This window comes from Zeugodacus cucurbitae, chromosome 3, assembly GCF_028554725.1.
Source record: "Zeugodacus cucurbitae isolate PBARC_wt_2022May chromosome 3, idZeuCucr1.2, whole genome shotgun sequence".
Taxonomy (NCBI): domain Eukaryota; kingdom Metazoa; phylum Arthropoda; class Insecta; order Diptera; family Tephritidae; genus Zeugodacus; species Zeugodacus cucurbitae.
The window spans coordinates 53,687,170-53,831,348 of record NC_071668.1 but is presented as its reverse complement, the minus strand read 5'-3'; the positions used below and the strand labels follow the sequence as shown (position 1 = coordinate 53,831,348).

General features: G+C 35.4%; 1 protein-coding gene, 1 long non-coding RNA gene and 5 other non-coding genes across 7 annotated transcripts; 6 read left to right on the top strand and 1 right to left on the bottom strand.

Annotated features, from left to right (window-relative positions):
- Positions 1-37,062: 37,062 nt before the first annotated feature.
- Positions 37,063-41,676, top strand: LOC105212548 (zinc finger protein Noc). Its single transcript, XM_011184574.3, has 2 exons — positions 37,063-37,736; positions 39,144-41,676. The coding sequence occupies exons 1-2, from the start codon at positions 37,647-37,649 to the stop codon at positions 40,647-40,649; spliced, it is 1,596 nt and encodes a 531-aa protein (XP_011182876.1). The 5' UTR covers positions 37,063-37,646; the 3' UTR covers positions 40,650-41,676.
- A 6,849-nt stretch (positions 41,677-48,525) lies between these two features.
- Trnap-agg (transfer RNA proline (anticodon AGG)) lies at positions 48,526-48,597 on the top strand. The gene has a single exon. It is a non-coding gene; the product is annotated as a tRNA-Pro (tRNA).
- Positions 48,598-48,983: 386 nt separating this feature from the next.
- On the top strand, positions 48,984-49,055 carry Trnap-agg (transfer RNA proline (anticodon AGG)). Its single transcript has one exon. It is a non-coding gene; the product is annotated as a tRNA-Pro (tRNA).
- Positions 49,056-49,214: 159 nt separating this feature from the next.
- Positions 49,215-49,286, top strand: Trnap-agg (transfer RNA proline (anticodon AGG)). The gene has a single exon. It is a non-coding gene; the product is annotated as a tRNA-Pro (tRNA).
- Positions 49,287-77,317: 28,031 nt separating this feature from the next.
- On the top strand, positions 77,318-77,390 carry Trnak-uuu (transfer RNA lysine (anticodon UUU)). Its single transcript has one exon. It is a non-coding gene; the product is annotated as a tRNA-Lys (tRNA).
- A 5,157-nt stretch (positions 77,391-82,547) lies between these two features.
- Positions 82,548-123,727, bottom strand: LOC128920382 (uncharacterized). Its single transcript, XR_008470438.1, has 3 exons — positions 123,496-123,727; positions 86,290-86,356; positions 82,548-85,754 (listed from the first exon to the last, which is right to left on the bottom strand). It is a non-coding gene; the product is annotated as an uncharacterized LOC128920382 (long non-coding RNA).
- Positions 88,168-88,239, top strand: Trnap-agg (transfer RNA proline (anticodon AGG)). The gene has a single exon. It is a non-coding gene; the product is annotated as a tRNA-Pro (tRNA).
- Positions 123,728-144,179: the final 20,452 nt, after the last annotated feature.

Sequence of the window (144,179 nt, the reverse complement as noted above, 5' to 3'; positions counted from 1 at the left end):
CAGCCCTCATACACTATATAGGACGATTTTCGTTATTCTATTAAACTTTATGCCGAATTTATAGGTAAATTTGTGCGTTATCTTAATAAAATTTCTTCAATAAATTGCGAGAGTATAAAATGTTCGGTTACACCCGAACTTAGCCTTTCCTTACTTGTTTTATAATGTCTCTTTTGAAAAACCCTTTATTATAGAATCAACTGCAATATACATACTTACCGTAATGGACTTATAATCACTTCACGATCCCCAAGACTCGCTATTGTAGATCGACAGGTTAACACGAAAAATAATTTAAAATCTTACGAGTATAGCCACATTTAAAGCAACCTACCAACAATACCTCTTGCGTCAGATAGACTAAGTAGACAAACATCGTATAACAAGTAAAAGGTGATAATTCTAGAGGAAATTTTTTGTTTGACTTTGAATATATAATATTTAACGGTTAGCACTATTCGGTTAGTCGCAATGTTACGACTATTCGAATAGACGTTCTACTGCGATTATTCGAATAGTTCTAGTGTGACAGTAGAAATAATACAATTTCGGAAAGCAAGAAAAAAACTTATTTTGCCTAATTAATTGTTTATAAAACTCATATTGGAATTTCTCTATATACTCTGTAAACCCTCTCATTGTTTAAGTGTGCCCTATAAAGTCTGAAGATTGCTCGAATATATTGCAATAAAATATGTGAGCAAAAACCATTGAAGCATATGATTCATTATATGATTAGAGTTAAAGGATTTTCTAGAGGTATAGCTGTCAAAGTAAATACATTTATTGACAATAATCTTGTTAAGATATCAGGCAATAACCTAAATTTTTCTTGGATTTTTATCAAAAACTCGTATTCAGTAAGAATTATATTAAGAAAGGGGGCTCTCAAGTGAACACCTGTACAAGTGATTTCATTCCGTTGGACTACTTTTTGTGGGCGTACTTCCAGTCAATGGTTTATGCTGATAAATCTACTACTGGCCGCTTGTAAAATTTGTTTTTTAACGAATGATAAGAAATGTAAGATTCTTTAATTACGAATAAATAACTGTTTTACAATGTATAATATACATAAAGATATGCTTAAGCATTTTGTAGTATTTTAACATATTTTTTTGTGAAAATAAACTAACTTTATTACCAAACATTTTTTCTGAGATAACTCTTTAGCAGCATTTGTTAAAATGGCATAACAAACTAGACTTTTATGATTGTGAGACAAGTTATTGCGCTGCCCCTTTGTCATATAAAAGTAGTAAGCGTTGATAGGGCTGCCATTCATAACAGATGTTTCCACTATAGATATGAATATTTATGCAAATAAGTTAACTACGTTGTTGCCACTCTCTCTCTCGCCCTCTCTCTCTGCGCACACGCCTCGATAAAGGTAATAAATTGCTCACATTATTTTTGAACAAATGAGTAAATTATGCATAACTACCACACAATGTACACGTTGAATGAGTGACTGAGTGGGTCCTTTGTGTCTGTCATTATCTACCCATTGTCTTTATAAATAGAAAGTAATTTCACTAAATTTTCAATTCGTTCAAGCGCGACATCATAAAAGCGCTGAAGGTAATGAGTAGCAGATAGTTATTCATAAATATTCAGTAGCAGCGAAATTTCTTCAGCCTATAATTTATTATAATTTTTTTTGTTTGTTTGCGGCAATTAATTGGACTAGCTAACTAACTAACTTGGTGTATGTAGCCACAAAAAATGGTTGATAATCAAATAGGCAGCGCCACCAAAATGTGTGACGCACTTAACTACATAATCTAACTAGTTGACTGTTGAGGAGGGAAATTAATTCAACAATATTCACTACCGTTGGAAAACAAAGGGAGAGAGAGAAACAAAAAATTGCCATAAAACAAAATGGGCAGACAATTAAAACCGCTGACAAAGGTGACAAGCGTAGAAAAATTATGACTTTCCAGTTGTTTTTCATGCCGCCAATGGCCCGACTGCATTGTGTTGGAAATTAAGGTAGATTATATTACTGTATATACTATATAGTATACGTGTAAGTGGCGTGTATAAGTTTGAACTCGGCCACAAAAACACACGTTTTTAATGCCTGCACTCATATGCTGGCTGGCTAGTTATGGTCACAGCTGGTTAAGGGTTAGTATTTAGGGTCATTTACTACACCTCGCATTTGCATATTCACTAAAAATAATCATAACAATTAAAATACATGTACATATTTAACATAATCATATGGACATGGCGACAGCGTCTAATAAGCACTAACCGACAGGTCGCCGAGTCCGACAGCAACAAAATTATCATAATTTTATACGATACAGATAAGAGTGGTACGAAATGTGGCCTATAAAGGTAAAATTAATAACACATGCAGCAATAAATAGTAAGCATTGTAGAAATAAGGGAATAAATATTTTAAACAGTTATATTAGGAGACCGAAAAAATTAGTTTCTGACCAATTTTGTTTTTATAAATGAGTAGTCAAAAATATTTCATATCAAATAAAGTTGTATATGAGGTGGGTGTGTTTTTCGTTTGATTCACGCTGTTAATCACACAGCAAATCATATATGGTAAGAGGTGTTCCTATGGGAAAAGAAAGCAATCAACAATTTTGTGTATAATTAAATTTATTAATTTCCTCTTTATCAGATAATATATTTTATAGAAATTTTCATGTACTCGCCACATGTTGCATAGAACATAGAAGGTGCAACCGAACATTTTATACTCTCGCAATTTAATGTTATAGTTTTACCCCTAAATTCGGCATTAAGTTTAATAGAATAACGTAAATCGTCATATATAGTATATGAGGTTGAGGTAATTCCTGAACCGATTTCACTCGTTTTCACCACCAAGCTACACTATATCCAAGACTATACGCTCACTTAATTTTGCTAAGATATCTCACATATTAACCATTACATATATGAGGAATAAAGGAAGCTAGGGGAAGTTTTGACCCGATTTTCATAATTTTTGGAACAGAGACACTCTATTAAAAGAAAAAAAATTCCTCTGAATTAAATTGCGATATCTGAAAGATTTACCGATATTTTCGGTGAAAAATTACTTTTCAGCAATGAGTTCTTCATATCCGATATCCGGGGCATTGAAAAGTTATAGTCCGATTTCGACAATTTTTCACAAGTGATGCCACAGATCATATATAGTATTTGTGTAAAGTTTTACTTCGCTATCTTCATCAGTTCCTAATGTATACATTATAAAGTGAAGGCATCAGATGAAATTCAAAATTGAGGTATGTGGGAAGTGGTCGTGGTTGCGAACCTATTTCATCCATTTTCCACACGCCTCATCAGGGTGTCAAGAAGATTTTATATACCGAATTTTCAATGAAATTTCTGTCGAGTAGTTCCTGAGATATGGTTTTTGACCCATAAGTAGGCGACGCCACGCCCATTTTCCATTTTGTAAAAAAATATCAGTGCAGCTTCTTTTTGCTTCTTCTTCTGTAAAATTTAGTTAACTCACTTTTAGTAATTTTCAACCTGACTTTTGTATGCGAGTTGGGCATGGTTATTGTCCGATTTCAACTATTTTCATGGTGTATGGTGAGGTATGTAAGAGAACCGCCGGAGAAAGTTTGGTTACTATAGCTTTACTGGTTTGCGAGATATATGTATATAAATAACCGATTTGGGAGCGGGGCTACGCCCACCTCCCCAAAAAAGTTTATGACTCACAAACAACCGTTATGTGAACAAAACTATAATACTCTTTTAGCAACTTTTGTTGTGAGAGTATAAAGATCCGTATGATGGTCTGTCCAATCACCCATCAATTAAAGAAATGCTTTCGCTAACCCTGTTTCTCATAGAGATTTTCCTAGTTTTAGTTAGACATAAGACCAAGATTTGAGAAACATTTATTTAAAATAGTTTACTCGGAGCTTTAATGTTTTGGAAACTTGCATAGCCTTCCTATTAAATATTGATATTTTTGATGAAATATAGAAAAATAACACTTCAAAATATAAGCCCACCAAAAGGTCATAAAGCCAAACCAACATAAAATTAAGAACTAAGTTTCTGAAAAAATGAAACAAACTGATAGAATACTTCGCTGACCTCTGCCCAATACATAAATACAATAAAAATTGTTATATGTACCGGAAACTTGAATAAGCTTTCATGTCAACCAACTCACCAGCAACCAGTTGAACTGTGCAACTGAAACCATTACAAACCAACCACCTTTCCCACTTCCATGAGTATTTAAAAACGTCACTCTAAAAAAGTTATAGCTTTTGATTCTTTTAAACAATTAGCATAATGCTAATCAGATTTAACATTTTTATTTAAATTACCATTATAAGCCTTATGTGTTTCCATATGTGTTGCTTATAGTTCACTAAGCAGTGCCACCCTGAAGTGCACAATTGTAAATACGAATACTCTGCATATAAATATTCGCGTACACATGTCCATTTCGCTGAGTTATGAGAATCTAGACTTTTATATTTCTTCCTCCCCTCGTTTGTTTAAATTTGTAGACACTTGCGCATATTTCATAGAAACCAGTAGCAATAAATTTCCTGTTACAATGAGGTCGATGAGATAAATCATAAAATATGTAAATGCAACTCTTAATGGTGGTTTAATAAATACTTGCGCTATGAAAATGTAATAAAATCTTCTACGGTAGATTTTGAAAGGTTGCAATTAACGTTGTTCAAAATTTAATTTATGCTATGCTTTAATTGTGCACTGGAATGAAATATGGGATAAATATATTTATTATAGTCTCGACGACGAAACAAGAAGATCTGTGTAAATAATTCTAACAATATTATAATATATGAATTTTCTGAGACTTACATGAGGTTATATGAATTGTTCAAATTGCCAATTTAGCTCTCATTCGCTTGTATTTTGCTTTATCCAAAAACTCAGATGTGAGATTAATAATTAGAAATTTTAAATATATAACTCGGGAACCACTTGGTATAGTTGTCATAAATATTATAAGCTTATATATGAAGAAACAAAATTTAATCGAAACACCACAAATAGTAATGCTGAAAATACATGGTTGGTCTATACCCGAAATTTATTTATGGGTTCAAAAGTCGAGATATAAATGTCTCCAAAAATTTCGTTTCTTCACTCTAACTACTTAAGTGTTAAAGTATTTCGAGATTATTATCATTTTAAGTGCATCATTTGACAGACACTGTTTGCTCAAAACCGATATTAATTACTTTTTCATACGAAATCTAATCGTAATACACAACATAAATTGCTTTCTACTTCTGAATGCAAATTATCAAATATTTTCATAGAAATATGAAATAAATAAACAGTGCTGACGTCTCCTTTCAAGCTGCGGCATATGTATCCTTTTCAAGTGCATTTCCACAAATCAATTTAAATATGTGTTTGTTGGCATTCCATATACGCTTTCATCTTACATGTTACTTTGATCCTTCGCACTCACTTAAAGCAGAAAATAAGAAACGTGAAATTATGTTGTCTGCTCTCGAGTGTCTACTTCCTTTTTCCCTTTCAACTCAAGTTGATAGCATAATTTGTAGCAAACACTTAAGTGCTTACTTACTCACTTACTTAAGTGTGTCTATGTACACATGTTTGCTTTTAGAAAAAATGATAATATTGTAAGATGAATAAAATATGGACCGACGAAAAGTGCAATACTAACACGCCAGTGCAAGCATTGAGGGTGCACTTGAGACTCTTATGTGTAAAATCAACGGAGAAGGATTTGGTGTGAGAAGGGCGTGGAGTTTTTGATTTGGATTATGTTGTTATGTTTGTAGCAACAGTTGCAAAAATATAAATCTGTGAAAGGAATTAATTTGGTTATAGTCTTTTGAAGAAAATTTGTGATTAGTTCTGGTTGCATGTTGCAGAATTATTATTTAGCTAATGTAGTTTCGGTTGATGTTTTGCTTCAAATCCTGATTCAAAGCGGGATTCTCCGCATAGACTTTAAACTTTACATACCCCCAGAGGAAAGAGTCTAACAGTGTGATATCACACCAATTGACGCCGAGATTGCGGCTTCAATTTCAGGTATTTGAAGCGCGACGGTCCCCATTGACGGTTACAATATTTTTGAAGAAATATGGACCGATGGTTCCACTGGCCTACAAATTACACCAAACTATTGTTTTTTCTGGATGAAATAGAGACTCTTGAATCCCTTCAATATGCTCTTCGTCCCAAATGCGGCAATGTTTGCATACTCATTGAGCCAGAAATGGGTCTCATCGTTGAACAGAATTTTGCTCGAAAACGTCGCATCTTTTTGGAACTTTTCAAGAGCCCATAGGTCGAAGCGATGTCGCTTGGGAAGGTCAATTCACAAATTCGAGAGCTGCTTAATCTTGGACAAGTTAAAGGACAAGTTCTCAAGGTCCCGGTAGTTTTCCGTAAGTTACTTGATGCCTTATTATGACTGTAAGCTGTCTTCGGCATGGGTTGGAGACTAGACTAAACTAAGACTAAAATCGAAAGAACTAAACCAGCTGTACAAAAAGGCTGACAGTGCTTGCGGAACAACCTTGCGCTACCTACATCATGTACGATGGTGTGCAATTCATTCTTTGGCGGAAAAAAACTTCTTTCCTCGTCAAATTCCATTTTTGAAACTCTTTGGGGCGTGTTTTAATTCATGAAGGCTAAGTTTCATTTCCCATTTTATGGAATTCACTGGGGGTTACAGGCTGCTGCAGAAATAGTTCGATACAGGATCACAAAGAATATTACACAACCACGTAAAAAATTGGTTCTAACCTGGGAGTCTTATAATGTGGACTTTATTCTATGGCGGACTCATTTTAAAAAGAAATTAATATTGCTCCGCCATTAAAAAAAACGTCCACAATATTGGATCCGCCACTTTGAATGTTGAAAAATCGACACCGGAATCGTAATCCGTGACTCCGATAAATCCGAGTAGCGAGCTGATAAGGTTAAATGAACATCGGATTCGATCCAGCGAACCCAAAAACATAAGATATACATAGGAAGACCCCCTGGTCAGAATCAAAATTGTGTTTGGCACGGCTGTGTTAGTCAGTAAAGCCAACAGAAATTAAATAAATGATTTACAAGTTTATTTGCTATATGACTCTTATCTACTGATCTTAAATACTGTATGTACCAAGATACATATTTTCATATTAAATTAATTCTGATGCAAAGATGGGGACTTAACAATAACACATATATCAAATTAAGTAGCCATATATTGCATAAAAATAAGAAAAATGCAATAACTTATAAGTAATGAAGATGGAGAAAATATATGCAAAATAATTTTAAGAACAACGCTCTGAACTCACATGCGCTTCTGGTACACTTGAGACCCCGCTACTAATTATGCTTGCCACAAGAAAATGTGTACATGCAGCAAAGTCCTTTTATTTCTGTTTCTTCTTATCTGATATCTTTTTCAACATTTAACATCATCACCTGCAACTATTTACACTTAACAGCAAGCTCATAAATTTACAAGTATATTGTATATATGTATGTGTGTGTGCATGTGTATTTATGTGCAAACAAAAACACCATTGTGGCAGTAATTAAAATTTATTGCCACAAGCAATGAGTACAACGATGCGATAATTCAATGAAAACGAGTTCATTTACTCAACGAGCAAACGACCAAAAGAACCAAGGAACGTAGCGAAGGATAGATGAATGAAGGATCCTTCTGTAGACAGACATCTACCATAGCGGCATTAAAATTATAAATGTTTTCAATTTATTACTATAGCTTGCAACACCGTTACGTGAAATTTGTTTATGCTAATTTTTGCACCCTTTTCAAACTGCAACCAAAGAAAATGTATTTACAATGCCAACAGAGCGCAGGGAGTTGGCAAACGCGCATACACTTACACATACACACACATTCATATATGTATGTATGTATGCTTATATCATATTGGCAACTATATGTGCGCGCGTGTATAGGTATTTACCTTTGAGGCACTTAACACGATGCGCCGGAAAAATACGACTACAAATAATTCATTTGGCTTGGGTAATAAAAGCTGAATAAAATATGCACACAAATGCCAGCGCACTCACACACCCATGCACACAAGGAAGTACACAGCAGAGATCTGCATTGAGTAATAATGAAATTAGTGCACAAACTCATGAGCCAAACAAATTGGTGTAAATGAGTACTAATACAAATATCAAAAATGACAAAGACTCATTTCCACAAAACCAAAAAAAACTCATAGTATTTCTACACTTATATGTGCCGTCAATTTATGACTCAAACGAGCGTATATTAAAAATTTCGTTTTACTCACTTGTTCATTGGTCACTATGAAAATTAACTTGAATGAGCTCGCTACACTGATCGGCATGAGTGGAATTGTGACTTCGTAGCTGAGCACGAAAGTAAAGATACCCAGTGAGAACTTTGTCACATTACTTGTTTCATTATTTCATTGAACATGCATTTTCGTGCGTCTTTATTTATTTTCAATACATTACTATTAAAAGAAATATATTAGAACCTAAAAGTATTAACTTTACTGTCATTAATTAACTTAAAACATTAAATGTAATACACGACATCAAAGAACAAAACACATCGTTAGTCATTTCCCGCAGGGCACTTTTGCCTAGCGGCGGCAAAGCCTTCGTCAGTTTTACTTTAATCCTATTCGTATACCTTTATTTATTTAGCTATACTATTGGTGTTATTTTGGTGGTATGGCTCATTTTTGTTTAACTTGACTGAATTATTGGCTCATGAGACAATTGAGCATTTCAACGATACGTATGAAGAGAAACTTACTCATTTTTCATGCTCTCGTTTTGTGTGCTGTGCGTAAATGTGTTTTAGTGGATCTTTGTGTTTGATGATTTTTGACTTATATGCACTAATACTACTTTTTGTGTTACTCAACCAATGACTCAAAAAAGGGAATAATTGCAGTTCTCTGGTACACAGATACATTTATAAGCAACAAAAACAGACTGCATACAATATGAACGAACGCATGAAAGGATGTATACAAATAGCGTTGGAAGGACATAAATTACAAGCAGCAAAAAACAGTTGCTACTTTGGGTGGTGCAATTGCTCTAAGGAGGGCGAGCAAAAGAGGAGGCTTAAGAAATACATAAATAAAAGGTGTTGTGCAAATGGAACCCCTTCTTTTGAGTGAAACCCAGCAAAGCGAGCAGCTGTAAGTGTTGCGGATTATATGTGAATTTGTATGCAAAATAGCATGGTTGTGTTTCTGATTGAGGCATTTGTTGCCGCACTGACAGGATGTATCCATATACAACTGTAGTTTAATGATAGGATCAAATTTATGTCGTCACAAATAATTTAGCCAACTTCGCGTTATTATGAAAGTATGCATGGAGCTGCGTCAAATTATTGTCATAAATATTAAATTGGTCTTATAAGTGCTTTTTGGGTATTTTTGGACTATTACAGTGTTAGAGATACAAGATATATATATAATGTTAGCATAGAACTTTTTTTAGCTTCTTAGTTGTAGAAGTGTGTAATAATTGTAACAAGAGGGCAGCGCTCAAATATGACGACCAGAAAAATCGCGAATCAGACATAACATTGAAAGGATATTCATTTGTTCTTTATCTTTTTTTTTAAAAGCCCGCATGCAATTTTTAAGTACAATTTTTTTCAATAAAGCTCTGAGATATCTGGGAGATATGTAGATTAAGGTGGAGCGATAATGTATGGAGACATTTTTTTTCTTTTTTTTTAACGGCATAGCTATGAAAAGTTGCTTCTTTAAATGCAGCATTTTTGCAAAGTTCTGTTTCGATATCTTCACTAGTGCTTACTTCATATATTGTAAGGTAAACGATTCAGATCGACTTAAAAGTTCTGGTATATGGGAAGTAGGCGTGGTTGTGAACCGATTTGAACTATTTTCACATATCATTGGAAAGCCAAACAGACAATTTGAACCGAATCCCATTGAAATTGGTCTAGTAATTTCGGAGATATGATTTTTGACTCATAAGTGGGCGGAACCACGCCCATTTAGAATTTTGTATACCATTTTGAGTGCAGAAGAAGTTTAGAAGTTTTTAGAAATTTTCAACGTAACCTTTGTATGGGAGGTGGGCGTGGTTATAATCCGAGTTCGTCCATTTTGGACTGTATAAGGTAGTGCTTAAAAGAAATGACTCTAGAAAGTTTCCTCGATATAGCTTTAATAGTTTACGAGATATATACAAAAAACTTAGTAGGGGCGGGGCCACGCCCACTTCCCCAAACTAAATCCACATATGCCCCTTCATAGTGCGATCCTTCATACCAAATTTTACATCAATAGCTTAATTCATGGCTTAGTTATAGCTTTTTATACGAGTATGTGGTCCGATTAGGCTCATCTTCGAACTTAAACTTATGGTGCCGAGAAATACGTCTAGCATGTTTCATCAAGATATCTCAATTTTTATTCAAGTTACAGCTTGCACGGGCGGACGGACAGACAGACATCCGGATTTGAACTTTACTCTTCACCCTGATCATTTTGATATATATAACCCTATATCAAACTCGTTTAGTTTTAGGACTTACAACCAACCGTTATGTGAACAAAACTATAATACTCTCTTTAGCAACTTTGTTGTGAGAGTATAAAAATGAACTCAGTATTTCGTTAACCTTCCTAATGGGTTTTATTGTCTTATTAAATTATCGCATCTCTAAAATATTGTCCTAGAATTTCAAATCGATCCGAACAATAAAGGAGATATGCAGATGCAGACGAAGAAGTTGCGCGCTCCAGAAAAGCTGGATTCAGCTTTTAAACTTTAAACCCGTTTTTTTTTTCTAAATACTGTGAAACTTCTCGAAAACTACTTAACCTCTGTTGATGAAATTTTAGACATTTCATCAAGATATAATTTAGAAAAATGCCGGAAATTTTTTGCACAATTGAATAAAAATAAAATTGATAAAATTTCGGTTTAACTGTATGCATAAATTTTCAATTATTCTTACTTATATCTGACATAATTGCAATTAAATATTGTTTAAAGTTATATATGTATTAGCAATTAATCAACTTTTGTAATCGTTTCTTACATTTGTGTTATATAACAATTGTAACAACTGGATTCTTCTTTTACAGTTTCAACTTGTCAGCAGCACCAAGTTGACAACTGTCACTGTTACTGTCACCCAGTTCAGTGTTCTGCTGTCACTGTCACTTGCCACGAACTTCCGCAATGCGTCGGTTCTCGCCCCAACAGCTCCACTGAGCACTCACTACTATTCGTATTATACTATTTCCTTCTTCTTTCATATTTCATTTCACAGTTAACTCCGAATTCTCATTGCATTCGCAAATATGTATATATGTAATTGCAATTGTTTCATTATTTTGCCAGACTTCGTAGTGTTTGTTTTTGTTATTTATTTTCATTTCTTCGCTTTCTCTGCGCCATTGCAGAATCTTGGCTGCCATTTCTGTTTTATGCTGTCAGCGCCATTGTTTTGTCTGTTGTTAAGCAATCGTTGGAGGGGTTGCCTGGCTGCTTGACTGGTTGTGAATAAAGTAAAGTGATGACGCCTGCATAAAAGCGTAAAATATTGCACAAACATTAACAACAGTGTTGTGGTAATAATTTCTGTTTTTGTTAGTATTTTGCGTGCTGTTGCTGACATTTGTTTTATGTACGTGTGCTTGACGCTTTCTATTATTTCCATTTAGTTTAAAGTTTTATATTATTATACCTTCAGGTTTTGACTTTGGTTTCAACGAATTCGGACTAAAGATATATATCTTGCATATAATTTGTAAGTTTTATGTCGTTATTAAAAATGTAGTAGGGGAAGATAGTAAGCGACTCAGAAGATTTTAATTTATTAGAAAATTTATTTTATGGAAATTATTTATATGGAAATTCGTAAAAAATCCTAGAGTGTATTGGAAATAGTTCCAAGAATAATATGCAAAATAGCTGTTTTGTAGCGTCCTTGAGTGTTTTTTAGAACGCATTGACTTAAGTTTGTCAGTGTTCCGAGGATTGGTGGTATAAGCTTTGCTTTCTGAATAAACTTTCTGAGCAACCAGATGGAGTCAAATCTGAACATTTAAAGGGATGTTATTGCAACATTTTCTTTTAAATCAGAAGTTGAGAAGTTGTTGGATTACGAAGACAATAGCAGAATATCGTTAGGCTATATAGATGATAAAATATTTCACACCCTATATTATAAGTTCCGGTAGCGGTTCTAATCAGCCCTTGTAGTTTTTTATACATATATTCTCATATTTTCCTTACGAGAACCCATTTGTAAATTTAATGTAGCTCAATTACCTTTGTATTTTTGGTGTTTAAAGAGAATATGACTAGATTTCTTTAAAATTGTCCAAAATCTTATTTTTTTCCATTATAACACTAGATTTTTTTTATTAACCTCACTGAACTTAGAGAGAAAACTAGTAACCAATGGTGTTACTTCGGAACTACATTGATCGTTTCGAGAGCACTAAGAATAGGCGAATTCGTCATTTGGAACTGATCACCAATTCTGATTTTGAACTAGTAACGCTACTTATAGCGCTAAATCGAAAACAGCTTGCTTAACTTATTACAATTTCCTCAATATCTCGTACTTAGGGTATATGTGCGTAAGCATTCATGAAAAGATCTCTTAAAGTACCATTTCGGCAAGCGTGTATAATTTGAATAATAATACAGTGTGTTCGAAAAAAGTGCGCCGCCACAAATGCCTCATTACGCATTGTTGTCATTACATTTGCGGATGAATGCCTTTATTGCTACGCTTAACTAATTCTTAATGATTTAATGCAAAATTTTATGTCGCACATTAAGGCAGACAAATGTGTCGGAAGACAAACACAACAACAAGTACACTATGCTGTTGTAGTAGAACACTAAGAACTGGGTGTTAAAGTAAATATTCAACCCTTGCAACATTAAAATGGCATTATTTGTAGCGGGGATAAGCACATGAACAAGAAATTGTGCGTGTGGCTATGTTTCCATGCGTACTCTGTTGGATCAAAAAATACCGCCAACTGTGAAAAAACTTGACGTTCTCAAGCGCTGCAATTTAAGATGGACAAGCGCTTGAACGCATAAAAAGACAGACAGACAGACAGACAGCCAAACATTTATATAACTACAAATAATGAAGAAGATGTGGTGTGAGTTGGACTACCCACCAAAGCGACGCAATGGAAGCCGACAGACAAAGTTCACACTCAATTTGTTGTTGACGCGCACAATGCCTTGGATCTCATATAAAGTCATAAATTTTATTAGGGGTAAACACTGCTGTAAGATTTTATTTTTATTTACGCACATACATATATAAGTGTATAAGAACCCTAGAGTCAATACTACTAGTTTAAACTAGTTTGTAACTAGTACCAGTTCCAACTAGTCAGCCGACTGTCCCTTTTCCATACCAATTTGTTTTAAATTTAAAGTTAATTTTTACATTTTGATGTTCTAGGAGACTCCAATTGTCAGATTTATATCAGAATTTAATATCTTATATCAATTCATATCATATACAGAACTGTATAGTTCAATCAATATTCTCAGGAGCAATTGTAACATAAATTTTGTTCGGTCCTCCGTGATATATTTGATAAAATATCGATTCCCCGACGAAGTTTCTTAAACATTGGTATGACTCTGCTGGTTTTTTGATTATTTTGAAATTGTAATTGTAACTATTTTTTTCCGGTCTAGTTTGGTATACACTGCTGACAGTATCTTCCATGTATGAGTAAAAACATTGGTTTGTGAAAGTCAGAGTATTAGTAGTATGCATTCTAGAGCACTAAGTTAAATAATAGGCAGGCTCCCCGCCATCGCAATAACATAACTGCGAGATCGCCTCTGAATGTCTGCATATTGACGTATGCATGCCCTTCCACTACTACATTCGCATATTTAAGTGTGTATACCAGCCACTTTTAAATTATGCACTCATATCCTTGTGCGCGTTGAACCCATTTAATGATCTCATCAAAATGCTGCACATGCGCCGGCACATTCAGGATTTTATGACTCTCGTCAGCATTTCATTGCCGCAAAATTCTCCTTACAGCAGTCTTTACTACATTTTTAGTTCGCCCACGGCTACGACCTATCGACGCATTATGCACCATTGCTATCAGCGAATCGCTACTTTGTGCTTCACATTATCGCTCTACGGTTAATTTCGACTTTTTTCTACACCTTGCACTTGCACAAACGTGTCTGTCGGCTTCCTTCATCTGCCATAAATCACACTAGAGCGCTATGGCAGCGCCATTAATGCGGTGTTTTACATTGAACTAGACGTTGTATGTATTTTCTTACGAGTTTTTATGGTTCCGACTATTACGCCGTTAAGTGGTCATCATTTTCAATATTAACCGCTTAATATATTTTTTTAAAACCTATTTTGTTGACTCATGACAAATTCACATTTTATTGTAAAGTGCAATATAATGGTACTATTTTCAGTCCACTGCTCCTTCTAACAAACATGAGCATAAGTAACATTCTCCTATATTGTGTCATAATGGTTATTGGTTATTGTTAAGGTTCCTAACTATTCCCATGGTGGAGAATCTCAAATTGGAGATGTTAAGTTGTAGGGCCATAGAGGACCAACATTAAGACTTTACTTCTTTTGTTTAAAAACGCTACTCACATATCCTCTATACCTTGCACTCTCGTTCGGAAAAAGCTTGCCGAAATTGGAAAACGAAAAATGAAGGACATTCTGAATTTCTCAGATAACACGGTAATACAAATGATGGAAGTGTCATCACTCTTCTCACATCCTTTTTGCTATATTCAAATTATTAGGTAAAGTCATACTCCGGATACTACTTCAAGCATCTTTTGTAATATACTACTCCATACCCAAACAAGATACTTACAATATACTGGCATAAAGAACAGTTTAAAGAACAATAAGCAGTTGTCAAAATGGTGGTTCCCTGAATTGAAGAGTTATTCTTGAGACGGATAAAGACTTTGCCCTTACAAATATTTTATAAAATAAAAATTAAAATATATCCAAAGATAGCAGATACTACATATATTCGCATCTTTCAGGTTAATATCAAATACAGGATATGGTCCAGAGTGGATATTCCGACAAGAATTGCTATCAGAATCATATGCCTCAGTACATTCTACTTCAAGTAAATATAATCTCAAATTACAAAATATAAAAAAAATAAATATTTTTTTGTGTGGTAATAAAATTTCAAATAATGAATAGAAAAAAAGCAAAAACACAGAAGCGAGGAAAAAATGTTAAAGAATGAGTTAAGTCCAATGAAATACATTCCGCCAATAAATTACGAACAGTAGTTCGAACAGATAATGTCACCCAGCGTGAGCGCTACGAAAGGGGTAAAAGCGTATTTTTATGCACGAGTACACAATTAAAAAGGACATGGGAAAAAGGGAGCTAACGACTTGAAAACATTCTAATGAGAATATATTTATCTGAAGTATCACTGTGAATGCGCGCTCATCGTTAGTTAAACTGTTTTATTTACTACCTGGTGCGAGGAAGTAGGGACACTCATTTAATTATGCACAAAGCTACCTTTAATCGTAAAAATGTGCATTGTAATGATTATTAATTAGAGAATGTAAGATTAATGTTTGTCGTTAGCAAAGTAAAAAACGTAAAACAAGAGTGGTGGTACACTGGACTTGTTAAATTTAAGACTAATTGAAACTATTTCTTCGATTTGTCATTCACGTACTTCTAGAGAATGTCGAACTGTTTGTTCAATGATTAAATGATTACAGGTTACACAAAAAAATGGAATGGCTTATTTTATTTGAAAAATATACATATACATATACATTTTTATATAACTTTTTATACATGTTTCAGAATAAGAAATATTTCGGTATAAAATTATATTTGTTATATACATATATTCGGCATAAAGTCCAATAGAATAACGAAAATCATAATATAAGGTTTATGAGGGCTCAGGTAATTCCTGAACCAATTTCCCTCATTTTCACCACCAACATACATTAAATCAAAGATTATATGTTTACTTAATTTGGATCATATATTTCACATATTAACCAATATATGCGGAGTAAAGCCGCCCTACGTATTTTTGAAAAGCCTATAATTAGGTTTATGGGAGCTAGGGGAAGTTATAACCCGATTTTAAATTTTTTTGGAACACACACACTATTAGAAGAAAAAAGTCCTCTCAATTACATTGAAATATCTGAGGGATTTACCGATATTTTCAGTGAAAAATTTCCTTAGCCACTGAGCTCTTCATGTTCAATATCCGGGGCCTTGAAAAGTTATAGTCCGATTTCGGTAGTTTTCTCACAAGTAGTGCCACAGTAGTATACAATACTTGTGCAGAGTTTTTTGTTGATAAGTGGTCTAAATAACCAATAACTTCGGAGTTTCTGATATCAGTAGAATGGAAACTACAACGTAAATACGTAGACAATTTTTTTGATGAAAATATTTCACCTTATTTCCGCTTTTAATCAGCTATGTATATTATCTATTCTTGCTTGCGTATTTTAGAGAAGTTCGACCATATCGGTCTAGACAGACAGGTCTAGATTGTGAGATATTGCAAAAATTCAAAGGTGCTACCGTTAAACATTTTATGTACATTAAATGGTAAATAGTAAAGAAATTTCTATAATAAATTAATCCATTTGATAGTAAAAAGTATAAAAGAAACCAATAGTACAAACCGTAAACCATTATTATAAATATTGATTTGCCGAAATATAGATTTTATGACAAACAATTTTTTTTTTTTATAAAAACATTTATTTAAAAAAAAATTAGGTGAAACAAATTGCATAGATAAATTAATAAGAATTTTTCGACATAATTGTTGAAAATTTAAAATTTTACTATATTTATTTCGATCAAAAATCTTCAATTTAATTACAAATTTATGTACATATGTATATCCCATTTCTCTGGAAGAAGTTTCATGTCGAGCCCTAAAGATAGTTATGGTATGCTCAAAATGCTATTTACCTCTTCTTAACCTAAGCCCTCCTGGAGCTTGGTCTAAATAAAGTTTCGAAAAATTTTAAACGAAGAGAAATCATTATGAGTGGCAGTATCAAATATATAAACCCCGAAAAAACGCCTGAACTGCAGATAAGCGAGTACTTTTATTAAATGCAATTTCCGAAAGACGTACAACAAATAATCAAGATACAAAAATGAGACATACTTATCAACATACATATCTACATGTGCAGCATTTAATGCGCTTCCCTGGTTTAAACAAATTTCAATTTAGCGTTGACGTTTTTAGAGTATAATAAATTTCTAAGCTTTATTGACACTACAAACAAACACATGTGAGCATATGTTTGGTGCACATGCATACAAACTCATGTATACAAGGGTATGTTAGCGGTGAAAATCAAGTCATAGTCCACATCTAAATTAAGGTTAAAACTTCCTGTCTCGCCATACGAAATTGCAATATTTATATATATAGAAATTTATGGCCCAAACGAATTGCTAACGAAGAGCTGCTACAGCTGCTGTTGCACAAACCCGACCAACTAAGTGCTAACTGAGCTGATGCGAAAGCTACGACAATAAAGTGGTTGTTGTAAGTTTGTACATACATATGTTTGAGGTTAAACAATTTCGGCAAGTACACTTTGGATGCAAGCGCCAAACATTAGCACACACTTTCGGGCTTTGATTCAGATAAACTACAAGCGATGTGCGCACATGAGTGTGTGAGAACATATATTGTAAATAATTTATTTGCGCTGGACATACGTTAGGTACTTCATTTTCGTACAATAAACTTTTATAAAGCGCAATCGAGCAGTGAGCTGTGATGTGGACGGTCATGTGTTTGTCGGCCGCTTTGGCCACTATAAATTGCAACCGCCAACAGGCTAACCAACCCCAATCAGTTCTCGAATGTCGGACAAGGGCCGCAAAGTCAACTGCTTTTGGCTAACTCGGTGTGTGTGCTGCCAAATAGTTTAGTGTTGCTCGCGTGCGGTCAAATAGTCATAGATTCACTAATACAAACATATACATATATATATTTACTAATATGTGTGCGGACATGTGCAAAAGCTGGTTGTAGGGGGGTACTGACAACAAAAGTTACAACAACATATGAAGGTAAGGTGAAAGGTTCTAAATGCCACTTAATGAATTTATTGGCCAACAAACAAAACGAAATGAGATTTATGCACCATTTGTTAAGTTGATAAAGTGCAGCACTGGCAAAATGGGGGGCTCCCATACATTTCTCACACATATCACCGCACTGCCACTGGAATGAATAAGTGCATTAAATATATGTATATACACATATGTATTATGTGCATGCTGATGCTTTGTACAAAGACATTGTGTTTGCACTAATTTTCAATGTGAAAATTGTTTGCAGCAGCATGCGCACCGCACCCGTTCACTTGCGCTCCAGCTTCAGTATGAACACATTTAACGCCCCAGCGTTGTGAATGCGTATGTGTGACTCGGCTATTTGTTGCATGACAGCAAAACGCTGCGGCGTTGTCGGCACGTGATGGGTTTAATACAAAACGAGCGAAAGCCATTTATTTGCTGGCTAAAATTGCCACATAAATCCTTGCCAGCGCACATAAAATGCCGTTTAGCTTGCTGATGCTTTTAAACTGCGTACTCGTATGCGTATGTATCTCTCTGTTCGTGTCTCGTTGGCGTTGGCAAACGTCCTGCATGCGTAAGTGTGGTGGCCATCAGGCAGCCATTTCGCTCGCCGCACTGACACTGACACTTAATTCAAGCTGCATGCCGCAGTTCAATCAATTATCTTTGAAATAAACTGCTATATATATTAAATAAATCTAGCTATTAATTGACTGTTTGTAATTTATTGACAGTTGAGTTTAAGAGTGAAATATGTTTGGGGTTTTGGGTTGGTGTTTGGGTTAATGCGTTTGCTGCTTAAGTCTTTTGATATACGTGCTGGCATGCAAAATTACCTTTTATCTTAAAGAAATACATTGAATAATAGAAGATAATAGAAAGAATTATACTACTATATCCGAAATAAAAATACCGTTGATTGAAGTAGTATTTTCTAGGCTGTTGTTTCAGAATTTCGTGAGTAAAGTCATTTGCTCATTTGCTGATCTTCGAGAGAATTGTCTTTACAGTTTTTAACTAGATATTCATAGAATATAGTACAAATATTGATTTTAAAATTTTGTTTAAATTATATTTTTCTATCAATAAATGACAACAATCTGGATGTAGAGATTTAATATCGAGTTTTAAGATTTGCTTTTTGGAGTTTCATCAGCTAATGACTATGAAATAGATAACTCAAGCAAGATATCAGAGAATAAACTCGGGTTCGGGCGGCACAAATTCCAATGGAATAACCAATATAGCATATGGAGACTTCGCCACCAAGCTACGCTATATTCAAGATTATATTTGCACATAATTTTAAAAACATAACTCACATATTAACCAATATACATATATGATATAAAACCGCGTATTAGGAATATTGGTATTAAGTTTTCACGTGATATCACACATTATTTTCATAGAGACATATTATTACAAGAAAAATAATTTGAATTTCTAAAAAATATTTGAGAAAATTTCCTGAGATTTTCGGTAAAAAACATTAGCCATAGGAACGAAAGTCCTCATGTTAGATATCTGATCGAATAAATCAGACGGAGTTCAAAAGTGTATTATATGGTAGTAAGTAGGCTTGGTTGTTAATTGATTTTGTCCATCTGTAACATCAGGAAATTGGTTACGTAGTTCGTAAATCGTCGCTGGCTTCTTGACATAGACCATAGACTTGACGTAGCCCCACAGAAAATAGTCTAACTGTGTCATAGCGCACGACCGAGGCGGCCAATTGACTGGGCCATTTCGTGAGATAACACGTTCACCAAACTTGGTTTTCAATAAATCGATGTGTGACTTGTGGCGCCGTCCTTTTGGAACCACATATTGTCCAAGTCCATATCATCCAATTTGATCCAAAAATATTCGGTTATCATTGAGCGGTAGCGATTCCCATTCACGGTAACGTGACGGACTTGATCATCCGGAAGAAGTACGGCCAATCACGCCGCCGGCAAATAACCGTCACCAGACTCATGGAGTATGTGTGGATTGCTGCCTGTCCAATAACGCATATTTTGCTTATTGACGAAGCCATTTAGCCAGAAATGGGCCTCATCGCTGAAAATGATTCGGATCAATTTTCAAATTGTTGCTAAGCCCAATTCAGGAACATGCGATGATTCTTTACGCAAAATTCTCGATATTGCGAGCACTTCTTGGTCTCCCTGACACGTGAACATTTTGTATTCTGTCTCTCTGTGGATTCAAATTTTTCCAGTAGACGCTCAATTTTTGATCTGTCAGGATGATTATGACGATAAATTGGGCTCTTAAAGTTGAGGTCACTGACTCCGAATTTCGGTAGTAAATTTTAATAGTTTCGACTCTATCCCTAATTTAGCCCTACCTTACTTGCTTAGATTTTGTTTCAAACTGTTTTGTAAATCACTCGCAGTTAACCATAATCATTTCGACACACTTAACTGATTTGCATTTCCTTCGACTGTCAGCACCTCAAACATACACCAATAACAAGGAAGCATATTCTCAATAAAAAAGATCTGGTGTGGTCTAGTCTATGACGCACATTTACATAAACACAAATGAAGTTGATTGAGCAGAGCAGTGATTGTTATTTAATAAGAGCAATGACAGCGCGAACGACAAATGATTCTGCGCGCCTTCAAGTATCAATAAAGCGGTGGGCGCATCCTCCATCAAAGTCAAATATAGTAATATTGCTGCTCTAAACGCAACCCATTTTAACTTTAATTCCAAACAATTTAATTTAAATTGATTTCCTATACCTGCTCCCAATAGTTGTACTATGCCTGCATGAAGCGCCAAAGCAACTATGTAGCTGCAAGTCGACGGAGGGCAAATGAAAATGGCTGTCAGCGCAGCAAGCATTTGAGCTGAGCTGATGACAATGTTGACGTTGTAAATGACGCTGTGGCAGACGAGCTCATTTCACATGCAGCTCATACTTAAATACGCTTAAAATACCGCAGCACTTTAGCGGAAGCCGGCGATGGCTATAATCAAATTAGAAGCGAAGCGTAAGATCAAAGACACGATACGCTCATTTAACAAATTTTTCATTCCCTTTTCAATTTGTATGCAGGCGAACGCACACTAATGCACACGAACAGTGGAAAATGTACGACAAGTAGGCGCAACATGACGCGAGTTCGAGATACTTGCCGCAGATTGCACGAGAGCACATGCTGACACCACTGCGGCTGACAAAATGTGGCAGCTTGGCGCTGCTTGCTTGGCCAAGGAGTGCCGGGAATACGGGCCCAAGACCTCGACTTCCACTGCTGTCAGGGCATTCATGACATTTGCGGCAGCCAGGCAGGCCGGCTCGGTCTTGCACCGTTTCCAATGTCTTTTTCTTACCGTACTCAAGCGTCGGCATGGCGTGTATTTATAAAACACTGACATATTAAAGTGGAGACGACGTCTCATTAATGACAGCGGCAAAGAAAACTCGACGCGGCTCAACGCGCACAACCGTCTAAGCAACCTACCAACCAACTAACCGTCCAACCAAACGCCAGCCATCCTTTCAAGCTGCTGCTAGTGTGCTCCAGCTTTGGCATGCACAGTAGTTGTTGTACACATTTGCTCATCTCACCGTACACTTAAATGACTTATTTACTCGTATTTGTTTTTGTAGTTTTCATTTAAATCGAGCAGTATCCAAACTCCGCTACGTCCGATCTGCCTATCACTTTGCTCTGTTTGCCTCACACATGTCGCACGTTCCTTAACACTCGGCTATGCAGTGTTTATAGTTCACCCGTCATTCGCTGCTTTTTATTTTTATTTCTTCTTTCATTTCTTGCCACATCATCACACCGCTTACCTTGGCATCTTCATCTATCCGCAGTCGTCTTTGGCTGTGTGTTGGTATAAGTGTTCTTCCTTTTTCAGGCGAGCTGTCAAGTCGCGCGGAAACACTTGAGTCCCTCGTCGTTGTGACAGTCAGGCAGACAGACAGGTTAAACGTTTTCATTATGAGTGCGCTGAAGGATGTGAGTGTGTAATTGGAGCTGCACTTAATTGGCGGGGTAGTGAAGTGGAACATTTTCCTTGCACACAATCATTCTTAGTCGTTAAGTATTTGTATTTGTTGGTTATTATGACGGCGCCACGCTCGTTTGTGCGCTGCGCGGGAGTTGGCGTTGCTTAGCAAAGACCTGCCGTTGAATGTGGTCTCTAATTTAAATTAAGGCAGATTGAATAGTTTTTGTGAGAATTATGAAATTATAATTAGAAAAGGTTTATTTTTCGCGCATGGATTAGAAGGGCACAATTCTGGTGCTTGAAGCTTTTCGAGGAAATACGACTTATTTAGAAATGTAGGTTGGCAAAATTATACCAAATTAGCATGCCTATTTATGCTGTAAGGCTAGTCTTTAAATTTCGAAAATCTATTGTTTTATTTCCTTTAAAGTAAAAATTTCGCCGAAACTTTTGAGTTTGTCAGCTAAAGCACATAAAATTCGTTTTTCCCAAATCTGAATTTTTAAAATCTCTACGACCTGTCTAAACGCTCAAATAAATCACTTTAGTAGTTCTCGATAAATCTTGACTACAGATTTGGTTTTTCAGTTTCAGACACGCTCGAAACACCATTCACAGTGGAGCTATTAACACCTTGCTTGACTCCCTTCCAGCGTCCTTGGAACCAAACCACCAAGTTTAGCAAGAACGAAGAGCACGAGTTGCCGCGTGAAACCAGAGTGACCCTTGCGCAACTTCGATCTGGATATTGCAGCTGGCTACACTCCCTACACTTATCCAGACTGAACCCCGACATACAAAATACATGTTCTGCATGCAACGAGTCCCCGCATGATATTAACTCCCTTTATGCATGCTCAACGAACCCCACTCATCAAACACCCCTCCCTTTAGATGGCCTCGACGACAACTAGACTTATACATTCCGTTCCGGCAGGGATAGATAATCTCCACAACAACAACAACAACAGATTTTGAAAACAGAGTTTTTGGATCGTCTTGAAATTGAAATTCTAATTTTGACAATATTCTAGAAATATTTCTGAATTTAATAAGATAATTCAAAAAATGTTTTTGTTTGGAGCCGAGAAACAGATGTAAACACTTTGAAACATCCTGAAAGAGAGAAATCATATTACTTAAATGGTCAAAGACTTTCAAGTAGCAGAAACCAATATTTGAACGTACTCTTTCGATAATGCAAGCGTAGTTTTTTGGAGTAATTTAAGCAGCTGCTGCTAAACCCAAAGCAAGACAAAAAATACTACTGACTTAAAAAATTAGAAAATTTTCTTAAATCCATTTTTAGTGATTCCAAAAAGCGACCCCATAAATCTCACTTATCGAAATTAGCATTTTTATATATTTTTTTGCCTCGAATTACTTGAAAGACATTTTGCTACATAAGCTCCACATCATGATCTCAACCGAATATGTTTATTCATGCGCAGTTTTCAAATCTAACTCATAAATTCACATTTCCATTTTCCACGCTCAGTTAAATTATAGCTGTAGCATATAAATTTCACATAATTTCACTAAAATAAAAGTAAGTCACGGTGAAAATTTAAATTATGGCCACATAAATTGAGTGCTTTGTCAAAAATTTAAATAACAAAAAATAAAAACAACAAAAGTCCCTCAACTGTATATAACTCGAATTCCCAGCCTGGCGGCGTATCGCTGCCCCCGTTAAGCGTCATACGAAATGTAGTGGCACTGTGGCATTGCCGCCAATTAATTATGTTAAATACCATGAAGTGCCGGCAAATGCCCAAAATGTCTACTGACAAACATTTCACACCAAATTAACACGAAAAATTGACACACAAAACAACACCGACAAAGTATTTAAATGCACATGTGTGAGTGCTTATTACCAAACACACACATATACATACAAAAAATTGTCCGTGTGTAAGTAGGGAAAGTGTATGCGTGCTGCGGAAAATGTTGTGGCAACTGCATACATACACATATACATATATACAAACACATGCAGGGAAATTGCTGTGAAGGCCGTTAGAGTACAAAAAGCCACCCCACCGCAATTATCAACAACAAAATGCCAAAATGACTGAGTTATATGTCCATTGCGCAAAGAAAAAATTAACAAAACATTGCTGCTGCTGGACGTGTGTATGTGTGTGTGCGGTTGTGTATGCCTTCCGTCTGTCCATCAACAATCCCTTATTAGTCAACTCAAACGAGCTCTGCGAGTTATTCAAGCGGAAATGGCTGACCAACACACGTGCAGTGGCACACAACGACAATATCTCTATATGTATGCATGTATGTATGAGCGTGTGTTTGTTTGCATGATCGCTCTTGTGACGAAACAGGAAATGACCAGGAGAAAGCGCAACATTTCAGCTTTTCAACAGATTTTCACATACTCACACAATCTAATTCAAGTGTTTTCGGTTGACTGTCCTAAAAAAATAACAATGTGCACACATAAGCACATTAACGACACATACAAGAAATACACATAGGACATTGTAAAGAAATCCCTTCGAATTGATAAATAAATACCTTTAGGTAAATTTACATAGTGACACGGCAGGGTTTTAATGTTGTGGAAACAAAGCCGCATTTGTGCAAGAGAAAAGGACAATTTGAACTTTGACCATTTCAACGGTCAAAATTATAACATTTTTGGGGAAAAAGAATGCTGAATTTGCATCTAAACATATGCCGTCACAGAAAGAGGTGTCAATCTGGTTTAACGACGTATAGTCCATTATCCATTAATTTATGGTACTTTTACTTGCTCATTATAGCAGCTTAGCGCAAGAAGATTGTTGTAATATTTTCCCAGCCCATTTTAGAAAGGTTAGAAGAAAGCTGAAATCTCCGTGAGTTTATTTTACATTTGACAGTTAAAAGAGATTCCGGAAGAACTTGTTTAGAACACAATTTCAAACTTCAGGCTTTGAGGTGAATGCCAATATGTATATTTATGTAAGGACTGTATCATTCGATTTAATTAATACTTCAATGAAATGTTTTTATTATTTTTTCTTATTTTTGCTTTCTATTTGAAGCAATCTAAATGAAATTTATTAAGTGTCAAGTGATATCCTTAATTTATTGATACAGTAAGTTCAGAAGTGAGTTTTTACAATTTCAAATCTCTTCGTACTTGTGGGAAAATAACCATATTAACCCTTCTTTTCATTAACTGATCATTAACTATAATTTTTTAGGTTCTTTAAGGAGAATGTTTCAGTCAATGCAGTGCAACCAATGCACCTATGCGGCTATTGTCAAAATATTTTTCTAGATAAATATGCTCTTAAGGATGGGTTGACCAATCGAATAAATAATTACTAGAATCAAAAAATTATTTGGATTAGATGAACAAAGCTTAGTATCTTAATATTAATTAATGATTTTCAATTACTATAAAATGTACGTTCTTTTATTAATAAGAATATTAATACATTCAAATAACATGATTGCATTTCACTGGCATAATTTTTAAGATTTATGGAAAAGAAAAAAAAATCAAATATAAAATAAGATAAAACAACTTAAGAAGGGCTATGTTCGGGTGTAACCGAAAATAATATTCTCTCGCAATTTATTTCTTAAATTTTATTAAGATAACACCCAATTTGACCCACATATTCGCCACTTTGTCATCGAGTTACATTATATTCAAGATTCATTTCATTGATTTAATTTTGTTAAAATATCTCACATATTAACCGATATTAAAACAAACACTTCTCTTTTGAATTTCTTTAGAATATCATGAGAGATTCGCCGATATTCTCAATAAAAAATTAGACACAAGCATTGATATCCTTATGAGCGATATCTGGAGCCGATGAAGGAATCAGATGGACTTCTAAATTGTGGTTTAGTGAAATTAGTTGTGGTCAAATACCAATCAAACCAAAGCATCATGATGCCAAGTAAATGTTACGAACCGAATTTCGTTGAAATTGGTCGAGTAGTTTCTGAGTTATGGTTTTTGACCCATAAGTGGGCGGAGCTACTCCCATTTCCCATAAAAAAAATGGGGGCAGCTCTCCTCTGCCTTTTCTTCTGTAATATTTATTGTTTCTGATGTTTTTCGTTAGTAGGTTAGTCAACGCACATTTAGTAGTTTTCAACCTAACCTCATCCGATCTCCTCCCTTTTCAGACTGTAAGTATAAGGAAGAAGCTAAATAAAACGACTCAAGAGAGTTTGCTTGATATAGCTGTAGCAGTCAACGAGATATGTGTAAAAAACTGATTAGGGGCGGGGGCACACCCACTTTTTCAAAAAAAAAAAAAAAAAATGCATCCAAATATGCCTCTCCCTAATGCGATCCTTTGTACCAAATTTTAATAAATTTTAAATTTTATTTAAATCTATAGATTTTCGGTTTTCGCCATTTTGTAAGCTTGGCGTAGTCCAATTTCGCAGAGAAAATGTTTACTAAGTTTTAACAAGATAGCTTGATTTTTACTTAAGTTATCGCTTGCACAGCCGGACAGAAAGACATCCGGATTTGAACTCTACTCGGTCACCTTGATCACTTTGGTATAACCCTATATCTACTCGTTAGTTTTAGGATTGGTTCCACGAGAAATTCCAGAAAAACATTTTATTGTTTATATGTTTACTGAAGTAAATGTTTAAAGTTTCTTCTGTAAACTTTAGATCGTATTTATTGGAGAGAATGTGAGAAATAGGGATAAATTGGGACAACAATGTCTCGATCTAGGTTTTTACTTTGATTTGATAACAAAATGGATGAAATAAATCCATATGTTCAGCAAGACTCTATTTGTCGAATATGATAAAATATATCTCTTTGTACAATATTGGAGGTAGATTTTTATAAAATATATTGAATTTATATCGTATACATCGGTTAGTACACGAGATATCTTATTAATATTGTGTAACAAAAACTCGCAATTATATTGTGATTTGGTAGTAAAAAATGGTCAAGGCTCAATGGACCTATGCCTGTATTACATATATATGTACATGTCTTCAATTTTAGCTTTCAATTTTACAGTAGTTCCCGCCATTGGTTATTGACTTTTAATAATGTATTTGCTTAGGTCCACAACCTTTAGTAAATTATTTATTTGCAGAAGCATTTTCAAATAAAACAAATGATTCATTTTATTCATCAGCGTGCTAATGTAAGTATGCCACCTAATTGAGATTCTTTGTTTAGCGAACGCATTGTAAGAACAGCATGTGTGTGTGCCAGAGTAGACAAGCTGCCTGTCACTTATAATACGAAATTATTGCCCATGAAAAAACGCATTTCCTTTGTACACTCGTACATTACAATTTCATTCAGTGCTGGTAGTGACGGCAGGACTGCATTTTTCTAGTCGCTGCAAGCGAATATTTCAAGGATACACCACAAAGATGCGTGTCAAAGTACAAATGCGTTTTAAGCGCGTGTAAAAGAAGCGCTGCAACATAAAAAAATGTTTGTATAGCTAAATGTGCGCTTGTGTCCTTGGCGTGTATTTACAGGCGTATGTACGTATTTCCACTGTGTATACGCTACATGTTCTTACCCTCGTCTTGCTGCTGCTACTGCTGCTATTTATCACCTTCTACCACTTTCATTGTTGTTGCTTTGTTGATTTTCGCATTGCATTTTCCATTTCTTTGTTTTGATTTATTGCCATCATTTATTTCGACACACACATTTTGACGCTTATTTGTTGCTGTCACTGCTTGACGCGCCTTCCTTTTCTTCGTTCGCAGGATAACACATGCGAAGCACTCACCCGTGCGATCGTTTGACATTTGATGTGCCTGGCATTTTCGCAACAACATTGACAAATAATTTTATTGATATAGTATGCATTTGTCAGCCTTGTCAGTATGGCGTTTCTGTAGCTTGACAAGTTGAGTGTGTGAATACGCGCAGTGTAATTTTTACTGTTATTGTTGTTATTGTTTTATACTATGCAAAAAACAGCTGATGACTATAATCACTCACTTCACAGTTCATATATTAAATTTCACTATCCTTGAATAAATTTTAGACGCAACGTGAGATTGGTACAGATGTTCGAAAAAGTATAATAAATGTTTTCCAAAAATATATTTTCAAATTATATAGATATTACAAGATATATATATTACTCAGTTGCTGGATTATGGTAAACAGAGTAGAAGAATGCAATCGTTCAATATCTAGGCTTTTTCACCGACTTCGAAGAGTATTGAGTTTTTAGACTTCGATTAATAACCACCCAAGTTAAAATTAACAAAAATTTGTCTTTAAGGTATTTCTTTTATGAAATATTTTTGAAATCTACCGTTCGGAAGAAAAACGTCCAAGAATATATTTTTCGAAGGCAAACAATAATTTTTAATCTCAGTTATGTTACCATAAGAGATTCATAAATGTTATAGAAATTTATTTCAACACGGAATTGCGAATGGTAGGTTTTCAGATTTCAAAAATTATACCAAACGCGATTCCTGTTCATAAAATATACTTTCGCAAATATTTATGGACCTTTGGGCGAGTGTTGGTTGCTGTGACCATTAATCTAGCTGGAATAACACCCACCGAAAAAAAATATTGCAACTGTATAGCTAAAACTGAAATTATACCGCAAAATAAATGATGGCACCAATGGTAATAACAGCATGAATAAAAGAAAATAGTTATATGAAATAAACGTAAGTTACCGTTGCCATAAAGGAGGGCAATAATTCACTTAGTAAGCAGAGGAAATAGCATGCGAAAAATAACAAAAAAAAGTGTAATCAGCAACAAAAATAATACGAAACCAAAAAAATGCAATAAATTCAGGATTGCATTGTATTAAAAAATGGGTGGACCACTATCAGCGGCAGGCGAAGCCACACTATGCACAACAACAGTCAAAATGCAACCAGAAATAGCAAACAGAGAGGCAGAAAAAATGAATACAAAACAACGGTGCAAAAAAAGATTGTCAACCATTTATTTATGCTTTCTCTACCTTATACAAATCCCTGGCCCGGGTTGGTGTGTGTGCTTGTACGATTTTGCAACGAAATATCCTGTTGTTGTGTATGTGTTGGTAACACCCCTGCTGCTTGTTGTTACCATTCAAGCACATACAGACATTCATTCATACACACACACACAAATACCAATAGTATATAGCTGTACAGCCATTCAAACATATCCTGCTTAAGCACACTTATTTGAACAAATGGTCGTCCCATATCTGCTCTGCTGCTCCTTCGATAATTTATTGACAGTCATTTATTTAATAGAGTGGAGAATGCTAGACAAACAATGCACACATGCACACTTATACAATTAATACTGTGCCGAAACGTGACATTGAAAATTTTACACTACTTTTCATGTGTGTGTGTGACGGTAGAAGAATAAATAAATGATTTAGAAAAAAAGCGAAAATAATGAGATTATTGATGAACGTGTGGTGCGCACAATAACGCAAATTAACGCTGCATTACGGCAGTGGCGGATTGCATTAAATATCGGGTAGTACCAGCACCGACGTATAAATTATGCCTTTGGACGGACATTCACGTCAAATACAAACATCCGTTGATTGAGGATTTTGTCGGAGAAGGTTAGCGTTTGCTTTGTCTTGTTGCTGGCATGACTTTTGTGGAATTTAAGGAGGTTAAGAAAGCGGATAAAGGTACTTCATGCATAGATGCTGAGACATAAGTACGTACATATGTAGACATTTGAGCAGAAATGTAGAACAAACATCTACGGTAGGGAGTAAAATAAGGTAATTGTATATTTCAGGTGGAAGTAAGTGTAAGTAATATATTATTGCTTTAAGAGACAAACTATAAATGTATTAAAGCGGTAAGCTGTTGAACCTGTACCGATCGATAGAGATAAAAGAATATACATGCGATCGATCCTATATGATCCTAACATTGTCATGATTCGTCTCTTTGACGAGTTTGTGGTAAAATAACTAAGGAATTTGAACACTCAATGTCCACTATCATCAAGGGCGACACATCGAATATAACGATGTTCCTTTTTGCTAAAATTTTTTCTTGTACGATTGGCGTTTTGTTTCGATTATCTTATTTGTATACTAAATTTTGTCGTATGACATTGTTTTTTGCAAGAAGACACCATAGAATTATCTCAAAATTAACTTATTATCTATACCGCCTTTGCGAGATGAAAGCAAAAATTTATTGAATCTTCAGACTTCCAGATAAGTTAAGTTCGATTAGTTTTAGTTAAGAGGCTGATCATCGAGATAAGACACAACATATCCCACGTGGGCAGCTGGTTCGCTAAAGTTATGCTACTGAGATATTTCAGTCAGTGAAGCTAAAATGACAAGATTTTTCCATCTCGTCTTCCTACATACAGCGTTTGCAATTTTAGTTTGAGAGGATTTCTATGAACCAGGGGGAATATATATATAAGAGTGCATATACAATAAAATTCTTAAATGGATTTCTGATGGATTCAGGGAGCTTTGTCGAGACTTAAGATCCATCTAAATATTTTGGCATTACAAAGAACAGTTCAAGTTCAATACACTTTCATGGGAAAACTATATAGTTTTGTTTTTTATTATCTCTTCAGTGTAGCTAAACTTATTTTTAGCAAACATTATCTTAAGATCTGAGAACAAGAAATAGTGGTAACGAAAAGTAAGAGTCTCATTTCAGAAATCTTTAAATTCATTGTTAATTTTAAAGATATTAATATTACAGATTCTCACCTTTTTCTCATAAATTATTTGGGGATATATAAAACTGTAAATCACTTAACAATCACTACAGTAGAAAAACTGTACGTAAGGTGGGCATAGTCTTATTAGACTACGCCTCACTGTTTATGGTCGCGGATTTAATCTCCAATGTTTTAAATTATAAGTTAATTAAGGCATATTCCTTCATATAAATATATGCGAACTCATTACATAAATTTATATACATATTTATATAAGAAAAACTGAAGTGCCACACCACAGTTTACCATAAAAGTATATTTATATCTTAATTTTATGGTGTTTTCAAGACAAAAACCAGTAACTATGGACAGGAAGTTTTCAATAATGCAAATACAACTCAATCATAAAATCTACACTTTATTCAGTTAAATGTGTTGCTTTACGATTTTAGTTTTATAGGCCACTTATGTGATTATAAACCAGACTTGAGTTTGCTAACGCACGTATTCTTATGCATTATTGTAGGCCTGCTCGTAAAATCCGGAAAATAAAAACACAACAAGTGCGATAAGCTTTGGATTTTGTTTTGTTTTTTCCATTTTTATAACCTTATTTCTTTGTATACATATATATATGCTCTGTGAGCGCATAGTTATGGGAGACCACCTTCTTAGCAGATCGTAAAAATCAACGGAGATTATCCTCTCAAGCGACATAGCTGGCATTTTATGAGTCGCAGCCGCTGAGTACTTGAATTTGTACTTATGTTTGTCAATACTACTGTGATTATATTTGCAGTTAGTCCTGTTAGGTGGCATACAATACTGCCGTTTGCTGCATTTATGAGCATTTCTGGAGTTTATCTACTTTACGTTTTATTACGTGCATTCATATAAAATGTCTCCCTTCGTATACATATATATACTTTTATAAATAGGTATGCATGTATTTACGTAAATAAAGTGAAATTTCAGTGCACTTCTTTGACAGCAGCACCCTTTTGAATATTTATAAAGCTTTTTTCTTTTGACTCACACTCGTTTTGTTTTTATGTGTTACTTGTATTATTATGTTTGTTGTAATATTTTCACATTTTTACGACTTGCGCGCATGCAATTTAAGCGTTACCGCATCAGCAGCTCACTTAAATCGTTTTGTTTTTGCAATGGGCACATGCAAACATACATATGTATGTACATACATAAATTTCAACTTTCCGCGCCTCCGCCTTGGCCTTGCGCCATTAACAATTCCGCCATATCTTATGGCTGCTCGCGATAATGTCAAATTTATTGCATTATTTTGCCTCACTTGCTACGGTTATGCTGGTGCTGCCACTGCTGCTGCCGCAGTTGGGGTGTGCATAAATCAAAAGCCAAGGCAAATGTGCCGCTCCAACCGACTCCAACTGTTGAGACTGCATTTTTATAGCACTCACATAAATACTGGCGCTATCTCGCTCACTCTTCATTCCGTTCTGCTGTTCGTTCTAGCAGCCGCTTTACTGTGCGCCTTTCTTCCGCTGTTACTCCGCTGGGGCAATGTGATAATAAATGCTATAAAAATGAAGAAAAATGTGGTTAATTTTATGAGTTTCTTCCTTTCGTGCTACCAATTTTCATATAATTTACGAGTATTCTTTGAGTTTTTACTGTTGTTGCCCTTTTCGCTATACCACGCCGCCTCTGCGGCGATTCTCGTTCGTGCAGTCTTTGAAATTGCATAAATATTACGACCAGCCGTCAGCTGCCTCCAGCGGTGCTATTGAAGTGTACCAACCTACCAACCAACAAAGCCATCAGCAAGGCGCTCACATATTCGCCTCTCTCATCCGCTTAGTTGGTTCCCACTCGACACATTCGCACTAGTGCATAATTGACCGTGGTAGGTAGCGAAGTGCAATTGTAGCCACGTTCATAAAATGTGGGCGTACATACATACGAGTATATGCAAGTTGTTTGCAGAAAATTTGACCTTTTGAGTACCATGTATATAATTTATTATTAACCAGATTAAGTGAAACAATTTCTACTTTTTACAAACAATATATTTACATAATATGCAATATATATCGTAGAAAACTTTTTCCGTAGTAATTATAATCCAAAAAATTAAGTATTATAATGAAATATGTACAGCAGTGTTCGAAATAATAAAAACGCTCTTAAGTCAATTTTATTCGCAAAGTTTATTTTTAATATTTCTACACATGCTTACATAACCAATTTTCATTGGTTATACGCGTTTTAGACACTTTAAGTTGTGAAATAAAACGATATGGACCTACATTTTTTTTTTTTTTTTCAAGAACTTATCATAACCAAAGATAAAACGTGAAATTATGTTGCATTTTTTCAAAGCTGCTTCGATGCGGCATAGATTTGATCAATTGCTTACAACTTCTATTAGATATTTCTACCAGGAATCCTTCATAGCTCTCTATTATATGTATAACCAAAGATAAAATGTGAAATTATGTAGCATTTTTTCAAAGCTGCTTCGATGCGGCATATATTTGATCAATTGCTTACAACTTCTATTAGATATTTCTACCAGGAATCCTTCATAGCTCTCTATTATATGTTGGATTTTTAGAGAGCCTGAGAGCTAAACCCTCTTTTTTTCGCAAGCGGAATTATGAGTCCCGGTTCAATATGCACAAACCAGAAACTATTCTTATTCTGTATATATTCTAATAACTGTACTAATAATATTCACGTAGATATGTTGAATCATAACAGTTTATGTAAGATCTATTCAGCGTGATACGTATGTATGTTCAAGAATTTCATGTTCATTTTAGTATTTTTAGTAATTTATCTTTCATTACTTATTCGCAGGCATTCTGTGTTCATTGAAAACCACACTGTACCCCGAACGCTAAGGTTATTTAAGTGAAAGACGAATTGTCAGTGAAATTAATAAATAAATTTCGCACATTTAGTAAAACAGTAGATGTCATAATAAATGTTCGCTGCATACAACCCTTAAGTCCTTTCATAGTCGCACTTTTTGAAAAAAGCGCTCAGATCTTATATTTAAACTTAATTACTAACCAGTAATAACTTATAAGCTCTAATAAACTTAAAGAAAAGAGAAATACCGCATGATCCGCAAATAATATCTGAAAAATTACAATATTAAGATAGATGAAGGCTAAAATTCCTGTCACACCTCCATACATATATCCAGCTCATTTAGCGGTAATAAAAATAAAGCACCTAAGTAGATTTTCGAATAGTTCAAGTCAATTTAGGAATACAAGAGCTCTTTTCTGGTCATATTTATCATTCTAAGTGCGATTCTTGTCTTGTCCATAGAACCATGTTTAAACTAAATTCAGTAATCCAACCCAGCCATAATTGCCAGTTACTTGTCTGTACGGTATTTTTAATTCGAGACCTATATATATATACTATTCTTACTCTTTTTTATTTTTTATGATAAAAATTCCATCTCATAATTTCATTCGCTTACTTAAATAATTGAGTTTTATGTTTCTTATAGAAACCACAAAAACATTTGTGTAGTATAGTATAGATTGTTTTTCAATACATCTTAAAAAATATTTCCTTTAAAACACTACTTATGTTTTGTACTGGTTACAAAACAGTTATGATAAAAGTTTAATAGAATAAAAGTTTAATTTAAAAAAATATAGACTGAAACCAACAATGCTAAATCTTCAATATAAAGTATTAAAAGCATTCCGTAAGAATATAATGTGGGATCGACTGATGAAATGTTAAAGTAGCAAATTATATTATTTTGTACTTGGTACTTTTTGCTTTATGGAAATATGTATGTAAATAATGTCGTAATACTGGTTTCCAGAAATATTTTTTTTTATAATATTCGGTTAGCTAAGCACGTAAGTATTCCCTGTGTATGGACATTTAGTAAGTGATCGAATCGTGTTAAATATTGGAAATCGTGTACATGCCCGGTTATTAAAAGCAAAATACTTCAGCAATTATTACTACATTTTAAAGATTATGAATATATTTTACTCAAATAAATCTGCAAAATACAGTCGCTAACTTTAATAGAGTGCTGAAAAACTTGACTAATTAATTTTAATTTTTCATCAATATTCCAAATAAGTACATTGATTTGCTTAACGCTAATCAATCTCTGAAAGAATAGATCTCTACGAAATACTTTGGTTATAGCTCATTAGGTAAGTTCAATAAAAAAGTTCAAAAAATAAATAATAAATTTGGAAATAAAATTTATAGTAATGTTGTTCGCGAAATGGCTTTCAGATTACGCATATAACGAAACTTTATATAATAAAAAGTATATGTTCTCCTATGCGAAAATTACTACAAGTCCCATTTTCATTTTATTCAGATTATTTTATAATATTTTTTTCTGTTATTTAAATGAAATAAAAATATTTGACATGAAATGATTTTCAACAAGGCACTGAAGCATTAAAAAAAAATTCAAATCGCTTTAGTAATTTATACACGGAACAGCCAAAACTCCGACGGCAAAACATGTGCAGTTACTCAGATGCAGCAGCGTCAGCAACGGCTACGCTAATGTTTTGGCTTTACTGGCACAATTTAAGTTCCAAATCACTTATGCACAAAAATTATCAGCACAAGCCATATTAATAGAGAAATTAAGATATTTTTAAGCTTCATAAAAATCCGCAATCTCAAAGTTTTAAGCGAGTTTCAGCTGCATACGCTTTTAAACAAGCTCATAAATGTTATATGTATAGAGAAGTGGTATTACATAGACAAACCGTGCGCACGTAGTAATATGTATAACATACTAACTAACATTTTAACTTGCCACTAAAGAGCTAAAAATGTGAGCAATTTACAAGCGTATGCAACAATTTACTAGCTTGAGTAGTGTCTACAACAATTTAAACACAATCGTCGCGCCGCGGCATTGTGCGGCAATACTGCACAAGCGTGCAACACAACTTGTTATGCCGACAACGCGCTTAATAAAAATAAAACTGGAAATTATAGTGCTTGTTTTTGCGCCTCATCCGCTGGCTTGCAACGATGCTGCTACTGTAATGTTGTTGTGGCATTTGTTTTTGCCGCCGTTGTTGTACTGAAAGGCGTGATAAACGTGACAGTTTAATTGCAACCTTTTGGTCACTTAACCAAACGCAATGATTGCCGCTGACAGCAGCGCCGCCGAAGAGTGAATGGAAATGGAGTAGACGGGCAAAAGGTGTGAGAGCTCGCTGCCTACATGAAATAGTAAATGAGCGCACGCTCACTCGGACAGCGCAGCAATTTAGTTGCGAGAGCACTAAATTAACATATAATTTATTGTTTACAAAGGTTTATTGTCAAAGAGTATGGCGCTCAACGTACACTAACGCTCTACAACGCGCTCAATAAAGCGCACTCAGTACATATTTTCCCCAAAGGTAACCCCATTTTGAAGTGTTGCCATTGTACCGTACGTCGAAGCAACGCATTGATTGGTTATGCATTGCGGTCGAGGAGAGTATATTGAGTGTGTACTGAGCGCAAGGATTTCTATATTTCATGTATATTATCTCTATTGAGACAAACCTGTTACGCTAGGTGTATGCGCTCTCCGCCAATGCAAACAACACTCCAAATGTGCCTCGGTAATGCACTTTTTGCTAACATGTCTACCGACAGCAGCCATCCATTCAGTTATCCATTAAGACCGTTTTCACACAGGCAATTTTTGTCGCGGCAATTCTTAGTTTTATAGGAGAGGGGGCGACGAAGAGACGAGAATTTCTCTCTCTCTCGCTTCCCTTGGTCGCCCCCTCTCCTATAAAACTAAGAATTGCCGCGACAAAAATTGCCTGTGTGAAAACGGTCTAACAAACCGCTTGACAGCTGGTTGCCACAATTAGCAGTGTGCCTATGTATAAATGAGAGAGTTAGGCTGTCAATGGCGCTGCCGTCTCGCATTTCGAAAGATCAAAGCATATATATTTCTACATATTTTTATGGCGCATGCGATTTGATTGGACAAAAAGTACGCCATATTTGAAAATTACGCTATAGCGCTCTTGCTCGCACTCACCTATGCGCACTCGCTTACTCTTACGCCCGTAAATGGCAGCGCGCTCCATTCAGGTTTTGAGTGCAACGGTAAACGTTGTCTAACTGCACTGCAGTATGCGCTCTCCGCAAGAGTGTAATTGAGTTGGACGTCAATGAAGCGCTCTTGCAGCGAACCGTACCGCAGCACGACTGACAGTACCTTAGCAAGTTGTGTGTCACAGAAAAATCAGTTCGTGTTTGGCTTCCTTTGCGTTAAGACGTGTTTGAAAATAAAACCGGAACGTAGCAAACTAAATACATTTTGGCTATAGAAATACCCACAAGCTAATTTGTTAGTCGAAATAAAACGGTTGTGCTCAAAAACAACAAAAAATAAAAACAAATAAATATTTCGAAATTATCGAAATAGTTTGTGTTCCGTCATTTTGTGTGGCGCTGAAAAATACAAATTTCAAAACAAAAGTGAATTATTAAACTAAGCAGCGCGAAAGTATTTTGTGCATAAAAATTAAACTTTCGCTGCAAAGAATATACAAAAATATAGTGTGCTAACTATAAAACAATAAATTGTGCTCAAGCAAATTAAATGCTGGATTATTAAAAAAAATCGCTTAAAAGCTGAAAACTTGCTAAAAAATTGAAAATAAAATAAATTATTGGATTAACCAACGCATCGTTACAACTGTTAGCTGCTACAAGTCCAGCTACGCCATCGCTCCCATTGGATTAACCATTTTTGTGGATTAGCTGTATTATTCAACTTCATTACCCACGCTTTCTGCACAACCTTTGGATTTGCGTAAAATGGTTGTTTTAGAAGGTGGCGGCGGTGTTGTTACCATTGGCAACAACCAATACTTGCAACCGGATTACTTATCACCAATCCCAACAACGGTGAGTTTCAGTCAAGAAAAAAGAGTTAAGCATCATAAAAATGCCTGGAAATTATTAAGGCTGAAAAATTGACAGTTTCTAAGAAAAAAATATTAACTCGGAAGAATAGTAGTTTTTGAAGAAATCCAGAGCCCACTGTAACTCAAGTGGAAATGCATAGAAAAATTAGTAAAAAATGTTATGAGATTAATATATAGCTCAACCTGTTTTTTCACAACTAAAAGAGTCCAAAAAGTAAGCAGGGAATTGAAAAAAAATTCAAAGGAAACTAAAATTCATTGAGCAGAAGTAAAGAGTCCCTTATAAGAAATAATTGTCATGAAATTAAATTTTGCTGAGAAAAGATGTGAAAATTCCGCCGTTAAAATCGGTAGAGTTAGGCACTCAATATGGCATTCTTAATGTTGAGGAAAAAAACATTCAATAAATAAAAAAAATTAAGTTAAAAAATTTTTTTAACATTTGTTATGTAATGATTTTTTTCCATTATGTAAATTCGAAAATTTTACACAACACTTATTAAAGAATTTAAACTAAACGTGAAAAAAAAATCTTAAAAATTTCACTAAAAAGTCCAATAGTTCAAATTTTTATTTAAAATTATTTAATTTTAACACTTTAAAGTATATAACATTCTCCAAACCACTCGTTGAACACCGCACTTTCCACCATTCATTATAAAAAATAACTAATCGTCTCGATAATTAAATATTTTCCCAAGCGCCACAGTTCAGTTCAAGTGAGCCAAAAGTTAATTATTTCATATTTCGTTTTTTATATCGCATACATTATGCCTTATTTATTTATTTATGAAAACATGTTTGAAGCACTCGTAAAAGAAAATTTAAGGTATCATAAAAAAATACTATCAAAATTTGAGTGAAAAAAATGTACACTGAATACATTAAATGAAATTTATTTTTATGATCATATCAGCGATTTTATTGACTTCATAATCTCTGTGTCACAATATGGACTCATAAATGTTGGTCATTATAGTCACAAAAAATGTCTTTATTGTACTGTCATTGGCGGTGAAAGCTGTTTTATAGATCGAAATTCTTTCGTAATGTAGCTATCAAAACTGAATTATGGATGTTTTTAAGTAAGAAATGTGCGATATAAAAATGAAAATAGCGAAATAAAGTAACCAAAGTGCTAATACATTCATATTAATGGGGGGTATTAGATGGGGGTCCCGCACCTGTGGCGGGACGGCAGAAATATGAGCTGCGCGTGCAATCAAAAATAGATGCATTTAGTATAGTACATATAGTTGAAGGTGTTATACATATAGGCTTATGCTTTAAAAATAGCTTAGCTGTAGGTGTCTCCAAATTCTATATTAATTTGAGAGTTATATAAACGCTTTACTCATAAACTTTTTCTCCACTCTTCTCCTTCCAGATGGACGCCAAGAAAAGTCCACTCGCTCTGTTGGCACAAACTTGCTCACAAATTGGCGCCGATTCCTCGGCTGTCAAGCCCTTACTCGCTATTGACAAATCAAAGAAATCTACATCTTCATCTTCGTCATCCACCTCATCAAATGCCAGTTCGGACCTGAGCGCTTCCAAGTCGCCCACACAGGCTAAGTCGCCTAAATCCAGCACACCAAATACCACCGAGGTGAAGTTGGCTTTTAAGCCATACGAAACAAACGTGCTGAGCGCTCAAAACCACAACACATTCAAGTCATCGTCCTCAACATCCGTGGATGAGCAACGACCCAGCTCAAAGTGCTCCTCCAACGGTGGTGCTGATAACAATACACGCGTACCCTCACGTAACAAGTCTAATTGCACACCAGAATCACATGCCATCAAAATGGAGAATTGTCACGGTGCTACACCAACACCAAACGATAACAATCGCAAAACAGTGTCTCCCGCCGGTTCTTCACAACGCGGTGCCAGCCCAATTGTACGCTCTGGCATGGAAGTGCTGAATAATAGCCACGGTTCGGCCACACACCCGAAGGAGATGAGCAGTATGGCTGCGGCCGCTGCTGCTGCTGCTGCCGCTTACAAAGCGGCCGGTCCATATGGCATTAACCCACTGTCGGCGCTCTGCTGCCCACCCGGTATGGAACAACACGCCAATCCCGCTTTCCGTCCACCATTTGCCGGCGGCTTCTCACACCATCACGCAGCAATGTTGGCTGCTGCTGCCGCAAGTGGCGGTTATCCAGGCGGTCCCAATGGACCGGGCTCACAACCCAATCCCTACATCAGCTATCAACGCATCAAGACACCATCCGGCGGTGAGGCTATTGTACCCGTTTGCAAGGATCCCTACTGTCCTGGCTGCCCGTACTCGGCACATACGCAACAAATGCTCATGGGCGCACCCTGTCCAGCCGGTTGCACACAATGTGAACACCAAAAATACGGCATGGCCATGATGGGCGGCGCCGCTGGTCTCCCACCGAGCCATCCTTACTCGCAAGCCGCCGCTGCTGCCGCCGCTAGTGCTGCTGCGGCACGTTCAGCGCCATATGTCTGCAGTTGGGTGATAGGCGACGCTTATTGTGGCAAACGCTTCCAGACCTCCGACGAACTGTTCTCACATCTGCGCACGCACACCGGCAATCTCTCCGATCCCGCTGCTGCCGCCGCCGCTTTGGCACAGTCACAAGCACAATCATTATTGGGCACACTCTTCCCACCATCAGCACTGCGCGCTGGTTATCCAACACCCCCATTGAGTCCGATGAGCGCTGCTGCTGCGGCCCGATATCATCCTTACGCTAAACCCGGTGGCATACCAGCTAGCGCGTTATCCGCACCATCCGCCTTCGGTATGACTGGCTTTAATCCCGCAGCGGCTGCTGCAGCTGCGGCTTTGGGACCCTACTACTCGCCCTACGCGATGTATGGTCAGCGCATTGGCTCAGCAGCGGTGCATCAGTAAGCTTGTGCTATAGCGGAGCTGAAGCGCATAAAATGCTGAAAACAAGGCTAGTCAAGGAGAACGAAAGGCTAACCGTGTGATCTTTGAGTGATGCGCGTGCGCGTACATGTCGACTGCGAGGCCTGCAGTGAAGGGGCATAGGCATGTAGTGCCGCGCACTCGGTTACAATATGCATACCAAAAACTTGGAAGAGAAATAAACAGAAAACAATGAGGTTTAAAATTGCAAGAAAAAAGGCAAAAAAAAACACAAAAAACAAAAACGTTAAAAAATGATTAATACAAAATTGCGTTTCAAAAAAAGTATAATACTGTATGAAAAAATTTCAATTTGAGAATGCGCTATTGTTGCGATCGTTTTACACTGTGATACTAAAATGTAGTTGGATGCTAGGCTTATTAGGTTTTAAATGATAAAAATATGACTTACACACACACATGCAAACATGCATACATACATACCCACATCTGTAGGTATATGTATTTATGAGCAAAAGCGTAAAAAGTAATTAAAGTTTTTAGTTGTAAAATGCAGCCAAAGCATTTTTGTTTTTCAAATAACCATGAAACCTTAACAAAAACAATCACATTAACTAGTTTTTTGTTACTATTAAGTTAATATATATATATACATAAATGTAATATGTCTGTACTCTTTGCCTTTAATTATATAATTTTAAGCGTGAAAATTGTGAATTAGTTTTTTGTTTAGTACTGAAAGCGCTTGTCAATGGCCTTTCACTTACAATTGATTTGTTTTAATGGCTTTTAAAAATTTAATTTAGCTATGTAATAAATGTAATATACATACATACATGAAAAACATGAAAAACTTGAAATATTTATCTGCGTACAACCCATGTTTAACTGCATATGCAGCGCTTGTATGTGTTTATATAACTCAAACTGATTTCCATAAAAAATAAATATAAAAAAGTCAAAAACTACAACTACACAATTGATGGAATAATTAGTTTTCATTTTGCAATTAAATGAAAATAATAAATATACATATTAAAAAATAAAACGTTGGTCTTTTAATTATAACACTTAAATGTTTTTTGCAACCAGGAAATTATAGTTGATGGCATTTTTCCTGACAAATATGATAGCCAATTGAACAAATATATATATTATATATATTTTGTGAGTGGAAATTACGAAGAGGAGAGAGCATGCTGCGATTTCATGCAAAGCGAGCTTCAATCACACCCAAAAATATAGATATGACTGTGATTTTCTCCTTCCACTCTTTTTCTTATTCTTCTTTTGCTAATGTTGTATCTTTTGTTGTAAAACCTTCAGTGAGTGAGTGAAAAAATAGTACAACTAAGAATTAACCTTATATTATACAGTGGAACTTCCCTAACTCGAATTTCTATAACTCGAAGTTCTCCATAACCCGAACTCTTGAAGTGGCAATAGAAGTAAAATTTCATAAAAATATGCTTCCATAAATCGAACTTTTTGGTCAGTGCATAATACAATATTTAAAATTTTACTATCGAGGCAGAATTTTAAAAAAGTCCCTCTATATCGTATGGAGGTGAATAAAAAATTAAATATTACAGTTATGGATTGCATAAATTATCTAACAAAGGCATGAGATATAGACGTCAATAGCCAAACAATAGCAAAATGCAACAAACAAAATTACAAAAAACATATTTTAACATACGTCCATAAATTTTTTTGTGAAGTAAATAAATAAAACAGTGTATAAATTTATATTTTACAGCTTTTTTTACATTTATATGTTTTAATGAAAATTCTATAACTAGAATCTCTCTAACTCGAAGTTTTTTTGAGGATTATGGCGATTCGAGTTAGAGAAGTTCCACTGTATTACTTAAAGGCGGGCTTGACTATGTATACTGTAGAAAATTCACCACGAGCTCCAATCCTTTCAATTGGAATCAACGAAACATTCACACTTACTCTTAGTCAGACTCAATTCAATATAAATTGGTACTGATCGAATACGTCGCGGTCCCTTTCCGACCATAATAGATATTTTGAAAAATTTCTTATCAAGCCCGTGGCGGCTTCATTAAAATGGTAGACTGTGTCGTGAAATGCAATATATATCGAAATTTTTACACTCCAAATAGGTGATTAAGATAAAAAAAACTTAAAATAAGTACATACAGAACGCGTATTACACAATTGTATATTATTCTGACTGACACAAACTCCATTATGTGCGTTCTGCTTTTCCAAGCAACCATAAAATTTTGTTATGTTCTAGACCTATCTGGTTACATTAAAAGCTTTTCGACACCTTTTTTGTAATAATATATTTTTGTAAAAAGAAAGACCTTGCTGCTGGCGATTATATTTTTATTGTCACTAAATATTTATCCAAAAAACATTCTGTTGAGATCCGAAAATAGAGAAACCGCCGAGATCATATCTGAAGAATACAGCTTATATTGAATATTGTCAAAGCAATTTGACCATCGTTCTCATTGATTTGTTAAAGAAAAAAAGAAAAAAATGCTGTTTTTATTTCAGATTAAATACTAATTTTAATTATTATATATTCGTTGTTTATGGTTATTGCATCCCAAACTTTACTGTGGACTGAGTAGGCAATTGAAAAGTAAAGTCCTCTCTCCACGAACCAAAATCAAACTCTATAAGTCCCTCATCATTCCCGTCCTACTTTATGGTGCACAAGCGTGGAAGATGTCAACATCCGATGAGGCGATACTAGGAGTTTTTGAGAGAAAGGTTTTGCGGAAGATTTATGGTCCCTTAAACATTGGCAACGGCGAATACCGCAGACGATGGAACGATGAGCTGTACGATTTATATGACGACATTGACATAGTTCAGCGAATAAAAAGACAGCGGCTACGCTGGCTGGGTCATATTGTTTGAATGGACGAAAATGCTCCAGCTCTGAAAGTGTTCGATGCAGTACCCGCTGGTGGAAGCCGAGGAAGAGGGAGACCTCCACTCCGATGAAAGGACCAGATGGAGAAGGACCTAGCTTCACTTGGTGTTACTAATTTGCGCCAAACTGCCAAAAGGAGATATGCGTGGCGCACTGTTGTGGACTAGGCTATAACCGCGTTAGCGTTGTCGCCAGTCAAGAAGAAGAAGAACTTTTCCAACTGACTGTTAGATCTTTTCATGCTTTCAATTAGGTTCACGGCGTAGAGTCCACTCGAATGCCTACAGATTAAACTCCGGAGAGGGAACCAAGCAATCCTTCAATATTTTGCGAGTATGGAGTTATTGTAATTTAAGGCCATTCAAAATCATGTTATAGATATTTTTGATTTTTCCATCTGCCTACTCTGTAGGTCCACTGAGTTCATAATCTTCGCTGTTTGTATAACTTCTTTGGAAACCATTTATGGTATGTCTGGCTACTTTGTCTGAAGCAGAGTTTGGATAATACTACTTTGCAAACCACTTGTTATCAGCAGTATTTTTCATGATGATTCATTAGCACACGAAATTTTTTGATATAAATTTTTCAAAATACTAAATCGTCCGTATCTCAAATTGCTATATCTCACGAAACAATTGACAGACAGCAGCGAAATTAATACTCAAGTTCTTGAGGGTTAGATCAAATTAAAAAATACATTTGGAGTGTGGCGATTATATTTTTTTCTTTTCAAGTGATTAGTGTATAATATGTATATATGAAAAGATTATTCTCTTTTTAAAAATATTAAGTTTTCTACAATTTTTCACCAGTGTCCAATAACTATATATATACAAAAAAGCAATAAATATTTTTCTCCTTTCGTGTACAACCAAGGTGTCACCAGCTGAAAAATATGAAATTTACATATCCAATGTATGCATTATCACATCTAAGCGCATATTTTTCTATTCGCTGACAATCAGTTGTCAACCGACAAAAAAAAGTTACAATAACCTAGTGCACCATTATTGTGTTGATCGTAAAAACGAAATCGCTTACGTGAATTCACTCATAAATAAATTAATAGTGACAATTTCCAATTGATTTGAAATTATCGTCATTCGAGTGTCGTACTCAAGCGGAACGAACGACAGATACGAACATATGAATTACTGAAATAACAGCTTTGTTGTTGTGGTTGTTGTAGCTATTGAAAGCATTCATAACAAATACAATTTTGTTTATTTATATTGTTTTTATTTGTTTGTATGTATATGTGTGTGTGTGCACAATTTCATTTTCAAATGCGATGACAGTGATTTTTAATGCCTTTTATTCCTAATTTTAGCAATTTAGCTCCCATGAGCGCCGCGTATAAATATAAATACAATTTGATTAGGTTCGCGTTTGATTGTCAAAAGTGTATTTTTGTATGGTGTGTGTGTGTGCGTGTGTGTCACTAGCTGTATATTCAAGCGACACAATTATACGTACATAATCGTTCATTTCAATTGGTTATTATGTTATGCACGTTTGTGGCTAGAAGTTTTTATGACTGACAGCTGCTGAAAGCGCACAGTGCACAATCAACTACTACTCTTCGGATATGCCCGCCCTCTGTCCCACTTCTCGGGTAGTTTATGATTTTCGGTACGCCTTTTTTATTGTCATTTAGCTGAATTTATTTATTAATTCAATTACTATGCTATTACTGTGCTGCTTGATTTTGCTGATTTTATCTATGTTGTTGCTATTGTAGTTTTGTAAACGGTTTTATTTCTATTGTCAATTGTTGTGATGTGGCTGCCGAGGCACTTTACGCCGCCTGACATGAATCGGTAATTTGCTATCGAAACTTGTCAACCGTTCCGCTCGCCCACCTCCTCTCTCTCTCCTCTGAGCTTCGACGTTTATGGAGAGGCCCATACAAAAGTGTCACCATACGCGTAAGCTAAGATGATGTTTATTGTTAGCTTATTTTGTTTGCTGTCAACACGTAAGGTATTTTTAAATATTAATATTTTAAAGGCTGTGTCGACAAATTTGTGTGTGCTTAAGTGACAAATAACTAAATTGGCTTGAATGGAGAATTAAGCTGCATGCAAACAAAACAACACACAGCACGGTGATACGTGTATGAATACACGTAGAAGTTTTCAGAAATATTTGCATTAACTATCTACATATAGTTGTTAATTGTTTAATGACTTTAGCACACGAAAATGTTTGTTCAATTGAATTGATTGTTAAGCTTTAAAAATATTTATAGCGTATACAAATATAATTAATGGCTGTAATTATGTAAATGCCGTTGTAATGCACAGTTTGTTTGCATTGGCTGTTATCGATTTGCCACTACTCTGTTCGCTATCTTTGGGCGCTACTCTTTTATCAAAAACTTCTTAAATAAAAGCAACAAAAATAAGTATAAAGTCCGTACTCGGTTACCAAGTTTTATTGTAAAGGTTTTGGACCAAGTTTACTTTGTGAATACATGAAATGACAAATTACAAAAACTGCTTTACTTAATTCAAAATTTATTTGCTCAAAAAAAACAAACAAAATTAAAAACTTGACTTATAGGCTAAATACTACATACATATCTCTCTAATAGAAGTAAATTGAAAGTTTTATTTAGTTTAGTTAGAATAATCGGAACCCGGGCGACGAAGAACTTTGTGGAATATGGTCGGACGAAAGCATACCCGACGACGACGACGATTGTAACCTATAGTACACTTCGTCAAAGCTTGGTAAATACTCATAGAAACCATTGTTTTTTTTGGCGAATTTTTCTCCAATAGATCATTCGTAGTACACAGGAACATATAGTAATCACTTGGTACTATACTATAAGGTCGATGTATGCCAAATAAACTCTGTCGAGTGACTATCGCATTGTTCTGGTGGAACACAATTCCTTACCAAAAGGTCACACTGGACGCTTCGATGATGGTCTCCTTCTAATTGTCAACAAATCCAAAGGCGAATTAAGAGTTGTCCGTAGAAAACCATCTCATTGTAGATGACTATCCTCCAATTCCACCAAACATAGTCAGTCCTGGTTTGTCCACAATTCACGTCGGCCATGTCGGCTCACCGCGATACGATCACTAAGGTTTTCACTAAATATTGCTGTTAATGAACTATTTTTTATCACCAGAAACCATATGTTTCTGAAATGACGCAATTTTATTGGAATTCAGCAGTGATACGCAGATGGAAATTCGTGCTAAGAGGACTTTTTTGATAACTCGTGTGAGTATACATCGAGACTCACTTTGTATCCAGCATTAACTGTACAGAGAACAATTTTATGAAATTGATTATCTACAATAATATTAATTATGTATTTTCATACATTTTTCCTAAGATAGTAATTAATTAAAGGTTATTAAATTAACCCAATATCATTAAAAGTCACACTCGTATAATCTTATCGTTCGAAGATATTTATAAATTCACCATTGGAAATCTTTTTAAATCAAATTTAATTTTACACATGCTCACAAGTACGGGCGCTAAGTTAACTACAATATAGACATTTTAAATTATTCCATTTTTAGTTTACAATTCAAATATCTCCATCGGCTTGAGACCACTGTAGCTCATCAATCGTTTTCTAAGTATAAGTTTAAGTGTAAAGCAAATAATAACTGCTTACATTTACATTTCAAAAGCTAAATTGGTCGAGTACTATCTAATTACGTTAATGTAATCAAGTTTAAGTAATTTGACTTAGAGTTAAATTTTTCAAATCAACAAGCACCACTTTAATTAAAAAGCAAATATTCAAATACTTGTTTTTTATCTATTATATACATATGTATAGTAAGTAATGACAAGTTTACAAAAGTAAATATTTATTTTTAATATGTTAATATTTATGTATCAAGAATTATATATGTGTGTAGTTCTTTAAAAAATAATACGTAAGAAATGTAATTTTTGTTAAGTTAGTTGTAAAGTAACTCAAAAAGCCACTCTAAGGGACCTTGTGACTGGTACTCAAACCACATAAATTGTGGATCAAAACGAAATTATGAATTTATAAATATAAGACTAAAGACAGTAGTATTAATGCGATAATGTGGGACTTACGAAAATATTTCGAATTCAATGGTAGCTAAGAAGGGTCTCACATAGATGGCTCTTCAGTCAATGAAGACCATAAACCTATAGACATTAATCAACTAGTCTTACAAACACAGAGGGATTCCAATGGAGTTGATTTCGGTATATTTGTCTTGAACTCTGTTGTTTTACAATTAACCCCATTGGAAGTTAGATCTGAATAGCCAGAAAAGTTCTAATGTTTCTGGCTTTATCCAACCTAGCAACTTTCTTCTTTCCTTATAATTTGGCATAGGCAACTCCAATCATTATTTTTGGAAAACCACTAGTTTTGAATACGATATATTCCCTGTGATAATAAATATGTTTATATATGTTTAGAGGTCAGAAAGTTTACATATGTAAAATCCTCCTCAATCTGTTAGTAAATATTATAACACTATTTAATGTATGTACATATGTATGTATGTACATATCTACATATGTATGAACATTTTGTCTTCTGCGCGTGCTGCTTTTGCTACTGCAAAAACCCACTGTAACAAACAAGTTTTCACACACTTCACTCTGCTTGGCTTGGCTTGACTAAGTTTCGGCGAATGTTTGTGGTCGGACACTGCTGATAAGTGAGTGTATCCAAAGACTGCTGCTCAAGCAAAGCGACCACAAAGAAAACTGCTGACATAAAAAAATACTTGCATATACATATGTATAACAACAACAAATGTGGTAGACAAAATTGTATATATGTTTGTTGGAAACGAAGAAACACAGATGTATCTATTTACAAGTAAATATGCTTACGAATTAAGAAATATAACAACAAAAGCGAATAGCTATGATCAGTCGGGTTTTGATATTGTTTTTTCTCTTTGCTTTGCTTACATTTGTTTGCTGTTAAGCCGATTAACTATATCTGGCTCGTTGGTCTAGGGGTATGATTTCCGCTTAGGGTGCGGGAGGTCCCGGGTTCAAATCCCGGACGAGCCCAAGAGAAAATATTTTATTATTATTTTTTTTAATTAACATGTTCAATACCTTATATAATAAAATTTGGTATAATTTTTATCATAAGAGTATTTTATCGTATTTGCAAATAATCTATATTGTAATTTGTACGTTTCCCATATTTTTGTTATTGTACAATAATGAAATTAAAATTTAGTTTTTCAATATTGAGTATATAGAGAATAGAAACAACTCAGCTTTAAGAAACTTCAAAACAGCTTGTGATACCAACGAATGCTTTTCGATATCAAATTATTTTTTTTATCTTTTTTGGACTTTGACCAATAAAGAAAAACTAGAAACTTGGCCTAAATTGGGTAATGGTCTTTGGACTGTCAGCGTGTTTACTTAGCAGTTTGAGTGCCACTGGCTCGTTGGTCTAGGGGTATGATTTCCGCTTAGGGTGCGGGAGGTCCCGGGTTCAAATCCCGGACGAGCCCAAGTTACTACCTTTTTTGATAGTTATAATATTCATTATAGTTTATACAATCGAAGTCATGTATAGAACTGTGAGGAATTCATAACTATTTATAATATTTATTCAGTTTTATATATTTTTTATTCCTAATCCTCATATTGAAGTGGCCTAAACCCCAATTGGCTCGTTGGTCTAGGGGTATGATTTCCGCTTAGGGTGCGGGAGGTCCCGGGTTCAAATCCCGGACGAGCCCAAGATACACATATTTTAACCATACATCTTTGCAATAGGGCGATATTTAAACCAAGGTGAATCTAGAAACCGTAGAATGTACGGTGGTTAAGGCACAGGGGTCCGATCTATGCATATATATATATATCCGATCCATATATACTAGGTCCGCATTTAAACTAAACAATCATCTTAAACAAATATAAATTGTTTCGAGCGTATTGCATAAAACTCTTCAACAAAGCAGGCATTGCTGCTTCCAAGTCAGATATTTCGAATTGTTTCTATAATTAGCGCCGATGCCGATAAAGCTTGAAGTAAATTTGCAAACCCAGTTTTAAATCGTTATTTCTACATTTATTATGCAGTAAAAATCTTATCAGTTTTTTAATATTTTTTTTTTACAACAGTACATTTGTATCTAACGATTTTTGAGCTTGATTTATTATGCAATATTGTCAATTATTTATCTGCGCTTTTCGCAGTAATCTGCTATTTAAACAAAGTACATTTATTTTTATAGCCATCATTAAGTATTTTACGACCTTAGATTTATTATGATCGATATTTGCGAAATTTATAAACTCATTGTGACTCTAAGTGGTGACTAATAATTTATGCAACAAAACAGCAACATCACTGGAATACAACCATGAAAGAGGGAATACGAACATATATATTTATTTTACTTTTATTATTATCCATTTATACCAATGTTATGTTTTTTCTGGGAGCTGGAATTAATTACTTAGAGCTGAGAGTTGAATATTCTGTTGCACTACTTAGCATACAAAATACCTCAATAACTTAAAAAATAGTTTATGAAGAGTTTGCAATACCATACTCCTCGTAAGTTAAAGTTACATCCGAAAATTGTAATGAAGTGTTAAGGATCTTAAAGAATTCCTGCAGAAGTTGGAAGATCTAACGTTTTTAATGTATTTTTTTGTCCACAAAGTTTGGGATCTCAACATTCAGATCGAAATGCTTTCGATAGCTAAGCATAATTAAAAAAAATACGTTATAAGAAGTACTTCTTGGAAATAAAAATCCCATTTAATATTTATTTAACAGTAAAATTGCGGTATTGTTGGTTTTCAAAACTCAAAACCATTGCATTCCGTTATACATATTTTCGGTGTATATTCTTATATGACTTGTTTATATTTAACTAACTAAAAATTATATTTTTAAATATATGGTATATTAATGTTATACCTATAGAGTATTTTCCGTAATTATTAATATGGTAACCAATAATTTTTAGATTCGAGTATTCGAGATAACGAAATATACACGTTCGGAACGTGAAATTGGATAACCAAAATATTTTCAATAACTCTATATACATAAATTCCTGTTTTTCAGACAATCCAATATGAAAAGAATTATATACTTCAAAAAAAGTTACTTCGAAAAAAAAAACCGAAATATTTTTTTAATATTCCATAAAATATTCAAATTATTTTGTTAAATAATTTAATCAAATTTGTGCTTCGTTTCTATAATTCCAAAACTTTCAATTTTAAAAACTTGTTCCAATAATTGTATATATTATTAAAAAAATATTGTACATATATATGACTCTGAAATCAAAGCGCTCAAAAGCGTATTTTGCTGAAATAATCATGCTCGTGTTATTAGCAATCAAATAGTTCACTTAGTAGAAAATAATAATCCTCTTACTCAATAGAAGTCATAACAAACACAATAAACTGCTCTCATACTTATTCTTAAAAATAAGTTTATTTCCATTTAATTTTTTAGTCGCTTTTAACCGTTGCTTTCATGAAGTGTGTAATGGCATTAAATTCTTTTTGTACACCTTTTTTTGTAACAACCTTGTTGTGCGCATTGAAAAATCATTAGTTATCAATTAATCATTGCGAAAACCTCAAACACGAGTAAAAAACACGAAGCAAGTGGGGGGAAATAGAAAAACAGCTTATGTGTAAGCTCAACAAATAATTAACTTAAAACCCTATAATCGAGCAATTGCTTTTCAAGTAAAAAAGAAAACATAAATAATAGTGAAAACTGAAAATCTATCAGGAAATCTATCAATCAATCAACAATAGCAAAATATGAGCTTAATTTTTCAGTAGTTATGTAAGTACTATATACATATGTATTGAATGTGCCACCATTTGTCAGCTGTGGCACGGCAAGTGTGATCGGACGTTAGGTGTGCGGACGGTGGCTAGGAAGTCGAAGCCGCGCAACGAATCAGAAAATAGAATTATAGTAGTATAAAGTGGCATCAGTTAATTTAAGTCCACACTAAGGCGAAGGAGAAGAACTGCAACTTGTCGGCTGTAAAAAGTAGCCACGGGTAAAATGCTCGCAGCGACGAAAAACATAAAAAGAAATCAATTTGAGCGCTGTTGCTTTTATTTTGCTATGGTTTGGGTATTTTGGTGAAAAATGTCATTAACAAGCAATTTTTCGTGAGCAGTTAAAAAGCAAACTCATTAAGTAATTAATCACCATGAAAATGTCAGTAATACCAAGAAATTATGGCTAATTTGTGGGCAACAGTGGTACCATAGACCGACGACTGACAGACACAAAACTTTAGCGGCAGATAACAGCAAAACTCGCTAATAGCATAACAATTTATATACATATGTATATACTATATATATAACTTCGTAAGTTTTTAAGTGTCTTATATGTTTCCATGTCATCAACGTAATATCGTAGACCATGTAATAACAACGTTAAAAATTTATAGAAAATTAATATTATTGAAAACCGCCAAAGTTGAAACAACCATCACTCAGCGTTTAAAATCATTTATCATCATCACATTATGGCATTTCAGGCATGAAGCCGACAAAATTACTTTAACTTCACGCAAATGCATGCGGCACATTCATATATACATTCATATATTTATATAGCATATGTATATGTATATGTATTTACATAGATATATTTATATATACGAGTGCGTATCATAGTTGTATGTATCACAGAGCTGATAGCATTTAGACATAATTAATTTAACAACACCAGAAAAAAAGGTTAAAAATAGTGTAGCTAAATTAAAATTGCTTAAGTCAAGTTGTAAAGTTGTGCCTAAAATACAGTGCTAATAAAAAGTCAAAATATGTATATACTATATACTTATGAAATATATTTTGTAGAAAATGTTGAATAATAAATATTCAAAACGCAAGACCGCCAGAATTGAGTCATTCGTGACAATTAAATACCACAATGATTGATGGCAGTTCGTTATCGTTGCGGTTTTTTTTTCTCCTTTTCTATTTTGTTTTAGTAAATTAAAAAAAAATAAATAAAATAGCTGTGAATAATCAATCAAAACTTATAACAGCATTAAGTGTGTATCTATAAAGCGACAGTAATTAACCAGTAATGACTTTGGCATATACTATAACTGTTCTCTATTCAAATATAACTATGAATAAACACTTGCAATCATATCATCTTAAATAATAAACATAGTTTTAGAATTGCTTACTTAGAATCGTCCCAAAAATGTTCATATTTCGAAGAATATATTCTAATCGCCAGAATCTGTAAGCTTGTTTACATGTTCTGAAAAGATAAGCTTTCAGAATTACTCTTTTTATCAAGCAAGAGTCCCTGCAAAAGTCTTGTAAGTTTGGGTATAGGTTCTACAAATAAAGTTCTTTCAAAATTGTACTTTCATCGTAGAAGAATACCTATTCACTGAAGTATTTAAAACTTTTTATATGTTATTTTGCGAAATAAACTTGTTAGGGCTTCTTTCATCAAATTCAGGCACTACATTCAGCTCTTTGGGAGCTCTTGGTATAGTAAGAATCACAATCAGGATGATTTCTGCTTTACTTATTACCAGTTGGAACAGACTATTATTTAACAAGCATTTATAAATCGGGTTTATTGGAAAGTTCCCGAGTTATATGAATGCTCATCATAAGGTATATACGGGTGTTCCAAATATCATAGTTTTTTAGTAGTGTTCAGAAGAAACAAGTATGTCAATTCATTGTCGATTTAAAAGATGGCGCTATGGAGCTTCTGGCTTAACCAGCAAATCCATTAACCTTATTACGGATAGATAAACAACAATTAGGGCGAGCAGCTTGAAATCAATCAAAATATACCGTATATGGTATGAGGCCTTCATTGGCTTGCCAATATCTTTCAGGATTCCCCAGATCTGTTTTCCAAAACTAATCAGGCTTGCTTAAAGCCACTGATGTTGGAGAAACAGCTTAGGTCATATTACCTATCCTCTGTTGGTAAAGAAAGTACTTTGGAGTAGTGTGAATTGTAGACAGAAAAAAAGGTTATCTTTTTATGAAAGAAACGATTGAGCAACATGGGCTATTGTTGAATTAGCGGCAGACCCGACAATCATCACATTCTTATATGGTAACCGTCATAACAGTTCAATTACCCTCTATTTTATATGGTGGAAATTATATGATAGTGAATAGTTAGTATATTAACTTGACCCCGCTGGTTATTTCGAGATATCATCCACGTATACTGAAGCTTCATTCAAGTAAAATTGCAGATGAACCGATTTCGAATAAAAAAATTTCAAACTAGTTGATAACTACACCCTGAAAAAATACCCTTTTAAAAATACTAAATATAAAATGAACCTAATCGTTCATATTAGTTTAAGAAAGCGGCAATCGAAAAGTCATACGTTAAATATAAATTATGTTTACAAATTGTTTATTGTTTTCGATTGCGGCACGTCGATCGTGGCAAGGATGGATCGATACTTAGTGCAAACCGCGTAATATTAGATGTTTTTGAAACGTGTATGCGAGCACACACGCACTTATGTACATTTGTGAAACGTGACTGAATCTAAAATTTTTGCTCTGTTTGTTGATTATAATTTTGAATGACGCTATCTGACATCGTGGGCTTGATTTCGATAAACTTGTCTAAAATTTCATACTCAAATTTGATAACACTTATTAGGGAGCAGCATTAAAAATATAATATGTACACAAATACTCGTATGCATGTGTGTTTGTAAAGAAAAATATGCATGCATTTCATAGATAATGTCAAAATTTGACCCGTGAATTGGCGTGAATTAAACCTTTGATTGATCACCGCTCGAGTGGACTCTTATCAGCTACACTAAATTTATTTTCTTATTTACTTAAACGACTCAAGATTTGCTGGCTGTGATTTTAAGCTGTGACGAATTTATAATTTATGATTCATAAACAACTGAAATTTATTTGCATTTGCTGCTTCCACTGACTTGCGAGTGTCTGCTGTCAGCAGATAAGCATTGGGTGTGAGAGTGTGAATTTGAAGATAAGCCAACTTTGATGTGTATTTCCTGTATTTCAAATCACTGTTTATAAGTACTATGAAGTATGTTAAGGAATTGTCATAAGCGGCAGTTGCTTTCATTTTATTTTATAGCATTATAGAAAAAATAATATAGATTTGATATTTTATGGTTTTATGAAAATTAAACAGAGAGAGGGAGAGATAGGAAGAGTAAGTCTAAAATGAATCCAAGAGTCAGTTCGAGTCAAGTTGGCCGATTGGCGAATCGAACACACATCATACTTAAATCTATAAGAGTTCGCTTGTGTCTAAATCAGGAAAATATATTGGATGGGACAGCATTTTGTTGCTTAATTCGACAAATTTGGCTGTCGACGATGCGGAGCTGTAAGCTGGTGCGTTGTCATGGTGGAAGATCACTTTTTCCTTCACTAAATAGGGCATGTTTTCTACAACTTAGATTCGTATGTATATATTGGCATAGTAGAGTGCAGTATCACTGGGTTTGCCCTTCTACAGGTAGTCGATGTAGACATACCAAGTTATTCCATGAAAACTGTGTTTACTACTTTTCCTGTTGATAGAATAGTCTTCGAATTCTTCGGTATAGGTTTACAGGATGAAATCTAGTGTTCCACACATAGCGCTAGCACCTTTCTCATGCCAAATATTTCTGAAAAAAAAATGAGTAACGCATTTTTACGATGCCTACCTATACGAGTTCATGAACTTTAGCCACCTTATTTTCGAGAACCTGGCGCGGCTCATCCAAATTCGACATGCGACGATCACAATTAGGTGATCACCATTGAAGAGGTTGAGTTGATTCCACTCAGGTGTGACTTTTTCATTTGTCTAAGCTCAACTATCACAAAGCTACCTTCTATGAGAATGGACAATGAGTCCCTTTGGATTGTGGTAGCATCGGGCTGAAAGCGAATGAAAGCTGATAGGTACTTATCGAATCGTCCTCGTATGTTATGAGAATAAGACATAGACATTTTTTCAGTACAGATCCAAAGGAATAGATTCTCTTACTTATAGTCCCATACTCGCCTTTCTAGATAATTTTTTAACTAATCCGTGTTGGAAAACTGATTACTTTTGCGCGCACCATGTTTGCAAAGCTCTGTATATAAACAACAATTTATGTATACATACATATATAGGTAACCAATGCGCTCTTTACTTTCATTGACTGCAACTTAACTCAACTCATCCTTCAGCAACTGCTTTGCCTTTGTTCGCATCGCTTTCAACACCTCATAGAGTCAGTCATTCACTCATTCAGTCTGTCACGCAACAACTGCATCAGTCAAACCGATCAAGTGTGCGGGCCCAACAACAGCACCGTAACCGTCAACATTACGGAGGATATATGAAAAATTCTGGAGGGGGCATTAGCAGCATGCACATAATTGCCTCATCAAAAAATTAATGCATTCATACCTCAGGCACAGCGCTGAGTTACGGCCGCTAGTTGCACAAGTTCGAAGGGTTGGGGTCGTGCCTCCTTCGTGTAGAATGACATGGCAAGCGTGCATATTCAATGCATCACACACGCATCCTAGATGCTCCAACCAGCACTCCATTATAAGTTAGCATGCTTCAATGATGTTGTTGTTGTGTGTTTGTATGTATTGTTGTTGTTACATTGTGTGCATATACTTAAAATTTTGACCTTACATTTCACGCAGCCATAAATTATACTCGAACAGCTGATGTTGCAGCTAATTAACAATTTTGTTATAAATTATACGATGAGCCACCCCTTGCTTGGATGGTTGGTTGCCGCTTTACGAGCAACAATAACAACTACACTCTATTGCAGTCGAAGCTATAAAATATAGATTATATCGCAGGATGCGATGCTATGGTATGACTTTATAGACCCCCGCCACTAAATGACAACAAATACAGCAGCAACAACAACAATGACATTATAAGTGGCACTCATTCACCACAAGTAATTGCAGCAACAAAGATTAGTTGGAACGTCGTGCATTTACATGTTTGTGTGAAGTGTGTATGTGTGCGCATTATTAATGTGCGTGTGCACGGCCACTTATACAAAATTAGGTTACAAGGCATGTGGTTGTTGTAGCTTTCTCTACATTTTCTCAAAATTTTTAAAATGTGTACAAAAGTGGCAGCGTTTCTGAAGTGGATGATTTATGTCGTACAACAGACCATATTCTGCTTAGATCATGGATAATTTTATACTATATAATATGTTTTGTTGTAATTCTCGTGAAACCATGAAAATAGTTATAGGTTTTGAGAGGAAAACCACACTCAGTTTACTACAATTAAAATTTAAAAAATTTACCAAAACAATTCAAATGATATTCTGTTTAAAAATCGGTTTCTCCAAAATTCTTACCTATATGACGCTCCTATATAATTTTATCCCATTGAATACATTTAATTTTAATATTTTACTACGAAAATCGCGCTAGACTCTCTCCCATAAACATTAAAAAATCTTCAGATCAATCATGTGTTATATAGTAGGTCGATATGATCTCATCGGATCGTTTGTTTTGTTATTTTTCAACCAAATCAATTTTCAAAGGCCGTTTTCGACTTTACTTCGAAAGGGGCTTCCAAGTGGCGCATTAAATTAAACGATTCCAAATCAATGCACGTAAACTTTACTTAAAAAAACATCATACCATCCAATTTATATAAATGGTACTCCCTATACCGCATCACAATAATGCTAAGTACCTAGGAAGCACCCTAGAGGCTAAGCTTTGCTGGAAAGAGCATGTCAAGAAAAAAAAGGGTGAGCTTGATTTAAAATTTGCTAAATTTTACCATCTAGTCGGTAGGAGATCCACGCTTTCAATCGAAAACAAGCTGTTTATATATAATCAAGTGGCCTATGGAGCTCAACTACGGGGTTGCTCAAGTGAAAACTGTATTGCCTCCATTCAGCGCTTCCAAAATAACGTACTAAGAAGTATATTCAATGCTCCTTGGTATGTTAGATCTACTGACCTTCACCGTGATCTTGGTGTGAATTCAGCAGTAAACGAAATAACCAAACTTGCAAAGTCTCTCGAACTGAGGCTTAGACAGCATGTAAATGAGGAGGCATCCAGACTCATCGAAACTGCTGACATTGTATACTAGGTACAATTGTAAAACCATCTTTGTATGTATGTGATTGGCGTTGCAACCGTTTAGCCGGTTATAGCCGAATCGACAATAGTGCGCCCCTTCTCTCTCTTCTTCGCAGTTCCCTCCAACGGAGTGGAGGCCTTTCCCTTCCTCGGCTTCCTCCGGCAGGTACTGCATCAAACACTTTCAGGGCAATGGTGTTTTCGTCTATTAGGACAACATGACCTAGCTAGCGTAGCAGCTGTCTTTTTATTAGCTGAACTATATCAATGTCGTCGTATAACTCGTACAGCTCATCGTTCCATCGTCTGCGGTATTCGCCTTTGCCAATGTTCTGAGGACCATACACAAATCTTGCGCAAATTTTCCTCTCGAAAACTCCTAGTGTCGTCTCATCTGATGTTGACATCGTCCAAGCTTCTGCACCATAAAGCAGGACGGGAATGATAAGCGGCTTGTAGAGTTTGATTTTGGTTCGTCGAGAGAGGACTTTACTGTTCAATTACCTACTCAGTCCAAAGTAGCACCTGTTGGCAAGAGTGATTCTGCCCTGGATTTCGAGGCTGACATTGTTCGTGTTGTTGATGCTGGTTCCCAGATATACGAAACTATCTACTACGCCAGGAGCTGTACACTCTTGTAGAAGATTGTACCTTCTCTATTTAGCTCTGCAGCTCTTATAATTTTTTCCAGCATCAAGTTAAAGAAGTCGCACGATAGTGAGTCACCTTGTCTGAAACCTCGTTTGGTATCGAACGGCTCGGAGAGGTCCTTCCCAATCATGACGGATTTCTTCATGGTCGGGTAATGGAACATCTGTTCCATCGTCATCGATTGGGGGATCGGGTTCGCCATCTCCTGGTGTTGTACTTTCACTGCCATTCAGCAGGTCGGAGAAGTGTTCCCTCCACAATCCCAGTATGCCCTGGACATCGGTTACCAGATTACCACCTTGGTCTCTACATGAGGATGCTCCGGTCTTGAAACCTTCGTTAAGTCGCTTCATTTTTTCCTAAAATTTTCGAGCATTACCTCTGTCTGCCAGCTTCTCAAGCTCTTCATACTCACGCATTTCGGCCTCTTTCTTTTTTTGTCTGCAGATGCCATCTTTACTTCGAAGTAATAAACGTCCAAATTCTGAATACAACAATTGTAAATTATTTAAAGCACATATTGAACACCGCCAAGGACAGCGATTAAGCTTATACGAAATATATTTAGATAAAGAAATTGTCACAATAATAAAAATTTCGTTCGAAAAACGCCTTATCTATTATAAGAACTGTTCTGTCAATATGAACGTAATTTTCGGAATACATAAAGAATACATTGAATTGAGTTATCCGAAACATATGTTATCAGAATGGCCTATTTGAATAGGCAGCCGTCTTTGAAGTTAAAACTTCATAGCCGTAAGACATAGTGTAAATGAAGCTCCGAATATGTAATATCTCTGATCTTCTTCACATTTGGAACTTGTTCAATTTGATATACACAATAGTGAATTTTGTATTTGAGTTTTGAACATCCAAGAGATATTATTGGGAAATAATAACATATTATTGATGAGGTAAATACATGATATAAGTAGAAATATTCCGAAGCATAGGAATCGTAATTTGGGCAAATGTGCTTCAAATATGACGGTTCCGCAGCGTTATGCTTTTGTTATTGGATCCAATAAAGCTGAGTGGTGACTCAAACTCCGTTACGTTGTTAATGAAATATACTATATAAATTCCCTCAATTTTGTTGAAAGCATTTCTCATTTTATTTGAAAAAAACACCAAACTCCGATAAATTGCCTTATACTTGAAAATATCATTTGAAAGAATGATTTGAAGGTGACAATATGTATAATATATAAAATTTTCTGTAACATATATTAGAAATCATTCAAATTAAGTCATGAATGCTTTAAGGGGTTTCAAATTTTCAAAATTTCAAAATTTCAAAAAAATATTTTATGTCTTATTAATTAGTGCAATATGTTTAAAATATTTTATAAAAATATCAAATCCCATCAGGCCACATCAGTATGAATGTAAAACTTGAAACGCATTTATCCAAAACTTAATTTTTTAAGTCGGTGGACATGATATCTCAAAAAGTTGTGAAGCGATTTTGTTCAAATTTTGCACAAATTTTTAGAATAACATTATCTAGTTAATGTACGAAGAATTTTCTTTTATTTTTTTACAACTATTTTTTTCGAGCCAATATATGCCGAAAATTTTACCAAAAAAGAGAGTTTTTTGGTTCAAACTCTGTCAGAAATTCAAATACAACATTTTCTATTTTCCATCGTTCATTAACTAGATTTATCCATGTATTATCGAAATATTTTTGGTTTATTAATTTTGAATGAACCGAGCATGAGTTATGATGTCCACGGAAAGAAATTTTTTTTACACGTGATGGCAGATTAGGTGCCAACGGCTGAGTTTTCGGGATTTTTTAATAAAAATTTCACAAAATACCGTTTAAATATGTAACTTTGATACGCTGAATAGTTTAAATGAAAAATATGATTATATACTGTTGAACTTCCATAACTCGAACTACTATAACTCGAAGTTCTCCATAATTCGAAATCTTTAATTGACAATAGAAGTCAAATTTCATACAAATTACCTTCCGTAACTCGGAAGTCTCTATAACTCGAAGTTTTTTTGTGAATTATGGTGATTCGAGCTGGGAAAGTTATACAGTTGAACTTGTAAAATTGTAAAAATACCCTTGTTTTTAGCCTCTAAAACCCACCTAACCCCTTAAGAATGTGTCGACTCGGTACGAAATATCCCTTCATTAATTGAAAAAAAAAATTAAAAAATTAGGATGGGAAAACTAGTGCATGCAAGGTGCACATGCCTTCAGTTAACCGCCTAAAGGTTCGTTTTTATCTTGCATTAGTGAAATCCTGAAATAATGTAAATGTTTATAACGATACATGTAAGATACAAGTAACAAATTTGTATGCTAAATTGTAAAAATATATGGTAAATATTATCTCCCATCTACTCAATCTAACAACCGTTTCTTGAAAGCCATTTAACTTAAAAGTTAATCCAATTATGTGTATATAAAGAAAAATTGGCTTTTCAGAATAAATAAATATATAAATGGTTAACGAAGCCGCTTTATAAATTCGGATATTTTCGTTTGCAAACAGAATATCTCACGCCAACCTGTAAGATCTCAAATTTATATGTTTATATTTTTCTATTAACCTAGAATCAAGTGCTATTCAATACTGTGTACACGCCTGTCATTATGCCATAGCTGATAAAGAAATTCTTGTAAACTGCGTTGTTGCATTAGCGAATGAATTTGAGCAGCAGCAACAGTTGAAATACTCAATCATGTGCCAAGTGACAACAAAATGACACTGTAACAACATTTGACAGCAACGCCCACATTAACGACAAACAAAAATGCTTGGGAAACATGAGTCAATACGGAAATTAAAAAAAAAAAACACTATAGCAATTGAAAATAAATTTAAAGCGAAAAAACTGAAGTGGTTGCAGCGCCTGCAGACTATCGTGTGTAGACAGACGTTTGGAGAAAAAAATTTCATGCTCAAATACTTAAAGAACAAAATTTTATTAACGCTACAAGTATTGTGTGGTAATCTCTATTGTTGTTGTTGTTGAAATGTGACATTTGAAGCCACAGATTTGCATATGTGGCAGTTATTGCTGCTAAATAGTCAACTTGTGTAATTGCATGCGCTTCTGTTTCTGTATTTTTTTATTGTAGATGTTCTGCTTATTGGTTTCTTTGCTGGTTGTTGTTGTCACTGCTGCACTCCTTAACATTAATATTTATGGCTTCCTTCTGTCATTTTCGTTATATTTAGTTTGACACTTTCTTAAGTTACACATACCCACTTGCATTTACACACGCTTATGCCAGTCATTGCTGTTGTTGTTGTTGTTGTCATCACTATCATTGCTTTTTGTTGCAGCTTGTCATTGTTACCGTCATCGTCGCTAGCTGCTGCAGTTGTCAGCACTGCCGTTGCTGTCATCAACATGATTGCTGTTCGCGCTGCTTCTGTCTGTATTGCTGTTGTTGTTGTTATTGCTCGTTGCTGCTGACAATGTTGCAATGCAATGTTGTAAAATTAAAGTCGACAGTTGTAGGTGACAGGCTGAGCTGTCAACATTCCCATGAGATACATTTATTTTATTTCACAACACACACATGCGCACACGCACTTATGCAACTACCGACTTACTTAAATATTCTATAAGTACATGAATGTATGTTTGTATGTGTGAGTAAGCGCTGAAACACCCATGCTCATATATTACAACTTCAAATGTCGTGTGGTTACAAGTATATTTCGTATTCCTTAGAATTTTGTTGCTTGCTACTTACTTAATTTCATATTATTACCCTCCACTACGGTCGCCTTCGAAATTTTGAAATTTATGTCACAGCGTGTACTGAAGTGAAAATGAGGGTGTATACTCTACAACATTTATACGCCCCTACGAGCCGTTTGACATTTGAAAGAGGGTGTACCTGATGAGTTATGCTACGATTCATATGACATGACAGTCATTAATATTACGGTAATAAATGTTTGTCGACACTTAAACTAAATTTAGGAAGAATTAAAAAATGAAACAAACAACAAACGTAATGTAAATACTGGATCACCGAGAGGCTTTACCAGCATTTCTGCTATATAATTAACATCTGGAAATAAAAAGCGCTCTAATTACTAAACGGGTTTAAAAGCTGTCCTTCAAAAGACATGTGTATAAAGGACCCATCCATGTCACGAATATATGCTTTCATTAATTCACTACAAAGTCCAATCAACAGTCATCCAACTGGATTCTTTACAAAGTGTGGAAAGATGCGGCAGTTGGTCCGACAAGTTAGGATGTCTATATTTTTGGAAAACCATCAACAACGTTTACTCTATTATTGGATAGTTTGGAGTTTAGCAGAAGAATCAGAAATCAATGATCGTAAAATAGTATTATATTTCACCATATCTCCAGACCATATTATTGAATCGTTTAAAAGATGGTTCCATTAGAAGCAGAATCACAAATAAACAATCCTAAAACAAAACAGTATCCTAAAAAATTCTCCGTATGTCCAGGCGTGAACTCAGATCTCGGTAAAAATATAATCGCTGAAAGTGTCAAAAGCTATCCTAAAATCGAGTTTGATAAGTGTTTCGAAGATTGGAAAAAGCGCGGGCATAAGTCCTTAATACCTAATGGAGATTATTTTGAAGACGACAACCTTAATGTCGACGAATGATAATAAATAATTATTTACAAAGACCAATCAAGAATTCTGTTAAGGGATTTCTTTGAAAATTCCAATTAAAAGAAATCAATTGTATTGCAAATCTGATGTACATATAAAGCAATTTTATATTTATTTCAAAAATCTGAAAGTACAAACTGAAAGCATTCACTTGCACACATATGTACATAGGAACATGTATGTATAGGAACATGAAATGTATACGAATGAAATATTAATCATTAGACAGTCGAAAACACTTCTCAGCCACCTACACCCTTAATTTTCTGTTCCGACTCGAACAGTGCGATCACTATTTCCAATATTTACGAGTGCCTGTGCTAAGCTCTCGGCAGGAAGCCGTCAGGCCACAAATCAATTTCATTCGAATTGTGATAAGTTTGTTATTTTGTTTGCAACACGATTTATGAGCACACACAAAAAAGGGAGGAAAGCAACAAACGCTTATACATACACCCACATACAAATCTACATACATAGACGATTGGCACATATACTAATGCATAAATAACAGCACACAAACGAATATTGAAACATAATAAATTTTGCGGACGCTAGTAATACGAGTATTGGCACGTCTGGGAGTTATAACTGCAGATTTCAAACACACACACACATAAATACATGTCAGTACATAGCGTGTAGTATAGGTGAGGGGCAGGCAGTCAAGTCAACTCGGTGGCATGGTGTTGCATTTTGGGGAGGTGGGCGCATGAAGTGGCTCTGCCAACAGTGGCAATGGCAGTTGTTTGCATTCAATTCTAACGAAAATAAATTATTGTACAACAATGGCTATGAAAGCAATAAAAACATGGCAGCAATATCAAGGAAAAGCAAAGGCAACATCATCCACATTGGTCATAGAAATATTGTTTATGGCCATTGGAAGCATATTCGCCAAATCGATTTGCAATCGAGGCGGAGAATGTATACAAACATGCATCCATAAATACATATCCAGGAGTTATTGCTGGGAAAAGAGCGAATCAGGCGAAGAAAAATGGGGTTAATCTATAAAAATATGAGTTATGTAGTTGTAACAGTTTAAGAAATATGGTTTTACTGGATTCAGTAGTTATGTCATTTTTTTGTTTTTAAGGGATGTCACACAATTTATTGGATTTTAGATAAAAAAAAAATTTGATCTTATTAAGAAATCTATTGTTAGAAAATATATTAATTTAAAAAAATTGTAAGCTCTATTGAAATTTCAATTTTTTTATCATTCAAATGTTTCGTGTTGTAAACAATAATTAACTAACTATTGGACAATTATATAATGCTTCACCCTATTCTCAAAACAAAGTTTTTCGAAAATCGTGCTATTCTTCAGCAATTATTTGACATTTAATCATGATTTAAGAATGATGGAGGAAGACGTCACTTCTTTAAAACTCATTAGTTGAATTGTTGAACCAAAAGAGGAAATGAAGTTGGATTATATCATAAATCAAACAATGTCCTAATGGACTTTATTTCTTCAAATGGTATGTAACAAAAACTCAAAGATTTCTTTCCTTGAGATCTAAGGATAGAAAAACTAGCTATGGGTCAGAGCAGAGTGCTGTAGTGTTCTGAACCCAATTCATAGCATTTTGAAATCGTTTTCGCTATATAACGATATGCCCAATCGAACTGATATTTCAGAATATTCACAATATCGATTAATCCTATTTTTTCTCCGGGGTTAGACTCATCAATACACCTTACACATATGTTCAAACAGCATATAAATGGATATAATGCGGTACTTCCCTTTTTAAAGTGCGCTTGACTTCATGACTTCAACAGTGAAAGAATGGGAATTATTTCTTTGATTTTAATAAGAAAGAATTCTAAATTCAAAAGAAAGTAGTAGTACAATCTAAAGCTTATCAAATTAATAATAACTATTAAAATGAGGATCGTAAAAAAATCCATTTAAGTCTCAAACAATAAGCAAATTTCCAAATAATTCTGCGATCAAGATGTTTCCATATTCTCAACATCAAATAATAATCTTTACTCGCAATAAAAGCTTATTGTTTTATCAAGAATAAATCAAGTAGTCGGCACTTAATTTTTAAATTGCTTTTGCCTTCAATTTATGACAGTTGTCAATTAATTTAAATAGGAATTTGCGTTATCTGACAGCCACACTTGCCGACAAACTGACAAGCTAACTCACACATTTACACACACTCAACAAACTGCAGCTTAAGTACATGTAAACTTATTTATGAAATTCAGGTCAGCCACGACAGTAGAAAACCATAAAAAGCTTTAATAAAATTATATAAAATATTGTTACGCCTCATTTTTTATTATTTGAATAAAAAAGTGTAAAAAGTTTTTAATTAATGATGTCAAAATGTCAGATTAAAAGTCTTACTAAAGTGTTGCCATTCCAATGGAAGTGCTTTATGTGCGCCGCACAAACATTTGACGGTATGTGCATGCATGTACATATCACACATCGATTATCATTTAATTGTACATAAGCAACATTTTTGTAAATTTCTTCATAAACAACTATTCTTAGTTTTTTAGTATTGAATACGAGAGATTGATTGACAAATTAAAATTACACGATTTTTGATTTTTTAAACAGCTCCCATATATGCGCCATAACACAGAATTAGAGAACCGAGTCAATTTGTTTTAAACGAAATATTCTCGCTTAATTTTATTGAGCTATTTTGCATTGTAATCAACAAGCCAAACACAGGGGGGGTTCTGTCTTAGGAAAAATATAGGAAATTATAAATCTGTATTTCTCAATACTGAATTTCTCTTGATAATGACATTAGCTTACCGGAAATTTAAAATATTTCAAAACTATAAAAACCAAAAAACAAGCCTTCCTACTCTCTAAACACATACGTAAAGGGGTCTTAGAAAGGGACGCTACAATAGTAGAGCGATAGAAATAAAATCCAGCAACGAATCGAAAAACGAAATTCGTAGTCAGTGGCGTCAACTTTAAGAGCGCTACGACCAATTTATGGTCGAATTTCTGGCTGAATGCCTGCGTCAATAAGCAAAATATGCGTTATTGGTCAGTCAGCAATCTACACGTACTTCATGAGGCACCATTGCAACCCGAAAAAAATTATGGTTTGGTGTGGTTTATGGGGCGGCGTCGTTAATAGGCCGTACTTCTTCCGAGATGATCAAGACCGACACTTTGAATGGGAATCGCTACTGCTCAATGATAACCGAATATTTTTGTCCCGAATTAGATGATATAGACTTGGACAATATGAGGTTCCAACAGGGCGTCGCCCCACAAGCCACCCCGCCGACTTGGTCGTGCGATTTGACGCCGTTAGGCTATTTCCTGTGGGGCTACGTCAGATCTATGGATTATGCCAACAAACCAAACACGATTGATGACTTTCGTACAAATATCGAACGTGAAATTGCAGCAGTATCGGCCGTCGAAAATTGAGTTCAGAGTCTGGACTGCTGCAAGCGTGCCCGTGGTGGTCATGCAAATCGAGTTCCATACATAATGGCATCGAATGTACTTTCACAGGAATAAAGAATTTCACTTCATTAATTTTTAGCGCTCTTATTGAAAAATCCTTTATATCGATTATCTCAGTAAAGGAATGAAAAATCGCATTTGTATTTACTAAATTGAATTTAAATTACATATTCTCATATGTATACATATGTATGTACATACATACTCATACACATATCTAATGCAGTATATGAGAAGATCGCAGTCAAAGTTCGTGCACAATAGCTACCTAAATTTTAATTTATGATCACTTCTGTACATACATATGCAACCGTAAAGGGATCTATTCAAATCAGATTGATGAAATATGAGCGGTTTTCAAGTAGCAACTTAAAATGACAACAACTACAACAATAACAATGAGTAAAACACAAAAGAAGCAATCAACAGGTCAAAACATTCATATGAATATGTATGAAGACATAAAATTTACAATAACGGCGGCAGCAGTTAGGAGCTGAAATATGCACACACACACACACGCAATTAAACGTAGTGTCACTGACAAATGTTTAAAACAATAATATAAATTTCATGTTGCCTTTATTTCTTGTTTATCGCCCGATAATCGCTGGTCATTAGTCATTTTGAAGTATCGCCACGCCACGGCAACAATAATAGCAACAACAGCTACAACACAATACGCAACATACGACGGGTACACAGACGCCATCAAGAGTTAGCTAAAGTAGAGGCAGCTACGCTGGGTCTACCCCAACAAAGCCAGACAAGTCCAAAAATTCGAAGGCATAAGCGGCGGCTGTTGCTCAGTGAAACTTGGCTAACTGACGGCCTGCGCTTGCAACGCGCACAACGTTGTCGTCTATGTCAGCCAACCGGTGGCAGCTGTGGTGTCAGCAGTAGCCGCTTGTCTTTTTTCTCGCATTATTGTTGCCCATTTTTCTATATAATCAAGATAAATACACATACATATATACACTTAATGTATTTATTCATGTCAAATATTAATATTTCGATGCTTTGGTGTGACGCAGCGGTTCCAAATAAATTCAGCGCTTTGTTGTTGTACACTTTGTTATTTATACGTCTCATATACAATTTTTGTGTTGTCAATATTTTTCTTGTCACACCGCTAGTGGGTCGATTGGTCGGCCGGCCAGTCTGTAAGTTTTTTCGTGGCTGGCGTTTCATGTCTATTTCGACCTTTTTTCGGCTGCTGTTGGGGTATTTAGTTTTATTTTTTTTGGTTTTTGCTTTCGGCATCGAAAATTAATGTGTTTGAAAAGCATTTCATTCATCACCTCCATAAACACGCAGTGACAGTTAACACGACTAATTCGTATGTGAGGGCAACATTACTATTGCACCAACAAAATATAAAAAGTTATAAATTACGAATTCACACATAACATTAAAGCAAGAAATTATTTGGCGTTATATTTATGTCGTTTCAAACAACTAAGCTGACAATTAGTGTGGGCTGCGGATACAAACTGATGTATGAACGGACTTAGGCGGTCATAACTAAGATTTGTATTCGCATACTTTGGAATATTTACAAAACATTAATTTGACTGCAATTAATAATACCGTTAATATTTTTTGTGACATTATAGGGAGAGGAACACACATTAATCAAATATCTAAATGGAAAACAATCTTTCATTGACCACGGAAATACAATATGGTGGATTAATATAAATACATTGCAAGTATCTCCCTTCCGCTTTTTTTGCTCTTTATTCAATGCTTTATAAAAAGTGTCACAGTGATCGCATTTAGTTGAAATATGCGCCGTTTCGTTCGATAATCTCTTTCCATCTAGACAGCAACTTCATAATACTACCCTCGTAGAATCCCCCTCCTTATTTGCGAAGAACTCGGATAGCTACTTTTCACAGTTCCTGGTAGAACACTACACCCTTCCTGTTGGTCAATTCTGGACGCTTCTGGTCGATCGCCTGCTTCAAGCGGTCCAGTTCTTCACAGTAGATGGTAGAATTAAGCGTCTGGCCATAATGGAGCAGCTCATAGTGGATGATTCCCTTCCGATCCCACCAAACACACAGCAAAACCTTCCTTGCTGTCAATCCCGAATTGGCACTATTTGGGTCGATTCACCGGCCTTCGACCATGACCGTTTTCGCTTGATATTATCGTATGTAATTCATTTTTCCACGCCAGTCACCTTCCGCTTCAAAAATGGATCTAGTTCATTCCGTTTCAGCAGCATATCGCAGGCGTTGATTCGGTCCAGAAGGTTTTTTACGTCAAATCATGCGGCACCCAAAAATCAAGCTTTTCTGTGTATCCAGCCTTCTGCCGATGGTTTAAAATGGTTTGGTGACTAACTACCATCTCCTGTGCGATGTCACGAGATGCCATATGCCGGTCTAACAAGATGTTTTCCATGATTTGATCGATATTCGTCGTTACAGGTCCCCCGCCGGACTGGCTGACTTATCATGGTGTCGGTTTCACCCGCTCTGAATTGTCGAAACCATTCCTCCACAGTTCGAAGTGATAGAGTGCCATACCCCAAAACACTATTAATCTCACGGAACGTTTGTTAAAAGACGATTAGATGAATGCAAACTACTATTTAAACACTTAACAATATGCGCTGAGTTATTATTTCTGTTAACACGAAATAAATTTCAAAAACACTCACCCCGATTGTAAGCCATTGCGTATATGAGGCATAAGGACAAAAGTGCCAGATAATCGTTTTCTGTACAATCCAACGCTGATAAAACCATTTCCAAGAATGGACGATTCAATTCGGTAAATGCACGCGTGGGTTGCACTAGTTTCTGTATCTTTTCCTTCTCCTCATCGGTGATATTGGCCAATTTGGCGTTATTTAAAACAACCTGTGCAGCTGCACTAGCAGTCTCTACAGAAATATTACACAATTCGCTTTCCGCAAATTCCTCATTTGTGGATCCTGTTGCATTTTCGGCAGCCACATCTATGCCGCTACTGGCTTGACTGGCTTGAGATATATTCAAGTTGTCAGTATCATATCTATGGCTTGTAGAGTTGGCACCGACTGTCTCTAAGGCTTGCTCGAGACTTTCGCGTGGCTCACCAAAACCCGGCACCACTGCTAAACGATGCTCCACATAAGCATTTAATACTTCAGCAGCGCCCTCTTTGAACACACTGTGATCTCCGTTGAGTATGACCCAGGCAATCCACTAGAGAGGATTTGCCTTTAACGAAGGGATACTTTAAAATAGCGCGAATTTCGGTGATAGTGAACTCCATGTTTACACGTTTATAACTGTTCAACGCAATATCCGAACTAATCATGCATAGCGTCGTTTTGTAGGTTATGTCAAGACCTTTCAAAGATGTATAGTATTGCCAGATACGAGCTCTGTATAAATTTGTAATAAAAATATCTGATTTGACTTTCAAGCGTCGAAACGAAATTTTTACAGATTCGAGATAAGGGAGGCAAAACCATTAGACGAAAAATCGTAAATGGGCAATGAACAGATATAGAATAGTACAGAATACGAGATGGAGCTAAATTCCTATAAAGAATCAATCAATTGTTATAACCCTTATTTGGATTTACCTAATTGGCTCCGTGGACCTCGCATGGGCGTATGAGTAGTCGGTGCTCATCGATCAGCACTTTTGTTATTACGAGATCTTTTTAGTTCAGATTGGATCGTAGGAGATCAGCTGAAATAATTGCTCTTAGCAAGGTGCAGCTCTCCGCAAAGGTCTTTACTGGATATTTTCTAATGGTTACTATCCTGTTTATACTGGACTGACGATGAAACATTTCGGTAGCACTAACTTCTGCGAGCCAATTGAATTAGGCCTAATAGGTATTAACTGCTTCAACAAATATGTGATATGCTGAAATAGAGTTTTGAATATCTCTGTTATCTATATTTTGGATCACAAAGGATTGACGGTTTTTGCAGTCCCATATATACCATGTTACCTTAACCTAACCTAACTTATTTGAGCACTCAAGAGGGATTTATTCTACAAGTTGTTGGCATAATTTGCAGGCAATTACAAGGATACTGTTTTTTTTATGATGGATCCAGTACTCTGTCAGGACTTATGGTATGGGTATTCATAAGAGGACCTGTGTTGAAAAATCGTTTTGTCTGGTCTGTATCGAAAAAAAGTTCTGTATTTCAAGAACTCATGTATTCTCCATACATTATAATATGACATTTTGAAGAAATAAAAAATGGGCGTGGCCACATTAAATACATCCAAACATATGGAATGTCCATAAGAAAGACTACGTTATTCAGAGTCTATAAAAAATTTTCAGATTTTCCAACAATAGATAAGAGTAACTGAATCTGTCACTATTATCTAATTTGAAGACATGTCACAGAAAAATGTACAGTCTGCTATAAAGTCTAAAATACCACCATCTGGTAGATAGATGCTGCAGTGAATAACTGATGATCTTGTCATTCTGTAACTACCTGCCATGTTCTAAAAGTACATATTTACACTCGTGTAGAAAAGCTGACTTGATGTACATATGTAAGCACATTCCTACATATATGTACATATATGCTCCTTATTCAAACACGTGATATAACTTGTTTTGATCGAAATATTATCTTCGTAAATTATTTTTTTCCAAAGTTTTTTCCACTAACGTCATTGCGTTCACGAGTTTCGCACATGTTCAGCACATTTCTTCTTCAACGCCCAACCCATGTCGTGTTAAATCTCGTGACACCAGCTCACGTCCGCCAGAGCAAAACAGCAAAGGCGATGAGTTGACAGGAAAACGTGCGCAAACATGCGACAAAACATCTCTGTTACGCTGGCATAAATGTCAAAACAAGTCAAGAAATTTATTTAAATCAAGGTCTGGCAAAAATTCACTAATATTTATTTAAACCTGAAACTCGCGTGAGGGGCTTGTGCGCTTAGCGTGTCTAGAAAAATAATGAATCAGAGAACTGGGAAAGGGTTTCTTAGATTGTCGATGAAATGGAAAAATCTACAAAACTTAAGAAAAATTATTGTGTATTCATTAAAGTTTTATTTTATGTAAAACAAGGAAATATTTGTGATACCATAAAATGTCCCAATTGTCCAATACACATATATACATATATATTCAAGTATTGAGTTCTAACTATTTGCACAATTGCTCAAATATTTAAACAAAAGCCAAAAAACTATTCATTAGGAACCGCTCATACTACAGTCAACCACCACTACCGACAATTTGCTGCGTGGCTTGTGTTCGTTGACAGGAACGCCATTATTATCGCACTGTCTTCACAAATCACTCAAAACTGTCAAAGTGACAGTTTCGGCCATTTGAACGGATAAATTTGCTTTGATTTGTATGATGCGATGATGTTTTTCCCCCTTTCACGCTCTTACTGACATCTCCACGAGGAGACCTAAAAATTATGAAACTAAACGGAATAAAACTATGGGAAGACATTTGAGACATTTACACTGAAAGTCAGAAGCCGGGTGAGTTTCTGAGGTAGCAAACCACTAACTTTTCGAAGGTAAAGGTAAGGGTCAAGGCTGTAAACACTACATAATGTTGACATGCAAATAATTTCGAAACGGCTTGTATCGAGATCGCCAATAGTACACAAATTCTAATTAGCCAATCCATCGATATTCTTCGACGATTTTTTTTTAAAAAGACTCAAAGATTTTTGAGGATAAAATGCCAAAAAAAAAAAATAAAAAGTGACTCGTTAGCTTTTTGTTCGTACTCGTGATGTTTCATGAATCCTGGATTTTCTGTGAGACGGGAATTTTTTGTATTAAAATCACTAGATTACGCGACATGAAACTCGCCGATAAACAAATTTTGCTTCCTCTTTCAAAGTAATTGTTACAAACGAGGGAAATATCAATTTATTTACCCGCAATTGAGAAAACTTTCTCAGTGTACGCAATAAGCACTCAAAATATCATAATATTAAAGCGTACAAAAATTATTACGCGCTCACTTAACCGACCATCAAAGCGTCCAGCCAACCGGCCAACCATCCAAACAACGAAGCAAATGCAATCAATGGCGGCAAATACCGTCTCTAAAAGGCAGTTAAAGCGGTTAAAGCGGCAGTGCGCGCAGCTTAATAACAGCATTAACTCTTTTGAGAAGCTGTCACTCACATTTAAAGCCTGTCCACTGTCGACTGCCGCACTGTCAGTGCTGAGCAGTTCATGCTGTCATGGCATTTTAACTTCCATATTTCTTCTACACAATCACTTTAGTTTTGACTTTGCCGCGACAACCACCACCACTAACACCAGCACGAACGCGGACACTCAAGTAGATTGTTACTGTGGGTTTTTCTTTAGCTGCACTAAGCCCATGTTCGTAGCGGTAGGGCGCTAGTTTAGTCCACCGTTTGTTGTGCTTTTTTCACCGACCCATTCTTTTTGTCTTTTACAACTGCGACATAAGCATTTAAAGTCTCATTTGTTGTGTTACATTATGCCATTCTTTTACTGTTTGTCTGTTTTTGCTATTGCTTCAGCTGTTTGCTGTGTTCTGCCTGTTGAGATGGCTCACTTCAAAGGAGCCGCCGACTTTTAGCGCTTTAACGCTATTTAAGCCACAAGTGTCAATGCCTTGGCAGTTGACCATTTTCATTTGGTTTAAAATATTTTATATTTATAAGCAGTTGAGGCTTTACGCAAAAGTCTGGTACTTTGAGATCTTAGTCGGCTCTTTTTAATTTGTTCGGCAATATTGCGTTTTGGAAAATCAGAATATATCAACTAATGTGTCACAAATGAAATTGGAAAGTGCATATGATAAAATGGATTAAATATAATACTCTATGCCTTAAGAAAAAAATATCTAGTGTCGAGGGACTTGAGAAATATTGCCTTCATATATGATGTTGGTTTACGATGCCATTATATACATATTTAAAATTAAACATATTAAAGAGAATCTTAGCTGAAGGGCCCACCTCATGTTCCAGAAATGTGTTTTGCATTTTTTACCATTTCTTTATTTGGGCCCACCTCATGTGTTTTAAATTTTTATTTCTTTCTTTGTTGCAAACTTGAAACATATAACTTAAGTAGTTTAATAGTCGTTTATATACAAATGATGATATTTGATTGGGAATATATTTGAAATTTCTTCCCAAAAACTATTCAATCCAACCGCGGAAAGCATTTTATCGAGTCGGTAAATGAGTTCAATTCGATCGAAAATTGATTATCGATATGGTTTTAAAGATTCCGACGCACAATTTTTTGATCGAACCATTTTTCGATCGAAACAGATTCAATGGTTAGGCCCGTTATTTTATTTGCATAATCTACATTCTGCTCAAAATGAAAATTTGAACTGATTATCTTTCAAAAAATTAAACAAATATTACTCTATTGGATACATTTGAGTCTCCAACACATACTTTTAACATTAACTTCTTCTTCTTGACTTCCTGACACCGTTTATGAGGTTATAGCCGTAATTTTTCCGCAAAACCTTTCTCTCGAAAACTAGTGCCGTCTCATCGGATGTTGACTTCGTCCACGCTTCTGCACCAAAAAGTAGGACGGGAATGATGAGAGCCTTGTAGAATTTGATTTTTGTTCGTCGAAAGAGGACTTTACTTTTCAATTGCATACTCAGTCCATAGTAGCATCCGTTGGCAAGAGTAATTCTGCGTTGGATTTCAAGGCTAACATTATTATCTGTGTTGATGCTGGTGCCTAGGTATACGAAATTCTCTATAACTTCAATGTTATGACTGTCAACAGTGACGTGGGAGCCAAGATGCGAATGCGCTGACTGTTTGTTTGATGGCATGAGATATTTCGTCTTGCCCTCGTTCGCCACCCATACGCTTCGCTTCCTTATCCAGTCTGGAAAAAGTAGAACTAACGGAGCGGGTGTTATTTCCAATGATATCGATATCATCGGCGTACGCCAGCAGCTGTACACTCTTATAGAAAATTCTACCTTCTCTATTTAGCTCTGCAGCTCGTATTATTTTCTCCATCATCATGTTAAAGAAGTCCCTCGATCGTAAATCCCCTTGTCTGAAACCTCGTTTGGTAGCTAACGGCTCGGAGAGGTCCTTCCCGATCCTGAGGGAGCTTTTGGTGTTGCTCAACGTCAGCTTACACAGCCGTATCAGTTTTGCAGGGATACCAACTTCAGACATAGTGACATACGGGCAACTCCTTTTCGTGCTGTCGAAAGCAGCTTTAAAATCGACAAAAAGGAGGTGTGTGTCGATTCTTTTTAAACGGGTCTTCTCCAAGATTTGGCACATGATGAATATTTGGTCAGTTGTTTATTTTCCAAGTCTAAAGCCACTGATTAGGTCAAATCAGTTTGTTGAAGGTGGCCTAAATATGTCGCAAACGAATTTGGAGCGGTTTTCGGCTACTTTTGGATCAATAACCACACCTTACAAGAACTACTTAGCTATTTAAACCAAATTTTATGTTCATATACACGCTAAAAAAGAATTCTTGAAATCGGACTATTATTTTTTAAGACTCCAGATATTGCACATTAGGACATCAGTGTCTATGGATAATTTTTACACCATATATATCAGTTAATATGTGACATCTTACCTAAAATAAAAAAAGTATAATCAGGGATATAGCTTGCTGGCGGAGTTGAATGAAATCGGTCCAGGAATTACTGGGTGTAAGTCACCGTGGCTGCCTCATATTATGACTATTTTGTCAATCCCATTTTCCAATGTACACTGGACTGTATGCCTCATTACGCACTAAATATTAATTTTTACTTACTTAGATGTAGCTGGTCTATCAGCATGAACCACTCACTGACTTGACATACTTCCCCAAAGACTAGTCTAATTAGGCACTACTCATGAATATAATCAAAATAAATGAAATGCAGCGATTAAAAAAAAATATAATAATGCTGATTGTACATTTTTTACCTTTTGGACCATTATTGCTTGCAATTCTGACAGTTCCTTTGAATTCAGGGGGCCAGAAAAGTCCCTCAACTAGACATGCGTAAGTGCTAATAGCTGATTTTGCCTAAAATTTATTTTGAGAAATAATTTAACAGTTGTGTTGTAAATTCCTAATAGAAATACTAAAAGTACTTATTTGATATCCAACAAGTTCTCTGCGCTCCCCGCATTACTGATGAAGTTTTTTCCACAATGTGTTATTTCTGTAATTATATCAAATTCAGTAGCATTGCTGATTCTAAAAATTGTGGATTATTCGAAAAAACTTAAGTAACTCAGGAAAATCCCTTAAAAGTTAAGCAACACCAAACCACAACGGAAACTACAATTTGTGGTTTTTTGATAAACACATTTCAGTTATTGTTAAAAACAATGGGTAGAAGTTATCGCATATGTACTATGAAATATGTATATACAGCGCATAAATAGATTATTTTTGTATAAGATGGTATAAAAAAGTAGCTACCACTAAACATGGTACTGTTAAAGACTGCTACATAAAATTTTATGAACGCTCATAATTTTAAGCCTCAACGTATTTACTTATTTAAACACGTAGTCATATAAAATATAATGCCCAACCCAGACCATTTAGCGTTCTGCAGCAAAGCAACGACACAGCAGCAGCAGCGGCAGCAGAAGTTAATGCGCCTCATCCATCAACGCTAATTACCCTAAATTAATTAAAGTAAATAAATTCAGCAGTCATAAAGCGTTAACAGCGCAAACAAATAAAGCAGCCGTCGGCTTAAGAATTTGTCATTTGATATTAAATACCGTAATTAAAGAGTCGGCTGACAAATGCGGCGCAGTGCGGCATTACGTTGAAAGCAACAAATATGCTGGCACCCAGAAGTGGAGCGCAACAATGTTGTGGGCTATGTAGTTGCTGTTCCGAGGGCGAATTACGAAGAAGAGTGCGTTGGTAGCGTGATATTTCTATCCACATGCTTTTACTGCCGAGCTATTTATATTTGTTGTCTCAATATTTGGTGAAAGCTTCTCATATTTGTGTGTAAACGCATATCACACGCTGCATGCTGCTCGCTTGACTGCGGAGTGATAAAGTAACCGTAAAGTATCTGTGTAAACATAATATAATAAATATAAGCACATATTTACGGATGTTTATGAAATTTAGTGCATAGGTGTTTACTCACCTTCGCCGTGTTTGCGCAGATGACTTCGGTGGCCGGCACACAAATCGTGTTGAAATAAACACGCGTATCTTCATTTTACTGTTTTCGCAGCCGCCAACATTATCTGTAGGCTAGTCTGGTACATTATTGTCACACGTGATTCGCCCCCCAATAAGCGGTACAATTAACGTGACGTTGGCGTATCTAAATATAGTTGTTGCTATTATGTATGTGTGTTTCTGTGTGTTTATTGCTGAAATCTACAAGCGAATAGTTTTGGAGCCAACAACGAAGCGAACTGCTAGTTTGCTCACATAGTTCCGCCCGAAATTTTGTACCTAGCTACATATGTATACTGCCTTGCTCGCTGATAAGCATTTTATGCGCGTCGATGATTTCATATGCGCTACTTATGTATGCCTTTGACATGAATTCAACCGCAAACAAAATTAATTTGTTTATTAATCGCTGAAAAATTGACGCATATGGGCTTGAGTGTTATATTTATTATTTCTTAAATAATTTGCGGTTTTGGATTTCCGCTTAATTCAACTTAATTCTCTTCGATACTTATATTAAATTCTTTGTGGTATTTTAATTTTGAGATAACTGGAACGACAAATTGATAACAGGCGTCAAAGTTCTATGAAAACTGTTCTTTCGAAATTTTCGAAGCTCAAAATTTGGTTTTAAATTAATACATATTTTTCTGGTTTATGTTGGTGTACTGAATAGCTAGTGTTCTTAGCGAGGATCCTCTGGTGTTTAAGTATGTGCCCGGGTAGCTCAGTCGGTAGAGCATTGGACTTTTAATCCAAGGGTCCAGGGTTCAAGTCCCTGCTCGGGCGATCATTTATTTTTTACAATTTTTTATACATGGAAAATTTTAAAATTCATTATTAAATTATGCTATCTGTTTAAAATAAGCTAATCAGTTTGTTATTAGTGTTTCCACATGCATTAATAGAGTTAAAATATATGATTAAAAATGGTTATTATAATTCAGAATATAAAAGTAGGTTAGTAAATTGGAAGAAGAAAAAATATGTAAGATCAACAATAACTGAATTCTCCTGCAGTGTAAAATCCGCGAAACAAATTCATATTTCTGTACCATATTGATTATGTGGAATAAGTTATAAAAATAATACATTGCAGAATATCCTTTATTGGCTATTACGGCCGTGGCGTATTTTTCAAAGAATACCATGCATCCTGTACTTATTTCAAATTCTGCTTTGGTTTTTGTATTTTTTTTTTGTGTCATTAGGGCTTCTTGACTATTTTCCAAAAAAGCTTAAGGGGTATGTACAGTTAGACGGCCGAAAAAAAGTGAATTTTCGAGAATTTTTTCTGAGAAAACTTTTTAATTTATTGATCCAAAAATTTATACACATATTATGGTATCTTTTAACTGTATTTTAAGACTTAGTACTAGTAAAAATATTTATTTGAAAAAGAGCTACAGCTAATCTCCAGGAGCTCCTCTCAAAAAAGACGTTTTGCGGTGACCACTATATCTCGGAACTGGATCATATGAAATTAAAAAACCAAACAGATTTAGTTAAAATAATGTTAAATCTAGTAATTAATCGAAGGAATAAGCAAAATAAAATTTTTTGACAAAATGGCGGTTTTTCAAAAAAAAGAAATCGATTCTTCACCGAAATTTCGGCCTTAAATTGTTTATAAAATAAATATTTATCGGAGAGAAAAAATCTTCGATTTATTACTAAAAAATATATTTAAGAAGGTCGTGTTAAAATTTGAGACTAATCGGTCTATCCGTTTTCGAGTAATGTTGGTCACCGACTTTGAAAATACCATTTTGAGAAAAACGCGCTGCCGCTCGGACCTTGTACTCCCAAGCACTCTGAAACGCCTTTTCAAATTTGCTTGTAACTTTGAAAATATTCACCGGAACGATATGAAATTTTCTGTGTGTATTCTTAAATATATGTACATTAAGAAAATGAAATTAAAAAAAGTCGATTTTTTGAAAATTCTAACTGTATATAACCCCTTAAAGTAAAACTTCAACTACATTGTTAAAAAAAACTAGGGGTGTGTTTGGGACCACTGTCTTGCTGATATACCATATTTTATACTCAGCAAAAGTTAAAAATGTTTGTCCACATTTTCATAGTTCAATTATATTTAACACACTGGCCCCATCTTTTTGGTTTCCATGATTTTTATAAAACACCGTTTCTTTCAAGTACAGTTAACCTAGTCCTTTTAATAGTTTATCTATACCAATGCTTATTCGATAGTTTATTCAATAAATATCTTGTGAAAGCGGTAAAGTCGTATCTTGAATCGTTTTTGAATGGCAGTGTTTTAAAGAGCGATATAAGCCACTATAGTCGAAACTTTAAACGTGAAACGACATATTTAAAATTGCTAAGTACTACATAAGTAGTACTCTAGACAATGACCTACGATATTTTTGATTTCTTGATAATTCGCAATTTGGCATTAAAATAACGACAAATTTTGTACCTAAAAGGTCGACATTTTTTCAGATCCAAAAAAATTCTAAATATTCGGCCGAGTACTTTCTCTCCTCTCCTCATTTTTATGTGATATATTGGTATGACTCCTTAAGCACCGTGATGTACAGTAGTTATTCCCCAAGGAATTGAAGTCATGGATTCACGATAATAAGGAATTACTGAAACTATTATCTGGGTATTATCTTATGTTCAATGTATTGGTGGCAGCTTACTTTGCAAATATATTGAAGTTAAGATATTCAAATAACTTTTAGAAATGGTCAACGACACTCAATGGAAGGGTAAAAAATTAGTATTATTACATACCAGATCTACTGCGACACTAATTAATAGATAATTGAAATTGGTTCTACAGTTGCAGTGACGTGCAAAATTCTGGCAGCTTCCCATTTGTTGTATAACAAAATGATAATCAAACAAATGTTTACAACTTTTTTAGTTTAGGTGTACATTTATACTGGTCTCCACGGTATATAGTTTAATCAATAGCATATTAGGTGTACAACTTTGCTTCCGCCGTTTTTTTTGTAAATTTAAGGTTTTTTTTTGTATTAAAACGGTTACAAAAATGTTATTCAAAATATTGGCCGTTGCTAGCTACTACTTTTGACCATCTTTCTGGCAGCATGCGTATTCTGTGCAAATGTCGAGAATTTGGCTCGAAAAGTGACATTTTCAGTTTTGAGAATAAGTTTGGGATGCAAACAGATCTCTACAAATATTTTGTTGGGTTAATGTTGACACAAATGTCCAAGATCGATATAAAACGATTTAATCGATTTAATCGACCAGTGCTTGACCGTAGAGACATCTATTGGAAAACGGCGGAAGCAAAGTTGTAGACCAATAGTTCCTGCAATTCATCACGTAAAAATTTTAGAACTAGAATTATCTTTATCTTTGTAGATTATGACATACTTAGGAAGGAAAAAAAGCTGTTAATGAAATGTTTACTAAGTAAATTTAAAAATACAAATAAATAAATAGTTGTTGATAAAAAAAATATATATATTTGCTATAGCTCTAAGTATTTAGCAATTACAATTTATATAACAAGGAGGAATCAAAAAATATAGGCCTTGTATATACATAGGGGAAGTTGATGCAATCGTCGCACTCATTAGATTACATCACAGAAGATAACGTAGAAACACATTAATCGTTAAATTATATTGGATAACCACATAATCGACTTGATAGAGATAACTGATACTTAAAAGAGAATAAAACATTATTCATATCGTACGTGAATATTTGGGTGCAAAGTGGATACTGCGTGACCTCAAAATCCATCTCTAAAATTTCACAAGTCCGGGGTTGGCCATATATGAATATGTACTTGTACTTGTATTATATTTCCGATCAATATATTCTTACTCGTTCACGATTGATATCGCTCTAGTTAATGCCACAAATATAGAGAGTAATGAAAGCCATGGAAGTTTCTGGCATAGACAGTAAAAAAATGAATGGACCAGGGAAGACATTAAGAAAATTTGCATTTTTATTGCTTGCAACTGTATGTTTAAGTATGTATACTCTTTGTGCCAGAAACTGAGCTTACTCGACTGTAAGTGGAAGTATTATGAAATACGAGTTCAAGCACTTATGCACATATGCGCTACGTAGCTACTACATAGTTACAATTATAGGTAAATATACTCATTTGTAAATTGCAAAGTCGTGCGCATTAATCAGCATCTGAAAGGCAATTGCGCTGGTGCTACAGCTGTAAACAAAGTCATTTAAAATTGAAATATGGGAGAACAGTGCGAGTAAAAAAAATACACGTACTGCGAAATTGCCATAAATTATGACAGCAATTATTATTATTGTTGTTTGAGGTTATCAAAATGTAATAAATCAGTTTGTATTGTTGACACATGACTTGTACGGACTACATACAAACCCACTTACATATTTACATATGTATATATGTATATGTGTTAGTGAAATAAGCAGAAAAAAATTTTGAAATTCATACGAAACAAGAGTGAAAATGTTTCCACATACAAATATGTGTATGTATGTATATTTCTATAGCGTATACATACATTTTTTTTACAGCCACAAGATAAGTCAAATGCTCATATATACATCTATATAGCTATATTCTGTAAGCATATATGGTTTAATGTACACATTCTAGGCGTTCATGCATAGCCACATTCGCTTGGATGGTGTCTCACATACTCCCGCCAAGGCGTATACTTAATTTTTACACGCCACAGTGCGACAGCTAGTCTGTTGAATGCGCCTCATGAGGCACACTCATGCGGCTTATCGCATTGTAAATTAACTGTAAAATAAATTTATATGTTGCGCACCAAATATATTGCAGCTACATAAATGTAGCAACATGCATACAAACATATGGTATATATACGCCTATGTCAACATATATCCATGTTTCCCTTGACGCGTCCCTACTCATGCCATATGAGGGCTGTAGGAGGCTAAGACTTTTATAGCGGATTTATTTTTTCGCGCGAGTACATTTAAAAATATGTATGAGAATATCAAAATAAACGTGGCAACAATCATGTCACTGACAACCAGTAACCGCTATGAATAAAAAAGAAAAACGCCGCGAAAAAAGGTGTTTGTAAAAGCAAATAAAAAATACTCGTGCATAAAAAATCTCCGAGTTGATTAAGAAATTTATTGCTTTACTCGTTGTTTACAACTGTCACTCATCAGCGTCGTTGACACTGACAGCCGTAGCGACGGCAGCAACAACAACATAAGCAACTGCTACGTTACGGTTGACAGCAATTGTAATGTATAAATATAAAGTAAATCTCGGAATTAACGCCTTTTGACAGCCGCACGAGTGTAAGTCAGTATGTATGTATGTATGTCTTCGCTTGACTGACATATTTGCCTGCATTACAGTGCCCTTTTACGAGCATTTCACCTTTTTATTGTATTCGCTGCATGTAAATGAATCCATGAGCTTAGTGCTAAAAATAGCAAACATGGATTACATGGAAGCGCACGTAACCCACAGATAGCAGTTGTATAGGAATATATGAGTGTTATCTGATTAGATGCAATCTCTAGCGCATGAGGCAGTTCAACAAGTTAATGATTGCAAAATAGGTGAATGCGCACCCGCAAGTATGTGTACAATCTGGTGTTTTAATGTTTATTTATAAAGCTATCAATTGCCACATGTGAAACAGGAGCAGATAGTGTTTCTGTTGAAATTTTCAGACTCATCATGGGTTATTTTAAGATTATTGAGTATATTTTATGTCCCCACAACAGCAAAAACAACACTTTCAAAGACGTAAATCGTTTGGTAACAATTAGTTTCCTTTTACTATTGTGGGATGATGAAAATACCACGATGCATTAAGAGAACTGGAGGTTTAATTTGGTGAGAGAATGATGGACATAAGTAAATGGTGATCCATTTCAAGAATCCCTAATTAAAAAAAACACAGAAAATTAAAATTTAATGAGGAATATTTATTACCTTTCGAAAGAATATTCTTTGGCATCTACTTTTTTAAAGATTATCTCTTTCGAATGTTGACCGCTGCTACGTCTGTCCATGGTACATCTGTTGAGTACAATTTTCGATAACTAGTTCGAGCATTTCGACTGGTAACTGGCGAATGACCCGCGTGATGTTTTGCTCCAAGGCCTGAATCGAGGCGTGACTTTATATATCCCCACAGGAAAACGTCTAACGGTGTGATATCACACAATCTTGGTTGCCAATCGACCAGCCCAAAACTTGAAATTTTCTGCTCCATTGATTGATGCGATGTGTGGGAATGGCGCCGTTTTGTTGAAATCAAATTTTGATGAGAGCACGAATTTCAATATCAGGCATGAAATAGTCGGTTATCATGGTGCGATAACGGTCTTCATTGACGGATACGTTGGACTGATGAATCCATCGGCCCACAAACCACCCCAAACTTGAATCTCTTCAGGTTGCTCTTCGTCCCAAATGAGGCAATTTTGCTGTTTACATAGCCATTGGGCTTGAAATGGTCCTCATCGATGAACAGAATTTGGCTGAAAAACGTTGGCTCTTATTGGTACTTTTCAAAAGCCTACATGCGATGTCGCTTAGGAAGGTCGAGCGGCTTCAGTTATTTCACAAGCTGTATTTTGTGTACACTCCCAGCTACGACATGGTCCATTCGGTCGAATATTGTACAATAATAAATGCTGGGTCTAAAGATGGGTGATGGTGTTGCGAATAGTACTCTCAGTAGGCCAATTATGTTGACAATACTCACACACCCGAATCTCCATAATCCACAAACAAACTGCGAGTTAGAGAGACTTTCGAGTTACGGAAGGTAATTTTTAGGAAGTTCAACTTCTAGTGCTAATTCAAGAGTTCGAGTTATGGAAGTTCAACTGTATTCAGATGGAAGTAGTTAAATCTCAAGAGCAATATTTTTAAAAACCTTTCCGATACCCTCACTGATTCTTGAATTTTCTATTATAAAGTGAACGATTCTGATGATATTTACATTGTATTATATGGGAAGTTGGCGCAATTGTGGTCGGATTTCGCCCATGTGTCTTACTGATAGCACTTTATATATTTTCGATTTACAGCATTTGGTGGCCTGATATTAACGAACCATTATAAAGATCCAAGGGACACGTACATCAAGTTGTTGACCTAACCAATGTCATATATTGGTAGCATAATAATTCGAGCTGATACTAACAGCCCTATTCTGTGCACTGGACAAAATAACAAAAAAATTGAAATTTTTTTCAAATTTTTATCAAATAAGAACTTTTTTGGTATTCTGTGACAATTTTGATAAAATAACAAGTAAGGAAGGGCTAAGTTCGGGTGTAACCGAACATTTTATACTCTCGCAATTTATTTGTTTGACTTAATTAATATTATATAATACACAATTTGACCCACACATTCGTCATATATATTGTATAAAGTCCGTTGAAAGTTGGAATATTAGGCACCGAGGTCCTCGTGTTCGATATATGGGGCCTTAAAAACCTATGGTCCGATTTCGGCGATTTTTAGAATGGGGCTGCAACACTATAGTATTTGTGCAAAGTTCTGCACCGATATCTTCACTAGTGCTTACTTCATATATTGTAATGTAAACGATTCAGCATCTTCAAAGTTCTGATATATAGGAAGTAGGCGTGGTTGTGAAGCGATTTGGCCTATTTTCACAACATATCATTGGGATGTAAGGAAACCAAGTTTCATTGAAATCGGTCGTGTAGTTCCAGAGATATGATATTTTACCCATAAGTGGGCGACGCCACACCCACTTTCCATTTTGTAAAAAAATCTGAGTGCTGCTTTCACCTACCATTTCTTATGTGATTTAGTTTTTCTGACGTTTTTCGTTAGTGAGTTAACCCACTTTAAGTAATTTTCAACCTAACTTTTGTATGGGAGGTGGGCGTGGTTATTATCCGATTTCTTTCATTTTTGGACTGTATTAGGAAGTGGCTAAAAAAACGACTGCAGAAAGTTTGGTTTATATAGCTCTATTGGTTTGCGAGATATGTACAAAAAACTTAGTAGGGGGCGGGGCCATGCCCACTTCCCCAAAAAAATTACATCCAAATATGCCCCTTCATACTGTGATCCTTCATACCAAATTTTATTTCCATAGCTTTATTTATGGCACTTTATGTGTTTTCGGTTTTCGCCATTTTGTGGGCGTGGCAGTGGTCCGATTTTGCATTTTTGAAAGCAACCTTCCTATGGTGCCAAGAAATAAGTGTGCCAAGTTTCATCAAGATATCTTAATTTTTACTCAAGTTATAGCTTGCACAGACGGACGGACGGACGGACGGACAGACGGACAGACAGACATTCGGATTTGAACTCCACTCTTCACCCTGATAACTTTGGTATATATAACCCTATATCTAACTCGTTTAGTTTTGGGTGTTACAAACAACCGTTATGTGAACAAAACTATAATACTCTCTTTAGCAAATTTTGTTGCGAGAGTATAAAAAGCATAGCTTTTCCCCAAACGTATGGGAAACAAAATAATGTAAACAGAAACAGCTGAGTCTGTCCAATTATATTCGAATTGAATTGAAAAATTTATTTGAATTAATTTTTAACGTAAGTTTTCAAATACATTTCAATATTTGTTGCAAAATAGTTAATAATTTAACTTCAGTTTCACAATATATCCATTGCTTTTGGTCTAGACTTTTCTTAGGGTGCGCAAATATTCCATGCTCCGAAGCTGGCACTATTTTTCATGCAAAAGGCTGTTATTTGGATGAGTGTTTGTTTTAACCGATCCTTCTTCAGTGTGGCTTCGTTGATAAGTTTGGTTTATGATTGACCAAAGAGTTATCAGCCTATCTATCCGATTCTGATGTCGAGATATCGACTGAAGCCTTTCAGACCTGATGCAAAGTATTTGGTTTGGTTTCACAACTCCATTTACTCTATATAGATGACAGGGTTATCCTAACCAAACAGGGAGTGCCGCGCGTAAATAAAGTTGATTGATAATCAAATGGCAGAGCCTATATATTCACTTTTCCATCCCAGATCCTCCATAGTCTTTTGCTCCCCCGCAAAGCCGTAGATTACTTCATAATGTAATACATATTTTGATTTAGTTGGTTGTTATGTTTAGCTTCAGAAAAGTTCCTTGGGGACTACGAAATCGAAACTTTGTTCTTTGTTGGCAAAAATTTGCTAAGCTGTAATCGTAAAAGCATGCAATATATAGAAAACACTTTCGTCAATGTTACCCTCATTATCTTCATTTTTTATACAAAAAACGGAAAAATAAACTTCTTAATATATTATAAAAGCGGCTCAATAACGCGAGCCATCCACATGATCATATTTTTCCTCTTTGTATAAGACTAACGACAAAAGTAAAATATCTCCATTGAAACAAATTCACTTTCACAACTATCCACAGCGAGATATTTTATTTGTCAAGAGCATTTTACTTCTTAACAACTTATAAAGAAAATAGCTTTTTATTTTAGACACAGAATACGAAATGCTTGATAAATTTCAATTTTTTACAAATTAGAAATTGGTTGAATTTGTAAAGTGCACAGAATAGGGCTGTAATACTTATTTTCAATAATTTTTTTCATTTTATAACTTCAAGTTTTTCTTATATTCCAAGCGTTTGTAATCGCGCTCACTTTATTTACATGTGAAACATTTCGCCATATCAACCTGCATTTGCGCATCTTTGTGGCTCTTTGCGGTACTTACATGGTGTACTAAGCCATATTATGCTGTCAAATTAAACATGCCCACTGACAGAGCGCAAGGAAAAAACCTGAAAAAAAGGAAAAATAATATAAGGAATATCAGCTATGAAAAGAACAAGACCAAATGGATGCTAACTGGCTGAGCTAGCCATGTTGCGAGCAAGTTACTACTGCTTGTTGTACCACTGAGATAACCAGATTTTTGTTGTTATCATTGCTGTAGTTGTTGTTGTTGTATGTCATGCCCCTTTTCCAAGTTGCCAATTACACTCTTTGACACCAGCAACAGCAGTTGTCATTTGCCACTTGCCACTTGCCGCACAGAAATGCAGACACACACACACACATACAAACGTATAGTCACAGCACTGTGTCAACGGGTGGCAACATCGCCAGCACTTTGCTAGTGGCCTTTTTTTCTGCTGACACAGCTAGCTGTTCATGCTGCTGGCAGCTGTACTACCACGCTGTTGTTATTGTGTGTATGTGCACGGCTTTTTGATGTTAACAAATAATGACATGGCAATTTGCAGATTTCATAGAACTTCCAATGCACGTCTACACATACTTATACATAAACTGTATAGCTTGCGATAGCCAGTATTTCACCCCCTTGCTTCCCTGCTTGGTTCGCTACAAACGCCTCACTTATGTCATATAAAATCCTCTTGCTGCCAGCAGCCACTGAAACTTCATTAAAATGTCTGTTCTATTTTCTAATATTTTCATCTGGTTTCGTCGGCTAAGCGCGTCGAGGCGGTGTGGCCGGTGGTGTGGGAGTGTGCGTTGTGTCAATAGCATTCCGCGTGCACTGTGCGTTTGTTGTGTTTGTTTGTCGCAATTGGTGGTATTAAATTTGTCAGCAGCATATCAGACAGCTGGCTGTTGCTTGTCTTGACAGGGCAATCGGAAGTGCGTTTCAACTATAGACACTGGCGAAGAGGAGAGCAAAGTGGAAATGGTTTATTGTGTTTTCACAACGCTTGGCTTAATAAGAGGGATTACCTATGTGCGTGTATTGAATGTGGCACACTTGGTGTGGCAGGTGAATTAGAGGATAATTGGATTTTTATCAAAAATGCCTTACCTGTTGCTAAAACAGAACTATCGAAGAGCTTTTAGTGTATAGAAAATCACTTCATCGTTTTCAACAGATCAAAAAAGATTTTCCGAACACTCTTGTATTAAAAAGAGAGCTTTCCTTGTCTACGAATACCAGGTCGGTAACCATGATATGATGTAGTATTGACGGAACTGACGGCCTCTATGGTTTCAGTAATCTAATGGTTAAAGGTGAGTAGGTGATAAGCCTTCTGCATGAGCCTTGTGCCTTGGCTGTCGGTTTTGCCTCTAGGCAGCCAGAGGTGTAGGAGAGTCTTTCTTTCTACAGCCCTTACTAGGTCGCTGGAGCTCGTTCGTAGTGAGCAGGGAGTACCGCATGAAGACGAGGTTGACGTTTAGTAGGGATAGGCTAAATTTACACTGAAAGGTGTATTTTTGACAGTCAAAATTGCTTCTTTTTTTTCAAAATACTCTATCTATACTACGATAGAACTATATCTTGAACTAATAGTTCGATAGTTTATATACATATATGGGTTTAATACGAACGAGTGTCTATGAGAAGGCATAGAAACAACACGATATTTGTTGAATATCTATAAAATTTATACTATGTTCGCATTGGTTACTTTTGTATTTCATTCATACAAAAAACTAGTATTGGTTATACCAATAGTTTTCTGCATACATTATTGTATTCCGTTTTAACCAACATTCATTTGTTGCAAGCCAACTTTACATTCGAAACAAGTTTTTGGACAACAAGCTGTGCATACAATCACGTCAAGCACATGGAGCAGTTATCAATAATGCAACTGGCTCGTTGGTCTAGGGGTATGATTTCCGCTTAGGGTGCGGGAGGTCCCGGGTTCAAATCCCGGACGAGCCCAAGTATTGTATATATTTTTATTTTAATATTTTAATAATGTACATATATATAAATATTAATAATTTGATAGGATTTTTGGATATTTTGGGAGGCTAATATCGCCAACAAGAAAGGTCCAATCATTCGTTTTTAGTCTCAAAATGACGTTACCTTTGCTATTTTTGTTAAATTATTCTTAATACGAGAAACACAGTTGATAAGTTTTAAGCCAAACTTTCTCTGGCAAGTTAAATTGTGCATCGATATCGCCGATCAATTAAAAGAATTACGCTTTGATCTAGTCCCCACCCATTGTATAAAACAGATTTGATCACTAGGGGCTAATTTCTCTCTACCGTACTCAAAAACTGTGTGGATGGAAAAAAATTTAAATGAAATAAGGAAATTAAGATGAAAACAAACGGTTTAAGTAATGAGACTTCACCATGGAACTGGTATTGAATTTTGCTGGACCATTACAACAAAGTCGAAGAATAAACACCTACATATGAGTCTATGTGCATTGAGCATATGGAAGTCTCTCGTGATCTTTTTGAATAGTGATGTGCCCAAAATGCATTCATATTCATTATATTCTGAATCCCATCTAAACATAAACACAAATTGTCAAAATAATTCCAACATGATACTCTTTTACCGTCTTTTAATAGAGATTTCCTCATATTGTTTATACCATGTATCTTTGCACTACACCACTCATATATCTTCCTGATGATTAAGTCATAAATTCGCGTGCTCTTAATTTCCGCGGAAATTAATCTTATTTACACTTCACACTATCACTATTCAACTGAAAATATTATCATTTCAAAAGCTTGCCACTTAAAGCAACAAATTATAAATTTCAGAAATCACTGTTATTTGTTAACTTTTACTACAGCTGCTTTTGATAGTAAATCTAGGGCTATAAACCAGGGTAATAAAGACATTTTAAATTATTGCAGTCAGAGTATTTGATGAGCTGTAGCGAATTTATTTGTATAGAGATAAACCACTGTCAACTCGGCGTATAAATTAAGTCAAGCCGTAAATCCACTAAGGCTACAAGTGCTTTGTTTGCGAAATGCACGCTTTATACTCAAATGTTATTATGTGTATGTGGTAATAGTTGACAGTGATAAGATAGCTTTATAAATATATATATTATATATACCAGTATAAATATAGTGTGGTAATTGGAAGCATATGAGCTTATAACACACTACGCAACACCATTTTCATATAATATTTTTAAAAGTTTCAAAGTTTTTTGAAGAGCTTACAATTTGAAAGCTCTATCAGAGTCTTACCCTGTTTGCGATGCTGTAAAAACTTATTTGACCACTTTTTTACAACTTTGTTCGCACTGTCAACAGTGAACGCAATCTGACGTTTGTTTGTTTCGTCTTCGTTTATCAACCGATAAACCTTTTCGCACAGAAATTAATTGATCAATTAAGTATTAAATTAATTTGGCTGGGCAAAAAGGCTATAAGCCTGTAGATCTTTTTAAACAAGGTTACTACACTGCTTACATTGTCTTAACGGGATTTAGATTATTCAAATCACAAAATTTGTTCCGATCTTATAGCCTTTTCACACAGCCAAAATAATTTAATTTATTAAGATTATAATTGCCTTTCGCACGGCCGGCTACTCGATTAACGGTCAGCTGTTATATATACATTTTTGCTTTTGCTGTTCATAAGAAATTGCTAAGTTCAATCACCTCTTTGCGATTTTATCAATAACCACAACCAAATTACAGTATGGACCACAGCCCGCAGAGTTTGATGGTAAATCCTTCTAAATCAATCCATTTATCGAGCAATCGCCAATTAACTAATCAATAAACTCCTGTGCGAAAATTGACAATTGAGTTATATTAATGGAAGGAAAAAACTCTTCGCTAATATGCAACATTTCGATACCATTTTCGTAGTACAAATTCTATTATCATTGCGAATTTCCAACTTTTCGAGACCATTTTTGCATTACGACTTCCCTTTTGCTTCAAAATAGGTTCCAGTCTCGGCGATTGCCCCTTCCTTTGCGATAAATTTCCCGTGAAGTCTGAAAACAGCAAAATGTAACCGACGAAATCTAATTCAATGGGCATCCCAAAATGTAGACGCCCATGTTATCAGTGAGATCATTTTTTCACTATGCATACGGTTTGGCACACAATGCACTCAGATATATATCTTGGACAACGGAGTTATATGTGAATTATCATCCTTCTCAAAAAATTTGTTTTGTTCCCAACGTTCATTATGTTTGGTTCTAATCGGGTTATATGGAACTAAGCCAACCACTTATGGTCTGGCAGGCACCAAATATGGATAACACCTGTCGAGCTTTTTGATTTCATCATTTTTTTTTATTTAAGGAACGAAATTTAATGATGTCTTTTCAAAGTATCAACCCGTTCTTTACTCAATATGCGTTGTCAATGATATTTCAATACATGTTTTTGAAGGTCATACAGAAAAAAGATACTGGTTTAAATATAGTCTAATTCTCTCATGAAACTTTCCAACATGATTTAGATATGATATGTGTTTGTAATGTTATAAAGTGACTTTGAGAGAGAGAGGATTTTATATGATAATGATAGATGTCGTGTAATTCATTTTTATACTCTCGCAACAAAGTTGCTAAAGAGAGTAATATAGTTTTGTTCCCATAACGGTTGGTTGTAAGTCATAAAACTAAACGAGTTAGATATTGGGTTATATATATTCAAATCCGGATATCTGTCTGTCCGTTCAAATCGGTTTACAACCTCGTCTACTTCCCATATACCAGAATTTGATGTCGATCTGAATCGTTTACTTTACAATATATAAAGTAAGCACTAATGAAGATATCGAAACATAACTTTGCAAAAATACTGCATTTAAAGAGTGGCATCGCCCTTCTAAAAATCCCCAAAATCGGTCCATAAGTTTCCAAGACCCTATATATCGAATATGAGGACATCAGTGTTTCTAACAAATTTTTTACCGAAATTATAGTTGAGTCTCTCAGAAATTTTGAAGAAATTCAGATTGAATATGTTCCTTCTAATAATATTAGAGACCGACCGATTAATCGGCCTTGGTATCGGCATCGGCCAGTATCGGCCACAAAATTAAGCATCGGTATCGGCATCGGCCATATTTGGCCGATTCTTAGCCGATTCTTTCTTCTTCTTTCGGATTATACTGAAATACATTTTTTTTTCTTTTTTTATTTCTTTAGAGTATAAAATTTTAATTCCTAAGCTAACAATTCATCATGGTGATAATTTAAGTATAGTATAAAGAAATTCAACAATTTTGTATTACTGAAAGGTTTTATTTAGCACTGCTAAAAACATTCGATTTATATCAAATATGTACAGTTTTGTTTAAAGTTGTTGAGATTTTTAAGATAATGTCATAAAGTCACTATTATAGAAGCATTCGTAACTAGGTTAATTTATTTTTAAAAGTTTGCCATAGGCAGTAATAATCACTTGGTGCTGGCCTGGTCTATAATAAGGTGCATGGAAACGAACCTCTCAAACAAGCTTCCGAAGTTTCTATTCAGTCACTATCACTATTTGCCGCCTTTCACAATGTGAAATATAAATGACAAAAGTCATCTCTTTGAAAATAACGGATTCTTTTTACTAGACCTACTATTTTCGAATATTGGCCTTAATGCTCATATTTGTCCTTAAGGGGTAACCCAGTGTAAACCATGAAAATTATTAAATTAAATAAAAAAAAGTTTCCCAACTGCTGACATGATTCCGGCCGAATGAGTAACTGATACACAAAAATTTAAAAAGGTTATTGAAGTTATATATTTTCCTTATACAATGAAATGATTTTTTAGGTAAAAAATGGTCGTTTTTTAAATGCCAAATTGACAATTTTCAACAAGTCAAAAAGATCGCGGGTCATTGTATAGTAAATATATTCAAGAACATTCAGTTTAAATTTGAGGTTGATCGGTCAATATCTCGTTTAGTTATGATGTCAGTCATTTTGTGAAAAATCGTTTCGAGAAAAACGCGTTTTAAGTTTCGACTATAGCGGCTTATACATGTGAGCGATTGCTCTTTAGAACGCTACCATTCAAAAACTATTCAAGATACGACCTTACCGCTATCACAGTATAAACGCTTTGAAAGTATAAACTATCGAATAAGCAAAAAAATAAAAAATCGATTTTTTGAAAATGTCACACCGGTATAACCCCTTAAAGGAAAAAAAGCTACATTGCTGATTGCAGATTCGCTTTGAGAAAACGCGAATAACTTATTTGTTCTATCAACATACATCTTATAATAATAATTTATTTAGATTTGAATATTAATTAAATCAATAAACAACTTCTTATTTACATATTAATTGAGTTGTTTACTGATTTTGTGATGTTATTTGTCTTTGTTTTATTTTGTTACTATACTAATTTACTAAATAATGTTGTTGATAAAAGAATCGGCATCGGCATCGGCCGATTCTTTGCCAACTGGCCGATTAATCGGCATCGGCCAAAATTTTGGTATCGGTCGGACACTAAATAATATGTCTCCGGGCCAAAAATGAGTGAAATCGGGACATAACTTCCCTATCTCCCATATAACTAATATTAGGGTTTCCCCACTTTCAATGGACTTTATACCATATACATGCCGAATATGTGGGTCAAATTGTATGTTATATTAATAAAATTAAATATATAACCCGAACTTAGTCCTTCCTTACTTGATCTTGGTAATATTAATACACTCGAATATCAAGTTTTTTCCCTTTAGCTTCTACGGTCATTAATTTTAACGATGGTCCTTAATCAAATCTCAGTAATGGTTCTCGAAGCTTAAGTTCGAAGTCAAATGCTTTCACGAGTGTAATCTCATATAGATTATGATAATAAAATTGATGATTTCTACTAACAAACCAAAAAAGTGCAAGATTCATTGTTAATGCAATCGTTCTTATACACTTATTGCCACCCGAGATAAGCCACAACCCTGCATTCATGCTTGCTGTGAGAGAGGTCAAACAGAGATCTCACGCATTGCGATAAAGCTAGTGATGACCATAATGACATGTAACAACTGAATAATTTATGAAAAATTACCACATGCCATATTTTTGTACATTAAATCTCAGCGATCAACAAAACCAAGCAGACGGGTAAAATTAAGGCTACAGGGGATAAAAAAACTGCACGCCGCTCATCATCAATGTCAGCAATATTGGACAGATACACGCGTTGATACGGTTTGTACGAGCAAATCAGTAAATGTGCGTGTGTGTGTGTGCATTGAATCGTGCACAGACAGAACTGTTGAAGGCACTGATGTGCAAGATATTTATCTTGGCGGGCAGCAATGGCAAACACCACCAGCGATGCGAATGAGGATGCGGCAATAGCAACTTCGCACTCGACAAGAGCAACGCTGGGCGCAGGACGGCAGGCGCACTTTTAGTAAAGATTTGTTGTGTATTCTTTTTTGGTGAGTTTGGCTTGACTAACCGGACCGGGGGTTGGCTGCTGGCTGACTGAACTGCCTGTCTGTCCGCATTCGTGTTGCGCGCAACAGCGCATAAATTAAATTTAATGTGACATTTTTACAAAATGTTCATTTCTCACATTTCCACGCACCCATATAGCATGCTGTATAATAAGAAAACAACAACAATCAGCAGCCGCAGCAGCCAGAGCAATAAATAAATACAATTCGTATTGTATCCGTTCAATGCGGCGAAAAAAAGTAGAAGTTTACGAAGAAAATATCACACCAAAAAGTCGTAAAAAACCAGAATTCAGAGTGCTGCTGTAAGAGAAATTGCTGCTGTTGCTGATATTTTATTGTTGTTGTTGGTGTTTGTGTGTGTGTGGCAACTGAACGCATAAATTTCCATAAGAAATATATTTTGCCTTAAATTAGCCTCAATTAAATGTTAATGCTTTTTGACAGTTTTGTGAGAAGATAAATATGTATGAGCTGTGTATCTGTTTGTATATGTATATGTTTGTGCATGTACCCCGCCATTACTTGCAGACCCCCAACTACGACACAGCCTACACCTTCAATGTGCTCCTCCTTAGTGTTGCCACTGTAAGTTTTTTTTTGTATTTACCGAAGTTTTGTTTTTGCTTTTTCAGCATCATTGCCTGCGAAGCGTATACGCCCCGCTGACTTCCTGCCAGCGCTAATAGTTGTTTCAAAAGTCAAGCTTCTCCTTTGGCCTCACTGAAGAACCCCTTTTTTGCCAAGTGAGTTTTAAGGTGCCCCGTGTCCCCTGCCGCTCCTCCCGGTTCAGGCAATTGGCGGCGCCTTTTCATTGCCTGTCGGCAAAGCATTCGGTCGGACGCCGTTGTCACACGCATATCAACGGCGCATTATAGGGGTTGACAGTTGACAGCGAAATTTTGTCATTCATGAAAAATGAATTATGATTTCAATATTTCCTTTGCCGCTTTGCCAAGAGATTTCCAAATGACCAAGCGGGGGGAGCGAAGTGGAGCGGTATGAATGCAATCACTTGAGAAGTATCATTATTTTCGTGGTTGTTGCAGTTTTTGTTGTTGTTGTCACATTGGCATTTCTCTTCTCGCCATGTCGGACGCGTCTGTCGGTGTTGCAAGCAATTAGTGCTGATATTTTTGCAGCAGCTGTGGGCATTCATATTTCTGCTTTTCATATCGCATACAAACGTACACATTATTAATGAAGAATACGCTAAAGAAGAAAAAAAAACAGAGATAAACGATTTGCATAAGAGAAATTTTCTGTGTTTGGTTTTGGGCAAATTTGTTTATACCATCGATTAAATAAAAATGGGAACAAATTAATATGACCAATGGAAACGTTTTTAGGAACGGGTTGAACTAATAAGCTTTATGAGTATGATTTTTACTGACATAACTCACAATTTAGTATTAATATAAATTATTTTTTCAGATTAAATCCTGAGAGTATGTCACTCGGTTCTGGAATAACAATTACATGCTTGTGAAAGAAGGGATCCAGAAGTGCTTTTTCAGAAAAGCTTAGCCTAATTCTCTCGCAAAAAGTTTGGCTCCGTAATTTAAGACTCACGCCCATTCACTTTATTCTTCATTGTAAAAAAAAACAATATACAATTAATATTTTTTCCACAAGTACATTCAATAAACCATACTTTCAACAGCAAGCTCACATTTCGGTGATAAAGACTTTTTGCCCAGGTCCCTAAAATCATGAGCACTCATCTATGGCAAATTTTCAGAAAGTATGCTTTAAATTAAACATAATTCTCTGGATCTGTCCCCAGTGATACTTTCCGGTTCTAAGCCCACAAGGAATTGATCGCTGGAAAGAAAGCCTCTTAAATTCATCTCCATACTCTTCCAACGAAAGTGCTTTGTAACAGTCTATATCATTTCATCCAAAATTATTACTATCCAGTTCGGGCTCTCTCTTCAACTATAATACCGGCAGAGGTTCACTAAGCACTTTCTCCTTCACTATCCAGCATTCGCCAAACATTTTGATTGGTATACAATGGCGAACATATCGATTTGGGTGGAATATTAGAAGCTCTGAGAAATTTGCGTTAGGCTTTCAGTGCTTTGACGATACGTATTTTGATCCATTTATAGGACCATTCAAAGGCAGTTGTCCAAGATGCTTTGCGACCTTCGGTATAGGGATACACCTCTCAATCTAACCTAACCTAACAAAAATTTCGATATAACCGTATCAGCATTAATGATCCACCCTAATCGGGGAGTAATAATTTTGTAAAAAACAAAAATCAAGGAAATTTACATGGGTTACCGATCAATGAGATTTTAGTCAATATTTTTTTAGATTTACCTGGAACCCAACGTAGCAAAACAATAACTGAAAAGGTATCGAATTGATTGGACGTCGAGATAGTCCAAATTGTTAGACTAAATACTTTTCGGCTTACGTTTTAAATAGTGAACATGAACAAGAGAATTTTGTGGACTTTTCTTATTAAAAAAAAACGAATAACAGATACAGATTTAAAACCCGTCCTATCTGTAAGAAAAGCTCTTATATTGATTACTGACACTGCATTATTATTAGGATCTCATCACATCAAGGGTATAAGACTTACATTACATTAAGGAAAGATTAAATAACAAGTAAGGAAGGGCTAAGTTCGGGAGTAACCGAACATTTTATACTCTCGCAATTTATTTATTTAACTTAATTAATATTATATAATACACAATTTGACCTACATATTCGTCATATATATTGTATAAAGTCCATTGAAAGTTGGAAACCCTAATATTAGGTTAGAAGCACCGAGGTCCTCATGTTCGATATATGGGGCCTTGAAAACCTAAGGTCCGATTTCGGCGATATTTAGAAATGGGCTGCCACACTATAAATTCAGTATTTGTGCAAAGTTTTGCACCGATATCTTCACTAGTGCTTACTTTATATATTGTTAAGTAAACGATTCAGATCATCTTCTAAGTTCTGGTATATAGGAAGTAGGCGTGGTTGTGAAGCGATTTGGCCAATTTTCACAACAAATTATTGGGAGGTAAGGAAACTATTACAAACCAAGTTTCATTGAAATGGGTCGAGTAGTTCCTGAGATATGGTTTTTGACCAATAAGTGGGCGACGCCACGCCCATTTTCTATTTAGTAAAAAAATCTGAGTGCAGCTTCCATCTGCCATTTCTTATGTGAAATTTAGTGTTTCTGACGTTTTTCGTTAGTGAGTTAACCCACTTTTAGTAATTTCCAACCTAACCTTTGTATGGGAGGTGGGCGTGGTTATTATCCGATTTCTTTCATTTTTGAACTGTATTAAGAAGTGGCTAAAAAAAAACGACTGCAGAAAGTTTGGTTTATATAGCTTCATTGGTTTGCGAGATATATATAAATAACCGATTTGGGGCGGGGCCACGCCCACTTCCCCAAAAAAATTACATCCAAATATGCCCCTTCCTGGTGCGAGCCTTTATTCCAAATTTTACTATCATAACTTTATTTATGGCTTAGTTATGACACTTTATGTGTTTTTGGTTTTCGCCATTTTGTGGGCGTGGCAGTGGACCAATTTTACCCATTTTCGAAAGCAACCCTCTCACGGTCCCAAGGAACATGTGTTCCAAGTTTCATTAAGATATCTCATTTTTTACTCAAGTTACAGCTTGCACGGACGAACGGACGGACAGACGGACAGACGGACGGACAGACATCCGGATTTCAACTCCACTCGTCATCCTGATCATTTATATATATATAACCCCATATCTAACTCTTTTATTTCTTGGTGACACAAACAACCGTTATGTGAACAAAACTATGATACTCTGTGCAACAGGTTGCAAGAGTATAAAAATCATTCACAACTTCGTACATACACACAGAGGCAGCCAGCCCATACGCAGCGAGTGAATTCAAAATGAGACTTCGCTGACATAAAATTATTGCACGCATTGCTGACATTTTGACGCGAGATATGTAAATTACTTAATGAGTGCCTGCATTCTTGCCTTTAATCATTGCACTGAGACGACAGCCATTCAATCTGTAAATAAATAAATGTAATCCGCCAGCAATCTCGCATATACCCAAACTGACACAAGTATGTACACAAATAAATAAGCTTTCATGCAAGCAAATGCATATACAAGCACACACATACACATATTTACTTATTTAATTTCATTCAGCTGCTTACTTTTCCCATTTCATTATACATACATAAATATGTATCTGCTCCCAGCGGTTGTGTGCATCCAGTGGAAAGATAAATTAAAAAATTTCGTTCACTGTGAAGTTTTGAAGAAAGCACAGACAAATTATTACAGCTACATTTGTCTCATAACTTTTCATTAAATTTTTTTACAGCTATCTTGTGGTATTAATAAATGAAAGAAGAAAGGCGCTGAGTGGGCAATCAATCAGCAGATAAATGCGATAAGCATGTTATTATTTCGACAAACGGATTTACGATTAAATTTATTTGGGTTGTTTGTAGTATGTGAAAGACTTAAGGAAAGGATTTATGAAGATAGTCGAGATAACGAAATAATAATAATAACTCAGTTGTAATGAGAGCATGCAACAAATTAGTGTATAACTTGCAGTAGTTTAGTGAAAAAAGTCAGGTTATGTCAAGAGAAAGCAAAATTATAATTTGAATCTTGTTGTGGTTTAAGCACAACATTGACAAAATATTTTATTACGATGTTTTATAGTAGACAAATCTACATGGGTCCTACCGAATGTCCGTAAAAAGATCATATAGAGATCTAAAAAAAATCGTACACTCTATATTCAAAATATCAAAATAGCCAGGATGGCGAAACGAATCGAATTCCGGATATTTACCTATCTTTTCGTCGGTCAGTCGGTCCGGTTCTTTCTTCATGCAAGCAAAAATTGAGATATCTTGATAAAATTTGATAGACCTTCCATTCTGAGAAGTTGAGGAGTCAGTTTAAAATATTTTTTGCCAATTATCCCATTATACAGTTTGGAAGTGATTAAATTCGGATATGAACCGTAAAAAATTGATAATGGGTGCGAGATCTCATGTCTCAGTAATTATTAGATTAACTGAACCAAGTTAGATACATTACCATTATCACTAACCACGCTTACGTTCCATATAACAGAATTACTTTATAGTTACAATATAAATGAGTGAATATATAACTCTTTTCCGGTAGAATGGCTAAGAGGAAGAAATTGGATAGATATAGATATAGATATAGATATAGATATAGATATAGATATAGATATAGATATAGATATAGATATAGATATAGATATAGATATAGATATAGATATAGATATAGATATAGATATAGATATAGATATAGATATAGATATAGATATAGATATAGATATAGATATAGATAAATTACATTATATATTAAATAAATTCGGATGCCAATAACGTATTTAACAACGTTATTAAATATATACGTATGTAAATGCCCCATTAAAATTTATGCAGTGGCAATAAATTAATTTATAAAAGCATAACATTAATAAATTTATTAAGCATAAGTGTGCTTTTACTCTCAGCAGCCATCTTGGCCACTAATGATTTCCTGCTCAAATGTTTACTAACTTAATGTTAATGCACAAACACTTTGACAGTCGCCTATTCAAGTCTAATTGATTTTGAAGTTGTAAAATTTATGGCCTATTGCAAAATACATACATACAAACACTTGGAGATGTCGTTATACCGCACGAGCGTACAGCCACTCGGCCACACAAAACCCTATTTACATATAAATTGCTTGGTGCTTTTATGATGGCGGCATGTATCGTATAAATTTTGTGGCCATTGGGCTGCACACCAGCAGACAACGTTGTATACAATTTTATTGCGGTCATAATGTGTTAAATAAGCCCATCACTAGTGGCTTAAGTGGTGGCATTGGATAAGGTATGAGATACTCATATAGACATACAAACTACTTACGCACTCAACATAAGTATGGGGTTCTTTATAATGATAAATTTATGCATGTGTGTGTGTGTAAACTTATGTGTATATATTTGAATGTAAGTGTGCAAATGTAGCGAGAAGTGTGTGCTATTTAAGTTGTTGAAATATAGATTGTTTTAGTCAAATGAGCATTACTATATTTACGATATTCGCAGAGCTATTGAGATGCACCAGACAGCACAAAACTCATGACTGACCCACGGTAAGTTGGCAGTGGGACGAGTATGAGCAATAAATGGATGTATAAATTAAGAAGGTCATTGGTTGTATATTTGCACTTGAAAGTCCATTAGAATTATCATAATTATTGGCTTGCTTGTAGATTTAGATCTAACACGAAGTTATAAGTTATAAGGAGGTAGTATGCATATGAAATATCACCAAGGAAGGAAAATAATATGTGAATGCGCTACAAGAATGGATTATGGATTCTAATTAAAATGTGTAATGGAATTTGCAAAATATCATATTCTTAAGTCTTAAACAACTGATTAATATAAACATGTCGAAACAAACCAGAATCGTTCTCTCATATCATCTCTCATTATATCGACCTCATAATTTGGTATAGAATGCAATTATGTATATTATTGGTTTAACGAATGAATTCGAGAACCAGAACCCTTCTGGGGTATTAGTTTATTAGGTTACAAAAGCTCCCCTATTCTCCGCATTCTGACCCTGTCAATATTAATACTTAGCTTACCTTCCAATACATAGGGATAAGATAAACATTGCATGATGTTTCTGATTGGAGGTGGCAACATGACCTGATATATATATTAAGTGTTAATCTACACGATGAATATTCAATTCTAGAGAAATTGAGTTCATAAGAGAATTATTGACCTCCATAAGTTTATAATTGAGTTTTAGTTTGAATATCGTTACCAACGCGATGTTACAAACTTTATAACAATGTGGATTTCAGAATCCTCTTAAATTGGTATAAAAATAATTTTATAATTAACTAACGCTATAAAACATACCTATAAAATAAATCCCTGATTTCAAGCACAGCCACCGCAGATAAATTATTACACCACTCAAAGTTAGGCGGTAAATTAATAGCAACGATTTATGATTTCAACATATTTTTCAACGCCTCTCACCACTGTCACCGCAAATTGCAGCCAAATTCGATGAACATTTAATGCGACATTCTGGTTTCCACTGACAGTTCGAAGCCTAAGTAGTAATTGTCATTTGAGTGACTTTTATGGTCTGTTGAGACATAATCGCTGCCATTTTAAATGAATTTTTATTGCCACACTAAGCGCGATGAGCGTACGAACGAGAAATGCGATGTCAGACAGCAGCCGCTATACAACAAGAACAGCCAGCAATCGGCATCAAGTAGAGCAATAAATGACTTCCAACTGGTGAAGACGTTGGCGTTGTCGCTGTCGCCTGACAACGATGCATGCGGTGGCCGGATGAGGTAGTATATAGTAGGCGCGCTTCGCAGCACCTCACTAGCGCGATATACACATATAACTTATGCACAACAAAAACAAAAAACGGCAACAAACAAGACAATCAACAACATTCTACATTCATAAGTAAGTGAGACAACATCGGCGGCAATCGCAACGGCGCATGCTGCAATCAAATTGTTGCATTTAAAAGCAAATTGATGGCCCCGACCACTGTCACGTCGTATGTCGCGAGCGCAGTCAAATACTATATAATATTGTAATAAGTGTATAACAACAGCAAAAGCAAACGGAGAAAAAAATAGGCGCGTTGCGGCCCAAGAATGGCATCATTCTGTGAGTAGAGTGAAAAATAATCATAAACTAAATGTTTAATCAGAAGTCAGCGGCCGCGCCGTAGCAATGTGAGCAAATCAACAGCGGGGGCAACAATTCAAAAACTTGTGATGCTGCTGCAGTTGCCGTTACGGTGTCTTGTCTAGCAGGCCGCCTTAATGACAGGAAAGGCTAAACGGTACGACTTGTCGTCGTTCATTCGATTATTTGTAGCTGTTGTTTGGTGTGTGTGCAATTTTGTAGTCTATTTTATTGAACACATTAACTATGGCCCGATAATTAAGTCATAAATTATATTGTTACCGGCAACTGACAGTGCAGTGGCAGTTGTTCTTGTCAGCCGCGCCGTTGCGGTTCAAAAGTGCTGTATGTTCCAGATTATAATGTTGCGTTGTTTTTGATGGACGTTTCATCTGCTTGGTGTCGTTTTATATATTTTATACCCAACTGTTTTAATTGCCTGTGGGTATTCCCACTATGTTCATAGATCATGATAACAAATGATCTCAGTCTGACTATTCACATGCCCTTGTCAGAGGTAGATCTAAGACCCGTGGTTATAATTCCCAGGCTCAGGAGAACCTAAAATTTATTTGAGGAGTCTCTTGCAAGTGATTTCTACAAACTTTAAAGTAAATTTGGTTAAAATAACAAAAAAGTATGTTAGTCTTGAAGTTTACCGCAGTCATGTACCTTTACTCTTTGACAATAGAGAATTTCACACAATATGAAACTGAACTCTGAGAAATATATAAGAACAAGAATTGTTGAATTCAGAATGTTGGGGATTACGAGGGCTCTAGAAATATATGTATAGACAAACTTCGATGTTTTCACCATACTTTACTGAGATGTCTCTTTTATTAACCGATATAAACGTATTAAAGTAGGTAGAAGTGCTGCCATATATTTTATGGGCTCAATTAGCGCTATATCAGCCATTTTGATGCACTAATCGTAGACCTTTATGTTACTGCTATCACGTTTTATCTTTTCGTTCAAACTATTTTGTGCTTTCGATGAATCTACTTATGTCCGATATGCTTTTAGTTGGCATCCCTTCAAGGTTTCTGGCCTGATGTATTCCAAGTGTCATGTGTCGGATCTGCGATAGGGCTTTGCATTCTCAGAGAAAGTGCATATTCTCCAAATTGCCAATGCCGCGTTATAGTAGCTGTAAGTCTGAAAATACTTTTCCTGGTCCGATTTAAGACCCGGGTTCTTATCTTATCATATTTTGCCCAAATCTGTTGAGTTATTTTAAATCTAGTTGAATTTTTTCATCAGTTCTCAGTTAATTGTTCAATTTGTGACTTGAGCTCTCTTCTGATCGATCCTAACGTATGGAGAGAGATATATTAGGATCATCGGTGTATATCCCTGTCCATTTTGGACCCGTCAGTGTAGACTGAGATGATATTTTTCTCCCGTATTAAGCCTCTTCTCCAATCTCATCTAAAGGTTCCTCAACTGGAGGTAACTCTTGAAATCTAACTTTAGGTGAATGTAAATCAATCACTTTCTTTCACTTTTCACTTATTAATGGCTTTGAAAAACAAAAGTTGATCGGTGATATTACAAAAAGTGCTCGCCAGAAATATATTCATATATATATGTATACGGATTCTAAGTGCTTAAAAATGTGAGATTCAGTGCTTCATTATCATTCTATCACCCTATCATGACCCTAACTACTAGAATTATATGTACATATGAATTTAAGTAGCGAATACTATTCATGTAATTATAACTCAATCGCGCATTTTTCTTTCGCATCAAAGTGGATCCCGCGTGATCTAAGTTTGCCTTACTTGTTTCAGTTTCCTTACTATTGCTAGCTGCTGCTCACATGTAAGTAATTGATCGTCTGTACGCTTCACCATTTAAAGGCGAATGACTTTTAACTTCCACTTGTCATTAATTCTAAATTATTTTATATATAGATGTACATATGTTTGTATGTAAAATGTTTAGTATGTTTTGTAATGTATTAAAGTGGACGTTATCTCTCATTGTAGCTGTTATAAATCTTTTTTAAGAAATTCTACGTAAATAAATATTTTTGTCAAGATTAATATAATGAGATGCTTCCGTCTCAAGCAATTATAATATCATTTAGTATTGTGGTATAGAATAAATCTTCAAAGGTGATGCGAAATTCTAATAAAATAATAAATATGTTATGTAATTGTGGCCTTGAAGTTTTTAAACCAGAACGCATAAATTATTGCAAATAATGTTGACTTTTGCGGGGTTATATATTACTAATAAAACAACAGATTTGGGTATATGACATTATAGATCAAAACGACACTCAAATGTCGATAAAGCGATATGAACAAGTCAGAAATTGGTTAAGGCGGCTAATATCAATTCGAGCCAAATTAACTGTTTCGCCGTAGCTCTTTGGTTAAGTTAGGTTAGGAGGCTGACCTTGCGTTTGATCCTTTGTGATGCCAAGGCTTTCGCAAATTTCTTAAGTTGGCTAATATTAATTCCAATAAGTTCGCTGATTCGACCTAAGTCTAGTGAAAGCAGTACATTAGAGGCGAAAGTGATTCCTCTTCTTCCAAACAACTTTGGCAACGTGAGCTGCATATTGAACAGTGTCCAATGGCAGTCAATTGATTGAGGTGAGATTAACCTTCTCGAGACAGTGCAATTCCTCTTCCTCTCGCCTCAGGACCACATTTTAAAGAATAAACTAATCTATTTTGCTTCAATGTAGGCCTCAGTCTCGCGAATTTTTCCATTACTGACGATAAATAGCTTTAACTGTGGACAGGAAAAACTCCATAATATTACCAGCTGACTGTTATTTCTGTGCTTTGGATTCGGTTCATCACTTATTCCGCTTGAAAGTCTTTCGTTTGGACACCAATTGAATATAGAACCTTATTTTTGGTGAAGTGTCAGATATGTTGATCAATTTCATCTTAAAGTAATTCAAAATTAATCGACGTCCACAGAAATTATAAGAACTTTCTGATGTTTTTTTATAAAAAATTCAGCTCTGTCTCAACTCAGCAGATGTCCTACATTAACAGTGTTTATTTATTAAAATTACTATAAGTGGTTGAAGCTCACTCTGAACATATCTCAGCTCTATATAAATTTCGCAGACCTCTCATTCACCACACACTTATTTCTTTTCTAATTTCATCGTAATAAATCATCTTTCAGAGCAGTGATTTATTATATTATTAAGGGTTAGCTGCATACAGAAATAGGCAAATGTGGTGCATAAGCAAATTTGAGACGTCTTCTTGATTTAATCCCATTGTGTTGCCTAATATTGTTTGTCACTTTTAAGTACATTCAACACTTTTAAATCCGAATTCCTTTTCAACTACAAACACAAATACATAAATAATTTCAGTGTTGGCATTAAAATCTTACCAAGCACTTCGCATGACATACAAATAAACTTGGCTGTAGCACAGCTGATGTCACAATGACTGAGCTGTCAGATTTTTAAATGAAATGAAAGGATAAAATTACACTGACAACCAAGAAATAAATAAGCAAATAAAATTTCGAAAGGATAAATGCCAATGATTGCAAGCACAATCTTACTTAAAACAACAACAACAAACAAATACATTGAGACACAATTGGGCATAAGCACAAGAGCCGTATTTGTAGTTGTGACAGCGGCAACGAACCGTGATAGACGACAAAAAGTGACAATGACATAAATGGACAGTAGCAGCTGCTACTGTGTCACCAACTCATCAGCGCCCCTTTCCATTGTCCGTAGAATCTAATGTCATTTAGTTGTATGAATGTTTGTGTGTATATTCATAGGTATGTGTGCCGCCATATCTCATTGGATAGTGGATCGCTGAGCTGCGCGCTATTGTCACTAATGTTGACATTGCTGTCACTCAGAGCCACTTCTACACTCTTCTGTTCCTGCCGGTGTGGTAATAGTACAAGCATATCGTCACGTTATTTCTTACTGTCAAGTCTTGTCATCTTGATGAACGGACGCGTATTCAATCATTTTTAGATATGAATGCTCCGTGCACATACAAATCTACATACGCCATACATACTTCTTACACATAAGAATGCCTGCTGGAAAATGCTTGAAAAAGCAATGGAGAACTTGAAGGAAAGAGTAGGATAAATTTAAAAAATTAAATCACGGTTTTTGTTTTACAAAGAAGTTCAAAAAAATCGATTTTTGTTAATCTCTATCAGACATTAAAAATTTTTGGTGTCATTTTTATTAATTACCTTCGCGTAACCACAAGATTCTTTTCACTTTCCAACGGTTCGGAGCATACATACGGATGTTGGAAAAAATGGATTTGACCTCACTATGACAACAACGCTGTCAAGAACTCGACGATGAATTCGGGAATCATTTCTAAGGAGCATTAATCACATCCTCGTAACCACAAGATTCATTTTCCAAAGGTTCGTTACGGAACATATCTGCGGATGCTGAAGATTATGGATTTGATCCCCCTATTTTTAAGCTATAAAATTTGGTTTATAACCTTAAAACATAAATGGAAAGGTTCCTCGAATATAGTCGTCTCTAAATAAGATGAGTTGGAATACCAAAATTTAAGATCGTAATAAATGATTGTATAAGACTAGTTTTCCTGCTGAAAAAATACCAACGAATTTTAGAGAAAACTTCGCCAATTAAAAAAAGGTCTCAGAGATTTAACAGTGCCTACCGCGAAATGGCCTTTGAGGCAAAAAAATCTAATTTATTGTCGAAATACTATTCCGGAACTCGCAAAGTGGCTGTCACGCCCTCAACACACTCTCCTATAAATATTTCATGGTTATGAAAACAACATCGCCGTCTCATCTCTGATTGCTTTGCTTTAAAGTGTTCGTGCTCCTGAAGTCATGCTCATTTACAATTCAATATTTCACGCCATACTTCAACTTGCCACACAACACTTCACCTCACTTTATCTTGGTCTGCAACAACACTTTAACAGACACATGCCCAGCAGTTTCCCTTTTTGCGCATTGTAGCGCATTCATGGCTAAGCCCAACCGGCTACAACACTGCAGCCATGCTCGCTTGGGGCTATAGTGTCACGAATGTCACTTTACACTGTACGCTGACAGACAAGCCGACAGACTGAAAGAAAGTCACTTCGAGTTGGGATGTGAATTTCTACTGCTGTTATATACTGAGCTTGCGCTCACCTCACCTCACCTCTGCCAACACTTTTCTGGAACTGGCTGCTCACTTTCCTTCTGGGCAGAGTGACAGCGGTGAATGGTGGAATGATGTCTTGACTGACAGACGCTTGCATGTTCCACCTATTTATTTGTATGAATAAAGGCACAAATTCTATGGAACATATATAAATGTACGAGTACATCTACATCGTATAAATGCCTCGCTCATTTCTCTACGCATATTGCATTCTCATTTCATTTGTTGAGTATTTGTTTTGTGTGTGTGTGTATTTTTTGCATATTTCTCCATTCACTGTCATTGTTTTTGTTCTACATACAAACGTGCTTATGCTCGTGTTTGTACGTATGTAGGTCTCGCATTGTGTGCTGCGGATTGAAATAAACTACTATTTGCTTGACACTTGAGATTGATTGTCATTCATCAACATTGTCACTGTCACTCGCTCTTGTCATTGAATGACTGAGGAGGTTGATGATGATGAATGCAGCCTGATGAATAGGGTTGGCGCTGAGACGCCTTTACATAGCAATCATTCAAAATTCCACATAACTGATAATATATACGAGTATCTAGCGCACTATGGCTTTGTGCATAATTTGCTTGATGAACTACTGCTGTCAGTACTAACCTTGAACTATTCATTCCGGGCAACGAGTACAAATGAGTTATGTCAAGTTTGGAGTGGTTTTACAAAACCGCATTACACAATATTTTATTTAATTAATTTGAAGCGAAAAGTTTATAAAGAGCGTTTTTGGATGTAAGGGAGCAGTTTTCCAACTCAGACTGACCGTAGAAGTACGTTGATTTGCCTAAAAGAGGCAAATCTTCATATTTATGTAGATATATTACGATAAATTGCAAAATTGTACCTGAGTTCGAAAGTAACCGAAATTTTACACACTCACAATTTATTTATGTAATTTTATTAAGATAACACACAATTTGACCTATACATTCGGAATAACGCACTCTCATTTTCACCACCAAGCTATATTATATCCAAGAATACACGCTCACTAAATTTTGCATGTTAAAGGATATTTTCGGTATAAAGCCCACCGGAAACTATATATATTTAGGAAAAGTTATGACCTGATGAGTGAAATTTTCTTCTATAAATAGTTCTATAAATAAGAATCCCTTAAAAACGTATATTAGACTTCTATTAGAAAATTAGTAAATAACTTGGAAGTTATTGCAAAAGGATTACTACTGGTGCTATTGTATCAAACAGAGACTATCTTAACATTAGAAGTAAATATGCCTTAATAACTCCTCTCGTAACAGACTAAATTTACCCCTAAGTCGAATCCAATCTGAAGATTGAATTTATCCACCTGAGTGAATTTAGCGGAATCTCCCAAATCCCTATAGAGCAAGTTGTCGACGTACAAATATGTTACAAAGCTTTCGACAAACGATTCTTACAAAAGTACTCTCGCGCAATTTTTCACGAATCATTCCTTGTTATCTGTCAATCACTCGTTATACTCTACGCAGACATGTGTGCGCACATTCCAACAATGAAACAGCCATCGCTGACAGCAAACATCAAAAATGTGAGATATATATCTGAATGTACAAAAACAGAAAGCTATGTAAAAAAGAGTCGCAGCATAGAGGATTTATTACGAGAGTATGGAAGAAAATAAAATACATTTTGCACCAGCCCACACATTAATCTACCATCAAGTATGAAAACACGGATGTCAACGCCCAGTAATTCTGCATAAACTTGAGCGCGTTAGATAGGTGTTCGGGCAAGGCTTGTCAGTTTAAGAATAGGTGGTAAGATTGTATACTAAATGGAGAATGAAGTGAGAGTTTTCCGGCAGGAAATGGGTTGATCAGCGTTAGATTAAAAGTGGCTGAAAAGTGACTTACCAATCTATATTTATGTATATCACAAGCAAAAGATATGAAAATGAGTGGATTGAGAGGAAAATTGTCCAATTTTATTTTTTGGATTCCGATACTCTAACGATATATTTCTATAGTTTCACCATAAAAAGGGGAATAAGCAAAAAATATAGAACCTATATGACGTAAACGAGGTAGAGAAAAAATGTAATTTCAATATACGCATGAAGAAATATTATTTACAACAGTTAAGATTTTTTATTTTTGTAAGACTCTCATAAACCGAAATTTCTTTCAATATGTTGTTGAGGGTATACCAGCAAGCATAGCATCTCTTTTGTAATATGCAAACAGTTTTTGCTCAACTTCATGCCACACAATGCCGCTATACTGCCATCGCTGCCAACTCGCGGTTGCACGGCAAAGGAAGTGCTGTCGGGAGTACACACACGCACATATGCCTCCTTAACTGACAGCGCCTTGACAGGTTTGTGTGCTTCAAGCAAATAATTCATTTTAAGCTAGGCGCAATTCTGCACACCAAACGACAACAAGTATAAGAACAACAACAGAAAGTTGAAGTAAGTATGGTGGCAAACGCCAACAGCAGCATTTCTCTTTCCTGACACAATGTGCGAGAAACGCTGCGCCGGCTGACGCACTGACGCGTTGATATGTGAGATGTGACAAGTGACAGTCGAGTTGTTTGATGATGATGATGATGATGGGGGAATTGTTTAGCATGCACATCGGTGCCGTAATAGAACGACAGCAGCAGTAGCAGTAGCAGCAAAAGCTACAACGACAATTTGCAAAAATATGTTGCACAATCATACGTTGATGCATTTGCGTAAAATTTGTGATATTTAGCTAGTTGTATGTAAACACTCGTTCTAGTATGTCACGTCTATATTTGATTCTTTCTTTACTTATTTCAGAGCAAAAACATTTTTTGCGATGTCTGTGGTTTTAAATTTTTATTTAACCTAGTGCATCATGCTGTTTATCTATATCTATATCTATATCTATATCTATATCTATATCTATATCTATATCTATATCTATATCTATATCTATATCTATATCTATATCTATATCTATATCTATATCTATATCTATATCTATATCTATATCTATATCTATATCTATATCTATATCTATATCTATATCTATATCTATATCTATATCTATATCTATATCTATATCTATATCTATATCTATATCTATATCTATATCTATATCTATATCTATATCTATATCTATATCTATATCTATATCTATATCTATATCTATATCTATATCTATATCTATATCTATATCTATATCTATATCTATATCTATATCTATATCTATATCTATATCTATATCTATATCTATATCTATATCTATATCTATATCTATATCTATATCTATATCTATATCTATATCTATATCTATATCTATATCTATATCTATATCTATATCTATACCTATAACTAATATTTGGTTCAGCCCGAATTTTGTCCTTCTTCACTTGTTTTGCCGTGAAATACATACGTGAATTTACGAGTATTTTTCTTAACATTTCTCTCTCGTGCATTTTGTTATCAAAACAAGATGAATGAAGAGCCAAGCGATGTGCAAATATCACAAACACCAAATAAATTTCGCGTTTGCCCAACTGTGCCCCGCCGCACACATAAATATTTAATGTATGTATGTATTATTCAAATACTTTTAAAAGTGTTTGACTTGACATGGTTGACAGGAGTGGTTAAGTAAAAGAATGTTGGAGTAAAAATGTCGGTAAAATATACGCAGGACTATGTATTACACATATGTATAGTCATATGCATATTATATAACTAAACTAAACTTGGTGAAATGTAATATATCAAGCAGCAAGAAAAATTGAGGACGTGTGGCATCACAATCTGATGCTAAAAAGCATGGAGACAACATACATAAGCCAAAGGATGAAAGATTAATCAACATTTTGATAGCGAGATGCATAACATTATAGTTACATGCATACATTTAGTTCTCAATTACTGACATAAAAAGTCATAATTTCTTCTCTAAAGTAAGATAAATTGGTATCAGTCCATAAAAAGGCTAGATCATTTAGTGGCTTCGAAGAATTAATAAACTAGAGATGACAATTATTCAAATTATTATATTTCTCACAATAGATCTCGACGTTTGATATTCCAGTGCTCGATGACATATTCTTTACTATATCTGAGACATTATTTACTGTGATATTTTATAGACAACTTAGTCCTGACTTGTGCGAGACCCCAATATGTAAGTATTATCAATTATTGTATTTTCTATTATATCGAAGACAATTAAACCCTTAGCGGAGACAATTGAGATCATTTTTGTTATTCCCAAGGGTTGTCAACCTCCTCCTCAATTGCACAGAGGGGCGCAGTCTACATGACATACTGAATTTCTTTTATATTCAATCTAGACTTATGTACGATGTTTGATGATAGAATATAGTGTTCAGGGAGCTGCATATAATCCTAGCATAATATTATATGAAGTTTTAAACTGCTTCAGTCGTCTGATAAAATGAATAAGATTACCTATATAATGGGAATAATAAAATTTCTTAAAGCAAACCAAATATTCGTTTTTTTTAGGTTCTCAAAAACATTCAATTAATTTCAATTTTATAGAAACAAGATTAGTATTCTCACGAGAATGAAAACGAGATCCTGAAAACGTTCTCATAAAATTGAAGAATATCTTTGAAATCAATTAAAGTGTCAGGTGTCGAGTATTTTTAGCACAAAGCAATCTGCAAGCCAAGCTTCAATTCAACCAACGATCCTTTCAACTTAAAAAAAAATTATATTGGCAAAAACGTACAGTTCGCTTCCAGAGAAAATGCTATTTCATTTATTTAATTATCATTTTCCTGTGTCATTGAGAATTTATCCTTTAATTAATCACCAATAAACCCAACACAGAGAGGGGAAATAGACGGGCACGAAAAAAGGCTGGAAAAATATCAAATTTCATGCAATTTAATTGAGGAGTTACACAGCAGTAATAACCAATGCCAGACAAGTTAATGTTCAACAGCAAGCAAGGAATATCAGAATTTCGGTGCAAATAAATAAAGAATTTTATTGTTTGCCGTCTTTCTGCGCTATACAATAATAAATTGATAAATATGCATTGTAATCAAGTTTCTGTTTGCTGAGGGGTTGCGGATGTGGATGTGGCCATGGACGTGGCAGCGGGCAACGCCTAATTCAACACACAATTTCAGTGCACACAAAGCGAGTGTGGATCAATCAGACGTGGCAGACGGACGCTTGGCGGCTCTCACTGCTCAACTATGGCTTGACAACAATGTCATTGGCAATTACCATCAAAATCTATTGTTGTGAGCCAGCTCATATTTTGCTGTCAATTCGTTGGATCGGTGTGGCTGTTGGTTTCGCTGTCATTGTGTCGAGGCTGCGTGTGTACCTTATTTGTCTGCAGTTTGCTGGATTTTCTTCTCACATGTCGTACGTGTACAGTAAAAAGGTGTGCATTTCGCCGCAAGTGGTAATGGCAACCAGCTGTGGTACCACAAAGTTGTTTGCGAATGAAGCGTATTTGTTGTTGCGGTGCTGCTTGTGGCGGGATATGTCATGCAATTCATCTTATTATATGCTGTCAGCTGAGCTACACTTACTCCAGCCACATACCTTTGTACATATTTATAGATGTTTCTGTATTAGATGCAGCTTAAACTACACGATTTACTTGTATTGTTGCTGTGGCAGTTGTTGTTGTTGTCATGCTCCCAGCATGTTACTGTCGTCTTGTCAATCTTAGTCGCTTTTGAATTATCCTTCATGTTACTAACGCTGCTGTCGAGTTACCACATTTACTCAGCACTTCCGTTGTGGCAGTCAGCCACAAGCTAGACAATCTTCAGCTTCAGCTCAAGCTATGACTGCAACACAGATACATACGTACTTACTTGTAATGCAACGCCTTTCCGCAGGTACAATGCGATAAAGTGCCGACGAAGGCGTTGAATGACAGCTATGAGAAGCGTATGGAGGCACAGTAGCGCCTCCTATGCAATAACGTTCTAAGTTATCTACCAAGTAATAACAATATTCAAAGCTCTAACATATACATGTATGTATATGCGCGCAGTTAAGCACAACAGCAAATACATACTTACACAAGCGCGCATTGTTATGCTTAGAAATATGGTAGAGAGTTGCTCGGCAGCAACGCCCCTTAACAATAACCCAGCAAATGTCATGTCAACATCAGAGTTGATGTCAAGTTAGTTAAAATGTCAAACACACATCCTCAGCGTCACGTGGCGTCTTACGCTTGCATGTATTAGTAAATGAATATTAGATTTTCATTGAAGTGACAGCAAATTATAAAGTCTGAATTGATAACAATAAACAATGGTGTGTGTTTGCTTGGTCTGGAAATAAGCTAAATTAAATATTCCAATAAGATATAGAATGTTGATTGAGATTTACTTGGTGGCATTCATACTTTATTAGCAGCACGAAGTTTCACTTCTCTATTCCTAATTTGTTAGGGTAATACATTCAAGTTTTTAATTAAATGTTAATGATTTAAAAATTAATATTTTACTACTGGTTAGTGACGCTATGCCAGTATTTTTAGTAACGAAATATTTTAATCCGATATTGACCTCTCATAAGCTTTATCGAAAAATGTTATACACTATTAGGATAAAACGTTGACGATGTCTATATACTGTGGAACGTCCATAACTCGAACTTCTATAACTCGAACTTTTGATTTGGCAATAGAAGTCAAATTTCATACAAATTTCCTTCCATAAATCGAAATTTTCGACCAGGGCATAATATAAAGTTTATAATTTTACTATCGAGGCAGAATTTAAAGAATCCCTCTATATCGTATGGAGGGGAACAAAAAATATGCAATATTTATGGATTGTATAAATCATGTAACAAAGGCATAGGATACAGACGCCCATAGCCAAACAATAACAAAATGAAACAACCAAAATTACACAATACATGTTTTAATGTATGTAAATAAAACTGTATGCGAAGAAAATAAATAAAACTGCGAATAAATCTATATATTACAGCTTTTTGAAAAATTTAAAGTTTTTATAAATATTCTATAACTCGAAGTTTTTTGTGGATTATGCTGATTCGAGTCAGAGAAGTTCCACTGAATTATTTTTTATTTTTAGTAACTTATATTGTATATTTAATAATGAAGTTTGAAATTCTAAGAAAATATTAAGGAAATAAATTTTAACTAGTGCAATATGTTTAAATTATTATCCAAAAATATCAAATCAATCCGAGTAATATTCTAAGAGATATACCCTTTGGAAAATTTACCAAAAAAGTATTTTTTTCTGTCAAAAATTCATATTTTAATATTTTATTTCTTCCTTCATTCATTAACTACATTTATCCATGTATTATCGAAATAGTTTTGATTTATTGTTTTTAGATGCACCAATCATTAGTTATGATGTCCACGCAAGACCTTTTTTTGGACACGTCATGGGAGTTGAGGTGTCAACGGCTGAGTTTTTTATACTCTCGCAACGAAGTTGCTAAGAGAGTATTGTAGTTTTGTTCACATGACGGTTGTTTGTAAGTCATAAAACTAAACGAGTTAGATATAGGGTTATATATATCAAAATGATCATGGTAACGAGACGAGTCAAAATCCGAATATCTGTCTGTCCGTCCGTCCGTCCGTCCGTGCAACGGATAACTTGAGCAAAAATTGAGATATCCTAATGAAACTTGGAACACATGTTCCTTGGGACCGTGAAAGGGTTGCTTTCGAAAATGGGTAAAATCGGACCACTGACACGCCCACAAAAAACCGCGAAACCCGAAAACACATAAAGTGTCATAACTAAGCCATAAATAAAGTTATAAACGTAAAATTTGGAACAAAGGATCACACTATGAAGGGGCATATTTGGATGTAATATCGGTTATTTGCATATACCTCGCAAATCAATAAAGCTATGTAAACCAAACTTTCTGCAATCGGTTCTCTTACGTACCTCATCACACACCATGAAAATAGATGAAATCGGATTATAACCACGCCCACCTCCCATACAAAGGTTAGGTTGAAAATTACTAAAAGTGGATTATCTCACTAACGAAAAACGTCAGAAACACTAAATTTTACAGAAGAAATTGCAGAAGGAAGCTGCACTCAGATTTTTTACAAAATTGAAAATGGGCGTGGCATCGCCCACTTATGGGTCAAAAACTATATCTCAGGAACTACCCGACCGATGCGAATAAAATTCGGTATATAATATTTTCTTGACACCCTGATTGCACGAGTGGAAAATGGATAAAATCGGTTCACAAACACGACAACTTTCCATGTAACTCAATTTTGAACTCCATCTTATTCCTTTACTTAACTTAAGATAGCGAAATAAAGCTTTACAGAAATACTGTGGCGTCACTTGTGAAAATCGGAATTTGTCGAAATCAGACTATAACTTTTGAAGGCCTCGTATGGTAATTTTTCAACGAAAATTTAGGTAAATCTCTCAGATATTTTAATTTAATTCAGAGGAAATATTTTTCTTCTAATAGTGTGTCTCTGTACCAGAAATGGTTAAAATCGGGTCATAACTTCTCCTAGTTTTCATATACTTATTTATAGGATTTTCAAATTGGGTCAAATTGTGTGTTATCTTAATAAAATATATCAATAAATTGCGAGAGTATAAAATATTCGTTGCCCCCGAACTTAGCCTTTCCTTACTTGTTAAATCACAGTTTTATAAAATACTGTTTAAATATGTAACTTAGAAATACCGAATTGTTTAAATGAAATATAAGATTGTACATATTAAAAAAATTTTAAAAATGCCCTCTGAAACCCAGCCCTTAACCCCTTAAGGCTAATTGTATCGAATATGTTTTAATTTCACTTTTGATTGAGTGATGTACAAAACATCTTGAAAAGTGCTCAACGAAAAAATTTTATCATCAGCTGTTTAATATCCTCGATGTCTAAATTTGGCAGCCTATCATATGTAAATATTTTGCAAAACCGCTATAATGCTTTTTCAATAGTTATGTAATAATTAGAGGTAGGCCTTATACTCTACCTCATACAAGAAAATATTGATGACCGAAGACTTCAAAGTTCAAGGAAAAAACAAGAAATTAATCAGCTAAAACTCAGCAGCGATTAGTCATTCTAGAATTATATGGAATTTTTTTGGTTAATAATGCGTCGAATATTTGTTTCCAACTACTCACGGAGGCAAATCACATCATTCAGAGGAAAATAATGATCTATGAATCGGTCATCATATGATTTGTTCACACTAAAAGTATGAATTTTTTACGCACCCGTAGAGACAGAAATCGGTGATGTGTCTGAAGTGATCTATAAGTTTGTCGAAAAACGTGTTTTAGAAATAAATTGTAACGATTTTTAAACTTTTTTCTGGTGTAACTCTTTGCATGGTAATTTGTCAAATTTTATTGACAATCAGTGTCAAATACAAATGTTTAATTTGACATTTACACTTGAAGAAAGTCCTGTACCTCTAAATAGACTAAATTATTGCATATAATATTTATGTATTAATATCCTGAACACATACTAACATGAAAAAGTACAAGAGAATACAGCATTGCAAATCCTTTACTATTCCATAGAAAGCTTTGCATTGGTGTTGACAGTCTGGTTGTAAAATTTCAACCGCCTATAGATTTCATTGCTACAAATTTTATGAAATATATGTATACACACATAAGTGAATTCTACCAATTTACAAATCGTTTACAATTTTCGATGAAAAATTCTCTCACATTGACATTAATTACCGGCTGTTCGGTGTACCACAAACATGACCTACGACATTGCAATTTGACTTTAGGAGATATCATCAATTTATGCATGCGAAACCACAGCAAAGCAACAACATACACAGCTACCGTAATATGTACGACTATAGAAGAACTCGCAACAATTATACGGATAAACGAGAAGATTGCAGTCTACATGAAAAATGAAATGAAAGTCAAAATCGTTGACAGCTCAGTGGTTGGCAACGACAAGTTTGCAACAAGATCAAATTATTTAAAATTTGCACAGCAGCAACAACAGCTGTATGCAATGCAGGAGCAGTTGTGCAATGTTCCCTGCTGTCAGCTGTAGTGACAGTTGACAGCAACAACAACAGCAATGGTTATCATAATAGTAGTACTAGCAAATTTTCACAATTTGTAGTCAAATGCATGCTATACTCTATATACTATATATACACACACACTAAAGTGAGAGAATTCATTCATATACAAAAATATATATATTATGTATAAAATACATGTATGTTTATGGTAGCAAATATATACGTGGTATCTACCATGCCTTGCCCGAAAATCGAAGCAATTTAGGAAAATGCGAAAAATGTCATTGAGTTGTCGGTATGCCATTGCAGCGCTTAGAAAATATTTGGATGCGCAGGAAGATGTTGTTTTATGTAAGAATAGCCCAGTTGGAAATAAAGTCCATTCGCATTAAATACTTAGAGTGTTTGTGATCACGAGATCAGCATTAGTCCACAGACCATATCATTGACAGTCAATTTATTGGACACAGTCGGATTTAAGAATTTGTTACTTGATTTCTTCGGTCTCCTGGCTTTTATAATTTGATTCTATTCAACAAAGTATGTAGTTATATAATTTTTCTAAAAATGTCCGAATATTTAAAGTAATTAAAACTATTGCTGATTGGATTTATTTCTGTGAGTTCTACAATATGGGTTACTATCCATAGAGATATATCTGGGTTAATTTTTCAAATAGTCTCAAAAACGTCGCACTATTTTTTTTTTTAAGAAAGCTGTGATAAGATCGTAGCACCTTCGAAGTCGGTTTTTCAGTTAAGCAGAAATGGGGACACGAAATAAAATATTATGTAGTATAGTCCATTCCTTCAGTTCAGTATAGTCCATGACCTCAGTGCGTGAAATTTGTGCTATACAAACACTATTTTGAACACTTAGAGCCTGTCAGGTCAGTGTAAAGTCATCTGCTCTCTGTTTGTTGTGCGTGAATCTGCTGGGGCGTCCTTACAATTGTGTCTGTGACTGCGGCAATGACACCATTGCAACTTGACAGCTTAACGTAACATAACGTCACCCAAATGTAACCGAAAAAAACTGTAAATAATACAAGGAACGCAGCAGGAGCCAGCAAGAGAAATGCACAAATATCGAGGGAGCGCTAGAGAGTGATAGCAAGAGAAAAGAGCAGAGGTATAAGTTATGTGTGCTTTACTTTACAGCGACACAAGTTGGTGTGGCGTGACATGCAATGGATTGCGTTGTGCTGCAGTGACAGTGACAGCGACAGCTCTGACACTAGTTGAGTGTGCTGTGCAAATTTCTATCCGCTTGCAGATAACATAACATACTTACGCATATGCTGGTATGCTTGTGTGCTGAAATTAACGACAATGCAACAACGTTGACATTTTTCGTATGCCGACGACGAATTACAGCTGCAACATGCACTGCCTTGCCATTCTTATTGTTGTATTTTTTATTGCTACTGTCATTGCTAGTTCCTCTTGCATGATGCATGCGAAACCAAGTTGTTGCCTTGCCACAAACGCATTTGTTGACTAACGACAAAAATATGCTGCTACTGTAGCTGTTGTAAATACCCAAACTACTGGGTATTGTATTGCTGACTGCTACTGTTTGTAAGCTACACAAGCTCGCACGAATCATTTCTCATATTTGTGTATTCTTCATCCTCCCTCTACGTCATTTCTCGGACAATACATTGCCAAGGACTGCGCTTGAAATGTCATTTGTTTGCGTTTCCATTTGGTATTCCAGTCAGATTTTTCTCTCTGTGCACGAATATCCATATGTATGTCTCACTGTCCGGTTGACGCAAAGCACAAGGATATCATTGTCGTTAGTGCAGTTGCTTTTGCTGTTGTTGCTGACATAAATGGACAACAGTACAAATGAAAACATTTCCAAAATTAATGACAATCTATGGCTGTGATATACGAGCTTTACGCTTGTACCCGCAATCAACCTTGAGTGTCTGTTAGTACCTAACGGTGTTTGAAATACCGAACTCATATGGCAAATATTCGGGATCACAAGTAGTTTTCAAGACACTCCCAGTCATCATTGTATATTCTTAATATATAAGACATTTATTAAAAATTGTTACTATGTACTGAGTATTTGAATGTATGTGCCAAAAATTGTTTTATACCTTAATAAAATAACATTTGAATGGACCCGAACTTATCTCTTCGTTACTTGTTCGAAATAGCCTTTATTAGTGGATAATATATTTGTTCAATTCTCGTTTTCCAGTCTCATTCTATAAATTAAGTTTAGGTAGGTAGGTCGGTATAGTGGATTTCGAACGACGCTCCTGAACCTTTACGTAGTCCATTGGGTAATCACTAAGGCTGGAATACCCTCTCAAATTCATTAGACTATCTATATATCTCCAATGGACATATATATACTTGTACCATTTTATATGAAGCTAGTTTTCTCGTTACATCATTTGCAGTATTCGCCGTTGCCAAAGTTCAAAGAACCATAAATCTTCCGCAAAACATTTTTCTCGAAAACTTCTAGTGCCGTCTCATCGGATGTTGACATCGTCCACGCTTTTGCACCATAAAGCAGGACAGATTTTGGTTCGTCGAGAGAGTACTTTACTTTTCGATTTCCTACTCAGATTTCGAGGCTGGCATTGAATATACTCTCGAATACTCCATGCGAATATTAAAAATATCTGCTAGATTGCTAACAGGACCGATAAATTTTAATAGTGGGCCTTGACCAGAAGTTTGCTTTAACTTTTGCGGTCAATCTCTACTTTTCGTCTACGCCTTAATGAATATACATATACATATATTTGTCTTACTAACATGGTTACATACATATAGGATTGCTCTAAACCTACATTCACCTCATTTCCGAGAAATGTGAAATGTCTATTGCAAAATGTTGCAATGGCAGAAAATCCGTCAAGCGCAGTACATACATATACATATGTTATAGTACAGATAGAGACCCCTGTCATGGCAGACATGTCCGATGACTTTGAGCCCTAAACTTATCAACTTCCACACATGTGGACTCTCAAATGCATACAAGAAGGCACACTCGTATATACACCGCGTTGCTGTTTGCCACACAAGCACTCTCGACTCTACACTGTGAAATGACAGTGAATGTCAGCACTGCATGTTGTATTTTATGACAATGCATTTTGATTTATTTCTCGTAACATTAGCAGTTGTCACAAACCACATACAAATACAAATACAAACATATACAAACACGCAGGCGTTGTTAGTATTAGTTGCACACGCATATGCAATCAGCACAACAAGGATGTTCTAACCTCGTCTGTCAAGTGCTGCAGCTGCTGTCAGAGAGCAAAGGATGCCAATTTCGCATGCATATGGTGTAGGACTCAAACGTCCAGTTAGTATACTCAGCGTAAAGCATGTCTTGCCATTTTATAAACGACTGCTCTTGTCGGCCGTTTCCAACTGTGCGTAGAGTCATCCTTCTTCGATAAGGATGTACATATGTACATTAGTCTGAATGTAAGTAAGCTCAAAATCCGCACTTCTGCAGTTGTTGTTGGCTTGTAAGTTCATGTAATATTATTATTACGTCGACTGGATGTGCGGTGTAATGCAAAGCTTCAATTGACTGCATAAATCCAGGAATTGGTTTGGGTTTACTCGCTCTAGTTCCTCTTTATCAGCTTATATAATCTCCTTTTCTAAGCTCATCTGTGCTTGGCATTTGTTACCCGGTAATGGACAGCAAATAGCAATCTTATTAACGTTCTAAAACAACTGAATTTTACATTTGAATATCCCTTTGTAGTTCTAACAGTTTTAATATTTAATGTATATGCATATGTATTAATAATCCCGTTATTTTGTATTTCAACTGTCACCTGTAAATTGTGATCTCACGAAAGAATTCGAATCTTAGTTATTATGAGCATTTTAAGCAATGTATCTACTTTCCAAGTTTGTTTTCAATATTACTACCACCCTAACATTATCTAACTGAAACTAGGTCGTAAACCTAAAACTTTTAATTTCTCTTTAACTTTTATTTGATTTCAAATTTTATTGAATGACGTATTTATTGATTTTATCTCACTGACGCATATAATCGAGCAATCGTCAGTCGGTGCTGCTGTCTATGAATAGGGTGTATTTTTAAAGGTAAAATTCAATATTTATTATCCAGATTGCTCAACTCATATTTATCTAATTAGTATTATTAAAACATACATACATGTCGAAGTCAATACTGATCCATAATTCTTTTTAAATTTGAAGAAGGAACTAACGATACCAACACTGGAAATTGGAAAATTACCAATTTTGAACTAATTATGATCACCATAATATAAATTATGACAAGCAAATACGCAGGAACTTCCATAACTCGAACTTATATAACTCGAAGATCTCTATAACTCGAACTTTTGATCTGGAAGTAGCGTTCAGAAATCAAATTTCATAAAAACTTCATTTCATAACTCAAACTTCCTTAGCTCGAAAATCTCCATAGCTCTTAAATTGGCAGTACAAGTAAAATTTCATACAAATTTCCTTCCATAAATCGAACTTTTCGAAAAGGGCATAATACAAGATTAAAAATTTTCGAGGCAGAATCTTAAAAGAGAAAGAGAGAGAGAGAGTCGAACAAAAAATATGATATGGTACTTAAGGATAGCATAAATCATGTAACAAAGGCATGGTATACAAACATCAAGAGCCAAAAAATCTGAATTTTACAGCTTTTTGAAAAATGTATGTTTTAATGAAAATTCAATAACTCGAAGTTTTTTTGTGAATTATAATGATTCGAGTTAGAGAAGTTCTGTATACTAATTCGAAGAGACGGACGAAGACAAAATGTACGAAGGTGGTCCAATAAGTACTTATCCTGCAAGAATTCATTACATACAGTGGATCCATAATTCATCTACGGGTACGAAACGATTCAAGAACCCCTTCGGAAACAACGTAAAGTGATCTTAAAGTCGCGATCGTTGTCGCGCCGAATGATCCCCCAGAACATTTGAGATGCTTATTGCCTCATTTATCTTCCGCACCTTCTATCGGCGGTATACCAATTCGAGGCCGAGGACTTTCATAGCACTATATGGTCCATGAAAAACATACGTGATTTAACGATTGAACTACTATTTTGAGGGCCACCGCCACACTGACTACGATAATGTGCTATATTAAATCAATTTTTTGTCACTACCCACACTATTAAATGTATATTATCTTCTTTTTAGTTATCACCTCATAACAAAAAGCCTTTAACTGAGCTTTAGCTTCCTTTCCTGAACTTATTTCAATAGTGAAGATGACCCAACTAAAAGGACTTTTCAAATTTAAATATTCGCAACTGGGGTCATATAAAGCGTCGCACATGTAACAGCAGCATATACGGTATATAAATTTCTACCACTGAATTCCCTAGATAATATGCTTTCAGCCATACACAGTACACACAAACATTATTCTACATATGTAGGTAGTGTGGGTATAGGTATGCATGTTTGCGTTTGATCCTTTCCAATTTCCTTTGCTGGAAAATTGGATTTTCTCTGGAGATTAAAAATTTAATTGACAAAAAAAGAAGAACTATTTTCCTACATTTTGTTATGTTCGAAAAAGCCGCCCTCTATTGGTAAACTGGGTACTGTTGCTTATCCTACTTAACCAAATATTCCATTTTTTATGGCTGAGTGCTTTCCACTTCATATTCTCCAAAAAGTCCATTTTGTCTACATGCAAACTCAGTTATTTGCGTCGTTAAGATAAGACGAGCGTGGAGTTTTGTAAACCTGCGTGATGAAGTTATCATAAAAACTGTAGTAATGGCATAATTTCTGATGACAGCTCACTTTGCAATATTGGAAATTATCTTAAACCGAAAACTTTGAGTGCACAATTTCTCCAGTCTTGTTGTTAAACACTTAGATTGGATAGTCTAAACTTTGTATAAATAACTAAAATTTTCAAGAATGCTTTGAGTTTTCCTTGATTGGGAAATTATTCATACAAAACTAAAAGACTACTGTGTCCAAATAATTTAATCCATATGTATTTTAGTTAAACCAAACATTTGCTTTAAAAGTGAAAGAGAAAGAGGTTTGTTAAATTCAGTACAGGCCGTAAGAGGTCCTAAGATGGTCCAAATAGTTATCTTTCGAAAAAAAAAACATAAAAATCCACAACATGATTTTGATTAACCGTAAATTGAAATTTAATGCCAAAGAAACACGAATACTTTTCATTACAATTTTACGAACTTTTCAGGCATATACACATCAAAAAATTATCAGATCCTGTTGGTTTTTTAATAAGACAAAAAAATTTAGATTTTTTAATAAGAAAATCAAAAAATTTGGATTCGATGTTCGAAAAAAGGACTTTTTAAAAATTTGGTCCAATAAACACAAAAAAGTCTATTTTGCCATATAGTGATATTTAAGCTCACTTTTCTAAACAAAAATTACTTTAACATTTTGCATTTCAACTCTTGGTGTCATTAAATTCATCACATCACATACATGTTTATAAGCGTTATAAAACTTACATTCCGTTTATTGAAACGCTAATTCAGCGCTTGAGCAATGAACAAATGTACTTCCTGAATGGATTTCTCACACGCCATTGTCTAATTAAGTTGATTAATTTATTTAATGGCGTTTGCACAAATGTCAAAATTATATACATATAAGTGGTACTCATTGTGGGCAAACCCACAATCCACTACAACGATATAAATACAGCTACATAGCAACACTGAGAGATAGCATACACATATGCTTACACACTTATATGACACATTATAAAGCGCATACTTGCTGTGGCATGCCACAAACTAATTTAACTCACTTCATTTACCCTTTCTCCACCATCCCACGACTGCCGGCTTTCACCAGTGCTGCGTCACAGACACTTGCTCACTTGTCTACAATTTCCTCACTAATTGTGAATGTAATTTTTCTCGCATTGTGCTTGTCGTAGCCGCCGGTCAGCGACAGCGGGGTGACTAATTGTGTCAACAAGCTAAAATTATAATAATAAAACGAGCAGACGACAGCAACAATGTGTGCTAGTATGGAAGAGTAAAGTGCGGACGGAACCGAAAATATTACAACCAACCAAACATGGGACACTTCATTTCACTTCATTACATAATTGCTTCGTATCTCAACTTATGTATATGCATGAGATGAAAACCTAATCTGATCTAAAGTTTGAAGAATATATTTCGTATCATCGCTAAGTTGAAGGTGTGCGTTTCTCTGGACATACGGAGCAATATACACCACATTTCCTTAAAAAGCCGTATTAATATTATATTCAAATACATAGTTATTGTATAGATTGTCATTCAACCTGTTCAGTTTTTTTAATATTTTTACTCCATACATTTTTCAAATAGTAAATTATAAAATACCGTATGATGAGAAGTTAAAAATACTGTATGAAGAAAGTAAAATATTGATTAAAATATTTCCGCAAAATAGTAATTCTTAGATTCGTATATATTACATTAACGATCGTCCATCGCATATATCCCATTTGAAAAAACTTAAATACTCTAACAGGCACTTTGCGTTGGTATCTAAAAACATTAACAATGTGCATAGAATTGTAATAATATGTGGGGTAAAACAATAAAACAAACTGCGTCACTTAAATGACAAGATGACAAATCTTATTTACAAAGCGGCATTTGCATGAATAGTTAGAGTTGTCAGGCGGCAGAGCGAGTCATTAGAAAATTAGTGATATAGTGCAAGTACAATACATGCCATTAAACAATTATACAAATATAATGTATATACATATTTATATACATATATTTCTTTCTTTTCTAAATTGACCGTTTCAGTGGAAACTTATGAGAGAACTTGGTCAAATATAAGCATTTCTAATAGTAAAGAAAATGTATTTGGGAAATATTTTTTTTGAATTCATTAACACCATGTTTATCTTCGACTAAAATCCCCATAATATTGCAAAAAGTGAGCCCTATGTCTTCCATAACTGTTTGATTTTCCATTATAACCGATTTTATTGATGAACAAATAAGGAATTTTGTATTAAATTCAAAACTAAAGCATACCCTCAGGCGCTTCTATTTTGCATAATCAAAAGTTAGTACGAACTGATCGAGATATTTCAAATTTCTTATTCCACCGATTTGAGCCAAATTTTGTGACTGACATTCTGATCACATCTTGTTAACATAGTTTTAAAAATTGCGAATCACAACCTCACGTGCCTAATTTATAATGGCATTGTCAACAATTCAATAGGAGTATACAGACCAGCTCTGTTAATTCGTTTATAGTTATTCAGTAGTTTTTTACGTGTATTTTGTTTTTTGTAAAATTAGCAAGGTATCTTTCTACCGAGTAACGAACTACCAGTCGGGCAATTTTTCGTTACTTGGTAACAACAAATTTTCCATTTGTTTTGCGTCATCACACTACTAAGTATGTTCGCAGTTAAGCGTTTTAACGAAGTATTAACTAACGATATTCCAGATTAACAGGTTCGGTCTGAATAGACCTAATGAATTTTAAAAGATAAAGTTTAGATATATATAAGTAAAAATGTCAGAATATAATTTAGAACACATATGTATTACTTCTGTCTTATGGAATGGTTCTGTGGTTTAGTAAAATTTGGTTTGTTTCCAACAATGGACGAAATGAGTTCGAATCGTCGTCCAACCCACATATTCTCAACATAATGATTTTCGAAACTCGGTTGCATTACACATAATACATAAATAGGACAGAATGTTGGAGATAACTAAGATTAGAAGAGTCCACACTAAAGATAATTTGAATTTCAAGTTCTCCAGTTAATTTTGTACGGTGTATTTAGAGACAGCTTTGAAATAAGCAGTGCTAACTTCTGGACTCACATAGTTACTTACAGGAAATGAAAAATCCCTTAGGACATTCTAAAAATCTGACATATGTACATATACATATGACACGATACGAAATAAGATTGATATAACTGTACGTGCAGAAATGCACAAAATATGGCATAGCATTTCCTTAAGTCGACCTTTCACTTATAAGTTTTATTTTTGAAGCAACATTATCCAAATCAACAGATTCAACTAAAAGTAACGAATATTTCTTAGCATCAAGGAATTTGCAGAGTATAAATAAGAAGAAGGGCTTTCGAAATCAACAGCGAACGAGTGACGGGGCAGGCAGCAAATGTCAACGTCGCCAGTGAGAAAGTTGCAAGGTAAGAAAAAAGAGAAATTGCGACGAATGTCAGCCAGCAGAATTATATAACTATATTACACCACATACATACACACACATGTACTAGAGACTAATTTGCAAATGCATGTGTTTGTATGTACTTGGACATTGTTGAACCTTAACACTTGGAATGGGTCAACACAAGCGGCAGCTGTTTTGGGGACGAGTAGTGTATTTGGCTGTTAAGCTCGTCTTGCTGACTGCAAGCAAATTTTGTGGGGTTCACAACACACAGCGACCGACAGCCTGGCACGCCATTTATCATTTAAGGTTTAAGGGTTGCTGATGGCACTCATAAATTATTATGAGCTTTCGCACTATGAGCACACTCTAGCACGGGTTGTGGGCCAATCTCATACATAGGTACAAACATATTTACATATCTATAAATCAGTGTGTTTGCTTTTTGATAAATGGGTACGAAATTTAGACGTCTATAAGTTTGTATGCTTTGAATTTATACATGGAGAAGAGCATATGTACGTGTATATATGTAGCTGAAGTCATGTGCTTGCAAATATTGTTGCTGCTCATGTGCAAATACTTGTTTATAAGAATTGATTTGTTAGTAACATTGTAAGCATGAAAGTACCTTATTGGTGAGGTCTCAAATAAATTAATTTTTTGAAAGGTTGGCAACTCTAACTTTAAGGAAGAGAAGAGATTTAATTGTTTAATGAAAAATTATCTACGAATAACATTAAATTGAATAATTATTTTCATTGCAGATTATTCAGTCCTCGCATAAGACTGTTGACAACTTTCTTATAGTTATGTTCTCCGACATCTACAGGCTAAATTTAAAAATAATAAAATTTTATTTTATTTTAAAAGGCAAAACCGTGATAGTTCTGTAGCGTCCTTTTGACGAGGAAACTACCTTTTAATGAGTGGATCCACCCTTCCCTTATAAGGTAAAAAAAGTTTTAATTAACATTATGAAACAGAAGCTAATTTAAAATTATTTTAAAAGTAAAGAATTTGAAGCTAATTATTTACTGGGAATTTGAGAAATACTCTCCATACATGTTAAAATATAGCGCTTCCAATCAGACCAAAGCGTGAGCTTTCACTGCCTAACTGCAAGGTTCAGCATAAACCAAGTGTTCATAAGAAACCTAGCAAACCAATAAAAAAAGAAAGAGAGAAGATCACATAAAACTGAAGACGAAAACCTAAACAAAAAAAATTAACGCCATGAACCATGAGCATATAAACAACGAGCTCCCTTAAATTGCTTTATTTCAAGCGTTTGAGGAAGTTATTGTCTAACTGTCTGCTCCTTTCCCATATGCTTACAAATGTACATATGTATGTACGTATACATATAACTCGTGCTTTATTATTTATTGCTCGACCACATCACACGCTTCAGATTTTATTTATGTTGTGTCTTAAACGATTTTAACGCCACCATCAAACAGCTAGCAATCTAAGGCGACTGCGGCCCAACGAAGGCCCTGTCAGATTTTCTCGAAAGCAATAAAATACAAAAACAAAGCGCACATCGCAAGAGAAAATGTGAATATATTGCGCGCTACTGTGAATTATGAGCATTTAGGCAATATTCCATTTTCTATAGCACCTAACTCTCTGCGCCCACTCTACGTACTGGCATATTGCCGAACGAAGGGACGTAGAAATGGGACAGTTAAACATAGTCGTTCGTTACTTGCTGCAAGTAGTTGGTGTGGGTGTTTGCGCACTTCTGTCTCGCTAAGAATTATGACTGCCATAGTTTTCTATCTAAAATACTCCTGCTGTTTTCTGTCCTTACTTACTGCTGCTGTCTTGCCTTGTCAGCCGGCTTCATGAAGCGTTAAAGTCGTGCTGTGCTAGGGTGACCGGCATTGGTGCCAATACAAGGTTCTTTCTTTGTCAGCATATTTATTCCCCCATGTATCATTCATGGGGCTAATTAGGTAAACAAAGCTAATAAATTACAAGATGTTAAGTGGTTTTAATTTCTACTTATAACCCCCAACCGACCCTTCACGGAAGGACGAGTAACTGACGGACTTCTGGGGTCTTTTAGCTTTTTGATAATATATTGCTGGTCAGTCTTGGTTGCGGATGAGTTAATTGCTTCACAATTGAAATTACATACATTCTTGCGTTAAAATTGGTCGGAAGAATCAATTAAACTTTGTATGGCGGATGTCCTTGTTAAGTTGTCTCTTGGAATTACGTAACTTTTTGGTCATACTGTCTGCGAAATTGTTGCTCGGTGAACTAAATATCGTTGCTATCTGATATCTTACGTCTGCGTAATAATTTCACCACTTCACAATTAATCAATTATATGGACTTATCACTAATGAAGCGACCGATGAAGAGCTTTGATCTAAATTTAAATCGTGAACAAATAATTTATTAAAACTAATAACGGATAATCTTTCTTTCAGCATATAAAGGTCTTACGAAACTTCTATAATACCAGTACAGTCTACAAATCCGATCCTGCGGCAACAATCAGTTTGCTCTACCCCTCTTCTATAAATCGTTACTGAGGGATACCTGTCAGACGGTTCCGAATATTGAAAGCAGGGAGCTGCAGTATATGAGGCTTTAGATAAATTATGCTTTGGCCTTTCTATTGATTAAACTATATACCGTGGAGACCAATACAAATGTACTCCTTTTCAAAACTTATTTCAAGCCGAACATCGTCTAACCAGTTGCAAGACAGAGACAGACCCGAACGGAGACACCAGCCCTCAAGTTGGCCATTTAATACCACGTTCGAAAAATTTTGAGACTACACTGAAACTACACCTCCGAATCCGATCATTGTCCTCTCAACCCTTTGGGACGACGCTGCAGTTAGTATCCCAATTTTTCCTCGATTGACATACTGCAGTAAAAGTCAGATATTAAGACAGATTTAAGAAAATATCAGCCGATTTCCGTACGAGACCTCTTGGTACGGCCATCATTATATTCGCCCTGAAGGAGATGACTCAAACTTTTTACATAACCTAAAAGTGGCATAAACAATTTCATCTACTACTTATCTTATTTGATTAAACAGCTATTCACTTTGAATATTTGTACTTCAGTTGTACAAATTGTGCTGTGTGTCGATGAGTGTGTTACGACATATTTATTTGTCTACATTTTAGTGGTTAAATCTTTGCGCAATTACTCAACTCGAACTCTTCGAGTATATCAACTGCTTAGTACTTAAGGGCACCCTTAGAACTAAAATTAATTCTTCTATTTACATACACTCTCGTTTGAAGTGGGTTAAATGCATCAATAATAAACACTCAACTCTGCACACCTAACTCACAATTCAGTGTAGATCTATAGACTTTATTTAGCAAAAGGTCAGTCGTGTGTTAAAATTCTTCAACTTGAGTTGCCACACAAAATTCCAGTCTTACCCATACCATACTTTTTTAATCCAGTCGACCATTGTGTCTGTCACATTACCGCAAATGTATATTTGTGCACGTTTTTGACACTTTGTAAAATCAAACCGCAAGACTTTTTAAATGAAATTTCATGCCCAAACGGTTTGCTTTTACGAGTTCACATGCAGCAATATATTTGGCGCCAGTGTCTACGGCGGTGTGTCGGTAAGTGAGTGGAATGGTCATTTTACGTCCGAAGCTGACAACTTGTTGACAGCAAAATGACAAGTATCGTAGCTGTCAAGACAATAGGAAATAATGAATTTACGCAATAACTTGTGGATATATGACATATCTAAACGACTCTACAATAGAATATGTAACCATATAAGTAAGTACATATATATCACGTACACAATGTTGCTTTGACTCAGTCTAGATATTTTCTGGCTGTTTATTGATAGATAATATTTTCGTACCCATATACAATTTATTAAATCTTTAAAGATAAAATTACCTTTTGTATTTTGGTTTTTCATCAACATCGAGGGCGAAGGTAAAGGTTACGAATACCCTAAAAATGTATGTGTCAATGTGACTGTATAAATCTTGTTTTCCTACCTAACAAGAACTTATCCCAACAATATAATATTGATATGATGATTATAGTTGTAGTGCAGAATCTCATCGTTTTAGCGAGATGTGTTGGGAAATTTTGGGTGACTTGAAGTATATGGAGCTTTAGTGAAGCCACTTTGAGATCAAAGAAAACTCCACAATGCTTCGGAAAAGTGTTCCTTGATGTCTTAAAAAATTTTGTTTGGGAAAAGGGTGGAGGAATAAAGAAACTGCATTGCTGAACATTGCGTCGTCTACCATAAAAAACTTCACATTTGTGATATTACATTACACATATAAAAGGCAGATTCTAGAACTTCTTATTGATTTGCTTTCATACCTCAAAAAAGAGAACAAATATTTTTCTGAGATTTTTCTCAAACTCATTTTCTCTTGGCGGTTTCATTTGAAGATTTCAACTGATCTCATTGTCGAACCACACATGTTGCATATAACATTCACTAAGAGACTGTATCAAAATGGATTACTACAACATCAGTTTATAGTAAATGACTCAAAACAACAATTAGATATAAATTCAAATCTCAATTACAGTCAATAGATTCGCTACGCGGATCTCACTTCTTCTCTACGAAAGCACTATTCAAGAACTCTGATCATCCTATGTATAAAGAACGATCTGTCGAACGTAAAAATGTTTGTCGAAAATATAGAATGGATTTTCTTTGAAAGAACTATGTAAGTACTCAGCGCTCCAGATCTACATATATGGAAAGCTATCTAGAGTTCTGAAAGAAGCTAAGTGTTTATCGAATAAAAATCGAATGGTCAGTGTCAAGAAATTTTTTTTGTCAAATTGGTATCTAGAAATTGTCGCTTAGAACATAGTTACATATCTACATTATGGTAGCAATTTCCGGAATGGAGACAGCTGGGAAATATCGAGGTAAGAGGCCTAGCTCGACTCAAATGCAATTGAAAATGGAGTAGCAAGTAATGAAATTATAATTCGCACTTTATTGCATACCTTAAGACTGGAGCTAATTAATATTTAAAATAACGTATTATCCATTCAACTTGCCGTCACGTATTTAGGCCTACATACACTTATATAATACAATATTCATATCTATGCTCCCCGCTGCTTATCCTTTCGCTTGACGTTATATATCTTTCCTGCTTAATTGAATTTTATTGCCTCATGTCAACATCAGAAGACACTTGGGGTGTCAGCTCAGACCCTACGCTGTCAACCTTTCTGAGTGACTACCGTTTGGGTGTGTGTTTCTTTGTAGCAGCGCCATTATAGTCAGATTCTTTTAATTCGCTTCACTGCTTTCTGTGCTGTATGTGGGATCACATTCATACAGGCACCATATGCTTTTGGTGGTTAACTGCATATATTTGTTTGTAATTTGTGTATTAGCTACAACACTTTGTTTTCGCTTGGTTGGTTGCTCTTCGTTTTGAATTTTCGTGGTTGCATTTAAATATTTATGATTATTATGTTGCAGTTATTTTGTTTTATGTCATTCTTGTGTGTTAATTGCTTGGATGAGCATCTAATTGGGGGTCCATGCTGTCACTTAACTATAAATGTAACAAGACCGCACACACGCACAAAAGCAGTCAGCTGTATCTGACATACATATGTATATTCAAAATTTATTTGATAATACTGACTTTAATTGAGTGCTACGAAGTTGTGATATGCAAATATGTATGTTTCAGAAAAGACTGGTATGAGAGATGTTTAGTACAGTTCTTTGATCTAAAAGTATTAACAAGTTTCGGTGGGCAATCGTAATATATTTCTGTCACCGAAAAATTCTCGAGACATTCAGCACTCGAGACAAAAATTCAGTACTCTTCTTATATCGCATAATGTTACCAATAAATTTTTGTTAAATTTTTGAACAGATAGCCAGGAATAAGAATCAACAACATCTCCTTGCTTCAAAGAAATCTCTTAGTATTTTTTTAAACTAATTGTCTTGAAGTATGGTTGGCAGGGTACCATATGGCTTCACACAAAGAACTTCTCTTAAAAAGTACGTATTATGCTTAAAGCAATTGTCGAGAATACCTTCAGTCAAGTACACAGTATGGACACAAGCACACTCACTCGAGCACAACTACCCGCACATGTCGATATATAAAGGGCCTTTATATAATTTGGGGGCGTTTGTGGCATTTTTCAGTGCTTGACGGAGGCGAAACTTCAGTGGTCTTTAGAAATATATCTACACATGCTTTCATTTTCGTCTGAGTTGTAGGTTTATATGTATTCTGTGTTTGTATAGAAATCACGCCAACTACACTTAGAGCATGTGTGTATGAGTTTATTTCCGTAATATAAAATTTATGGTTGACTGATTGCACTTCATACAATTAGTTAAAACGGAAGCTAATTTATGTTGTGGCAGTTTATGCTCAAATTAATGTAAAACTGCTAAAGTGCACATAAATCACAATATTGCCCCGCCTTCACCCATATGATATATTAGTGTATATAATAGTCTTAAAACTCTATTTCAATATGTCTTATGAAGGTTGTGAATGATCAAGGTAATTAATACGTGTGCATTAAAAGTGTCAGAAACAGAAATGTCTGAAAATACCATTTGCCGAGGGATTGGTTAAAGTCAAATTATTATATAACTTTTCGCTTTATTTTCCAGATACATTCCATGGCATAGCCAAGATCTTTGCCAAACTGTGAACTCTGCACTGTGATCTGAACTTACGTCACCTACATATATGTACATAATTTGACCGGAAATCCGATCACACTTCCCGAAATAACCATGTTTCTAATAAATACAGGCGAACAATTTATCTAAAATTTATGCCAATAGTTGGAACCTTAATGGAGTTTTACTTCGTTCGAATATCAATATTACAATAACGTTCAAAAATATGTCTAAATTACAATTTATAAAATAATTTTTTTTTTTTAATTTCAGACCCTGATAAAGCTATAATTTTTATTACGAACTGGTACAAGCTACAAGGGTAATTGAAATATTCTGGACAAATTTTATTTAAATATTATTTTATTTTATATATGCGATCAAAATTCAACCAAAGCAACGAAAATTAATTTATTGGTCATATGAGGAGCAGAGGGCTGAGAGCGACGGACCGATTTCACCACTATATTGGGTATATTGAGACTAGGGCAAGGGCAAATTTTCATATAATTTGACCGTATAAAGCCACTCCGAAGTTTGAAAGCCCCTATACTAGGCATACTATAGCATGGATATAGATTGGCCACATTATTATCAAGAAAATGTGTCCTTTGGATTCCATTCTGATTTTCCAGAGACTGCTGAGAATTTCCTTCTACACAACTTCTTTGGTTAAGTTTTGAAATTAAATCAAAACGATAGGACATCGCACTATTAACCCTAAATTAGAAAATAAGCACATAGTATATTCCGTAGTATACTGTAAGTGACAATAGAGCGACTGAAAAGCTTTGAATTTGAAATTAATAAATATATTGAATAGAGCGATTTCGATAGTTAAGTAATTTCCACCACCAAAATGTCTGATATTGTCAGCGTCTGGTTTAGGCGTGTATGACACACCATTTAGAATACATATATATATTTACATCGTTTCTCGCATGACTGCCCAAATGCTGTTGCTATTATTGTTGGATATTTAACTGACTGGTGGGTTGATAGGTGTTGGCTGGTATGCTGGCGCAATGACACTGATTGGCATTATCAATAATTTAAATCTAATCGCCGATTAAGTTTCTCCCTCAATTGCTTGTGCCTGTAATTATATTTTGAAAGACCGTTATTTATTTAATAAAAGAATTTCAATTCAATTTGAAGTGTATGGATATGCACATATCTATTTCGAATGTTTTCAAATTTAAATGTTTTTAATACTTGGCTATGTGAATACACGTATTATGAAATGCGTGGATATTTAAACTGGCGCCAATATACGATTATTATTTGTTAATATAATGGACATTATTGCTTCAAATGGAATTCCCCATTTAGATATATATCGTATTAGTACTCGGTATACCACTGGAAGAGTTTAATGAAATCAATAGCTGCATTGATTGCCGATAATGACATTAAGATATAAAACATGTATACCATCTCGAAAAGGGATTGTAGGAGTGCGACTCCACTTTGCATGTGAAGTATATATGTAATTGGCGTACAAACCGTTTAGTCGATTATAGACGAATCGATAAATACGCCCCATTTCTCTCTTTCCCTCGCACTCCACCGCGCGGTATTCGCCGCCTTTCTCTCGAAAACTCCTAGTGCCGTCTCATCGGATGTTGACATTGTCCACGCGTCTGCTCCGTAAAGAAATACGGGAATGATAAGCGACTTGTAGAGTGTGATTTTGTGAGAGGACGTTACTTTTCAATTGCCTACTCAGTCCAAAGTAGCACCTGTTGGCAAGAGTGATTCTGCGCTGTGAAGTAACATTGAGAAATAGGTGTTCTCTTTTAGATCAATTTTAATAGGCTTTTTTCATTAGACCCCATCGAAGAAATTATTTTGTTATTCCAGTTGACTTTGTTTCATATACATTCCATACTCTAAAGACTTGAGATATATTATATGCTTCTGCAATATCGCGCACCAATTTAATATCTATGTTTATACTCTCGCAACAAAGTTGCTAAGAGAGTATTATAGTTTTGTTCACGTAACGGTTGTTTGTAACACTAACCAAAACTAAACGAGTTAGATATAGGGTTATATATATCACAGTGATCAGGGTGAAGAGTGGAGTTCAAATCCGGATGTCTGTCTGTCCATCCGTCCGTCGGTATGTGCAAACTGTAACTTGAGTAAAAATTAAGATATCTTGATGAAACTTGGCACACTTGTTTCGTGGCACCATAGGAAGGTTGCTTTCGAAATCGGCAAAATCGGACCACTGCCACACCCACAAAATGACGAAAACCGAAAACACATAAAGTGCAATAACTAAGCCATAAATAAAGCTATAACAGTAAAATTTGAAATAAAGGATCGCACTAGGAAGGGGCATATTTGGATGTAATTTTTTTGGGGAAGTGGGCGTGGCCCCGCCCCCTACTAAATTTTTGTACATGTCTCGTAAAATACTTAAGCTATATCAACCTAAGTTTCTAGAATTGTTTTTTTTAGAAACTACCTTATACAGTCCAAAAATGGAGGATATCAGATTATAATCACGCCCACCTCCCATACAAAGGTTATGTTGAAAACTACTAAAAATGCAATATACTCCATTTATAGTGTGGCAGCCCCTTTATAAAAATCAAATCGGACCATAGGTTTTCAAGGCCCCATATATCGAACATGAGGACCTCGGTGCTTCTAACCTAATATTAGGGTTTCCAACTTTCAATCGACTTTATACCATATAAATGACGAATATGTTGGTCAAATTGTGTATTATATAATATAAATAAAGTTAAATAAATAAATTGCGAGAGTATAAAATGTTCGGTCACAACCGAACTTATACCTTCCTTACTTGTTTACATATATATTTCAATGTATCCAAGTTAGGAGTTTTAGATTTTGGGTTAGTTAATTTCGCTATTTATGAATACTAATAAGTATATAGTTACAGCTAGTGTAGCTAGTGCTGTTATATCTTATGTGATTGGCGTTGCAACCGTTTAGCCGGTTATAGCCGAATCGACGATAGTGCGCCACCTGTCTCTCTCCTTTGCAGTTCGGCGCCAGTTGGAGATCCCAAGTGTAACCAGGTCGCTCTCCACCTGGTCCCTCCAACGGAGTGGAGGCCTTCCCCTTCCTCGGCTTCCTCCGGCGGGTACTGCATCGAACACTTTCAGGGCTGGAGTGTTTTCGTCCATTCGGACAACATGACCTAGCCAGCGTAGCCGCTGTCTTTTTATTCGCTGAACTATGTCAATGTCGTCGTATAACTCGTACAGCTCATCGTTCCATCGTCTGCGGTATTCGCCGTTGCCAATGTTCTGAGGACCATAAATCTTGCGCAAAATTTTCCTCTCGAAAACTCCTAGTGTCGTCTCATCTGATGTTGACATCGTCCAAGCTTCTGCACCGTAAAGCAGGACGGGAATGATAATGATAAGTGATAAGTGACTTGTAGAGCTTGATTTTGGTTCGTCGAGAGAGGACTTTACTGTTCAATTGCCTACTCAGTCCAAAGTAGCACCTGTTGACAAGAGTTATTCTGCGCTGGATTTCGAGGCTGACATTGTTCGTGTTGTTGATGCTGGTTCCCAGGTATGCGAAATTATCTACGACCTCGAAGTTATGACTGTCAACAGTGACGTGGGAGCCAAGACGCGAATGCGCCGACTGTTTGTTTGATGACAGGAGATATTTCGTCTTGTCCTCATTCACCTCCAGACCCATTCGCTTCGCCTCCTTATCCATGCGGGAAAAAGCAGAACAAACGGCGCGGTTGTTGCTTCCGATGATATCAATATCATCGGCGTACGCCAGAAGCTGTACACTCTTGTAGAAGATTGTACCTTCTCGGTTTAGCTCTGCAGCTCTTATAATTTTTTCCAGCATCAGGTTAAAGAAGTCGCACGATAGTGAGTCACCTTGTCTGAAACCTCGTTTGGTATCGAATGGCTCGGAGAGGTCCTTCCCAATCATGACGGAGCTTTTGGTGTTGCTCAACGTCAATTTACACAGCCGTATTAGTTTTGCGGGGATACCAAATTCAGACATCGCGGCGTAAAGGCAACTCCTTTTCGTGCTGTCGAAAGCAGCTTTAAAATCGACAAAAAGGTGGTGTGTGTCGATCCTCTTTTCTCGGGTCTTTTCCAAGATTTGGCGCATGGTGAATATCTGGTCAGTTGTCGATTTTCCAGGTCTAAAGCCACACTGATAAGGTCCAATCAGTTTGTTGACGGTGGGCTTTAGTCTTTCACACAATACGCTCGATAGAACCTTGTATGCGATATTTAGGAGGCTGATCCCACGGTAATTGGCGCAGATTGTGGGATCTCCCTTTTTATGGATTGGGCAGAGCACACTGAGATTCCAATCGTCAGGCATGCTTTCTTCCGACCATATTCTGCAAAGAAGCTGATGCATGCACCTTATCAGTTCTTCGCCGCCGTATTTGAATAGTTCTGCCGGTAATCTATCGGCCCCCGCTGCTTTGTTGTTCTTCAAGCGGGTAATTGCTATTCGAATTTCTTCATGGTCGGGTAATGGGACATCTGTTCCATCGTCATCGATTGGGGGATCGGGTTCGCCATCTCCTGGTGTTGTACTCTCACTGCCATTCAGCAGGTCGGAGAAGTGTTCCCTCCATAATCCCAGTATGCCCTGGACATCGGTTACCAGATTACCACCTTGGTCTCTACATGAGGATGCTCCGGTCTTGAAACCTTCGTTAAGTCGCTTCATTTTTTCATAAAATTTTCGAGCATTCCCTCTGTCTGCCAGCTTCTCAAGCTCTTCGTACTCACGCATTTCGGCCTCTTTCTTTTTTTGTCTGCAAATGCGTCTCGCTTCCCTCTTCAGCTCTCGGTATCTATCCCATCCCGCACGTGTTGTGGTCGTTTGCAATGTTGCGAGGTAGGCAGTCTGTTTTCTCTCCGCTGCGAGACGGCACTCCTCATCGTACCAGCTTGTTTTTTGTCGTTGCCGAAAACCAATTGTTTCGGCTGCAGCTCACTGCGTAGAGTTTGAGATGCCGTTCCACAGTTCCCTTATACCGAGAAGCTGATGAGTGCTCTCAGAGAGCAGGAGTGCAAGTCGAGTAGAGTATTTCGTGGCTGTCTGTTGCGATTGCAGCTTTTGGACGTCGAACCTTCCTTGTGTTTGTTGACGAGCATTCTTTGCTGCACAGAGGCGGGTGCGTATCTTCGCTGCGACCAGATAATGGTCCGAGTCTATATTTGGTCCTCGGAGCGTACGCACGTCTAAAACACAGGAGACATGTCTTCCGTCTATCACAACGTGATCGATTTGGTTCCGCGTGTTTCGATCAGGAGACAGCCAAGTAGCTTGATGTATTTTCTTATGCTGGAATCTGGTACTACAGACGACCATATTTCGGGCCCCAGCGAAGTCGATCAGCCTCAGGCCGTTTGGCGATGTTTCGTCATGGAGGCTGAATTTTCCGACTGTTGTGCCAAAGACACCTTCTTTACCCACCCTGGCGTTAAAATCACCAAGCACGACTTTTACATCGTGGCGGGGGCAGCGCTCATAGGTGCGTTCTAGGCGCTCATAGAAAGCATCTTTGGTCACATCGTCCTTCTCTTCCGTTGGGGCGTGGGCGCAAATCAGCGATATGTTGAAGAACCTCGCTTTGATGCGGATTGTGGCTAGACGTTCATCCACCGGGGTGAATGCCAGGACTCTGCGACGGAGTCTCTCTCCCACCACAAATCCAACACCAAATTTGCGCTCCTTTATATGGCCGCTGTAGTAGATGTCACAAGGACCCACCTTCTTCCGTCCTTGTCCCGTCCATCGCACTTCTTGGATGGCGGTGATGTCAGCCTTAAGTCGTATGAGGACATCAACCAGCTGGGCAGAGGCACCTTCCCAATTAAGGGTCCGGACATTCCAGGTGCATGCCCTTATATCATTATCCTTAAAACGTTTGCAGGGGTCGTCATCAAAAGGGGGGTGTCTCATCCGAGGCTTTCGTAGATTTTTCATTGGGGGGTGTTTTTATGTGGTGGGTCCCAAACCCTACGCACAACCGCATAAGCGGTCTTCGCCTTCTCACTTTAGCTCGCCTTCAAACGGATGTCTGTTGGCTACCCAGAGGATACTTGGTCTAAAACCGGAAGTCGTGAGCTGCTTGAACCATGTGGAGAAGAATCGTTTCTGGCCACTCCCAAGTGGGTGACAATCAAAAACTTTCCTCACTTGCGTGAACTTCTACACATGATCCCATCTTATATCTTATAGGTAGTATAATTATTTATAATTGTAAATAAATAAAATAAAGCTATAGAAATAAAATTTGGTACAAAGGATCGCACTATGAAGGGGCATATTTGGATATCTTTTGGGCGTGGCCCCGCCCTCTAGTAAGTTTTTTACACATATCTCGTAAACTACTAAAGCTAAATCAACGAAACTCAGGAGTCGTTTCTTTTAGTCACTTCTTAATACAGTCCAGAAATTAATGAAATCGGATAATAACCACGCCTACCTCCCATACAAAGGTTATGTTGAAAACTACTTTACTACTTGCTTTAATTCAGTAAGGGAAAACATCAGTAACCTTAAATTTCACTATAAAGAAGGTACAGAAGGGCTCCACCCAAATTGGTATACAAAATTTTAAATGGGTGTGGCTCCGCCTACTTATGGGTCAAAACCCCTATCTCCGAAACTACTCGACCAATATCAATGAAATTTGGTTTCTGATATTTTCCTTAGACCACAACAACGCCTACTTCCTATATACCAGAACTTTGAAGTCGAGCTGAATAGTTTACTTTAAAACAAGTAAAGTAAGCACTAGTGAAGATATCGGAACATAACTTTGCATAAATACTGTATTTATAGTGTGGCAACCCGTTTCTAAAAATCGCTGAAATCGGACCATAGGTTTTCAATGCCTCATATATTGAATATGAGGACCTCAGTGTTTCTAAACATTTTTTTACCGAAAATATAGGTAAGTCTCTCAGATATTTTGAAGAAATTTGTAGGGAATATTGTTTTATAATAATATGTCTCCCTGCCAAAAATGGGGGACATCCGGTCATAACTTCACCTCGCTCCCATATACCAAATATTAGTGTTTCCAACTTTCAATGGACTTTATACCATATATATGACGAATATGTGGGTAAAATTGTGTGATATAATAATAAAATTAAATAAATTAATTGCAAGAGTATAAAATGTTCTGTCACAACCGAACTTAGCCCTCCCTTACTTGTTGATAGTACTGTTTATTAGATATACATACATATATATATATATATATATATATAATCAAAGAAAAGAAAGTTTTAGACATGAGCTTTTCAAGAAGAAATAAAACGCATTAAGTTTAATGGCCAAGAATTTAGCCTAAGGCTAGCTCGAATAAATTCCAGCCAAGTGGCCCAATATCCGATCACTTTTTGTAGCAGGGCATGTAGCGCTGTCTTATTGGACCTAAACGTGGTCCACATCAGCATCCTCCAATTCAAGTACGAAAAAGTCATTATTCATGGCTATAGCGTATTGACTGTAATATTATGGTCGGCGTAATTTAAAAAAAAGTCTAGACTAATGATTCCAAACCTTTACCTTTCAAGGATATTAATGTACCTATTCCAACTAAAGTAAGATTCATTGTTCAAGAAAATTCGTCGTGCGAACCCAATCATTTGTTTGGTAATACATTTGCACGATTTACAAACGGTATTCCAAAATGAGTATAAACCAAGTAACATCTGTCAAAAAGACCAAGTTCGAAAAAGGGATTCCAACATTGAAAACAATACATCTAAAAAACACCCTGTAGCTCTCCAGATTACACAAATTTTGGGTATTTCTGAGAAATTGCATGCTAGAATCTCGTTACTCGGATTTGTAATTAGCGAACCCCAAAACCCCGAGTTACGAAATTCAAGCGTTTCCGAAAACCTCTGAGTAGCGACTTTCAAGCTAATTCGATGCATTTTAAAAATCGCTGTCCGCCATATTGGTTTTCTGGGATTATCTCAAAACCCTGATCTGATGGGGTTAAATGGAGCAGAAGCAAAACAAATGGAAGCGATGGTAAAATCGTAAGCACTGAACATCGAATTGCTTCCTCATCCACCAAATTCGTTGTTTATGGTAACTAGCTACTTTTGATGGGATTTAGATTAGCCAGAAAAAAGGTGATAAGTCTGATGTGTGTTCACATTGTACACTTGTGGTGTAGTATAGCGAAAAAAACGAAGTGAAAAATTAATCTGTGAAAATAATCACTCACACGTTTTTATGATTGGTAGAGTTAAGTTCTCTAGCATACTCGAGATTGATTTTTTTGTATAAAATGCAAACTGTCAAAATTCATTTCAATTAATTTATGAACATTAAGAATACACGAGATTTTAATAAATATGGAAATACTACAGTCGATTGTAAAAAGTTTCTCATATCATCAATTACAACCCGTTGCGGTGTTCATTTATTTAATTGTCAACGATTGACAATATCAACACACAAAACTGACAGCGAAATATTTCACAATCATAGAATCCATAATTATTGTCAATTTGTGTGGCTGATTAAAGGCGTATAAGCAATTACTGCTTGCGTATTTAATATATTTATTTATATGTATGTGTGTGTGTGATGTGCACACAATTGTGTAGTTATTTATTAATAAATTCTGATTTATGCGCGTACAACAAAAGGTTAAATACAGAATTATTAATATTTTTCAACTAAATACATACAAACAAACACATGTAAGTGCGGATGCTGCCTACTGATTTCTGCGTCAATTCAAATGTTCAGTTACATATCTACACATGCATGTACTTAATTGTATAGTGGAACTTGTGTCAATTTTCATTCAATCCTGATTGGCGGCCGCGGTTAAGGGACTTTGTTGGCTTTGCGTTAAGTTGCAGTGAAAATCACTGTTTGCGCTTTGTAATACAATTTAAATTAATTGAATTGACAATCTCGCAATTGAAATGATTTGTACGCTGTCACTCACTCATGTTTGTCGCTGCATTTATTAGTTTATTTATTTGTGTGTGTGTGTGGGGGACAATTGGACAATTTATTGAGCATGCTTGATTATATAAAATCACTTCACATCGGTCTACTGTCGCTGGGAATTGGTAATATTTAATGTGATTGCGCAATATAGTTTTACAAATGTTCTCAGCAAATTGACAAACAAAAGAATCTCATGAGTGAAGAGTCGCGGTGCCAATATACATAAATGTCTGTATATAATTTTATATCCATTTTGTATTATATACGTTTTTAAATATTTCCTAAATTATCATAAGCCATTTTAATTCACGTCAACTTATTTTACTTTAGTGTCGGAATCGGTCCCTATATGCTCTATTCCTTATGTATCCAATATTTATATGGATATTCGTCCTGCCAGCTTATCAGTGAATCCTCCTACGATGATCTTTTAAACAAAGATATAGACTTTGTTTTGAAATTGAAAATTACAATATTATTATCATTAAAGTCTGTCTGTAAGCCACAAAGATACAAAGATTTTTGTCTTCTTCATCTTTCGTATTTTTGCACCTGCACCTCCAGGGCGATTACTATCATGAGTGTTCAAGTATACATCCATTCGAAACTTAACACCGCAATTATCAGCCCATTAGTACCTTTAAATCAAATACTCAATTCCACCGGAAAATTATGGTTTTCATTGTGAAAACTGAAATTATTGTTCCCAGAATAAGTATAATATTTCACAGTTACTTTCATCATTTAAATAGAGTTCCTATTTGAATTTAATTTATATTTAAATTAATACTAAACATAATATCTATTTGATTTCCTCCTCATCTGAATTTCGCGGCTATGGTAGATGGTAGTCAGTCACCAAACGATTTTAAACCATCTGCAGAAGGCTGTACACATAAAAAACTTGATGTTTGGGTGCCGCATGATTTGTCGCAAAAAACCTTCTGGACCGAATCAACGCCTGCGATATGCTGCTGAAACGGAACGAACTCGACTCATTTTTGAAGCGGATGGTGACTGGCGACGAAAAATGGATCACATACGACAATATCAAGCGAAAACGGTCGTGGTCGAAGGCCGGTGAATCGTCCCAAACAGTGGTCAAACCGAGATGGACGGCCAGGAAGGTTTTGCTGTGTGTTTGGTGGGATTGAAAGGGAATCATCCACTATGAGCTGCTCCCATATGGCCGGACGCTTAATTCTACCATCTAATGCGAACAACCTGCACCGCTTGAAACAGGGGATTGACCAGAAGCGTCCAGAATTGGCCAACAAGAAGGGTGTAGTGTTCTATCAGGACAACGCCAGACCACACACTTCGTTGATGACTCGTCCGAAGCTACGGGAGCTCGGATGAGAGGTTTTATCGCATCCACCATATAGCCCGGACTTAGGGCCAAATGATTACCACCTGTTCCTGTCCATGGCGAACGCCCTGGGTGGTGTAAAGTTGAACTCAAAAGAGATCTTCGCAAATAAGGAGGTGGCTTCTACGAGGAGGGTAGTATGAAGTTGCCGTCTAGACGAAACAGATTATCGAACGAAACGGCGCTTATTTAAACTAAATCCGATCACTGTAGCACTTTTTAAAAAGTCGAAGGGAGATATTTGCCAACTAGTATGTATTATATAATATTTTATATGTCCCATTCACAGCTCAAACTAGTTTTTCCAACATTTGATACAGAAACCACAGAGTACCGCAGAGCGTAAAAGTAGTCGCTCTTATTCTTGAATTGACATCATGTTTCTGGAAACTATAGAAAACTAACTTTAATCTCATAATATTACTCAACTATTAATTGATATAAGTACACTGGTACTAAAAATAAAAATGATTTTATTTTCTCAACGTAACAGATTTCAAGTAGTAATTGTGTTCCCACTTGATTGACTCTATCTAGGCATAAGAATCTGCACGTACAAAATATTCTGTCAAAAATTGATATTTTTTGTACATTCTCAAGTGCTTGTCAAACGAAATCATCAGCGATATATGCAAGTATTAAAGTTTAAACTAGAATTTAATTAATGATATTACTGATAGTTACGATTACCTGTCACGGTGCTTGATCTTCGCCTCACAACTGGCAACTGTTCCACTTTTATAAGTATGAATACATATTTATTTTTATACACATTTGTATTGTGAAGTGCAGCCATCAAAATACTTGAGTGATAAGAGCAAGATGTTGATATTTCAAGAGAATTGTCACTTGACATTTCATTATCTTATTATTTTAGTTATCGTGTGGGACTGAATATTATAATTACTTACACTAGTCGACAGTAACAAACTCCCAACGTAGGTTTATCTGCAAAAATTATGTGTGGTAAATATATTGTAATTAAAACTATTATCTAGTTTGTGAGGAATAGCTGAATAAGGAGGTCCATTAGCCATTAGTCAATACATGAATGCGACAAGTTGAATCAGAAGCAAAAAACTCAGGCCGTTCCTGCAGACAAAGCTCTATATTTAAATAAATCGAATTACAATTTGTTTATTGTGGTCCTATATCCCTCATAGGAACTTTGGGAACAACTTTGAATAAGGATGTATAAGTAATAACGGCGTGATTTTCCGAATCTTCGAGTATTCCACTTCGATTAAATTCACTTATTTCTTTAATAGGGTTCCAGGTAATCCAAAAAAATATTTCT

What these genes read in the sequence shown, in the direction of transcription:
- LOC105212548 (XM_011184574.3), top strand. Translation starts at nt 37,647, where the DNA reads ATGGTTGTTTTAGAAGGTGGCGGCGGTGTTGTTACCATTGGCAACAAC. An exon ending in TATCACCAATCCCAACAACG is followed by an intron (nt 37,737 to 39,143) that starts GTGAGTTTCAGT and finishes TTCTCCTTCCAG; the next exon opens with ATGGACGCCAAGAAAAGTCC.